This window comes from Capra hircus, chromosome 13 (genome assembly GCF_001704415.2).
Source record: "Capra hircus breed San Clemente chromosome 13, ASM170441v1, whole genome shotgun sequence".
Classification (NCBI taxonomy): Eukaryota; Metazoa; Chordata; class Mammalia; order Artiodactyla; family Bovidae; genus Capra; species Capra hircus.
Genome location: NC_030820.1, coordinates 39,830,054 through 39,970,411, shown reverse-complemented (window position 1 = coordinate 39,970,411; position 140,358 = coordinate 39,830,054). Strand labels below are relative to the sequence as shown.

The window sequence follows — 140,358 nt, the reverse complement described above, 5'->3', positions numbered from 1 at the left end:
TTTGATCGTCACTTGGGCCTTCTGAGGGTGCTTTAATCATCCTCCTGTAACAGATGAGAGGCCGGGATAGAGGGGGCTTAAGTCTTGCTTTTTCACACCGCTTCTGTTTCAGTCCAAGTAAAGATCATTTAATACTCTGTCCTTGCACTGACAGGATACTTATATCCTTTGTTTTCTGATGGCTTCAAATACATTTTTTTTTTCAACATATAAGAAGGGAGGCGTGGAAGAGGAGGTATTTATGTCCATTTGCTCAAATCTGGAAGTCTGTCTCCCTGGAATTCCCTCCTGCCTTGACAAATCATACTCAATCCTAAAGGCTCACCTCAAGAGGTCTCTAGGGAAGCGCTTCTCTCTGCCACCTGGCAGTATTCATTGCCCCATTCTTTGTGGTCTGATGCCGCTGTGTTTAAACCACTGGTGTGGAAATTAGAGAAATGGTTAGCCCATATTTTACCTAAGAACAGTCAAAACTATTACCTGGAATTATGTCTGTGGTGAAGTCCCTCGTTTCTCCTAGAAAGAGCCCTTCCTCAAGTATTTGACTTCCCTGGGCAATGCTATGTTCTCATAGGCAAACATGTACAGTAGGCGTTTGGTATGGGGATGGTTAGCTGGGAAAGCTGAGTCATTGAGAGTCCTTGCCCAGCGTTTTTCAACTTCAAGCCATAAGGAAGGTGAGGCAGCACCTCCCAGATGGTTGAGGCTGAAAGATCAGAATGGGGTTTACTGCCAGTCTGCAATGAGAGAAGCAGATTTAGTCCCTGGTTTCAGTGGGTTTCGAGTACAGCTAAATCCCTCTTCCTGCAGTTTGGTTGGTAAACCTGTCCTTTATTTCCATGTGCCAATAAATGATCCTTTTGCCCTAAGCTGTTTGGAGCTAAGCTCCTCTCCTTTGCATAGGAAAAAGTCTTTGTGCCAGCTCAAATCCTACATGTTTCCACTTCCCTTCTTCTCCATAAATTTTTCCAGCACAGAGCCCAAGGCTCCTGCCGGGTCTCATCTTCCATAGCTCTCCTTGACTTCTAACATGTGGTATTGCATCTTACATTTTTCTTATCTCATCTGTAAATATTATCTTTCTTCTAATATATCAGGACAAGCTACACTTTGCTGGGATAATAAATAATGGCTGAAATCTCATCAGCTGACCAAAAGTGTGGTTGAGCTCCCTCCAGGGCTGTTTGTCCTCCACGTGGTGACTCAGGGATCCAGCTGTTTTCATCCTGCGGTTCTGTTAGCTCAACATGTGACCACCACAGCCACTACCAAAAGAAGGCAGGGCAGGAGGGCTGCCCTGGATATTCTGGAGGGCTGCCCTGGATGTTCTGAAGGGCTAGGCTTGATGGTGGCTTTACATAATTTCTACTTACATTCATTTAACCAAATTCCAATCACTTGGCTCCCAGCTGAAGACGAGATTGGGAAATATTGTGCGGAAAAGTTACCCAATCTCATCTTTTGGAGTACTCAATAATAGAAAAATGAAACAGGATTGGGGAACACAGCATCGTCTCTGCCATACTCCTTAGTTAAGCTGCAAATCAAATTATTAAATATCCATTTAAGGTCCACAGCCTTTGCTGCCTATGTGGGCACCATTAGCAAAATAAATCATTGTCTTGCTACCATCACTTGTTTTATCCATCACTAGCAAGGACAAGGTACAGCCACGGCATATGAACTAAGTAATTAAGTCACATTTTGACCAATAATAAACTCATACCACAAGTCTTATTAAATATCCCTAGTGAACTGCACAGACAACTGCTACAGACATTTTAAAAAGATACAGATCTAGTCATCTAAAGGGGTAGTCAGAGATGATAGGGAGGAAATAGATTGACAAGGAGTCTTGAAATCTCAGTGAGATTGGGTTGGAAATGAGGTGTGTGTGGAAGGAGACACTGTAAGTTCCCTGGAGGCAGGGATGTGTCTTTATTGATCTTGTGATGAGCATCCAGTAGATTGTCAATATTTTCATGGAATTGAATTTTGAGAGCGGTAGTTCTCAAAATGTGGTCCAGAGATCCCTAAGATCCCAGAGATTCATTCAGTGGGTCCATAATGTTAAAACCTTTTATTATAATATTAACATGTGATTTGGGGGAGTTCCCTGGTGGTCGAGTGGGTAGAACTCCAAGCTTCCAGTGTAGAGGACATGGGTTCAATACCTGGCTGAGGAACTAAGATCCCACATGCTGCACAGCCAAAAAAATGTGTGATTTTCTGTCTTCACTTTAATCCTCCAAGTGTATAAAGTATATAGTGGTAATTTCTAGAGGCTATGTGATGGGATCTCTCGATGAATTGCTGATAAGAAACAGCTGTGGCAACCCAGTTGTCTTCTATTAAGTCAGACACTGAAGAATTTCAAAAAATATGAAACAGTGCCAATCTCCTCACTAATCTGGGTTTGGGAAAAATAGTTGTTTTCATAAGCATGTTACTTCTGTTAGCATGTTAAGGGCTTCATGTTATTTTTAAATGAATTAATAATTATTTATTTTAGCATTTTAAATATTCTAAAATTTTCTCAGGTTTGATTTCAAACATGGTAAATATTGACAGGTATAATCACCTGAACAAAACCCCTTTAGGGTGCTGGGTAATTTTTTTTATTTAAATTGATTTACTTTAATTGGAAGCTAATTACAATATTGTATTGGTTTTGCCACGCATCAACATGAATCTGCCACGGGTGTACATGTGTTCCCCATCCTGAACCCCCCTCCCACCTCCCTCCCCATACCATCCCTCTGGGTCATCCCAGTGCACCAGCCCCAAGCATCTTGTATCCTGCATCAAACCTGGACTGGCGATTAGTTTCTTATATGATATTATACATGTTTCAATGCCATTCTCCCAAATCATCCCACCATCTCCCTCTCCCACAGAGTCCAAAAGACTCTTCTATACATCTGTGTCTCTTTTGCTGTCTTGCATACAAGATTATTGTTACCATCCTTCTAAATTCCATATATATGCATTAGTATACTGTATTGGTGTTTTTCTTTCTGGCTTACTTCACTCTGTATAATAGGCTCCAGTTTCATCCACCTCATTAAAACTGATTCAAATGTACTCTTTTTAATGGCTGAGTAATACTCCATTGTGTATATGTACCACAGCTTTCTTATCCATTCGTCTGCTACTGGGCATCTAGGTTGCTTCCATGTCCTGGCTATTATAAACAGTGCTGCAATGAACATTGGGGTACACGTGTCTCTTTCAGTTCTGGTTTCCTCCGTGTACATGCCCAGCAGTGGGATTGCTGGGTCATAAGGCAATTTTATTTCCAGTTTTTTAAGGAATCTCCACACTGTTCTCCATAGTGGCTGTACTAGTTTGCATTCCCACCAACAGTGTAAGAGGGTTCCCTTTTCTCCTTCTCCACACCCTCTGCAGCATTTATTGCTTGTAGACTTTTGATCACAGCCATTCTGACTGGCATGAAATGGTACCTCATTGTGGTTTTGATTTGCATTTCTCTGATAATGAGTGATGTTGAGCATCTTTTCATGTGTTTGTTAGCCATCTGTATGTCTTCTTTGGAGAAATGTCTATTTAGTTCTTTGGCCCATTTTTTGATTGGGTCGTTTATTTTTCTGGAATTGAGCTGCAGGAGTTGCTTGTATATTTTTGAGATTAGTTGTTTGTTAGTTCCTTCATTTGCTATTATTTTCTTCCATTCTGAAGGCTGTCTTTTCACCTTGCTTATAGTTTCCTTTGTTGTGCAGAAGCTTTTAATTTTAATTAGGTCCCATTTGTTTATTTTTTATTTTATTTCCAATATTCTGGGAGGTGGGTCATAGAGGATCCTGCTGTGATTTATGTTGGAGAGTGTTTTCCCTATGTTTTCCTCTAGGAGTTTTATAACTTCTGGTCTTACATTTAGATCTTTAATCCATTTTGAGGTTTTTTGTGTGTATTGTGTTAGAAAGTGTTCTAGTTTCATTCTTTTACAAGTGGTTGACCAGTTTTCCCAGCACCACTTGTTAAAGAGATTGTCTTTTCTCCATTGTATATTCTTGCTTCCTTTGTCGAAGATAAGGTGTCCATAGGTGCGTGGATTTATCTCTGAGCTTTCTATTTTGTTCCACTGATCTATATTTCTGTCTTTGTGCCAGTACCATACTCTCTTGATTACTGTGGCTTTGTAGTACAGCCTGAAGTCAGGCAGGTTGATTCCTTCAGTTCCATTCTTCTTCCTCAAGATTGCTTTAGCTATTCGAGGTTTTTTGTATTTCCATACAAATTGTGAAATTATTTGTTCTAGCTCTGTGAAAAATACCGCTAGTAGCTTGATAGGGGTTGCATTGAATCTATAGATTGCTTTGAGTAGTGTACTCATTTTCACTATATTGATTCTTCTGACCCATGAACATGGTATATTTCTCCATCTATTAGTGTCCTGTTTGACTTCTTTCACCAGTGTTTTATAGTTTTCTATATATAGGTCTTTAGTTTCTTTAGGTAGATATATTCCTAAGTATTTTATTCTTTCCTTTGCAATGGTGAATGGAATTGTTTCCTTAAATTCTCTATTTTCTCATTATTAGTGTATAGGAATGCAAGGGATTTCTCTGTGTTAATTTTATATACTGCAACTTTACTATATTCATTGATTAGCTCTAGTAATTTTCTGGTGGAATCTTTAGGGTTTTCTATGTAGAGGATCATGTCAGCTGCAAACAGTAAGAGTTTTACTTCTTCTTTCCCAATTTGGATTCCTTTTATTTCTTTTTCTGCTCTGATTGCTGTGGCCAAAACTTCCAAAACTATGTTGAATAGTAGTGGTGAAAGTGGGCACCCTTGTCTTGTTCCTGACTTTAGGGGAAACGCTTTCAATTTTTCACCATTGAGGATAATGTTTGCTGTGGGTTTGTCATATATAGCTTTTATTATGTTGAGGTATGTTCCTTCTACTCCTGCTTTCTGGAGAGTTTTTATCATAAATCGATGTTGAATTTTGTCAAAGGCTTTCTCTGCATCTATTGAGATAATCATATGGCTTTATTTTTCATTTGTTCATGTGGTGTATTACATTGATTGATTTGCAGATATTGAAGAATCCTTGCATCCCTGGGATAAAGCCCATTTTGGTCATGCTGTGTGATCTTTTTAATGTGTTGTTGGATTCTGATTGCTAGAATTTTGTTAAGGATTTTTGCATCTATGTTCATCAGTGATATTGGCCTGTAGTTTTCCTTTTTTGTAGCATCTTTGTCAGGTTTTGGTATTAGGGTGATGGTGACCTCATAGAATGAGTTTGGATGTTTACCTTGCTCTGCAATTTTCTGGAAGAGTTTGAGTAGGATAGGTGTTAGCTCTTCTCTAAATTTTTGGTAGAATTCAGCTGTGAAGCCATCTGGACCTGGGCATTTGTTTGCTGGAAGATTTCTGATTACAGTTTCAATTTCCGTGCTTGTGATGGGTCTGTTAAGATTTTCTATTTCTTCCTGGTTCAGTTTTGGAAAGTTGTACTTTTCTAAGAATTTGTCCATTTCTTCCACGTTGTCCATTTTATTGGCATATAACTGCTGATAGTAGTCTCTTATGATCCTTTGTCTTTCTGTGTTGTCTGTTGTGATCTCTCCATTTTCATTTCTAATTTTATTGATTTGATTTTTCTCCCTTTGTTTCTTGATGAGTCTGGCTAATGGTTTGTCAATTTTATTTATCCTTTCAAAGAACCAGCTTTTGGCTTTGTTGATTTTTGCTATGGTCTCTTTTGTTTCTTTTGCATTTATTTCTGCCCTAATTTTTAAGATTTCTTTCCTTTACTAACCCTGGGGTTCTTCATTTCTTCCTTTTCTAGTTGCTTTATGTCTAAAGTTAGGTTATTTATTTGACTTTTTTCTTGTTTCTTGAGGTATGCCTGTATTGCTATGAACTTTCCCCTTAGCATTGCTTTTACAGTGTCCCACAAGTTTTGGGTTGTTGTGTTTTCATTTTCATTCATTTCTGTGCATATTTTGATTTCTTTTTTGATTTCTTCTGTGATTTGTTGGTTATTCAGCAGCTTGTTGTTCAGCCTCCATATGTTGGAATTTTTAATAGTTTTTCTCCTGTAATTGAGATCTAATCTTACTGCATTGTGGTCAGAAAAGATGCTTGGAATGATTTCAGTTTTTTGAATTTACCAAGGCTAGATTTATGGCCCTGGATGTGATCTGTCCTGGAGAAGGTTCAGTGTGAGCTTGAGAAAAAGGTGAAATTCATTGTTTTGGGGTGAAATGTCCTATAGATATCAATTAGGTCTAACTGGTCTATTGTATCATTTAAAGTTTGTGTTTCCCTGTTGATTTTCTGTTTAGTTGATCTATCCATAGGTGTGAGTTGGGTATTAAAGTCTCCCACTATTATTGTGTTATTGTTAATTTCCCCTTTCATACTTGTTAGCATTTGTCTTACATATTATGGTGCTCCTATGTTGGGTGCATATATATTTATAATTGTTATATCTTCTTCTTGAATTGATCCTTTGATCATTATACAGTGTCCTTTGTCTCTTTTCACAGCCTTTGTTTTAAAGTCTATTTTATCTGATATGAGTATTGCTACTCCTGCTTTCTTTTGGTCTCTATTTGCATGGAATATCTTTTTCCAGCCCTTCACTTTCAGTCTGTATGTGTCCCCTGTTTTGAGGTGGGTCTCTTGTAGACAACATATATAGGGGTCTTGTTTTTGTATCCATTCAGCCAGTCTTTGTCTTTTGTTTGGGGCATTCAACCCATTTATGTTTAAGGTAATTATTGATAAGTATGATCCCATTGCCATTTACTTTATTGTTTTGGGTTCGAGTTTATACACCCTTTTTGTGATTCCTGTCTAGAGAATATCCTTTAACATTTGTTGGAGAGCTGGTTTGGTGGTGCTAAATTCTCTCAGCTGTTGCTTGTCTGTAAAGCTTTTGATTTCTCCTTCATATTTGAATGAGATCCTTGCTGGGTACAGTAATCTGGGCTGCAGGTTATTTTCTTTCATCACTTTAAGTATGTCTTGCCATTCCCTCCTGGCCTGAAGAGTTTCTATTGAAAGATCAGCTGTTATCCTTATGGGAATGCCCTTGTGTGTTATTTGTTGTTTTCCCTTGCTGCTTTTAATATTTGTTCTTTGTGTTTGATCTTTGTTAATTTGATCAATATGTGTCTTGGGGTGTTCCGCCTCGGGTTTATCCTGTTTGGGACTCTCTGGGTTTCTTGGACTTGGGTAATTATTTCCTTCCCCATTTTAAGGAAGTTTTCAACTATTATCTCCTCAAGTATTTTCTCATGGTCTTTCTTTTTGTCTTCTTCTTCTGGGACTCCTATGAATCCAATGTTGGAGTGTTTAATATTGTTCTGGAGGTCTCTGAGATTGTCCTCATTTCTTTTAATTTGTTTTTCTTTTTTCCTCTTTGATTCATTTATTATCTCTACCATTCTACCTTCTACTTCACTAATCCTATCTTCTGCCTCCATTATTCTACTATTTGTTTCCACCAGAGTGTTTTTGATCTCATTTATTGCAATATTCATTATATAATGACTTTTTTATTTCTTCTAGGTCCTTGTTAAACCTTTCTTGCATCTTCTCAATCTTTGCCTCCAGGCTATTTATCTGTGATTCCATTTTGATTTCAAGATTTTGGATCATTTTCACTATCATTATTTGGAATTCTTTATCAGGTAGATTCCCTATCTCTTCCTCTTTTGTTTGGTTTGGTGGGCATTTATCCTGTTCCTTTACCTGCTGGTTATTCCTCTGTCTCTTCATCTTGCTTATATTGCTGAGTTTGGGGTGGCCTTTCTGTATTCTGGCTGTTCGTGGAGTTCTGTTTATTGTAGAGTTTCCTCACTTTGGGTGGGGTTGTATGGGTGGCTTGTCAAAGTTTCTTGGTTAGGGAAGCTTGTGTCGATTTTCTGGTGGGTGGAGCTGGAGTTCTTCTCTCTGGAGTGCAATGAAGTGTCCAGTAATGAGTTATGAGATGTCAGTGATTTTGGAGTAACTTTGGGCAGCCTGTATATTGAAGCCCAGGGATGTGTTACTGTGTTGCTGGAGAATTTGTGTAGTATGTCTTGCTCTGGAACTTGTTGGCCTTTGGGTGGTGCTTGGTTTCAGTCTGGAGGCGTTTGATGAGCTCCTGTCAATTAATGTTCCCTGGAGTCAGGAGTTCTCTGGTGTTCTCAGGATTTGGACTTAAGCCTCCTGCTTCTGGTTTTCAGTCTTATTTTTACAGTAGCCTCAAGACTTTTCCTTCTATACAACACCATTGATAAAATATCTTGGTTAAAGATGAAAAGTTTCTCCATGGTGAGGGACACCCAGAGAGGTTCACAGAGTTACATGGAGAAGAAAAAAGGGAGGAGGGAGTTAGAGTTGACCCGAATGAGATGAGGTGGAATCAAAAGAGGAGAGAGCAAGCTAGTCAGTAATCACTTCCTTATGTGTGCTCCACAGTCTGGACTATTCAGAGATGTTCATGGAGTTATACAGAGAAGAGGGAGGAAGGAGACAGAGGTGGCCAGGAGGATAAAAAGGGAGGAATCAAAAGGAGCGAGCCAGATCCAGCCAGTAATCAGTTCCCTAAGTGTTCTCCACCTTCCAGAACACACTGGTGATTCACAGAGTTGGGTAGAGAAGAGAAAGGGGAGGGAGGAGACAGAGGCGATCTGGTGGAGAAAAAGGAGAGTCCAAAGGGGGAGAGAGCAGTCAAGCCAGTAATCTCACTCCCATGTAAAAATGGGTACTGAAGATTGAGTTCTTAAAGGTATAAAATTGATAACAAATACCAAAAAGCAAAGATTAAAAATCTAGAGTAGAGGTTGGATTTTCAAAAATACAATATTAAAGAAAAAAAAAAAACACAAGACAAAGTCACAAAAATTATAATTTATATATACATATATATATATATATATATATATATATACACATGAAGCTTGCTTTAAAAAAATAGGGTCTTTTTTTTTGCAAAGTAATAGTAGGTTATAAAAATGAAAATTAAAGGAGTAATAGAAGATTTAAAAATTAAAAAAAAATTTTAAAAAGAAGAATGATCGTAAAAACAGTAAAAATATATCTAGGACTTTCTCTGGTGTTGTGGTAGGCAGTGTGGGGTCAGTTCATTTTTGGATAGTTCCTTGGTCTGGCTTATCTTTCTCAAGATCTATAGGCCCCTTCCTGAACCACTCCAGTATTCTTGCCTGGAGAATCCTAGGGACAGAGGAGCCTAGTGGGGTGCCTTCTATGGGGTCACACAGAGTCAGACACAACTGAAGCGACTTAGCAGCAGCAGCAGCATAGGCCCCTTCCTATGTAGTCGGTACTAACTACAGGGTTTTAATCTATTGCACCTGTCACTTCCATGGTGGTTCCCTCTGTTTTAGCTTCTTCTGTTTGCTGGTCTCTTCAGTATCTGATTTCTGCCCTGACACAAGGGGGGCGGTGGTGGACACTTTTTTAGGCTCACTTGTTCAGTCGTGCTGTGGGGAGGGAGGAATGCTGCAAACAAGTAACACTGGCGTGTGCTTGCAGTGTCTCAGCCACACTGGACCTGCCCCTGCTCACGGCGCATGTCCTTTCCCTGCCCACACTGCTCAGGCTCTAGGTTGCTCTGCCAGGAACCGTCCTAGGCCGGCCCTGGGCTGCATGCACCTCCCAGGTCTAAGCCGCTCAGGTTCAGGCACTCAGGTAGTCCTCAGAGGCGCAGACTCGGTTGGGCCTGCGTTTGTGCCTTTCCCAGGTCCAAGCAGCTCAGGTGATGAGGTGTTTGGCGAGCACGGTCGATGTGACTTATTGCCTCCCTCATCCCTGCCGCTGGGTTGTCTGGGTGTACAACCGGTGCACCTTCTCAGGCGGATGTTGACCGTCCAGAACCCCAAGAAGTCTTAGTTAGTAAAGAAGCCTGTTTGCAGTTTGGTAGATAATGCCTCTCTGGGGCTGTGATTGCCCCCTTCCAGCTCTGGCTGCCTGTCACCAGAGGGGGATGGTCTGCAGCCAGCTATCTCTGTTCAGTCTTTTGTTCTGTGTGTGGACCTGACGGTGTCTTAGGTTAAGGCTTTTTGTGTGGTAGCTGTCCCACAGTCTGGTTTGCAAGTCCAAGTTAGTTCTTCAGACTGCCCTCAGGGCATTCAGGCCCCGTCCTTACTCTAAGCGATGCAGCCCGTGCCTCCCTGCCCAGCCCCAGCTTGCTAGTGGTGGGTGCAGGCATCTGCGCTCCTTCTCCGTGGGGGAGTTACCGTTGGACAGGTAATCTGTGGGTCTTAATTATTTATTTATTTTTCCTCCCAGTTATGTTGCCTGCTGAGGTTCCAAGGCTCGCCACAGACTTGGCAGTGAGAGTGTTTCCTGGTGTTTGGAAACTTCTCTCTTTTTAAGACTCCCATCCCGGGACGGAGCTCTGTCCCTACCTCGTTTGTCTCTTTTTTTGTCTTTTATATTTTTTCCTACCTCCTTTCAAAGACAATGGGCTGCTTTTCCGGGTGCCTGATGTTCTCTGCCAGCATTCAGAAGTTGTTTTGTGGATTTACTCAGTGTTTAAATGTTCTTTTGATGAATTTGTGTGGGAGAAAGTGGTCTCCCCGTCCAGTTCCTCCACCATCTTCTGGATAATTTTTAAGAGTATAAAGGAGCCCCAAGGCCAAACACTTTGAGAACCTCTATCTTAAGACATAAAAAATGGAAATAGAATCAACAAATTTCTACTCTTAGAACCCAATCCAAAGCTACTTTTTCAGATTTCTAGAATTTTGATATATTGAGATCTTGTCTCAAATGCTCCTTGCAACACAATAGGCAATCATTATCACCAAGTGTAATTCACAGGTACAAATGAACATGATGTTGGTGAAAGCATGTTTGTTCCTATGCAGTCCTGTCCTGGCTGAACTTCAGAATGCAGCTCAGAAATGTAGATAACTGAAAGATGCAGTTGTAAGGCCTCCATCTGTACACATTGATGAATGTATTCAGAAGGATTATTTCCCTCTCAACTTTCTCCATCTGTGCTCACACCTTAAGTTAACCAAAGACATTAAACAATGAGCATCATACCCCAAAGTGTTGAGAAAGGGAAACTGCAATGAAATGACTTTAGGGTTAAATTGCCTTAAGTGGCCTACATTTCTGTGGCCATTTTAGAGCCTTTTTGCGTGCTCCATCTCTCGATTTCTCCAACCACAAAAATCTTTTTTTTTTCAAGGCCTTGTATCCCTCAGATACTTTTAGAATTGATGCTGTATGTTTGTAAGTGTGACACGTTGTGACTGACATTTTCGCAAAGTTTGGCTGGCTGTACATAATTTGGTTTCAAAGAACAGGATTTGACCAAAACCACGAATCTAAATCATACTTATTATTACATGGATTTCAGTGACAAATCCCACGCTCTAAAACATAACCCCAAACAGTCAAAGTTCGCTAGAATGTGATTTGCTTATAAAGCAGGTACAAGACGTTCTGGATCAGCACCGTGAAAGCCTCCTGCTACATTTCATTCCATAATATGACATCTGAGAAGATCCTGGCAGATTTCTGTTTAAGGCCACAGGTTATATTGTCTCCTAAAGCAAAAGACAGGACACTGACAGAAGGCACATGTTTCAAGGAGTCAAATGGTAATAATTCCCTCTGGGTGTGTAAGTAGAGAGACTGGAGGGAAAAGGACTCATTTCAAGGATAATAAAGCGTGAAGCACTCAGAAGTGTTGAAGGTACAACCTCAACCCTACAAGCTGATAAGCAGGCCTAGACTTTTATTTATAGTGACATGAGTGACATTTATCTGCCTTTTACTGGAACATCTAATCCACTTGTCAAGGTGTGTCTTAAGCGGACACCCGATTTCTGGCCAGAGTTGGCAGGCTTCAAATACAAATGTGACTGCCCTGGCTGAAATTCAGGATTGAAAAAAAAAATCTTGGAGATATGAAATCATCAGGGAAATACATCAACTCGATTTCAGTTTGCTGCAGAGACTACATCACCTGAATAGGGTATTGGCTTTGTGGTAGAAATTATGGTCAGTCAATCAAAGTAGAAACAGAGATGAATTACCAAAGGGTTTACAAACCTCAGTATCTCTCCTTGTTGTTGTTTAGTTGCTGAGTCGTGTCCAACTCTTTTGCCGCCCCACGGACTGTAGCCCGCCAGGCTTCTCTGTCTATGGGATTTTCCAGGCAAGAATACTGGAGTAAGTTGCCATTTCCTTCTCCAGGGGATCTTCCCTACCCAGGGATCAAACCCATGTCTCTTACATTGGCAGGCAGGTTCTTTACCACTGAGTCACCTGGGAAGCCCCAGTATCTCCCTACTTAGCCCTTAAATTCAATCATAAGAAAATTGTTATGTCTCTTCCTTATGCCAAATTATTAACAGAGTCCAGTTTCAGGAAATAAAAACCAACGTGAATCAAGAACATACACAAATACTGCCTGACTTTTCTGGAGGCACTGAGGGGGATCCAGACAGTGGTTCCCTCTTCAGGGCTTGGCAGTAGCAGATGATGTAAAGTGTAACCACATTTCAAATTAAGTAGTGATAAGCAACTGAAAGAGCAGCACAAGAAGGAAAAAAAAAGGCCATAGTTACCCCCCCCCCAAAAAAAAAATTAAACAAACAGGACTTACTGTAAAAGTTCAGAAGAGAGAAAGAGGAAAAGGCTGGTGTGGGCAGGAACTCAAGTAAGACTTCATGGGAAGTAGGACTGGAAAGAATCTTGAAGGACATGCCAGTAGGTAAGATCTTCACTAGAACGACATGCATTAATTAACTCCAGGGATCCCATCCCCTACACACACACACACACACACACACACACACACACACACACACACACACACACACGCACACAGAGGCATTCTTGGCTCCTTTCTTTCCACGTGGTTCCTTGGCCATGGGCCCCCCGATGGTGCTGTCCATGGTGCTACAGAGCAGGGCCTCTATGTCACAGGCTACACCTCACTTTCAGGCTAAAGGACAAGCACCTTAGGAAAGTCTGTCCTGTTTCCTCTTTGCCGTAGGTAGTGCTGTGTCCAAATATAGTTCTGTTTTCTTTTTTTAAACCAACTTCATTTCGCTTTAATTTACATACATTGACGCGTATCCATTTCAAGTGAACACTTCAATGAATTTTGACCAATGTATGTACTTGCGAAATCAGCACTACAACAGGGATATAGAATAATTTCATTGCCCCCCACACACACACAAAGTTCCCTGTGCTCTTGTGCATGGGGTGGCAACTCCTCCCCTCACCCCTGGCCCCAGGCACAATTAATCTGCATTTTGTTCCATTAGATTAGAATAGATTTTCTAGTGCATGTTTGTGTGCTCATTCATGTCTGACTCTTTGCGGCCCCATGGATTGTAACCTGCCAGTCTCCTCTGTCCATGGAATTCTCCAGGCAAAAATACTGGAGTGAGTTGCCATTTCCAGGGGATCCTTTTGACCCAGGGATCAAACCTGCATCTTCTGCATTGGCAGGCAGGTTCTTTACCACTAGCGCCACCTGGCAAGGTTTTTGTTTTTTGTTTTCCAGGTTTTCCTATAAGTGAAACCTGCCGTTTGCAGTCTTGTGTCTGACGTCTTTTCCTCAGCGTAATGGTTTTGAAACATCCTCATTCTGTGAATCAATCCTTTGTTAATTACTATGTCGACGTACCACAATTTCTTGGACCATTTACCTCTTGTGAATATTTGAGTTGTTTCCAGTTTTTTGGAATAAAGTTTCTGTGGACACCCTTGTACAATTTTTTTGTGTGTTTGCAAATACACTTTTCATTTCTTTAGAGAAAATACTAGGAATAAGAATTGCTGGTAACATATGTCGCTTCCCTGTTGGCTCAGACGGTAGAGAATCCACCTGCCATATAGACCTGGACTTGATCCCTGGATTGGGAAGATTCCCTGGAGGAGGGCATGGCAACCCACTCAAGTATTCTTGCTTACAGAATCCCCATGGACAGAGGAGCCTGATGGGCTACAGTCCACGGGGTCACAAAGAGCCGGATACGACCAAGCAACATTTATGTTATACATGTTTGATGATTATAGGCATGGCCTCTATGAGCATTCTTGTCATTGTCTAAAACCTTGGGAGGCTCTCTGATTTCTATGAGTGGAATTCATACTCCTTAGACTAGCATCTTTGGCCCTCTGCCATCTGCTTTTCATTATTTTGCTTTTCTACCTCACTAGTATACTTATACTTCACTCACTCACACACAATTGAACTACTTGCTTGTCCACAACTGAGCCAAACATAAGTGGCAGTGCTTCCAGGACTGCACATGGATTTCCTCCTCTTTCTGCCTCATTGTCTGTGACCACATACCCACCAGCCAAATGATCAGTTTTAAGTCCTAACTCAGATGTGTGACTTATGCACATTCTTAAGACAAATTTCACAGATACCATGAATCTTGAAATTGTGTTTGTCTCTAAACATTTCAAGCATGTTTGTAAGATTTCAGAAATCCTCTTTTTGAAGGGAGGGGAGTATAGAGGGCATTCTCTTCACAGATTCAGTCTTCAGGCATTTACTGAGTATCTACTGTGAGCAAGGCATAGTAGTAGATACATTTGTAGAGTCTCTGTAGGATGAGTGTGGGTCACTGCGGCAGTCAAAAAGGGCAAGTAGCAGACAGTTCTAAGCGAGCATGAAGTGACCACATGGGCCGATACAATTTTATCTGAAGCACAAACAGGAAAACTGGAATGTACAGTTCATGACGATTACAAAGAGGAAGAAAAAGAAAGGGTTTATTTCACCCTGTCTCACTCAGCTGTTTTCTCTTGTCAACTTAAAAAATACACAGTGCGAGAGTTGCAAGTTAAGTTTTGCTTGAGGCAAAATGAGGACTGTAGCCTGGGAGACAGCGTTTCAGATAGCTCTGAGAAACTGCTCAAAGGGGCAAGGCGGAAGGCCAGTATATATGTGGTTTTGGCAAAGGTGGAGTACACGCAATTAAGCACGTTGTTTTTTGCAGAAGGTTTCTGCTGGTCATGAGGAGCAGCTGTCACCGTGAAGGATTTCATGCTTTTCTAGATAAAGAAGATATAAGAATTGGGCTCATAAAATTGGCCCCTGAAAATATCTAACTATCTGGAGATGTGTCCTATCAGTCCCCCCCCACCCCCAACCCCAGCACAGAGGATCTCATTACTGCTCTTCACCCTGAATTCCTTTCAGGTGGTGTCGAAGATAAGCAGCACATGCTTTAATCCTGTAGAGGTAGATGGCAAGTGCCAATTCATAGTTGACACTCTTGCCAATTTGTAGTTAACACCCTTCAAGGTGGGCATACCTGGTGGCTCAGCTGGTAAAGAATCTGCCTGCAATGCGAGAGACCTGGGTTCGATCCCTGGGTTGGGAAGATGCCCTGGAGAAGGAATGACTACCCACTCTAGTATTCTGGCCTGGAGAATTCCATGGACTGTATAGTCCATGGGGTCACAAAGAGTCGGACATGACTCAGTGACTTTCACTTTCACTCTTCAAGGTAAAGCTAACTATGAAGATGAAAACAAGGATGGCTGGGAGAACTGTGCATTTAAAAAAATTACCAGTGGCCCACTTGGCTAAATTTACTAAAACCATACCAGTTTGAAGGAGAAAGTGCATTGGTATAGTAAGCATGCAAGCACCATTTCTTGTTTCTTGTATTTTTTTTTTAAACTGATTCCCACTGTTCTGCAAATCCTTGTGTTCTTGTCTGAAATGAATCTTCTACCTGGACCAGTGCACGTCTTTGTCTTAGAACATGTTACTCAAATGGAATCACTCAAGAAACTTGAATAAGAACTAAGACAGAATTGGACACTTGTGTGATGCAGAAATGAGTCATGATTCAGCTTCTAGCTGCACAATGTGGGAGCTAGTCCAGCACCATGGGAGAGTGTCTCAAATTAATTAGTGCTCTCAGAAAGTTAACAAAGTAAGAACCCGCAAGCTTTTCTGTGTGTGAACGGCAGTCACGTGTTTCTATCTTTCTATCATGGGATTACTTACTTAAGGACAACTGGCTTAGAAACCTCCATCTTTTACAGTGAGCACTTTAGCTGATGTCTGGGAAAAACAGGCTTTTATACCAAAGACTGGAAATATTTTTCATGCAGCTGATCCCATGACCCAAGGTGAATCAAGTAAAGCTCCAAAGAATACGTTTCCCTCTGTCTAGTACCCAGAGATCCCACAGCATGTGAGCCTGACTTTTACTGTCCAGTCCATAGTCTCCTCCTGAAATCTCATTCGTTTTTGCCCAGCCAACCACCACTGTCAGGCTACGGATGCTACGGCCCTAAAAGATGCTTCATTGGAGAGAGGAATAAGACATGTGGAGCTTTAAGTTTACATAGTGACCCAAGTCACTGGCCTGACTCTAGACCTACTGCTGTGTGGCCTTGAACAAGCCTCTCACCTCCTTGGGACCTCACCATCCTCACCTGTAAAGCCACTTACTAAACCCAGTCACCTCTGAGGATTCTTCTGGCTCTAACCATCCAGTATAGACACCCCTTCCTTGTCCAAATGCCTGTGGCATTTGTGATCTTCACTGAATACGCTGACATACACAACTTATTGCCGCTTGTTTTCAGCTGAATGGGGCTTCCCTCCCTGCAGTCATTCAATGCTTTTGGTGACGTTTGATAGATCTTGACTGCACAGCTTTGTGTCAGCCTCTTTTACAGGTGCTGGGTGTTTATAAAAACTGGCCTGTTCTCCTAGATTCTACAGTCTTGCTTGGGGTAGGGAGCAACTAAGTGAAGAAACAACATGTAATTGGGTTGTGATAAGTGCTATGGAGTAAAATAAAACAGGGCCTAGGGATAGAGCGTGAGAGTGGGGTGTGAGCTGTATTTTAGTGTCAAGAAGAGCCATTTTCCATTCTTTAAAATTGGAGTGTGCACGTGTGTGCTAAGTCGCTTCAGTCATGTCTGACTTTGTGCAACCCTGTGGATGGTAGACTGCCAGGCTCCTCTGTCCATGGGATTCTCCAGACAAGAATACTGGAGTGGGTTGCCACGCTCTCCTCCAAGGGATCTTCCCAACCCAGGGATCGAGCCTGTGATTTTTAATGTCTCCTGAATTGGCAGGGGGGTTGTTTACCACTAGCGTCACCTGGGAAGCCCTAACATTGGGTTATAATTAACATATAGCTTCTGACACCAGTTTCAGTGTGTAATTGCAATTCTCCATCAAGCAATTCTCTGACACCAGCTGAGTGTCCTACAATTCAACTAGGTTCTGACACTGTCTACCCCGAGACAGCATCAGACCACGTTCGTGCAAGTTCGTGCGTTCAATGAACAGTGAGGCCAAACAAACTGAAACATCAGAGTTTGGAGCAGAGAAAGTTTTACTGCTGGGCCATGTAAGGAGACAAGGTAGTTCTTGCCCTGAAAAACCTCTAGTTTCCAAAAGAGTTTCGGGAAAGCATTTTTAGGGCCAGAGAAGGGAGTAGTGTCACAGATCTGAGGTCAGCTTGTGCAATTATCTGACTGGCTGATGGTGAGGCAGAAGGATGGTATCACAGGGATTCAGAGTATCAGTCCTCAGACTCCAGGAGGCTTGGGGCTCTGTGCTCTCGGTCTTCAAGTAGTCAACATCTTCCATTTGTTGGAGACTGGGAGGCTTTTACATCTTTAAAACCACTCAGAAAATTTGCATCCAATTTTGTTATCTAGATACTTTGTGTGTGTGTTAGTCACTCAGTCGTGTCCCACTCTTTGAGACCCCACAGGCTGCAGGCCACCAGGCTCCTCTGTCCATGGGATTTTCCAGGCAAGGACACTGGAGTGGGTTGACATTTCAGGGGATCTTCCTGACCCAAGGATCGAACCCGGGTCTCCTGTACTGCAGGCGGATTCTTTACCATCTGAGCTATGAGAGGAGCTAAAGCAGACGATGTGGGTAGTGGGGGAGGCAACCCAGGAAGGCCCCAAGGGGTACTTCTTGGTTACAATATCTGCCCCTCCACCTTTCTTTGGTATTCCTGTCAACTACAAATTGGCACTTGCTATCTACCTATCTATTTGGTATGTCTCTACAGACCAAAGTGGGAATCCGGGAGGCAGGCACCTCTGCAATTAATGAGCACATTTAAAACTCCCCAACCTGCAGACGCCACACACAGGAAACACTTCCAGGAGACTCCCAACCAGAGTACCAATGCTACCACCAGTTTCAGGTGGTGATGGGGTTCTAGACTTCTGACTGTTTTCAGGCATGGGGGTCTCCACCCTAGAGAAGAAAGGAGATGGACAGTGAGAACATCTGCCAGGAACTGCTTTCAAACCTAGGCCACCCACAGAGTCCCCCATGAAAACAGCTGAAAAGCAAAGGGAATGACAAGGACTTTACGATTATCTGCAGACCTAAGCTAAACCAAGAGAACTTTCCAGCTATATCTTGGGACTCCCTTCCAGACGAGCTACTCTTAGGAATCTTTTCCTGTCTGTGCCTCCCTGAACTTCTGAAAGTCTCCAGTGTTTAAGAGACAGCATTGTCTAGAGTTTGATGAGTCTCTCTGGCAGACTGTAGACCTCACAGGCAGAAACCCTTACCCAGATGTGGTTGGTCGGCTTCTATCCTGACGGGTGGTTGCCTTCTGCTGCCCATGATCATTTATGGACCAATTGTTAGTTGAATATTTCAGCCCGTTTTGTCTACAGCACCTGGACCTGTCGAACTCAGTGATCGATGTGTCTACCCTCCACGGCCTTCTGTCACTGCTCCAAGTTGGGGAATCTCAGCCTGGAAGGCCTCCAGCTTTCTGGTCCCATTGTTGATAATCTTGCTAAGAATACAAATTTACTGAAACTCAACCTTTCTGGGTGTTCTGGATTCTCTGAATCTGCCCTGAAGATTTTGCTGAGCAGCTGTTCCAGATTGGATAAGCTAAAACTTTCTTGGTACTTTGACTTTGCTGAAAAGCATGTATACGTGGCTATTGCACATGTGTCAGGAGAAGGCAATGGCACCCCACTCCAGTACTCTTGCCTGGAAAATCCCACGGATGGAGGAGCCTGGTAGGCTGCAGTCCACGGGGTCGCTAAGAGTTAGTCACAACTGAGCGACTTCACTTTCACTTTTCACTTTCATGCATTGGAGAAGGAAATGGCAACTCACTCCAGTGTTCTTGCCTGGAGAATCCCAGGGATGGGGGAGCCTGGTGGGCTGCCGTCTCTTGGGTTGCACAGAGTCTGACATGACTGAAGCAACTTAGCTGCAGCAGCAGCAGCAGCAGCAGCAGCAGCAGCAGCAGCAGCAGCAGCATACGTGTCAGAGACCATCATCCAGCTGAATCTCAGCAGGTACTGAAAGAATCTGCAGAGATCAGATGTCTCTACCTCAGTTGGGAAGATGTCCCAGTCTTGTCCACCTAGACTTAAGTGATAGTGTTATGCTGAAAAATGACTGCTTTCTAGATATTTACCAACTCAGCTACCTCCAACATAGTACTCAGTCGGTGCTATGACATAATACCTGAAACTTTACTTGAACTTGGAGAAATTTCCACACTAAAAACACTACAGGTCTTTGGAATCATGCTGGATGGTAACCCTCAACTGTTAAAGGAAGCCCTCCCTGATCTACAGATTAATTGCCCCCATTTCACCACCATCGCCAGGCTGACCATTGGCAACAAGAACCAAGGGATATGGGGCATCAAATGCTAACTATCACTGGAGAAGCCCAGTTGTCTATAATGCATCTGTTGCAAGATGGTGTCTCCTCTTTTCTTTGAACAGGAAAAGTAGGCAGGAAGCCCAACTGTGGAGAGCTCAGCTATTTTTATTCTTAATTTTCTGTTGCCTTCCTTCTAGAATTATATTAGAGAACCATTGAAGAGAAAAAACTGTGAAGTGTTGCTTTATAGAAATGATTTTGAAAGCTTTTATCACTGCTATACCCTTAAAAGCCTAAGTTCTATGCTTTTTGAAATTTTAGGGAGAGTGAACCTTTAATTTCAAGATAGCTTAAATAGCAAACTTTGAACTACATTTTCCAAATGCCCTTCTTAGAAAATCTATTTAGAATCAGGCTTAAAAATCACCACCAGCAAATCTTTTTCATAGCCTATATGGCAACTGAACTTTCTTCTATTTAATTTTTCAGCACTGCTTTATTGTAAGACATAGGTTGCAAAAAATAATAAGCTATTTGTATTGTAAGCTGAACAGAATGAGAATCAGAGTAGATTTGCAGCAATATCTTCTGAAGATATCAAGAAAAATAGACATCTCAACTGTGCCTTTAGATTTGCAATCAGGTTGATGGAAACAAATAGCCCCAACGTATTCACCTTAAAACCTAAATAAAGGAAGAAATGATAAGCCAACCAGAGGTGTATAACTGGTAAAGAATTTAAAGGCTCAAGAGACAGATTTCTATGACGAGTTAACCTGGGGTATCCTCTAATGCCCATTAATGAAGTCCCCTTTATGTACAGTTGGGAAGCTTCCCTGGAGGAGGAAATGGCAACCCACTCCAATATTTTTGCCTAGAGAATGCAATAGGGTTTTGCCTCTTGCCTGCAAAGAGTCAGACACGACTGAGGGACTAATACTTATCTACTTATTTACCTCTAGGAAGATTAAATCATGTCCTGCTGCAGCTGCTGACCTTCAATACCCCATGAAAGGAGTTCAGGGTGGAGAACAGAAATGAGGCCCTCAGTCCTGGAGGCCGGTGGGGACTGGCAGGACACGTTTTCAGGCAGATATTTCCAGGAGCTGATTTTAGGAGCCCAATTCTTGTATCTCCCCATATCTAGAAAAAGCACTGAAATTGTCCATGGTGAAGATGGTTCCCTGTGACTAGCAAAGGCTTCACGAAACCAGTAGAATTAATCTGGAAAAATATATGCTTGATGGTATGTACTTCTCCCTTCACCAAAAGTCATGTCTATACTGACCTTCCCCCCAACCTCTTGAGAGCAGTTTCTCAGCGCATTTTGCCTCAAGTAAAACTTAGCTTGTAACTCTCACATCGTGCACTTTTTAACAGCCTTTTTTAAAAAAATTAGATATTGATTTATTTATTTGCTTGCACCAGGATCTTTAGTTCCAGCATGCAAACTCTTAGTTGCAGTATGTGGGATCCCATTCCCTGATTAGTGATCGAACCTGGGCCCCCTGCAGTGAGAGTGCGGGGTTTTAGTCACTGGAACATCAGGGAAGTCCTTGTGCATTTTTTTAAAGTTGACACTCCTCAATCTTGAGAAGAGCAAGTTTTGAACAAGAAAAGGAACAAAGGGTCTCTGTGGAGGTACCATCCCTGTTGGCATACAGTCCCACGGGTTGAGGGCTCTGTCCCCCAAGACCATCCTCCTCTGAGACTTCAGAGACCACCTGAAAGGTCTGACCATCATGTGTGCTTCTGACCCAGGGGCTGTAGATCAAAAGTGCCTGTGACCTTCTCCTCAGGAGGTCATTAATTTGCTAGGGTGGCTCACAGGACTCAGAGAAGCATTTTACTTACTAGCTCATCAGTTCAGTTCAGTTGCTCAGTTGTGTCCGACTCTTTGCAACCCTAAGGACTGCAGCATGCCAGGCCTCCCTGTCCATCACCAACTCTCAGAGTTTACTCAAACTCATGTCCACTGAGTCAGTGATGCCATCCAGCCATCTCATCCTCTCTTATCCCCTTCTCCTCCTGCCTTCAATCTTTCCCAGCATCAGAGTCTTTTCCAAGGAGTCAGTTCTTCGCATCAGGTGGCCAAAGTATAGGAGTTTCAATTTCAGCATCAGTCCTTCCAATGAATATTCAGGGCTGATCTCCTTTAGAATGGACTGGTAGTCCAAGGGACTCTCAAGAGTCTTCTCCAACACTACAGTTCAAAAGCATCAATTCTTCAGTGCTCAGCTTTCTTTACTATCTTATCAGTTTGTTATAAAAGGACCTCACCCGTGAACAGGCAGATGGAAGAGATGCATGGGGCTAGGGGGTGGGGAGGGGCATGGAGCTTTCCTGTTCCAGGGTCCACCATTTCCTCCAATTCAATATGTTCATCAACTCAGACCCTCTCCAAACTTATACTTTTGGCTTTTCTGCAGGCTTCATCTGCTGGGCATGATGGATCACTGGGTCCATTTCCAGGCCCTCTCTCCTCTCCTGAAACCAGAACGTGGAACTGAAATTCCCAACCATCCAATCAAGGCTGGTTCTCTAGCCTCATTAACCTCACAAAAGAAATCTCTACTAGCTCTCAGAACTTGGAAAATTCCCTGGATTTCAGGAGCTCTGTGCCAGGAACTGGGAGACCAAGACCAAATGTATATAAATATATATATATATTTTATGATAAGTCATAATATCACAACCAACCATATGGTGAACAGTTCTTAAATGGTCAGTGAACTTTGACAGTTGTGCAGATGCATGGTAAAGTTAAAACAGGTCTGAACCTGCTGTAGCACTGTTCTCGTCATTTCCCTCCTTTGAATTTGACTGGCCTGATTGACTTGATCCCAACGCAGATGTGGCAGAAGGGATAGTATGTGACTCCTGAAGCCAGGTTGCTGCTGCTGCTAAGTCGCTTCAGTTGTGTTCGACTCTGTGACCCCATAGACAGCAGCCCACCAGGCTCCCCCGTCCCTGAGATTCTCCAGGCAAGAACAGTGGAGTGGGTTGCCATTTCCTTCTCCAGTGTGTGAAAAGTGAAAGTGAAGTTGCTCAGTGATGACCGACTCTTAGCGACCCCATGGACTGCAGCCTACCAGGCTCCTCCATTCATGGGATTTTCCAGGGAAGAGTACTGGAGTGGGGTGCCATTGCCTTCTCTGAAGCCAGGTTCAGTTCAGTTCAGTCGCTCAGTCATGTCCGACTCTTTGCGACTCCATGAATTGCAGTACACCAGGCCTCCCTGTCCATCACCAACTCCCGGATTTCACCCAAACCCACGTCCATCGAATTGGTGATGCCATCCAGCCATCTCATCCTCGGTCGGCCCCTTCTTCTCCTGCCCCCAATCCCTCCCAGCATCAGAGTCTTTTCCAATGAGTCAACTCTTCCCATGAGGTGGCCAAAGTACTGGAGTTTCAGCTTTAGCATCATTCCTTCCAAAGAAATCCCAGGGCAGATCTCCTTCAGAATGGACTGGTTGGATCTCCTTGCAGTCCAAGGGACTCTCAAGAGTCTTCTCCAACACCACAGTTCAAAAGCATCAATTCTTCAGCGCTCAGCTTTCTTCACAGTCCAAATCTCACATCCATACATGACCACTGGAAAAACCATAGCCTTGACTAGACGGACCTCTGTTGGCAAATTAATGTCTCTGCTTTTGAATATGCTATCTAGGTTGATCATAATTTTCCTTCCAAGGAGTAAGCGTCTTTTAATTTCTTGGCTGCAATCACCATCCGCAGTGATTTTGGAGCCCAAAAAAATAAAGTCTGACACTGTTTCCACTGTTTCCCCATCTATTTCCTATGAAGTGATGGGACCAGATGCCATGATCTTAGTTTTCTGAATGTTGAGCTTTAGGCCAATTTTTTCACTCTCCTCTTTCACTTTCATCAGGAGCTTTTTGAATTCCTCTTCACTTTCTGCCATAAGGGTGGTGTCATCTGCATATCTGAGGTTATTGATATTTCTCCCAGCAATCTTGATTCCAGCTTGTGCCTCTTTCAGCCCAGCGTTTCTCATGATGTACTCTGCATAGAAGTTAAATAAGCAGGGTGACAATATACAGCCTTGACGTACTCCTTTTCCTATTGGGAACCAGTCTGTTGTTCCATGTCCAGTTCTAACTGTTGCTTCCTGACCTGCATACAGGTTTCTCAAGAGGCAGGTCAGGTGGTCTGGTATTCCCCTCTCTTTCAGAATTTTCCACAGTTTATTGTGATCCACATAGTCAAAGGCTTTGGCATAGTCAATAGAGCAGAAATAGATGTTTTTCTGGAACTCTCTTGCTTTTTCGATGATCCAGCGGATGTTGGCAATTTGATCTCTGGTTCCTCTGCCTTTTCTAAAACCAGCTTGAACATCTGGAAGTTCACGGTTCACGTATTGCTGAAGCCTGGCTTGGAGAATTTTGAGTATTACTTTACTAGCGTGTGAGATGAGTGCAGTTGTGTGGTAGTTTGAGCATTCTTTGGCATTGCCTTTTTTTGGGATTGGAATGAAAACTGACCTTTTCCAGTCCTGTGGCCACTGCTGAGTTTTCCAAATTTCCTGGCATATTGAGTGCAGCACCAGGTTAGACAAGGCAATACAGCTTCCACCTTGAAGGGAGAGCGTCTCTTGCTCTCTCTCAATTCATCCACCAGGTTATGAGGATGCCAAGAAACCACGTGGAGAGGCCAGGTGTCGCCATTCTGGCCAACAGCTCCCGCTGAGGTCCCGGCCTGGGGATGTTGGTTTTCTCCTTGTTAAGTTGCATGTGCCAGGCGAAGAGGTGGGGAATCCAAGCAGGACTTAAGGAAGCCCAGGCAGAGACAGCCTCATGGGGAAAGCATCGGAGGCCAGGTCAGAGTGCTGGTGGGTAGGGATGAAGAGGCAAGGGGCCTCTCCCCAGCCTCTTATGGGCCAGGGAGCATCCCTTACCCTGCCTCTCCCCCTCCATGAGAATATAGCTAGGTCAGAGTCCCTGCCTGTAACCACCAGGATGGAGAAGGCCATGACCCCAAACGGCAGCTATAATAATATCTGACATCTATTTAAAATCTAAGCAGCTTTCTGCTGCCCTGATGAAGGAGCTGGTTGGGTTTGGCAAATGGATGCAGCATTAGGCTGAAGGGGTCAAGTAAGGCCACAGACAGTTTTGCAACTGAGAGCCGGCGTGCTACTCTAGACTCACGTGGGCCAATGTCATCCCCCCTGTTCTGACAAGAGAGGCTTGGCCTGACTTGGAATCTAGGTTCTGCAGGAAGTGATAAAGTGAGGTGCTGTGATGACTGCTTTTCTGACCGGGGCAGGACTGGCCACATAAACATCCAGATGCTCCTCACTTGATGATGAGCTCAGGCCAAGATGGGCCTCCAAGGGGAAAGCTTTGAGTCTTCTTTTGATCACTCCGAGCAGGGCTTGAGAGTCCTACTGGGTTGAGAGGCTCTTCAAGGATCTCAAGTTTGCTCAGCGGGGATGATATCAACCTTCCGTTTTTAATCAGCAGTTTTTCCCCTGAGGCCACAGAGATGATGGGATGCAATCTGTCCCTACCCAGTTCTCGCAGAGCTTCTTCTGTAGGAAGAAACAGGGAAGATATTTGATTTCCCAGGTCATTGTATTGCCCATGGGGTCCCTGCAATATTCTGTTTCTGGAGATTTCCTGGGGGAGAGGGTTGGAGGTGGGAGCTGGCTAAACCAGGGTCCTGGTCCTTTCCCTCTAGGCAGAAGACTCTTGGAAAGGCACTACACCTTAAAGGATTCAGGTCACAAATAAACCTTCGAAAGTCCTTGTAAACATTTGTTAAATGTTCATTTATTAGAATAAAATTCAGACTCTCCCATGTGACGTGAGGGCAACATTATGTGTGGAGCCCTGTATCAAGGTCACAGGAAAAAAATCTCTGGAACTGACCAAGCCCCATGGCAACTGTTGCTATGAGCCTCTGAATCTAAACCTGCCAACTGCCTGATCCCATGTTAGGTAAAATACCCACCCGGCTACCCCTCTATAGCATTCTAACCAATCACTAATGCCACCATTCCAGTAGGAATTTTCTCTGTCTTGAGGCTATAAAAATCGGCTACTAGCCCGCATAAGAGGTCAGCTCTCTCTTGAACCAGTCTGCTGTTCTAATAGTGTCTCCCACTCTAATAAACTTTATTCTTCTCTTATTTTGCCTCATGTCTGGAAATTCTTCTCCAACCTGCAAATGGGCTATGACAGTAAGTGCCCCAGGAACCTTCAGCATCCTTCCACACAATACCAAGAAATTTGTGTGGGACCTCCCAGATGGGCCAGTGGTTGAGAATCTGCCTTGTGATGCAGGGGACATGGGTTCAATCCTTGGTGGGGAAACTAAGACTCCACATGCCGCAGCTAAGTCCGGGAGCCACAACTACTGAGCTTTCGAGTTCTGAAGCTCGTGAGCCATAAACAGAGGGTCTATGAGCAGCAACCAAAGATCCCACATGACAAAACTAAGACCCGATGCAGCCAGATAAATAAATAAGTAAAAGTAAAAAAAAAAAAAAAAAAGGGAAGAAGAAACTTGTGAAGTTATTCAACTTTGGGCAAGATAATGTGCAAACTAAGAATTATTATTGTGCATATACCTGTTTCTTCAGGTAAAAACTTTTGTTTAATGCCAAAATGTTCATATGGGTTTTCCTGTAAGTCCTTATGGGGAAAAAAAATCAAAACACCTGAATGATCTTTCGGGCCAATCCAATATATTAATAATCGTTCCTCTCCCACATTCTCCCAAGAGGACTTGCTGAGGTTTAAGGTCACCATGGGGTTAAAATGGGAGACTCGGGAGCCTAACATGAGCTCTCTTCACATAAGAAAATTCTAACTGCTCACAGGAAAAAATGGTTACCTATGCATATAACACCTCCCCTGGCACACTCATGCTCAGAAGTGCTAAGTCCCCAGTAGTCCACTTGTCTAACTCCTATTAGTCCTCTGAGACTCCCTCCAAAGGTAACCTCCTGATTGAATCCATGCACAGAGCTGTCCTTTACATGTGTTTCCACAGAAAAGTGAAAGTGAAAGTTGCTCAGTCGTGTCCGACTCTTTTCAACTCCATGGACTATACAGTCCAAGGAATTCTTCTGGTCAAAATACTGAAGTGGGTAGCTGTTCTCTTCTCCAGGGGATCTTCCCAAGCCAGGGATCGAACCCAGATCTCCCACATTGCAGGCTGATTCTTTACCAGCTAAGCCACCAGGAAACAGCAAGTGATAACACTGGTGCATACATGCGTGTTCAGTTGCTTCAGTCATGTCTTGCTCTTTGCAACCCTGTGGACTGTAGCCTTCCAGGCCCCTCTGTCCATGGGATTCTTCAGGCAAGAATACTGGAGGGGGTTGCCATGCCTTCCTCCAGGGGATTTTCTTGACCCAGGGATCAAACCCGTGTCTCTTATGCTTCCTGCATTGGCAGGTGGGTTCTTTACCACTAGTGCCACCTGGAAAGCCCAATAATACCATTAGCTAGTATTTATTGCATGCCTTTATTAAGTGAGTGACTGAATAAATCGTTACCTCTTATATTATTGCCAAGGTATCTATGAGAAATGTTTGAGCTTGGAGATTGGATGCTGGTATCTCTGAAAAGGGGAAAGAACTGGTGCCTGCCAAGAATTGGGACCAGGATGGAAGACTGACAGCATTCCTGTGACTCTGGAGAGAGCAAGGTGGTCCACTTTCAGCTGATTTCATATGGTTGCGGTAAGTATGCTCACAAGTGCTAGGAAGCCTGGCAGCAGGACCCTGCAAACACCGCTTGGGAAACTTTGTTGCTGTTGTTCAGTCATTAAGTTGTGTCCAGTTCTTTGTGACTGCATGGACTGCAGCATGCCAGGCTTCTCTGTCCTGCACTATCTCTTGGAGTTTGCTCAAATTCTTGTCCATTGAGTTGGTGATGCTATCTAACCATCTCGTATCCTGCTGCCCACTTCTCCTTTTGCCCTCAGTCTTCCCCAGCATCAGAGTCTTTTCCAGTGAGTCAACTCTTTGCATCAGGTGGCTGAAGTACGAGAGCATCAGCTTTTAGCATCAGTCTTTCCGATGAATATTCAGGGTTGATTTCCTTTGGAATTGACTGGTTTGACCTCCTTGCAGGCCAAGGGACTCTCAGCAAACTGCCATGGTTATTAACCAGCAGGATGCTGCAGAGTGCCTTCCTAGCTCTTGTCCTCTAGCACGTTCCCTCAATAGGGAAGAATCCGGCTTTAAATTTGGGAAGACAGGAGATGGCAGACGTCCTGTCCATCAGCATCAGCTGTCGCTGTCCTTTGAGCTGCCAGTGTGACAGCTGGGGAAGAGAGGGTTCAAGTTGACTGGCAGAATGTTTTACATCGAATGAATTTGCGCGTAATAATAGTATAATAAATAAGTCTCTAGAGGCACCCGGTTATCGCTTGCATTCCAAAAGTGAGATATGGCCTTACCAGAAGCTCACAGAGCCATCTGTCACCAAATATTAGTCTTGGTGTCAAAGGTTGGACCGGCCTGAGGAAATGGAAAACATCACTGGAGGCAGGCAAATGGCGACACTGTGTCTGTCAAAAAAGATTTAAAGGGAGCTACCTCCAGGAGCCAGAGATTTCCAGATGATTTTGAAATAAATATATAAAACCCACTACCCAAAGCGGTTAGACTTGGGGTCTTGGGTACTGAATACTAATGAGCTTTCTCATTGGATGAGTTTAGTTTCTGTCACTCGGCATCTGTTCTTGAGTAATCTAATCCTTATCTGCTTGGATTTGGGGCTGGAATTACTGAGATCTCCTTTAATGTGTTTTTGCCAGTTTGATGCATCAAAATCTGACTGTCCCCAAAGCACTCTGCTGATGACACAACCACTGGTGACAGGAGCACTGAAAGTGGATGAAAGCTTGAGAACTGGATAAAAGCTGTTGGGATTTGTAGTTGTTTGCTTTCCTCTTTTTTTTTTTTTTTTTTGTTGTTGAGGAAAGGAAGGAAGGAACTCACAAGCTGACCCGACAGAGAACTGGGCACAAACAACCCCACCCGTCAACAGCACAACCCTCAGACCCCGTGGCAACTGGGAAAGCCTGGGGTAGGGGGGCCCAAGAGGCACTTGGGTGGTTGGGAAAAGAAACGCATTAGAGGAGCAATTCACTGAGATGAGAAGTTCCAGGACAGCCAAGTCCCAGCAGTTGCAAAAACAGATTTCATGGGCCTTTCAGAAGGTCTTCATAAGGTCTTCAGCCAGGACTGGCCCTGATAGGGTCTCATCCTGGAGGATGTGTGATGTCCCATTGCCATTGGAACCTTGCAGAGGCCTCCACTGGGAGTTACAGGCATGGGTCCCTTGGGACAGAGTTCAAGCAAGGTCAGCTTTGGTGGTTCCAGGTCACAAAATTAGCCTCTGCTCAGGTTTCTCTGTTTCGAACAATCCCTTCCCAGTCTTCCTGGACCAGGGCTGGTGGGCATTGACAGCACAGATGGCAGAGTGGTCCCCACCTCCATCCAGGCCCTGAGGGCACCTCGCTAAACGACTCCCTCCAGACTCCTTGGACTGGAGTTCTGCTGTGATTTTGGGAGCCCCTACTGATCAGATGGACCTATGTGAGACTTGGAGACTGGTTTGTTCTGGTGACAGGAATGGGAATTATTGCATTTGTTGTTCAGTTGCTCAGTTGTGTCTGACTCTTTGGGACCCCATGAACTGTAGCATACCAGGCTTCCCTGTCCTTCCCTATCTCCCAGAGCTTGCTCAAACTCATGTCCTTCGAGTCGGTGCTGCCATCCAACCATCTCATCCTCTGTCATCCCCTTCTCCTCCTGCCCTCAATCTTTCCCAGCATCAGGGTCTTTTCCAATGAGTTGGCTCTTTGCAACAGGTGGCCAAAGTATTGGAGCTTCACTCTCAGCATCAGTCCCTCCAATGAATATTCAGGATTGATTTCTTTTAGGATTGACTGGTTGGATCTCCTTGCAGTCCAAGGGACTTTCAAGAGTCTTCTGCAACACTACAATGCAAAAGCATCAGTTTTTTGGAGCTCAGCCTTCTCAGTTATTGCATAAAGGGGCCAGAATCCCAGCTGTACATGATAAAAAGAGTTCTGGAGACAGATGGTGGTGATGGTTGCACAAGGTGAATGTGCTTAAAGCCACTGAGCCATATACTTGAAAATGGGTAAGGTAGGAAATTTCACGTTATGTGAATTTTACCATGATTTTAAAATTTTCATTTTTATTTTTGACCTTGCAGCTTGTGGGATCTTAGTTCCCTGACCATGGATAGAATCTGGGACCCTGGTGGTGAAAACTTGGAGTCCCAATCACTCCAGGGACCACTAGGGAACATTTTTTAAAGTTTTTTTAATTAAAAAAAAAATCCACCATGGGAGAGGAGTTTCAGGGGGAATGGATACATATATATGTACTGAGTCCCTTTGCTGTTCACCTGAAAGTATCACAACATTGTTAATCAGTTCTATCCCAATGCAAAATAAAAAGTTTTTAAAAATTCCATTCTTATGCACACATAAAAAGGAAACTATGAGCTAATTCAGAAAGTTAACACTGCTTTAAAAGTCTTACCCATATAGAACCCATCCTTGTAAATCACATAGATCACACTCTGATTCAGAGTCGCTGATAATGAGGTTTGTCAGCATCGCTGCTCTCTGCACCCTGAGGAGCAAGGCTGGGCAGCATTTAAGGCCACTTGATCGTCCCCAGGACATTCATGCAGGGGCCTGCCACCCATCCCGCAAGTGCCGACATCAGCAACACCCGCGCCCTGACTCCTGACTGGCCAACACAGCACAGCCTGGTCTCAGAGCTGTTTCAGTTGAGTTCAGTCGCTCAGTCGTGTCCGACTCTTTGCGACCCCATGAATTGCAGCACTCCAGGCCTCCCTGTCCATCACCATCTCCCAGAGTTCACTCAGACTCACGTCCATTGAGTCAGTGATGCCATCCGGCCATCTCATCCTCGGTCGGCCCCTTCTCCTCCTGCCCCCAATCCCTCCCAGCATCAGAGTTTTTTCCAATGAGTCAACTCTTCCCATGAGGTGGCCAAAGTACTGGAGTTTCAGCTTTAGCATCATTCCTTCCAAAGTACACCCAGGGCTGATCTCCTTCAGAATGGACTGGTTGGATCTCCTTGCAGTCCAAGGGACTCTCAAGAGTCTTCTCCAACACCACAGTTCAAAAGCATCAATTCTTCGGCACTCAGCTTTCTTCACAGTCCAACTCTCACATCCATACATGACCACTGGAAAAACCATAGCCTTGACTAGATGGACCTTTGTTGGCAAAGTAATGTCTCTGCTTTCGAATATGCTGTCTAGGTTGGTCATAACTTTTCTTCCAAGGAGTAAGCGTCTTTTAATTTCATGGCTGCAGTCACCATCTGCAGTGATTTTGGAGTCCAAAAAAATAAAGTCTGACACTGTTTCCACTGTTTCCCCATCTATTTCCCATGAAGTGATGGGACCAGATGCCATGATCTTCATTTTCTGAATGTTGAGCTTTAGGCCAACTTTTTCACTCTCCTCTTTCACTTTCATCAAGAGGCTTTTTAGCTCCTCTTCACTTTCTGCCATAAGGCTGTTGTCATCTGCATATCTGAGGTTATTGATATTTCTCCCAGCAATCTTGATTCCAGCTTGGTCTTCCTCCAGCCCAGCATTTCTCATGATGTACTCTGCATATAAGTTAAATAAGCAGGGTGACAATATACAGCCTTGACGTACTCCTTTTCCTATTTGGAACCAGTCTGTTGTTCCATGTCCAGTTCTAACTGTTGCTTCCTGACCTGCATACAGATTTCTCAAGAGGCAGGTCAGGTGGTCCGGTATTCCCATCTCTTTCAGAATTTTCCACAGTTTATTGTGATCCACATAGTCAAAGGCTTTGGCATAGTCAATAGAGCAGAAATAGATGTTTTTCTGGAACTCTCTAGCTTTTTCCATGAACCAGCGGATGTTGGCAATTTGATCTCTGGTTCCTCTGCCTTTTCTAAAACCAGCTTGAACATCAGGGAGTTCACGGTTCACATATTGCTGAAGCCTGGCTTGGAGAATTTTGAGCATTACTTTACTAGCATGTGAGATGCGTGCAATTGTGCGGTAGTTTGAGCATTCTTTGGCATTGCCTTTCTTTGGGATTGGAATGAAAACTGACCTTTTCGAGTCCTGTGGCCACTGCTGAGTTTTCCACATTTGCTGGCATATTGAGTGCAGCACTTTCACAGCATCATCTTTCAGGATTTGAAACAGCTCAATTGGAATTCCATCACCTCCACTAGCTTTGTTCGTAGTGATGCTTTCTAAGGCCCTCTTGACTTCACATTCCAAGATGTCTGGTTCTAGATTAGTGATCACATCATCATAACTATCTGGGTCGTGAAGATCTTTTTTGTACAGTTCTTCTGTGTATTCTTGCCACCTCTTCTTAGTATCTTCTGCTTCTGTTAGGTCCATACCATTTCTGTCCTTTATTGAGCCCATCTTTGCGTGAAATGTTCCCTTGGTATCTCTAATTTTCTTGAAGAGATCTCTAGTCTTTCCCAATCTGTTGTTTTCCTCTATTTCTTTGCATTGATCACTGAAGAAGGCTTTCTTATCTCTTGCAGGCGACAGAATGAAACACCAACATTGCAGAGTGGTTTGAATTTTTTTACTTTAACTCCTTGCTTCTTACAGCTGCTTTACTTTATATCCTTTGCACAACAACCTACAGCGCAAGTTGCCAAACACCATAATTCAGCGACTATACAGTGCACAGGCACGGGGCGAGATAACCTTTACCTTATTTACTGCAGCTAAGACTTTGTTTGGGGGAACTTCCTTATCAACTTAGAATCCGTTTTGTCCCTGGGTCTGTTCCTTTTGAGGAATCAGAGAAACATCCTTATGTGCAAGAAATGTTCTTTTCCCACGGGAACAAACAGAGGATTCTTAGCTGAACATCTTGTTTTCAAGAATGTTCAGCCCTGGTTGAGAGTCTCATTTGCAAGCACTTCTCAACCTTCCTTATACCTTGTTCCCTACATCTCTTCTTGCTATTCTTTGGAACTCTGCATTCAGATGCTTGTATCTTTCCTTTTCTCCTTTGCTTTTCACCTCTCTTCTCTTCACAGCTATTTGTAAGGCCTCCCCAGACAGCTGTTTAAACAAGTTGAAAAGTATGTGTCAGAAGCAATGAAATCTTTTTCTTGACTTTTATTAGCTGGACTGGGTGAGCCTAAAATGAGGCTGCCAAAATGCTTCCTCCAAAAGGAAATCTTGTACCCTGTTTAAAACCCTTCTATGGCTTCTGAACATTGACCGAAAGAATAAAGTCCAAACCCCTCTGCATGAGATACAAATCTCTTCACGATCATGTCTTTAAAAAATGATGAATTATTTTTAGCACGCAGACACGTAGAGAATAGCATAGCATAGAGGTCGGAGGGCCACCACTCAGATTGGATGACTATTTGACAAAAGTTGGCACTTAGCCACATTTGCCTCGCACACTTGGTTTTTAAACTCAAAGAAGCTGTTCTGGGTGCATCGTCTCTGTGTGTACGGCTCGCCCTCCTGTCCTCTTTCCAGGGCCGGTCACTCAGCAGGATCTGGTTACGTCTCTTCTGCCCACATTTTACCTTTTCACTTCATCTGAACGCCCCTCTCCTTCCCTGTAAACGATACACTGAATTGTTCTGTGGCTTTCACTTTACCCTGGGTTTTACTCACAGTTTAAATCTTCCAGCAACATGTGCTTCTCATTGTTTTCCTGGCAGTGGGCACTAATGTGCCCCAATTTTTGCCATTTCAAACAACAGAACAATTAACATTTTGATCATGTCTCTTTGTGTTTACAACAGAGTTTCTCCACAGAGACTTTGTTACTAGAAATATAATTAAGCCACAGATGAGAGCGATGTATGTAACTGAAAATGTTCTAGTAGCCACATTAAAAAATATATACAAACAAATTGATAACATTAATCTTACTAACGTGTTTTTGTTTAATATACCATTTCAACATATAACCAATATGTTAGTGAAACACCCTATAGTATTTCTTTCATACAAAGTCTTCAAATCCGATATGAATTTCTTGGTTTAGATGAGCCACATTTCAAGCTCTCAGGGGTCACGAGAAGGTGGTGATGAGTGTACGGACAATGTGACTGTCAAGTATATATTTAGAGATGGAACTGAAATGGAATAGGACCCCATGGTTCTCTACCCGCCCCACTCCCATGCCCTCTGCTGCTTTTTGTCTATGGAAATATTTAGCCAAAGAATAAGTTTCATCAGAGAAGTGAGAACATGCAGAAACAAAGGAAAGATAATATTAGTTTAGTCATTAAGCATAAACAAGGACCTTTAGTTCCTTCTCAAGGGCTATAGATAATATTCTGGGCCATATTCTGTGAGCTGCCTGGTAGATACTGAAACCCCCACCAGATGGAGGAGTTCGCTACACGATGAGCAGACTATCACCATGACATTTGTTGTTATCATTCAGTTGATAAGTTGTGTCCAGCTCTTTGTGACTCCATGGACTGTAGCCCACCAGAATCCTCTGTCCTTGGGATTTTTCAGGCAAGGAAACTGGAGTGGGTTGCCATTTCCTTCTCCAGGGGATCTTTCCAGACCAAGGAATGAACCCAGGTCTCCATTCTTTACCACTGAGCCACCTGGGAAGCCCCAGCCATGACATGAGCTGCCACAATTCCAAGAATTGGCCTCAAGAAATGGAAACACACCGACCCTGGAACTGAAGATTAATTGGACTTGAAATAATCAAGATGATGCTGGTCAGACCACCAACGACCAATTTCAAGAGCAGACTGCGCTCTTTCTACATGCAGCCCCTCCGTCCATCTATAAAAGCTCTTGTACACTGATTGTCAGTGGAGAGAGTCAGCCTTTGGACTGATGTCTGCCCTCCCTCCAAGTGGCCAGCATCTGAACATCTGAAATAAAGCAAACTTTCCTTTCCACCAACCTTGCCTTTTTCATTGCTTTTTAAGCGGTGAGCAGCCAGACCCCAATTCGGGTTACAGAACCACAGCATCACAGGTTATGATACGATCTGCAATGGTGCTTGATATAAATGTGCTCTTCAAAGCATGCGCAAGTTCTTTCCTGGTCCCTTCCTGACGCTCATTCCTGGTCCCTTCCTGATGCTCAGAGGGATCTGCCTGCCATCCTCGCCTTGTCCTCTGGGTATACAAGGCCGCCTTGTTGTACTCTCCTTCTGCTGCTTGCTTTTCTGGTAAGTCTGAGTACCTTTTCATCTTTATTGCCCATGTGGGTTACTCTTCCTATGAATCGCTCATTCTAACCCTTTGTTCATCTTTCTGTGTCATACCTTTCTTGATGTGCGGTTCTTCGTGCATTTTAGCTGTAGAGCTCTGATGGGCTCGCATCCTGCAAATGCCACTTTCTAGTCCATGGTTTGTCTTTTCATCTTGTCAGTGTCGTTCTCATACAGAACATTCTAGTTTCCATGTAATATTTATTAATATTTTTCTTTATGAGTTTGTGCATTTTCTATGTGTGTTAAGAAATTCTTCCTTGCTTGGAACTCATAAAGACACTTGCCTATTATTTTTTTCTTTAAGAGTTTTAAAGTCTTCGCTTTCACTTTAGTTCTTTATTCTAGTTGGAATTTCCTCTGTGTTAAGCATGATGTATAAACTTTACCCCCTTACGCCCATTAGGATGGCTGCTATCAAAACAAACCAGAAAATAAAAGGTGTTGGTGAAATTCAAACCCTTATGCACAGTTGATGGGAATGTATTTAAAATGGTGCAGCCACTGTGGAAAATAGGATGGCAGATCCTCAAGAAATTAAAAACAGAATTACCACATGATCTAGCAATTCTGCTTCGGGGGACATACCTAAAAGAATGGAAAGCAAGGTCTCCAAGAGGTAATTTTTATGTTCATAAAAATAAGTGAATAAGAAACCTTATTCACAATAACTAAAACATGGATGCAACCCAGGTGCCCACTGATGGATGAACGGAGAAACAAAATATGGCCCATACCTACAATGGAATACTGTTGTTTAGTTGCTCAGTCATGTCCAGCACTTTTGGGACTCCACAGATCATAGCCTGACAGGCTTCTCTGTCCATGGGATTTCCCAGGCCAGAATACTGGAGTGGGTTGCTACTTCCTTCTCCAGAAGGTCTTCCTGACCCAGGGATCCAACCCATGTTGCCTTCATCAGCAGGCAGATCCTTTCCCACTGTGCCACCTGGGAATCTGTATGATGGAATATTACTCAGTCTTAAAACAGGAAATTCTGATGTGTGCTACAACATGAAGGAAACTTAAGGACATTATATTGAGTGAAATAAACCAGTCACAAGAAGGCATACTATATGATCCCCTTATGATCCCCTTATGAGGTTCTTAGACTGGTCAAAATCATAGAGACAGAAAGTAGGAGGATGGGTGTCAGGGCTGGGGGGAGTGCAGGGCAGAGAGTTATTGTGTGATGGGAACAGAGTTTCAGTTTTACACGATGAGATGAGTTGTGGAAATAGTTTATTTAAAAATGAAAAATATTTTTATTTATCTTTAAATAAATTAAAGACAATTGCACACCATTATGAATGTATGTGATACTAATGAACTGTACATTTAAAACATGGTTAAGACGGCAAATCTTATGTACATTTAGGAATCTAAAAAAATAGAAAAAATGTACTAAGGAAAATGGTGTCAAATGTACCCTGAATGCGTAAATGAGTAAGTGAGAGAATGAATGGTAGGGGAGAAATAAGGCAGTGAGGGAAGGAGAGAAGATGCCAGGTATTAAGAGATGGCAGTGGAAGGATGGCCAGACGCTTCGACCTCAGTCTTTGCTGAACAGGGGCAAGGCCACATCCTGAGCTGGGGGAGGTTGAGGCTCGAGGAGAGGGTGTGGGGCTGCTCCCTTCAGAAACTGACAAAGGGTCACTACAGATGCTGCTATCCACTGAGAGATAACTGAAGCAAAATACATACTTTATGACTGCCACTTAACACACTTAATTTTGTGTTTTGCCATGTGGATTATCAACTGGTCTAGCATCATTCACTGAAAAGTCTGTTACCACCTCATTGATTTCTCAAACATCTGTCTGTACCCAGATCTCATGCCTGGGTTTTTTTCTGGGGCCTCTATGGCAACCCACTCCAGTACTCCTACCTGGAGAATTCTTCGGACAGAGGAGCCTGGGGAGCTACAGTCCATGGGGTCGCAAAAAGCGTGGCCACAGCTGAGTGACTGAGCACTCTTCTGCTCTAAGTTTCCAGCCCTGAGCCTGGAACACAGACCTAATGATGATCTTGATAATAAATCTTGATGTTTGCTCTGGTAAGATCTTCCCTTTATTATGCAGAACTGTTTGGCCATTTTGAACCTTTAAATTCCTTCCGAGCTTAATGACCAGCTTGTCAACTTCTTGGAAATGACCTGTTGGGATTTTGATTGAAATGGCATTGACTTTTGGGATTAATCTGGACAGAACTTGTGCTTTTGAAAATTGAATCTTCTCATCCATAAATGTGTAGTTCTCTACTGTCAATAGATGTTTAAAATTTTGTCTTTCACTGATGGCTTAAAAACTTTTGAGATTTTTCACATGTAATTTTTGATTACTGTAAATGGCATCTTTAAAAAGTATTTTCAATCTGGCTTTCTGGGTGTATCACTACACTGTTTTTTTTTTTAACCTTTAAAAAATATTTATTATTTATTCGGCTGTGTTGAGTCTCAGTCGCTAAACAGCATTTTTGTTGAGTCATGCAGGATCTTTCATTGTGGCACATGGGTTCAGTTGCTCCGCAGCATGTGGGATCATAGTTCCCTGACCAGTAATCAAACCCATGTCCCTTGTATTACAAGGCAGATTCTTTACCAGTGGACCACCAGGAAAGTCCCTATAGTGTTGATTGTTGAAATTGCTTTTATATAAAAACTCTCACTGGTTCTAATGCTCTTCTCCAGCATCCGGATCTTCTTTGGAGACAAACTTGGCATCAATCACCCACACTTTGTAGCCTCCCCCTTTGCTCCCAGTCTGTAGCCCCTCTTCCTCTCGGGCGCCCCTCCTCCTCTCGGGCGCCCCTCCAGCCCTCATCCTTGCCACACACGTCCTGCACTGGTCTCACGTGAGGACTGTTTCATTTGCACCAGTTCTCTTATGCCTCTGGGCCTTGCTAGGGTCATTTCTGTGCCTGGAGTGTTCTTGTTCCTTCAGGCCCCCTCTGTCCTGTGCTAATGTCACCTCCCACATGAAAGTTCCCCAACTCAGCCGCAGGAGGAATAGTGTTTTCGCTCCTCAGAGCTTCAGGGACAAAGGCATCTACTGAAGGGGCTGTACACAATGTGCTGAGCTTCAGGCTGAGCTTCAGGCTTTTTCACCCTTGTTGGAGTGAGGGTGCCTGAGGTCAGTAACTATATTAGATCCAGCGCTGTACTCCCAAAGTCTAGTCCCCCAGAGCCTGACACCCAGGAAGTGTCAGGATACACAGCTTGATCAAGCTGTATCCGAACTTCACTTGGTAGAGCTGGGAGGGTGGTCACCCCAGATCTAGAGTTGAATTCTCAACACTGTGAGTTCCGAGGATTGATTTCATCATATTAACCAAGCTTACAAAGTTTGATTCTTTGACTAGTGTGAAATAAGAGATTCTGAAATACGTATTGATCTCTGCCCCTGGTTTCTGACACAGAGCTCCTAAAACCCCTGGAATTCCCCGGGCAAAGAAGTTTTTTTTTTTTTTTTTCCCTAATGAGGTGGCTCTGGGGTGGGGGTGGGGGTTCCTGGAGAGCTCCAGGAGAGGGAGCTGGACACTGAAAACACAGAGCCACGATTGGAAGCTTGAAACTATCAGCTCCAGGCTCCCCTTCTTTGGAGAGTGAAGGGGGGGCTAGAGGTGTGTCATTTTTTTAATTAACTTATAACTGATTTACAATGTTGTGTTTATTTCTCCTGTACAGCAAAGTGATTCAGTTATACATACATACATTCTTTTTTGTATCCTTTTCCATTATGGTTTATCACAGGATATTGAATATAGCTCCCTGTGCTCTACAGTAGACCCTGTTGCTTATCCATTCTCTGTATAATAGCTTGCATCTGCTAATCCCAGCCTCTCACTCCGTGCTTCTCCCAATCCCCTCCCCCTTGGCAACCACAAGTCTCCTCTCTATGTCTGAGTCTGTTTCATAGGCAGGTTGATTTGGGTCGTATTTTTGATTCCACAGGTAAGTGATATGGTCTTTGTCTTTCTCTGACTTCCTTCACTTAGTATGATAACCTTAGGTCCATCCATGTCGCTGCAAATGACTCTACTTCGTTCTTTTTTATGGCTGAGTAGTATTCTATGGTATCTATGGACCACATCTTCTTCATCCGTTCATCTGTCAATGGACATTCAGGTTGTTGGAAGTGGAGTTAATAATCAATCATGCCTACGTGATGAGGCTGTCATAAAATCACCAAAGATTCACAATGCTTCTGGGTTGCTCAGCATGTGCCAGTGCCGGGAGGGAACTGCACCCAGTGGGGACATGGGAGCTCCGTGCCTTTCCCCAGATCCCACCCTACGCATCTTTGCACCTGGATGGTCTCCGCTGTACTTTATCATATTTCATGATAAACTGGTAAATGTAAGGAAGGGTTTCACTAGGTCCTGTGAGCCATTCTGACAGATTATCAGACTCAAGTTGTGGGGACCTCAATTTACAGAGCAATCAGATGGAGATTTTGGGAATCTGGGGCCCTACAACCTCTAATTGGCGTCTGAAGCAGGGGTGGCCTTGTGGGACTGAGCTAGGAAACTGTGGGGTCTGCACTAACTCCAGCTACTATCAGATGGAACGGAATTGTAGCACCTTCATCCAGTGTCAGAGCATGGGTTGATGTAGGGGAAAAGAACGCCAACACCTGGGGCCAGTCTTCTGAGTGTGGTAGTTATTTGAGGGCAAAAGAAAACACAGGTTGTTAACTTAGGCTGTGATTCTGCTCTTATGTGGGAAGCAAGACAAGCTGTGGGCCCAGTGTGCAACCTCCCTGGGAGCTTAACCCTGGCAGAGACCCCAAAATAGGTCAGCAAGTTGTTGGTGAGCAGAGCTCCCCCTCTTCGTGTATTTTCAAAAGTCAATTATCTTCTTTCCCCTAAAGAGTATTTGAAAAGGGAAATTTACACCGCTTCTTTTTAAACCAGGGTCACTGGAGATAAATAGAAAATAACTGAGAAGAAAACAAAATGCATTAATTTTCGATGGAAAATTCTGCCTGATAATGGCATTGGGCCCCAGGCCTTCCCTACCACTACTGAATGTGAGATACACCCATGTTGAAGTCCAGCACCAACTGAGGCTTTGCTCTGGACCAGCATCAGTGCTCACATGTGTGGCCTCTAATAGAAGGTATTCAGAGGCAGGACTCTGTATGTTCCATCAGCATGCCTGACAATATCCAGGAAGCATCCTGGCTGAAGGGCTTGTTTTATTTTCTTAGTGGGTATAAGCTGTTTAAACTTGGTAAAATCTAGAATTAAAATTAAAAGTGTTTACAAGAGTTTTTAAAGGGTTTATATGCATAGAAAAACTCTGAAAGCAATCACCCAAATGTCAGTAATGTTGACCACTGGACTTGCGTGTATGTAGACTAATTTTAGATTTTTAGAGAAGCTGCAAAGATCACAGAGTTCTTATGTACCTTTCACTCAGGTTCAGTTTCCTCTAGTGGTACATTCCTCTAATCCCACATTTAAAAAAATATTCATTATTTACTTGGCTGCCCCGGGGCTTAGTTGTGGCATGTGGGCTAGTTTTCTGACCATGGATGCAACCTGGACTCCCTGTTTTGGGGGCTTGGATGCTCAGCCACTGGACCACCGCAGAAGCCCCCAGTCTCACGTTTCTGTGGTGCATTCATCAGAACTAAGAAACCAACACCAGGCATCACTATCAGCTAAGCTGTGCTGTGAAGTTGCTCAATCGTGTCTGACTCTTTGCAACACCATGGACTGTACCCTGCCAGACTTCTCCTTCCATGGGATTTTCCAGGCAAGAATACTGGAGTGGGTTGCCATATCCTTCTTCCCAACCCAGAGATCAAACGTGGGTTTCCTGCACTGCAGGCAGACTTTTATTGATTGAGCCACCAGGGAATCCCTATCTTATCAGCTAAACTCCAGACTTGATTTGGATTTCACCAGATTTTCCATTAATGTCCACGCTTTTTGTTCAAGGACCCAACCCAGGGTCCCACATTTCACTGAGATGTCATATCTCCTTTGTCTCCTCTGATCCGTGACCGTTTCTATGTTCGTTTTTATGATCTTGACTGTGTTTTTCTCTGTTGTTAGTGCTTTTGGTATCTTTCCTAATTCAAGTCACAAGGGTTTACCCGTGTTTCCTTTTCAGAATCTGATAGTTCAGCTCCTACATTGGGTCTTTGACCCATTTTGGGTTACTGTTTGTACACAGTGTGAGGTAGAGATCCAGCTTCATCCCTTCACATGAGACTGTCCAGTTGTCTCAGCATCATTTGTTGAAAAATACCAGTTCTTTCCCCACTGAATCTTCGCAACAGTACTGAAAATCAATTGATCATAAATTTAACAGTTTATTTCTGGATCATCAATTCTAGATTGCACGTAAATCGATCAGTACCACAGTGTCTTAATTGTCTGTGTGTTAAGTCACTCAGTCGTGTCTGACTCTTGGACTATAGCCTGCCCCCAAGGACTGTAGCCCACTAGGCTCCTCTGTCCATGGAATTTTCCAGGCAAGAATACTGGAGTGGGTTGCCACGCCCTTCTCCAGGGGATTTCCCTGACCAAGGGCTCCAACCCAGAACTCCTGGATTGCAGGCAGATGCTTTACCATCTGAGCTACTATACCATCTTTACTTACCCTATCTTTACTTACCGCAGCAAATCAGTAAGTTTCAAAATTGTGAAGTGCGAGTCCTCCAACTTTTTCAAGACTGATTTGGTTATTTTGGGTCCCCTGAATTTTGTTATGAATTTTAGAAGTAGCCTGTCAACTTCTCCAAATAAACTAACTGGGTTTTGATGGGCACTGTATTCATCACTGTGCTTTTTGATAAGGCTTCAAAACAAATATGCCACTTTATATTTACATCATGAAATTTCACTGGAATAACAATATGGTCCCTAAGATTGTTAGGGACCAACTTTTCATGTTAAACAACTAGAAAACTTAAAAGGGTACATTGATTTTGGACATTACATCTGAACACAAGGACTTAGCTTTTTTGAAGATTTTATTTCTAATAGATAATACAGCTCAAAAGTCATAAAAATCATCAAAATCATTGGTGGACGTGTTATGGTGTCCTGGGACGTAAAGCAGCTTCGATTTCTGAGTTACTCTCATCAGACTCGCTCCAGAAGCCTGGAAGAGAAAACCAGAGAGCAGCTCAGCATCTCTACAGTCCGATTAAGTCAACTTCACCAACCCAGCCCACAAAGGGCTTCCCGCGGACCCCATGTGGTGCACGTGAGCAGACATGCCTAGAGCACAGGCCAGGATCCCTGGCAAACTCATACCTGCAAGTTAAAATGCTGTGGCCCCTGGCCACAGGAGGAGCCTCCGGGTCCTTCCTGGGGAGAAGCCTCCTGTTCTCAGTAGAAGCCCTGGGTCCTTCCAGGGAGACCTTCGGGCCCGTGAGCACAGGCAGGCTCTCCACCCACTCATATCTCCCTTAAAGGTGCAGATGACACCACACGTCACACACCACCCTTTTCGTTAAAACACAAAATGACAGTCTGGTCTCCAACTGTTTCTCTTACCTTTAGACTTTAAATTGGTAGTTAGCTTCCCTTCATTTTCATGCCTGTAAAATAAAGAAATAGAACCTAAATTTTGAAAAAAAGACAGACTAATAGTTTTACAAGGAGTAAGTGAGGAAAGAGGCACTTGTTACTGGGAGGCCAGAAAGTTTACATTTACTCCCCGAGTTTTAAAAGCAGAAAGCAAATGTCGGGGTACCCTTGGCCCAGAGGCACCTACTGATGCTCTCTGTTGGAAGGGTCCCAGGAGCCTTGGTCTCCCGCTCGCTGGGAAGGCTTTGGGGTGGGAGGCAGGAGGCAGGCCCCGGGGGCACAGAAGCGGGCACAACTCATCACTGCCAGCCCAGCTGGAAGTAGATGACCTGGGAGCAGCGAGAAGTAAGCCAGGAGGTTACAAAACTTACCTCCATCAAGCCAGTGATACCAACACTCAACCGTTCAACAAGGAGTTCACAGTAAACTCTGTGTGCTTAATTAAGGACACTGATTCCGGGTGGAGAAAAACTCAAGTGTCCTGTCACCTGTGTTCAGGTTTCCGTGTGTCACATATGTGAAAATGTGAGGGTCCAAGGACACATCTGATGCTGGGTGACACGCCTACTGAAGCTGTTGGCCCGAGAAGGTGGCTCTGTAAGAGGTGGTGCCCACCTCCATCACCTTCTCTCACCTTTCCCAATTGTCATGCATGTGAGAATCATCTCTGGGAGCATCATCCAGGCTTCTAATTACACTTAAATTCTTTAAGGTTTGTAGTAAACGGTCAAAGGGATATAAAAAAGAAACAGTTGCTTGTGTATGGCTTGACATTCGATGTTTTTCTCATGTTTCTGTTGAAGGGTTCACTTGAGTTTACATTTGGAGATTATTCCATGAAGGCAGATTCTGGCCTTTAGCTGGGAAGAGGGCTGAGAAAGGACGAGGACCACCGTGCAGCAGCGACTCCGGAAACCCTGGGGCCTCACCTCTGTTCCTTTGGGCCAACCTAGCACTTGAAAATCTGCCTTCTGCTACAGCTGCCATAATTTACATTTTTTTTCCTAGAAAAGAAGCTCCATGAAGGCATAATTTTCTAGGCTCAACATCTGTAAATGTTCCCTTTAAACTTGGTACCTGTTTCTTTGTTTTGAGATATAGCTAATGTATAGCACTATATGTTACATGTATATAACACAGTGATTCATAATTTTGAAAGGTGATATTCCATTTATAGTTATTATAAAATGTTGGCTATATTCCCTGTGTTGTACAATAAAACCCGTACCTATCAATCCCCTCCCCTAGCCCACCCTACTGGTAACCACTAGTTTGTTCACTGTATCTTGAAAATTTTTTATCAGAGAATAGTTGATTTAGAACATTGTATTAGTTTCTGTTGTATAGCAAAGTGAATCAGTTATACACATACCTCCACTCTTTTTATTTATTTAAAAATATTTATTTTTTGGCTGTGCTGGGTCTTACTGGCAGCACGTGAGATCTTCAGTCTTCGTGGTGGTACGTGAGTTCTTGTTGCGGCACGTGGACTCTTAGTTGAGGTATGCGGGATCTAGTTCCCTGGCCAGGGATTAAACCTGGGCCCCTGGCACTGGAAGCACAGAGCACCGATTGGACCACCAGGGAACTTCCTAAGCACTCTTCAGATTCTTTTCCCATATAGGTCATTAACAGGTCATCAAGCAGAGTTCCCTGTGCTCTACAGTAGGTCCTTGACAGCGTTCTCTGTGTCTATGAGCCTGTTTTTTTATTACATGCACTGGCTTATGCTATTTTTTTTTTTTTTTTAGATTCTACATTAGGGATATCATACAGTATTTGTCTTTCTTTGACTTACTTCTCTTAGTATAAAATCCTTCAAGTCCACTGGTATTGTTTCAAATGACAAAATTCCATCCTTTTTGTGGCCGAGCAGTGTTTCACTGTACATATGGACCACATCTTCTTTATCCACTCATCTGCTGGTGGGCCCTTAGGTTGCTTCCATCTCTTGGCAACATCAGGGTATGCATATATCATTTCAAATAGCATTTTCATTTCTTTCAGATATATAGCCAAGAGTGGAATTGCTGGGTTATATGATAGCTCTATTTTTAGTTTTTTTGAGAAACCTCCCTCCATACTGTTTTCTACAGTGGCTGCACCAATTTACACTCCCACCAATGTATGCAGTGTTACCTCTTCTCTACAGTCTCACAAATATTTGTTATTTGTGGTCTTTTATAAACATGGCCATTCTGACCTCATTGTGGTTTTGATCTGTATTTCTCTAACAATCAGCAATTTGAAGCATCTTTCTCTGTTCTTATTGGTCATCTCCATGTCCCTGAAAAAAATATGTCTATTTGGGACTTATGCCCATTTTTTTTTTATATTTAGTTGTATGAGCTCTTTATTTATTTTCGATATTAACCCCTTATCAGTCATATCATTAGCAAATATTTCCACCTAGTCTGTAGCTGTCTTTCAGTTTGTCAATGGTTTCCTCTTCTGTGCAAAAGTTTTTAAGTCTAATTAAGTGACATTAATTTTTTTTTAGGTTCCATTTATTTTTGCTTTTATTTCCTTTAGAAGACAGATCCAAAAAAAATATTGTTGTGGGTTGTGTCTACTATTTATCCAGCTCCCACTTCAGGAGGACACGGGGCTCACTCTGGGACAGGGGTCAGCAGATATAACAATGCTATAAAGGTGCAGAGAGAAACTAATTTGCCAGTTGATATTCAAATAATTAGAGCCACCTGGCTAGCAGGGGGCTGGCAGGAACACTACAGGGAGGACTGAGAGAACAGGTGGATGATGGGGTAGTGGTGGTGTGGCTGCAAGATTCCAAGGAAGCAAGGTGCACCCTGGACTCTACTGTGGCAGCTAGAAGGGATTTCCAGGCCAGGGCAAGACAAGGGCACGACAAGGGCACAGAGGCAGGTAAGCACACACCAGGTCCTTACCGCCTGGTCCCTGCTCTGAGCTCCACACGCATGTCCAGAGCTCACCAGCTGTCTCAACTTGGCTGCCTCCGAAGCATCTCATGGCCAGCACACCAGCCAGCATGTCCACCCACAACCAAACTCATGCTTCTTCACCAAACCTGGGCCCTTTTCCTGTCTTGGCCAATGGCACCCCAAGCCTCAATTCCCTCCCAACCCTTCGCAACTCCTCTGCTCTCCCATACCCAATCAGTCACTAGGTCCTACCAAGCTTACCTCCCTGCACTTCCCAAGTCCTCACTTGTCCCCTATCCACTGGCACCGCTACTACTTGGTAGGCCAAAGTAGCATCTCTACCTGCCTTTTAACAGCCCCCTAACTGCTGACACCACATCCACCTTGTTCCCTCCAGCCCACTTTCCACCTGGCAGTAACAGTGAGCTTTTGAAACACAACTCTGATTACTCTGCCTCCCTGCTGAAAATGAAAATTCTTCAATGCCTTCCCATTGCTTTTGGCAAAAGAAGCCTGAACAGCGCCTCCAAGGTTGATGCCTAGACTTCATTGGGCTTCCTGCTATAGCCTCCCCATCCCTTCCACCCCATCCTCCATCCCCAAGTCTTCATCAAATTTGCTCTTTCACAGCCATTTCTGTTACACACTGACATGTGACTGCCCTTAGGCTGTCAGCTCCATGAGAACATCTACTATACCTGTTTCGGTCCCTGGGTACCCAGCGTCCTGCCCTTAGCAGGTGCTCAGCAATACATGCAGAAGGAACAGGTGAGCCTCAATAATCACAGTTCAGTTAGTCAGTTCAGTCGCTCAGTCGTGTCCAACTCTTTGCGACCCCATGAATCGCAGCACGCCAGGCCTCCCTGTCCATCACCAACTCCCGGAGCTCACTCAAACTCATGTCCATCGAGTTGGTGATGCCATCCAGCCATTTCATCCTCTGTCATCCCCTTTTCCTTCTGCCCCCAATCCCTCCCAGCATCAGAATCTTTTCCAATGAGTCAATTCTTTGCATGAGGTGGCCAAAGTACTGGAGTTTCAGCTTTAACATCATTCCTTCCAAAGAACACTCAGTACTGATCTCCTTTAGAATGGACTGGTTGAATCTCCTTGCAGTCCATGGGACTCTCAAGAGTCTTCTCCAACACCACAGTTCAAAAGCATCAATTCTTCGGCGTTCAGCTTTCTTCACAGTCCAACTCTCACATCCATACATGACCACTGGAAAAACCATAGTCTTGACTAGACGGACCTTTGTTAGTGCCTTGCCTAAAGGCACTTGATCAACGTTTGATGTTAGATTATTTAATCTGCATGTTTCTATTTCTATGTGAGTTCAGATGAGGTTGTTCAAGTGTCTACCCAGAAACATGTTTCAAAACTAAACATCCGTGTTCACCAAGGAAGGTGGAAGATGCTCCTGGGTGTTTCCGATACCATTCTCACCCCTTGCTGCTGTGGCTGCTGCTGCTTAGTCGCTTCAGTCGTGTCCGATTCTCTGCGACCCCACGGACTGCAGTCCACCAGGCTCCTCTGTCCATGGGATTTTCCAGGCAAGAGCACTGGAGTGGGGTGCCATTGCCTTCTCTGTCTCACCCCTTAGGAGCAAGTATTTTTCCCTTTGGGAAGCCATCCCTGCAAGTCGACGTGACACTGCAATGCAAGGTTGGTTATTACATGTGATTTGCAGGGTCAACATTTCTTTCTCTGGGTCACAGCTAACTTAGAGTCAAGGCCAGTGGGGATGGTGTGAGAAATCTCCTGGGTGTAGACAGAGCCATCTTGTGCACCCATTACTGTAAGGTACCGTAAGAGAAAAACCCAAACCAAAAACACTCCCCAAAGCATCAGAATACAAGAGTTCAGGTTACAGGCCATGGGCTAGGTCCCTGTGTTCCATCAGATGTAACGCATGTGGACCCCGACGGCCTGAACTTCCCCAACAGTGTGGACGTCACACCTCTGGTCTGTGTGGCAGAAGCAGCAAAGGTGAGCTGTGGATGGTAAATGGCACAGGTGTGTGGTCTCCGTCAACTACTCGACTTTGGCTACAGCACAAAGACAGCCATGGGCAGTGTGTGAACTAGTGGATGTGGCTGTGTTCTGATCAAACTTGACATAGAGACGCCGAAACTTGCATTTCATATAACTTTCAAGTGTCAGGAAGCATTATTTCTCTCTGAATTTTTCTCAATTGTTAAAAAATGTAAAACTTCTCTCAGCCTGCAGGCTGCACCCAGAACCAGACAGAGGCCCAGGGCTGGGTCCACTGAGGCCTTCAGGAAGCAGGGCCTCATGTCCAGGCAGTAAACCAGGGAGTCTGCCCTCCCCAACCTCGTGGGTGACTCCTGCAGTCCAAGAGGGCAGGGTTTGTGGGTTCTTTTTTTTTCCCCTCGAAGTTCACCATTCGACTGGAGGTCCTATTTCCAAACAGAGCTCTTTCAGGTCAGACACCAGGACAGCTGAGTGGATTAAGGTGTGGCCACGCCCCACTGGTCGCATTCCAACAGGACAGCGTCTCTGCACAGTGTCCCGGAAGGGTGGCACCTCCCCCTCTGCACAGGGAGCACCGTGTGCCCACCTGTCAACATTCCACCACTCTGGCTTCATCGAAAGTCTTCCCTCTGTCTGTCCATCAAGCCATCTCAGTTTCCCATGTTGTTTATACATTCCCTTGCTGTTGATAAGGGATTAGGACACACGATTGGGACAAGTCTCATCAAAATCACTTTTGTTCTCAGCCCTGCTACATGTAAGAAGTTAAGGTTGGCCAGGGTCTTAAATAGCAGGTCTTATTCTAAGCACAGCATCTTGTGAGCACCTAGGATGTGATCCTGCTGACATGGGTACTAGAGAAAACAGCTGTAATTGACAGTTATTGACTGTTCATGTTCTATTAATAAAAGGTAATAATAGTGCTAGAAACAGTCTACATAGTTAACATGAAAGTGAAAGTCACTCAGTCCCGTCCGACTCTTTGCGACCCCACGGGCTATACAGTCCATGGAATTCTCCAGGTCAGAACACTGGAGTGGGCAGACTTTCCCTTCTCAGGGGATCTTCCCAACCCAGGGATCGAACCTGGGTCTCCCACATTGCAGGCAGATTCTTTACCATGTGAGTCACCAGGGAAGCTCTACGGGTTCCTAAGAGATTCCTTATCAAGTCACACCAGGGCTCATGACGCGCGGTGCTTGTGAAGGGGTGTCAGGGCTGTCAGGTGAGCACAGGGTCCAGGGAGGCAGGCCCAGGCTTGGGGGGGTGGGCAGAGTGAGGGTGGTGCAGGCCCCAGGAGCTCCTCAGAGCTGGGGAGGTTCTAATATTAGTGACACACGGACTCTCAACCTCATGGTCGGTATCATATTTTTGAAAGAAAATTGTATGTATAGCCCATTAACAAACATACCTAAGTTACTGTGGTTTTGAGGCCACGTCCATCAAGTGTAGCAGTGAGACTTCGAGGGTCCTGCCAAGAATTTGGTCTCTGGTGCTGGGGACGAGGAGGAAGGGCCCCCCCCGTGGGAAGAGTCCTTGCAGTCCTAGGGTCTGATCAAAAGCCAGCAAAGAATAACTGACTTATGAGAAGACGTGGTCTCTAGACTCTGAATTCTATAATTTCTAATGATCTTGACTGCTGGCTAAAATCAGTGTTAAAATGTCTCACATAGCGTCTTCAGCTAGAATTTTCCTCCAGACATATTTCTGGAAAAAATAAGGCAAAAAGACAATTCAAAAACAAAGAAAAAAAAATTCCCAATCAGCGTGCCAACAAACCACTGTGAATCCTTGATTTTAAATTTTCGAGGTCTACTGAAGGCGGAGAGCTTTAATTAGACAAAGTCTGAGCGCCCCCTGACGGTCAACCAGGGGCCCTGCAGGAGATGCCATTTTTAGGGGTCAATTTCCTCACTCCTTCCCTTCAGCCAATCAAGCAAAGACTGTTCTTTCAGGCCAAGGCGAAGTGGGGGTGGGGGTAAAGTAGGCGGGCTTATGGCGAGAAATATGTGGAATCTTTAGGAAGCTGCTACTTTGGTAGAATTTAAGGGGAATGTCGACTTGCTAAGGCAGAGACGCGGGGCTTTTACCCTAGAACCTCAAGGCCATCCAGGAAAACCTTGTGTTTATTTCTCTGGACTACGAGTTCCTTCTGATCTTCAGATCGTCCCAGGGGAAGTGGCCCTAGGGCCAGGCAAGCAGAGCCAGGATGGCCCCACTGGAGCACGGCTGCTGCCTGGCGCCCTCAACCGGCCGCTCCCGGGGCCGCAGGGCTGGCCCTGAAAACCACCCACAGCGGGCCCTGCCAGGGTGGGGCCGGCCGGGTGACTTCTGCTACCTTTTCCCCAGGCAATTATGTTACAAGCACACTTCCTTTTCTTTCGGTAAAGGTTATCTAGATCCAGGCAGTAAACTGCAGTTAACGTGGTAGGCGGTTAAAATGCTCTCTTCGGTTGAATACATGGATCCGGGAGAGTGGAAACGGCTTCCTGGGGAAGGTGGGGCGAGGCAATGTTTGCGGAGGAGAGGAAGCTCCGGCATGCACCCCTGAACAAAAGGGGACAAGTGGTCTTTACTCGGAGAACAGCTTCCTATTAGGACTCACTCCTTCGTACATTATGCCTTTCATCCCCACTCAACCACAAAATGATTTTGCTCAGGCAAATACAATGGGAGAAAAGATTTACACTGAAAGAATCTTTAATAATAAACTGTTGCCGATCTGCCTACTTGCCCGTGATTTATAATACAATAAACATCGGATTCTATTACGCTCAGGCACTGAAGCCGTGGCTCGGGAAAACGGAATATGAAAGCACAGGGACCCCACCACCATCACAATGAAATGAGCAGGGATAAATGTGCTAAGAGTATCTCTTTGCATCTTTTATAGCTGGTGTGTATTAATCTGTAACGCTTATTAAGAAAGTCATTGCTATGCAAAGCAGCGCCCAATCCCTTTCTCTGGCTTTTCAACAGAGCGCACTGTTTAGCCAATAGGACGGACCCTCTGGCCCTCATTCTGCATTCATCACAGGCAACATTTGCACAATGTATCTCTCAAAGGCGGCTGAAAGGAAGGCCTTAATACTCATGTAAACAACTGCAAACCAATTACTTAATGAATCAGGCCCACACATAATGAGGTGCAGACAAAGAGCTATAAATGCATTTTTGCGCCCAAGCCGCTGCTTTAAAGTAAAATCCCTCAGCTGTAGTTTGGGCTTAACTAGCACATCATAATTATTGTCTCTAGGACATCAGAGGAAGCCATTTTTTTTTTTTAAAGGTCCAGCAGGGTCTTTTTTTTTTTTTTTCGAGGTTGCTCATCAGCTCACTGACAAAATAGAGCAAAGAAGAATTTTTAAAAGTGCTACAGCAGCACTGCGCTGTTATGTTTATTCTCGAGTACTGGGTTTCGAGACCACTTGTAAAAGCAATAAAGCACGAGGAATGACTGCAGTAAGTGGGGTCCTTAAATGCAAGCCTCTAAGAAATTTCAGTGAGTCCAGGCACAAAGAGCGAGCCTGGGGAGGCATATGAACACCAAACCCAGCACAAGAAACCAACTGTGACCAACAGTGAGCCAAACCAACACACTTCAAGTCCAGAACTTTCATCACTGGATTAGTATCAAGTGTGGAGAACCAAGCGTTCCTTGAAGGGCTCTTTTTTGTTTTTTCCTCCTTAAAGGGGATGATGTGGTTACTTGTAACTTAGGAAATAAAGTTCATGCAGAAATGACAGTAATAACAAAAGGCCCCTGCCTCAAACTGAAGGGAAAAGAAGTTTGATTTTATAATGAAATACTGATGCGAGCTATGAAATGTCAAATGATCAGACTGAGAAAATGTTCTACAGAATCTGACTGCTTTCTGAATGTGTTGAAACATTGCCCAAAGTGGGGAATATATAAGAAAAATTTAAGAAGAATTGTTTTTTCTTAGGACCTCTAAAACAAACACTTCTAACAATCTTTAAAAACTAAAGGGATGTATTACTTTATGTATGCCATGTATGCCAAATGGTGACATTAATCCTTAAAAACTGCCTGTAGAATTTATTATCTTTTAAAATTCCTTTCAGGAGACCTAGAACTTGAATTTACAGTAAAATCATAAAAATATACTTTAAAACTCTTATCTATAATTCATTATCTCTCACTTCCTTCAGAAACATAGATAAAAATGCAGGTATTAAAAATAATAGTTTTTAAAAATTAAGAGTGATTCCCTAAAATTGAACATATCAAGTTTCTAAAATCAAGAACTTAATTTCAGAAAATCAACCTCATTTAAATATATTCCAGGTCCTAAAAAATACTGTAGAGTTTTCAAAACATAAATGAAAATGAATTTTTTTTTCACTGTACAAATATTACATTTCTAAACAAGTTAATCTTATGGAACATCAGAAATGTAAAGTTTCTGTTTTAAAATTTCACTAGGGCAAGTAATTATTTCAAATGTGACGTAATCATCTATAGGACATCTTTTAAGGGGAAATGTTGCAAAGGCAATTGTGTGTTGTTTTAAATGATATTTAGCTCAAAGCAAAAAGGTAGGTATGTCATCAGACAACTACTTCTACTCCCACCCATAAACTTTTCCTCAGTGACTCAATGCCATTGCACAATCAGTATTTTAGGTGATTACAAATCTAGCACACAACTCGCTTATCACTGCTCCAAAAACTTACAGTTTTAAACTACATTTTAAAAAATGTAAAAAGATAAATTTTCATGTTTGAAAATAAGCAAGAAAATATGAGAAAAGGCAGTAACAGTCCAGCCCAAATACTTGGTTAAAAAAAAAGGAGGAATACAAAAACAAATATCCAGCAATTGCTTGTATATATACCCGCTGTCTCCGAAAGAAGAAACAGGCCACTTTATTTCTTTTAAGGCCCTGCGTTCTCTCTCTGCCCTCTCCCGACACCCTCCATTGTGTGGTTTCTAAGCAGCCCTACTGCGAGCAGCTGTAGACGCTAATTTGTGGTTCACTGAGGTGTCAATGGAGTCTTAAACCAAGGAAACAACAGCTGCAAAACAATACTTGGCTCTGGGGCAAATATTTTCAAAGGTAGACTAAAGTTTCAACTGTCACTTCAGATAAACAAAACCCAAACCATAACGTTCCATCAAGTCACCCAACAAAATCATGTGCAGCAAGTTTCACCCTGGGCGGAGTGACATTTCTCGTCTTGCTGGCACGATTCAGAAAGGCTCCACGACTTTACCTTGACAAAGGACTCCCTTCGTTGGATGAAAAACTCGCTTCCGAAGCGATTTTGTGAGTTGTCTTTGTCTTGAATGTCCCGCTGCCAGTTTTCAAACCTGAGAGGAGCAAGCACAAACGTGGAGAGTGAGCGTGGCCGCCGCGGGGGATGAAGAAGCCCTAACCTGTTAAACAAACGTCAACAGAGAAAGAGCTGTTCACAGGAGGCAAGGCGGGGAATGACAGGGAAGGAGTTCCTCTGATAACCTGCTATCGCAGGTGGTTTCCTGTGATACTGACAAAGAGTGAGTAGAAAGTGAAGACATTCCAACAGCACCATTTGAAATGGCCACGAGACACACGCGAGCAGAGTCTCCATGGCGGCCCTAACCTCTGGACGATTCGTGGTGTTGTAACACTTGGGCAGCGACAGATCACTGAGACAGTGATAGCTGGGAACCAGTCTCGTGCCTTAACTGGTATTCTAGATGACAGTGCCTGCCCACCCACCTTTAAGCCCGTCTGCCAGACCCTTCACTAGAGGAGAATAAACCTCCACTGAGAACCACTGAGGCCACTCCTTAACTAGCCTGAAAAGGTTGATGGGGAACACATACTGCCCAGCCCTTTCCCTGGAGCTGGCCAGGGTGATCCCTGACCTCTGCCTCCTGGGTGCCCTCAGCCTTGGATGCTTCTGCTACCAGTCTGAGTCTGGCAGTCACCTAAGATCATGGCTACAGGGTGCATTAGCACCTCCTCAAAAGGCGTGTGCTGTTTTCCTAACCTGTAACCCGTGTGTCTGCTCATAACCTTTGAGGCAAAGCGGTTCTCTTAACAAAGTGTCCATGTTCAGCCCCTAGACGGTCTGCACCTGCTTAAATGAACCGGGTCTTTTCAGACACGAGAACAAAGTGGCTTCTCTTAGAGACAGGTGCACCGACCAACACGTGACATGTCCACGATTCAATCTGGGGTGGCTCTGAGATCGGCGCGCATGCCTAGCACTGCCTGGGACCGTGTCTGACAATCCCCCCAAAATGTCTGTTTGATAAAGACATCCTTGGGACAACCGGGAAATTTGAACATGGACTGGGAATTATGTGGTGCTAAGAAATCATTCTTACAGGTGAAGTTCCAGCGTGCTGGTTTATATAAAAATTAGAGGGAATTCCCTGACAGTTCAGTGGTTAGGACCCAGTGCTTTCACTACCAAGGGCCTGGGTCTGATCCCTGGTCGGGGACCTAAGATCCCATGAGCCATGCAGCACGTACCCGCCCCTACACCAAAAAATTAGAAAGTCGTTAAAGTACACTTCCTTCTGTTATTAATCCATTACCTTCACAATAGGAGCTGAAGTGACTTATATTAAAAAATAAAATGTAATAAAGTAGAAACCACTGAAAAATAATAAAAACACAACAACAACATGTAAGAAAATTAAGTGAAAGAGAAAGTCGCTCAGTTGTGTCAGACTTTTTGCGATCCCATGGACTGTACAGTCCATGGAATTCTCCAGGCCAGGATACTGGAGTGGGTAGTCTTTCCCTTCAAGAAAACTAAGGAAGACTACAATTAAAACAAAAATCCTGGATTGAAGGAACTATATTTAAGCTTAAAAACTGAGCTTTTATTGGGATTCAGTCTTTTTACTTAAAGGAGCTCAAATCCCCCAACATTCAGACAAGGGAGACAGCCCGGATGACACACCCCACCGCTGGTTAACAAACTGGAAGGTGTGAGAAGAAGAGAGGGAGTTCGGGGTGTCTCTGATGGCACTGTCGTGACATGCCAGGCAGACTCCAAGGGTCCATAGGCTGTTGGCAGCACACATCCTGGAAGGAAGCTGCTTCCAAACGCCTGCTGTTAAGGACGGAGCCCTGGCTCATCCTAAGGTGGTGACAGCCTGTTACAAAGCAAACTCCAGAGAGGGCACACCCCTCCCTGCACAAGCCCGGGCGGTGGCTGGGGGCTCCCAGTGTCGCTCTGCTCACCTGGCGGCTGTGATGTGGGGGCTGTGGCCTCTTGGAATCCATCTCTGGCCTGGTGTGCACTGCCCTGGAGAGCAGACTGCTTCAGCCTCTGGTAGGCTTTCGTTTCTACAGGTGAGAAAAAGGCGCAGATAACAGGACACCCACAGGCACGAGAATGAAGTTGGACCCTTACCTTACATCACACACAGAAATCAACTCAGAAAGGATTCAAGACTTGAATGTAAGACCTAAAACTATTCAGCTCTGAGAAGAATAGGTAGGAGAAGAGCTCCAGGATTTGGCAGGGATTTCTTGGATACAGCACCAAAAGCACAGTCAACAAAATACAGACAAACAGGATACAACCCACAGACCCTTTGGTCCTTCTCTAAGTGGGGAAGACTGCTGGGAAAAGCACACTACAGAGAGGTCCCGTGAAGGACCTGAGTGATGCAGGCTTTCCTGCTGCCTCAGGTCTCAAGGCATCGGGGGTGAAGTGGAGAAAGGAGACTTAAGAGTTTCAGCAGTGACACTGCAAAACGGCCCCCGAGGCCATGCTCCCCACAGGGCCACAAACTACGGGGTTGGCCATTGGCTGAATTCCTGCTCCTACTGGTTCAGTTTAAGAACTGAACCACGAGGCCCTTGTTACTGGTTAAAAACTACCAAAAGGAGAAAAAACATAACTTACCTACTCAGAATCACTCGAGATAAAAAATAAGCATTTAAAATGAACATCCTATTTTGGAGTAGTAAATGTTATCTAATTTTAAAAAGTACAGATCAGGGATTTTATTTTGAAAATAATAAATTCTAAGGAAACTTTTTAAAACATAAAAACATTGCAGGGTTGTTAAATCAGTGCACACTGGAACTAGTATTCTGAAAACTTTACTAAAGGGAAACACCAGATGCGGCACATGCAGGAGGGGAAAGTAAGTATGTCTGTGTGTGTTTGTGTGTGTGTGTGTAGTGTGTGTGTGTGTGTGTGTGTTGTGTGTGTGTTGTGTGTGTGTGTGTGTCTGTGTGTAGAAGTGGCCTGGCCCATTGTCCCAGTTGTGTGTGTGTGTAGTGTGTGTGTGTGTGTGTAGAAGTGGCCTGGCCCATTGTCCCAGGGCGACTTGGACAGGAGCACATCATAATACTCTGATTGATTCTAACATTCTTGTCACTTCAGAGTCCCTATAAGGCAACATCGGGCGCGGCTAAGGTGTTAACGAAGTCAAAGGTGGGGTGTCTTAATTCTGAACAGGTAAAGAATCACTGTAAACGAGATGAACATGCTGTTATGAAGATCAACCAAAAAGTTTTTCAGCTTTTATGATACAAGTCCAGACTTTAATGACCATGTGCTATTTCTGCATTCATTTAAACTTATTTGGGCAAGGAAAAGAGAGCAAAGATGGAAAGAATTTTTTTTAAAGAGAAAGAAAGAGAAGAGAGCAGCCTCTGGGTGAACAAAGGCCCCTGGTGGCTGGAGCTGGAAGTTGGGCTTGTCTGTCTACCATCTGAAGGGAATCATTTCACTCCAGCGAGCCGGCTCTTAGGTTTCTCAGAAATCAGGAACACATGTTATTTATTTTCCAGAGAGAATTTTTGTGCAAAACTTCACGTTACTCATTGTGAGGTGATTTCAGGCTGGCGGGTGGGGTGGGGATTAAGCATTCTGTCCGAATATGAGACGGAATGGATCTCCTCGCTCATCTGAGCCTGGGAGGGAGGGCTGGACAGTGAGCTGCCTCGGTCCAGGGACCATCCTAGCGCCTGGAAATCAGGGGCCATGGTCACACGCCCCACACCTCCCTCGGGTGCTTGCTGCCTGTCCTACGCGGAGGACTCCAGAATCTCTCCCTGAGCTGTGTCCGCTGTCCACATGCAGCGGTTTGGAGGGAGAAGGCTAACGTCTCCCACCCATTCAGCCTGAGCCTGCCTCCTTCCTAACCCAGCTCCTCACTGGCATTTGATCCTTAGATCTCCTGGGGTCCTTCTCCAAGCAGAGACACCAGTGGCCCCTGGGACAGTTTTTATCTGGGATGTGGAGGCCCAGACCTGAGTAATATGGGGTTGGCAAAGCTAGCTGAGGGCCTCCGGGGGCATCGCCTGCCCTTACCTCTGGTGAAAGCTTCGGTTAATGGTTTTAGGGCAGAGGTAAGTTTAAACGTGAAAGGATTAGCTGCGCTCACTGGAGGAGCAGACACTAACTGAAGCAGGACCAGCACCCCCAAAGCAGCAGGAGGGGCTGGAGCAGAGCTCAGGACGCCAGTCCTTCTCCCCTCACTCTTTAGTCAGAAGAGCAGCACAAAACAGCAGACCAAGCACTGAGAGATGACCCAGAAAGGAAAAACAGGATCAAGGGTTGGTTTACAAAAAAATGACCATGAGAGGCTGAAGGCTATGCAGCCTGTAGAAATAAGGGCCGAGGAGTTTCAGCACCCGGATCACAGGTTCTGCCGCAGACAGCGAGGATGGGGCAGGGTATATGTGCAGATTCGCAGGGGCCAGGCAGGACCACACATGTGACTCTGGCCAGACAACGGGGGAGGGAGGTTGGGTCCTGTGGCTGTGGGGCAGCAAGGGGACAGGAGGGGGTTTGCGTCCTGTCTTGGGGGGGCGGACAGCTGTCTTGTGGCCACAGCCAACAGCTGCCAGGTGAGAAAATGGGCCTAGTCTTGCCAGATTTCTGCCCTAAGAAAATTAAAATACTGCCGAGGCCACTCAGAACATACCTGCAACTCTGAAACCAGAGGGCAGGGAGAAAGCTTCTTGTGTTCACTGAATGAGGCACAAGCACCCCTAGAGACAAACCTCAGCCATGGGACACAAGCTGGATGTCAGGGCCAGCTTTTCCTGCTGAAGGACCCAGCAGCAGGGAGGCCGCAGCAGTCCCCTGGGGATGTCGAAGGAGCTATCCGTATCAAACAAACCATATTTCAGAATCCTTGGACGCAAGAGGACAATTTTTGCTAGGGGTGCTCAAACAATCCAGACCCTCTTCTGGAAGAGCCTAGAAGACTTGGCCAGGATTTCAACATCATAAGGCAAAGCTACAGACTTGAATTTGTGGCAATCCAAGTCAAGGTTTTTCTGGAAGAAGGCAGTGAAGAATCAATCAGTTGAAGGCTGCACACTGCAGCCATGCATATTCAGTTATTAAATAAAGAGTGAGCAGACGCAGGAAAGGGAACAAAGCTGGAGGTTCCAGCTGGCCTGTTATGAATAAGGTTGGGACAAGGGTCCTTTGTACCTTTTTAAGGTGCAAAGACCTGAGACCTGAGTCTTCACCACTGCATTTACAAATTTGTAAGTCTACAAATTTGAGGACTTGGGTGGCCCCTTAGGGAGTCACTTTGTAGCCTATGACTCCCAACTCCAGAGAGATACTCCTTCCTGTCAGTAATATCAAACTCTCAAAAAATATGGAGTAGTGCAAACAGTTAGATAAAACAACTATTTCTAAGAACACAGTGATGCTCGGATGCACACAGAAATAGCATACACGCATGCACAAGCCTGCAGCTCCGAATGGCTCAGTCAGGCTTCTCTCACATACTCAGAGTTGTGCTGAGATGGGGAGTTTCAAAAGTAGAAAATATTGCAGCTTAAAATACAAAATAAGGCAAGGGGCCCAGGGAGTTAATATCTATCCCTGGCTATCAATTCCAGGCTGATGACACAACGAGATAAATATTATTTTTCCCTACTTGGTCATACAAGCTGGCTGAACCCAATCATCTATCTTCTTGCAAAGTGGTGAAGGATCCCTGAGATTGTTTTCTTTTTTCTTTTTGATATTCATTTTGTGTCCAGAAAATGGGAACCAAGAAAGAAAATGAAAATGTGCTGAATAAAGGGAGGCAGGAGAGAGATGGCGCTGAGGAAGACAGAAGAAGCCCCAACTTCTTATCTTTCATTCTCTTTTATATGCAAATGTACACCTGCTAAAATACTTTTAAATCTACAAATAAAAAGAAAAGGAAAATATCTGATGAACAAGTGCTTTTAACAACCCATTACAAGAGCCAGATAAACACTTGGTCCCCCAGCCTCTGAGGGGTGTCTCCAAGGCATAGGGTCATCCTGGCTTTCGAGGAAATCCCTGGTGAAGAAAGAGCTGGGTCCAGAGAGGGAATAACAAAAGGAGATGTGAACAATGCTATTAGCGCAGCGAGAAAAGCGACCTTGAACTGAGAAAGAACCGGGCATCTCTGAGCCAGGGAGCATAATTGCGATTCCTGCAGGAAGCATGCAGAAATTCTAAACTTAAATTCAAAAAATATTTTATGTCTCTGGGTTTCCCAGTGCTGTTGCTTTTCGTGTGTTTCTGCATCCAGGCCGACTTTTCCTTCACATTGCGCTAGATGCAGCAAACCCAGCTGTTTTTGCTAAATAAGATAAAAATTGTGGGATGGAATGCTAAAATTAATTCTAAAGGTAAACATTATTACTGAAAACCCAGAAATCACTTGTCCAGTAATCTCAAATTAAAACAAGAAAATATTAGGATAAGGGTGCTTTCACAATTCTGGAAATACAGAAAACTCACCTATATTTAGAGATTAAAAAAAAAAAAACAAACCACCACCTGTCTATGTGAATGTAAGGTACACAGGTTGGCTCCATAACCAAAACCACTTGTCATATGTAGACTGCCACGCCGCCAGCAGTCCTGGGCCAGGGCACCTCTCAACCCGAGGTTCTTCTCTGTTCTCGCACGAGATGGCTGATGCTCAGAGAAGAGAAAAGCTCCTCCTTTCAACCAGTTGCCTGGAGATGCTTCAGAAAAGAGGTGTTTCCATCACATCCTGAATTTCTATGGGATAATTCAATGGTTACACCTGAAAATAAGTGCCAGGCTGGTAACTGACCTTTAGTGAATGTTTAAAAACTGAACTGAAACCGTTTTGCTGATGCTACTTCACACGATAATTCATATAATCACAGTGCCAGCCACGTAACACTGCTCAGTCACGGGAGGTGAATTTTCAACTCTTAAGGTCATGGAATATTTAACTTTTGAGTCATTTTGATCAGGAAGTTATATCTTACTGGCATAATTAATAGTCCTTAAAAACAATATTTTTAGTCATTTGCACTCAGTGATTTATAAGATGAGAAGAGTCGGAATGAAGACTCTTTATTATCATAATACCATGATATTATAATATCAGCATTATCATCATTTAGAGTTGGGCCAGGAGCAATCACGTAGGAGATAAACCAGAGGCGACAACGTAAACTAGGATGAAATCCCTCCCCTCCCCTGCCAGGTTGAATAGTGCTTCTCCCAAATTCATGTCCACCCAGTACCTCAGAATAGGACCTGCTCTGTGAACAGCATCTGTGCAGATGCACTTGGTGAAGTATCTCGAGATGAACTCATCCTGGATTCACTCTGGGCACTGACTCTGCTGACTGCTATCCTGCTAGAAGAGGACACAGAAGCCCAGACACAGAGACGGCGGTGACACGAGGCTGGAGGCAGAGACTGGGGTTATGCTATCACAGACCTGAGGCTGTAGCAGGCCTGGAAGGATGCTCCCGGTGCCTTCACAGGGCACTGCTGCCACTTTGATTTTGGACTTCTAGCACCCACAGCTGTGAGAGCAAACAGGTCTGTGGTTCTCAGTCTGTGATGCTTTGTCACAGGAGCCTTTGGAAAGTCACACACTCCCTGAGCCCTGACTGCATCGAAGCATCTAGAGCCTGACCTCCCCCTCTTTCCACTGGGGTCTCTTGCATGAAAGAAGTGTGGTTCACAGGATAACCTACAAGGAGGGTTCAGCTCTGAGGTTCCCTGCTCCATGATTCTCAGGCTTAGGGAGTTGCCTGGTGTGTTACATACACAGACTGACGCCTGGGCTCACACCTGGAGGTCCTGGGGTACCCAGTTCAGGATGTGGCTGGTGCATGGGTCGGTTTTAAAGGGCCACGTGGGATTCTGCTGGGCAGCCTCTGAGCAGAATTTCTCAGGCACTTCTGAGTTCATTCTTGGGGACATATCTGCTTAGGAGCTCTCCCGGAAGGTGCCCTCCATTCCTCCACAGCCACAGTAAATGGGTGCTGCCAGCATGCAGCATCTGGAGTGAGGAGTTCTCTGCTTTCATGAGCAGCAGGTCCCAGGGTGAAGCCATGGTAGCCTGATTCCTACCACAGACACGGGGCCACCTGGGCAGGGCCAGGGCCAACCCAGCAGCAGACTGCTTTCCTGGCTGCCCCGGGCACGGCATCCGGACCTGACTGGGCATCTCCAGAACAGAACAGGTGTGGTGCAGACTCAAGAGAGACTTCGGAGTGCAAGCGCTTTGCCATTCGCCTTCGCAGTCCTGTCATCACTGCAGTTTTCTCTCCCAGGAGAGATCCAGTTTCCTGTGACGATGTGGCCATCGTCCATTCCCAGCCTTCTCCCACTCTGTGGTAAAGCTCAAGCAATGTTTGGGGAAGCCCTGCCCAGAGTCTGACAGCACCCTTCAAACCTAGGCTGACCTCCCACAGAGCTTCTAAAGGGATGGACCACAGTCTGACCTGGAATATTTCAGCTTGCCAAAGAATATCAGTGAGAAATGGCACAGTCAGGCAACCACTTTCAACACAGCTTGACCAAGAGAATTGGTGTCAAAAGAATGAGAGGCTGAATGGACATTCTTAGAGGCTTAATCCTCTTGAGATAAAAGCTGAGAGCCCTTTTCACATGGAGCTTAAGGAGATGAGTTTTGCCAGGATGGGCACGTGGGTGGGAAAAGTATTGGTGGAGTGACTGATGGAAAGAGACGGTGTGATGGCCTGAATCAACAAGCGCTTAAGGGAATTCCTTTACACTCTCATTTTCATTCGTTTGACAAAATGAGTGTCCACTGTGTCCCAGATATTGTGTCAGGGGCTCTGTTTTCTCTGACACTTAGCATAAGCTGCATCATTTACTACATTAAAAGTCACCAAATTCTCAAGGTAAATTGAGTATAAATACCAATAAAATTACCAATAGGGGAAACTTCCCTTTGGGGGTGTGAGTGGTTCAGAGGAAGACTTTCTTAATCTAGACAAACATGGCTTCAATCCTGGCCTAAGTGCCCCAGGGAGATACTGACCTGATGGTCCTGTACCTCTTGTGGTCTCAGGCTCACCTAGGGGTACAGGCTCACCCCACTTTACAAGGGCCACCCCGGGACTGTCTGCACTCAGAAATCCTCACAAGTTGCCCACCTCTCCAGGCTTTCTTCTTCATTGCTCTCAAGAACATCCTTTCAGGGCTCATCTTTTGTTAAGTTACAAGCTGGTATTTAACTGATCCAGATGCCCTGAGGCAGGTGCCTCTCTTATACAACAAGAGAGGCTGGCTGGTGGGATGGAAGGACTTTTGGGCTTAAATACTGAAGTTTGAGTGTGATTCAAGACCTGACACTCTAGCTATATGGCCCTGAAAAGGGCTCTCAATCTTTCCAAGTTTGCTGGGCCATCTGGAGAACTGTCTGTGTTCCTGCAGGGTTGCTATGACGGTTAGAGATGCTGGAGGCTTAGGAGGGTGAGGACCCAGTCTCTGGCTGTCTCTGGCCATCCCTGGATTCAGCTGAAGTAGAGGTGTGACATATATGCAGATTATATACTATTCTTGTATACACAAACCCACACACTCATAGATAATCCCCTTAACCTTTGATTTCGACCTAGAATCTTTAAGGTGAACAACTAGACTAACGGAAGGGTGGACTGTGTTAGCAAACAGATCAAAGGTTCACTCTTGCTCGTGGTTCACGGATGGATGTCTCTTCCAAGTCCTCAGCAGGTGCCTGTGCTGTGCGAGCAGCCGAGGGTCTATGTTCTCTGGGTGCAGCTCTGCACCAGCTCCTAGCTCCCCAGGGGAGCTGCCTGGCCCCCACCACGAGGCACCCACCACACATCATACGGGGACATGGGGACCTCGCCAGAGAGGTCGCCGGGAGCCCTTGCAGCTGCCATTTGGGCCTCTTCTTGGAGGGTTTCTTCATGAATATGAGAAGTTCCCAAAGTCCGTGAAGTTCTCTTCAAGATTCCTTTCTGATGAGGTAATGTCCTTTGGATTCAAATCTTCATTTGCCTTCTGATGTGGAAACTTCTGGCAGAAATGGATTCAGTGGGAGATGCTGTCCATGAGGACCTGTGGCAGCGCAGGGCTGGGCGGTCGCACGTAGCTACCATATCTCCAGGAAAGCGAGCTGCTGTCAGGCTCCCAGGCCGGAGGTGCCCGGTGTCCCTCTGGGACCATCTCAGGATTACTCCCTCTGTGGCACTGCCCCAGCCCTCCCACTTCTCCCCTCTGGGTTTCACGTGTGAGGTTCCTTTTAACTAGAGGTACAGGGATGAAAATGCTATGGCCGGCCAGTGGGGCCGGTGCGGAAGACCAACATAAGATGCACACAAAGATCATCGACGTAAACCACAGCTGACGTGGGCTGCGTGTCCAGTACAGGCTTAGCGCCTTCACACTCCTGACCTCACCTCACACATCATCTGGCTGGGCAAGAGGTCTGCTTTCCCAGGTCAGAGGCTCAGTGGGTGAAGAAACAGAGCAGGAAGTAAAGAGCTGGCTGACAGCAACGGCTGATGCCAAAGACTATCACATTTTCTTAACCCTCCGAGGGCAGCCTTGAAAATGTTCCTTTTCTTTGGAATATTCTAGAAGGACTGCAGCCTGTACAGATGGGGAAGCCTCAACAGAACTATTACAAAAGGGGAGGCTTCTGTCTTAATTCATACACCTGCCTTTGTTGCTGCTCAGTCTGACTCTTTGTGACTCCGTGGACTGCACCACACCAGGCCTCCATGTCCCTCACTATCTCCTGGAGTTTGCCCAAGTTCATGTCCATTGTGCTGGTGATGTCATCTAACCATCTCAACCACTGTCAGCCCCTTCTCCTTTTGCCTTCAATCTTTCCAAGCACTAGGGTCTTTTTCAGTGAGCTGGCTCTTTGCATCAGGTGGCCAAAGTACTGGAGCTTCAGCTTCACTATCAGTCCTTCCAATGCCTTACTTTACCAAACGCCAAATCTCCAAATCATCATGCAAGACACAAACATTAATGAAGAGATCAAGATCAAGAACTCAGAGATCAAAGTAGCTGTAACGATAGATACAACCACAGCAGAGCAGAGCTGAGGCGCCCAAGGCCTCCGGCAGGCACGTGAGGGGAGGTGCCGAGGAGGGGGGTGTGGTTGCTGGGGCAGAACCAAAAGGTCCCCACTAAGAAGATGCTTCAGACAGCTTTTTCACATTTTCCAGGTTATTTTATATCTACTTCTTTGGCCTATAATAGGCACAAAGCACTTTTTTTTTTTTTTAGCTGCCAACTACTGACAGATCAATGACAGATTGTTGGAATTATAATTTAATTAAAAAAAAACCTTCATGGCAAATAACCTACTTTGAGGCATATCACACCTCTTCTTGTGTGAAGAGACGAAAGATTTGAAACACTGATACTTAACTATCTCCTCTCTTATTAGGAAATTCTGAGATATACAGAGGACACACTGGAAGTTCCAGGGGTGGGGGTGAGTGACACGGGTGATGGGGTGAAAGGGCGCAGACTTCTGGTTATAAAATCAGTAAGTCCCGGGGACTGAATGCACAGTGAGGTGACTATAGTTAACCCCTCAGGACTGTGTACCTAAACACTGCTGAGAGAGGAAACCTTAAAAGTTCTAGTAAAAGAAAGAAAACCTGTAACTGCATGTGGTGAAGGACACTAGTGAGGCTGACTCTGCCCAACATCCTGCAGTGTCTATGCACAGTGACTCATCACGCTGCGCACCTGACACGGTATGCTGCGTGCCAGCTCGCCCTCAGTTAAAGAGTCCTCTGGGGAAATCACACCTGTGATCCCGCCACCTAATGTGGGGATACCGACTCACCACAAGGGGCGTCTGCAAAGAGTACTGAGCAGACAGGGATCGACAGGAGACAAGGGGACTTCCTGGTTCCCCAACAGGAACTTGCGATTCGAACTGAAGCAAATTCAGAGGTTGTTAGATATCCTGCACTCAAAGGCAGATACTGACCTTCTGGATGTCTGCAGTTTGGGAACATCTACACTTTTATTAATTCTACTAATAAAAAAACAAACAGGGAACTCTATCAGAGTTTTCTTAAAATGAAGAATAAATATCCAATAAACATATCACTGGGAAAACATTTCAAGGAAAAGAAAACCTCTGTATTTTGGAGTGAAATATTATCTGATGCAGAACATATACAATAATTGCTCCACTATAAACTCCTTTTTCAAAATCGGAGTTCATTGCAGACACATGGGTTCAGAATTCATCATCAGGCCATGAATCGTACTGCCATAAAAAAAACTGTTCTCTTTGCTGATAAACAACAAAACTAACTCATATGCAGATGCATGCCTCAGTACCTCGGTGCAATGGTGTATTTACTTGTATAAATATTTAAAGTCAGACCTTTGAATTTATAATGAAGTAGCACACCACTTTACAAAATAAGGTACTAGTAAATTTAGATGTATGACAAACAGAATTCTGATCAGAATACTAATTGCTGCTGTTGATATTCTAAAACTAAAAAAAGTAATAACATTCAGATTTCATCTAAATAAGCCGAATACATGTGCAGAAACCTTAACAGATCTTAACGAAACCTTACTGCTAAAATTTGTAATTGATCAGATGGGCTTTGTAACTGAGACACAAGCAGCTTCCTGTCTGGCACTTTTTTTCCTGCTTTTTTAAAAAAAATAATGATATAGTCAATTATTACAGGAAAGAATAGAGGAAATCAGACACATCTGTAGTTGGCCATATAATGACTGGTGTCCCCAGGGGGACTGGCCTTTACACAGAGGCAGGCACTGAAAGGCTCATGGGGGTGGGACACTCACAAGTATAAATGTGCAACAATTCTGAAGGACTCAGCAGACCTGAGTATTTTCCACCTCCGTTTGTGTTAACCTAAGCTCACCACACTCTCAGGTTGGAGCTCCTGCTCCAGCACATGGTCACTGAATCTGCCTGCTCTTGGCGGAGTCCACAAACACTAACCTAAACTGTTCTGGTTACAGAACAAAGTAGAATCCCAGGTCCTCAGGCAGCCGTGAACTTACCTGTGATGGGCATCCTCGCTGCCGCCACGCTTTCTTCTGTGCTCTCTTCTCTGCTCTTGTCTTCTAAAAATGGAACAAGTGATAATAACAATGTATTTCAAGGTTATACTGATGGACTGGCCTTTGTTTGGTTTTTTAGCTGCCATTCCTTTTAACTGCACTGCTCCTTACCTTCTCTTTTTGGTTAGTTTGTTTCTTGTCTGAAATACACTGTACCTAGAAGAAAGCCTATTCAAACACTAAGGCGTCTCTACTCTGCTTTCATAAAAATAGTTTGGCCTATGACATCGATCATATTTGGGTGGGGCTTGCTTAACATATGTGGGCCTCAGGTCTAGCACATGGACTTCTGACCTCATCCCGGGCAGCTCACGTCCCAGACAGCTGACAGTGGTTTCCTGGCACATCTTACCAGTGACACTAAAATAATCACCATTTCTAGAGACTAAAAATTGGTAATAAAATTTGAGGGGGTCATAAATTCATTGATTCTTAATCATTTGTTTAGATTTTTATAAGGCTGTATTATAATTTAAAAGAATATTAATTATGAGTAAATTCTATTAAGTGATATAAAAAACTTCACCATACTTCATGGAATTCATTTTAATGGAATCATCTCCATCTTTGCGGGATGATCAAAAAAGTACCTACTGTCAGCTGTTAATTCTGTTAATAATTCATAGCTTTATAAAAACTAATTTCATTGGAAATTCAGCAGAACTGAAGACCTACAATTATGTTTCCCATTCTTCTCAGACTTCAGGTGTTTTCCTGAAGTGGAAGGTGGTATAAAACGAGTAATGTCTCACGCATACTGAGTCACAGGCATTGCTTAGCAGCTTTATTTTATGGGCACACTTTGAGAAAGAGGGGGGCACACTGATTCTGAATGCAGTTCTGCTGTGGACAAACCCTTAACAATAGCTACCTTGTTCCGTCGTAGTAACGCCTTTGGGCCATAGAATGGGTTTTTCATTCCTTATTCCACTTTCGTCACTAGGAGTAGATGGCAAACTGCAAGATGACTTGCTGCTGTGAACAGCCGACCTGTTGTCATGCTCTTCTGCGAGATCTTTGTTCAATAACGCGGTTGGCTATAGGGTTTAAAAGAAAGCACAAAAAATTAACAAACTATGGTCACACTCCCCTTGGTCTCAGAGATCAGCCTTCAGATATTATTGTACACCAAGCTTTACTTGAGATTTGTCGCCTGACATTTAACCTACATGAAAATGTCTTCAAGATAAAGTAACACTAGGCTATTTTCCAGCATAATTTAATTCTTCACGATAATTTACACTCACAAGGAGATGTTTTCTGTGGACTGTAGTGTGGTGTCTTTTTACTTGGGAAGGATGTGTGTGAGTCGTGACTAACTCTGTTAAACCCAGGTGGTACATCCCAGATCCATTCTTTCATGGCCTGAATTCTGTTTTTCAGGCACATGAGACAGAGCTGGTTTGGATTGAGGAGATTTGGAAAAATGTGACCTTACAGTATTCTCATTCTTCAAATGACCCCCAAACTTTCCCCAAAAGGAGGATTGTGGAAGGACTTGGGGGCTGAGGAGGGTACACTGAAGCAAAGAGAGACCTGACCTCTCTGGAAACCGTAACCTTCAGTCAAGGATATGGACACTGCACTTTGCCACCAAGTCGGCCAAGGAGCTCAGGAAACTCAGCGGCCACACAGCCTGTCTGCTTCCTCCAGGCACGGAATGGGCTTACCTGTGTCACCCCAAGTGTCCCGGGCAGGGAGGTGGGTAGAGATCTGATCACAGCCAATGTGAGACGTAGAGAAAATGTGGCAATTTATAGGATAGGTTAACACCTGTGACACTTCACGTCTGGGTCAGCATTCTTCCCTCAAGAATTAAAAATACACTGGTGACCAGAGCTGAACAACCAACACAATGTCACCGTCTGGCTGCCAAGGCATGTGTCTCTCTCTCCTCCGTTTGGAGTGGAAGACTGCTTAGCAGTGCTGACCTCTCCCTGGGACATGATGGCAGGAGTAAACCTACTGTGTGGGGAATGGACCTGAGGCCCTGCAAGTGGACGTCAAGGGGGAGCTGGGCACAGTCTCTCCGGCCATCTTCTATCCAATCGCCAAGTGGTAACAATGTTAGTGTCAGGTGAACACAGGGGAAGATTCTACTCTTTGCTTGTCATCGTGAAAGGATATGAAGCTTTGACAGGGAGAATCACTGAGGCGGAACCTCAACGACTGCCTGGTGAGTTTGGCCAAGGCCACTGTTATTGGCCTGGACATCCCAGCAAGGTGCTTGCCTTTGGCTTTCCCCTCATTTTGAGATCTTCACCCATCCTGATCTAATTGAATCTGTTCCTGTAGAGAGCAGGAGCCTCCTCTGTGCATGCAATAACCCTAGCTATATGGAAAGCATTTCAGAAGATGAACGAAAAGAATTGGCCTAGTCTCTGTAGTTAAAGCTCTAATTTCCTTTTCCTGATATTTAAAATAATCCAAACATTCTGACAGGGCCTCAAATATGTATTTCTTATTTGTATTATCATGAGACTTACCTGGTGGCTCAGACGGTAAAGCATCTGCCTACAATGCAGGAGACCTGGGTTCAATCCCTGGGTTGGGAAGATCCCCTGGAGAAGGAAATGGCAACCCACTCCAGTACTCTTGACTGGAAGATCCCATGGACAGAGCAGCCTGGTAGGTTACAGTCCATGGGGTCGTAAAGAGTCGGACACGACTGAGCGACTTCACCTAGAGCACCTTTGTATTATCTCATACAATAGCTATAAGTGATAATTTCTTAGCGTGACTTCACAATAGCCACTGTCTGAACCCATGGTTTAAGAATAAAGTTGTTAGAAGCCTGTTGAGGGTTCCTACACTTTCTACTGTGCAATGTGCAAACAGAGGAGACTGTCCTGGATGGTCAGTGACTCAGACAACTTAACTTCTCACTAGTCCCTGGTGATGACACATAAGCTATCTGTTTTACACGTCCCTTTCCTACAAGAACTTCTTTTGCTTCAACTGGGTTCCACCTGGGCTTCAAAAGAACACAGACTAAAGTATTATAGCTACAAACATCTTTCTAACAACCCCTTGTAAGCTTGGTGAGAGGACCACCAATGCCATCATCTCTACCTGGAGCCCTTTTAAAAATTTTTACCATGTTAAGTGTTGGGCACTCTACAGGTTTCATTTATTTTGTATATTTTATCCCATTTTAGTTACTACTTAATACTCGTATCTCTGGGATTTCTCTTAGCTTTTTGATAGGAACATTTAAAGATAATTCTAGAGGTAACTCTTCAGAGATAACTACTTTATATCTATATGGGTTTTGATGGATGGTCAAATCACAGCATGAGAATGGTTGATCTGACTCTGCTGGACCATGAGGCCAACAGAGAGGGCAGATCTGCCAAGTGGGTCATCTGCAGAGGAATTCACAAGATAAGTCCCTCACAGGAATGGAATCACGACAAGTTGGGACAGAAACAAAAGTCAGCCTCAGCTAAGGATGGGTCAGAAGGTCCATTCAAAGATCAGTCAAAACCAACTTATACAGAATCAGGAAGAACACCTGTGATACCTACTCAAGATGTTTGCAGATCTTTGAAAGGGTGCATTTCTAAGAAGGCCCCAGATGGAAGGAGTTTGCAGAGTGACGCTGACAACATGCACCCACACCCACAAAGGAACCAAAGCCCAGACGAGACTGAGCAAGCTGCCATGCATGTGCCACCTGGGACTGAAGGGCTCTGCAAAGCGGGACCTTCTATCTGAAAAATTCACCAAAGATGGACCTTTTGATGGTGCTTATCAATGGCCCGTGCTTGGGTTCCATCTGATCCATTAAGCAATAAAGGCTTTTTCTCCTCTCATACATTTGGAGCCAGTCTGGGACAGTGAGGAGGGGTGGGGTGGGGGGCTGGAGACTATTTCATGGTTTTCAGCACTCTGCAGCCTAAGTCAATACCAACAAACTAGCTCCTCACTGTTCTAACCTTCCCAGGAGCCAGGAGAAAGCACTTAGAAATTCAATACCAAAGTATACACTATCTGCAGGATGAGTGAGGAAGACATCTCCATATTTCAGATCTCATGGAACATAAACCATCCTATGAATTACATTCAGCAGGACACCTAGAGTTAATTGCCTCAATTTCTCTAGGATTTTCTCAAAGTTCAGTTTAAATGCAGATCTTTCTAAGTCTAAAACCCTAAGAGTTGCCTAGGCTAACTCTAAATTTATATCTCCAAACTCAGCAATTGTGATATTCAAATGCAGAAATCAACAAATGAAGATATTAATGGAAGAGGCTTGTATCCAAACACCATTAAGAAAAGTGAAAGATGAAAATGAAACTGCTCAAACTATTATAGCAAACAGCAAAAATTTATATAGGGAGTTCTCAAAAGTCAGTAAGAAAAAATATGACTAACCTGATAGAAAAATGAACAAAGAATGTGAACTGGCAAATTATAAAAGAAGAAATACAAAAGGCTAACAAATAGGGAGGGGAAAGAGTTTGATCTCAGCTGTAATATAAAGGTCAGTTTAGTTCAGTCGCTCAGTTGTGTCCAACTCTTTGTGACCTCATGGACAGGGCACGCCAGGCCTCCCTGTCCATCACCAACTCCCAGAGTTTACTCAAACTCATGTCCATTGAGTCAGTGATGCCATCCAACCATGTCATCCCCATCTCCTCCCACCATCAATCTTTCCCAGCATCAGGGTCTTTTCTAAGGAGTCAGTTCTTTGCATCAGGTAAGCAAAGTATTGGAGTTTCAGCTTCAGCATCAGTCCTTCCAATGAACATTCAGGACTGATTTCCCTTAGGATGGACCTGGATCTCCTTGCAGTCCAAGGGACTCTCAAGAGTCTTCTCCAATACCCCAGTTCAAAAGCATCAATTCTTTGGCACTGAGCTTTCTTGGTCAAACTCTCACATCCATACATGACTACGGGAAAAACCATAGCTTGACTAGATGGACCTGTGTTGGCAAAGTAATGTGTCTGCTTTTTAATATGCTGTCTCGGTTGGTCACAGCTTTTCTTTCAAGGAGCAAGTGTCTTTTAATTTCATGGCTGCAGTCACCATCTGCAGTGATTTTGGAGCCCCCCAAAATAAAGTTTGTCACTGTGTCCACTGTTTCCCCATCTATTTGCTATGAAGAGATAGGACCAGATGCCATGATCTTAGTTTTCTGAATGTTGAGTTTTAAGCCAACTTATCTACTCTCCTCTTTCACTTTCATCAACAAATTGATGAAAGATCACTAAAGAGTGATGAGCTCTTTAGTTTCTCTTTGCTTTCTGCCATATAGGTGGTGTCATCTGCATTTCTGAGGTTATTGATATTTCTCCTGGCAATCTTGATGCCAGCTTGTGCTTTATCTAGTCCAGCATTTCTCATGATGTACTCTGCATATAAGTTAAATAAGCAGGGTGACAATATACAGCCTTGATAGACTCCTTTCCCAGTTTGGAACCAGTCTGTTGTTCCATGTCCAGTTCTAATTGTTGCTTCTTGACCTGCATACAGCTTTCTCAGGAGGCAGGTAAAGTGGTCTAGTATACCAATCTCTTGAAGAATTTCCCACAGTTTGTTGTGATTCACACAAAGGCTTTGACATAGTCAATAAAGCAGAAATAGATGTTTTTCTGGAACTCTCTTGCTTTTTCAATGATCTGACGGATGTTAGTAATTGGATCTCTGATTCCTCTGCCTTTTCTAAATCCAGCTTGAACACCTGGAAGCTCATGGTTTAAGTACTGTTGAAGCCTGGTTTGGAGAATTTTGAGCATTACTGTGCTAGCGTGTGAGATGAGTGCAATTGTGTGGTAGTTTGAGCATTCTTTGGCACTGCCTTTCTTTGGGATTGGGATGAAAACTGACCTTTTCCAGTCCTGTGGCTACTGCTGAGTTTTCCAAATTTGTCTAGTCATACTTGAGTGCAGTCACTTCTCAGAACAGCATCATCTTTCAGGATTATGAAAATGAGCTCTCACTGGAATTCCATCACCTCCACTAGCTTTGTTCACAGAAGAAATTAAAAACAACTTAAAATGTTCAACACCAGGAGCCTGGTTAAAGAGACAGTGGTGCGCAATTATCAGAAAGGGTGGAGAGCATGTGATGGTGTGAAAGGAGGTTTCCTCTGTGACATGGTGTGGGGGGCAGATCACGGAGGCCATCCACACACACAGCACAACCCATGTTTGTCAATATATTAAAGACCACACATCTCAGTGTCAACAAAGTTCTATAAGAGATCTGGGTAACAGGCAGTTGTCTTGTCTTCTTTCTGTTTACCTTAATATTTCAAGTTTGTTTTTTTCCTGCTATGTTTTTTAGAAAAAGAAAATATATGTTAGCTCTACAAGAATACAGTTTCTGCAATGGGTGGTACAGAGATAAAATGAATGTGAAAAAACTTAATAAGATAAAAAACCTTCATATGGAAATCAGTGTTATTAATGCAGATACAGAAAAGCAAGAGAATGAAAAACCAGGGATGTTGACAGCATGGCTGTTCCCCTCATACACAGATTTAACTGACCCTTCCTCAAGAACCTTGCACACCAGAAGTAATCGTTCAGTGTCCAAACGGAGGTACAAGTGTCATCAGTGAAGCTGTATGTGGGTTATAGGAGAGGAAGAAGACGGTATCAAAGTAGCAATGAGAAGAAAGGGCAAGTATTCACACAAGCCAGTGAACGAGTAGTCAAGAGAGGAGGATGGCATCCCAGGTCACCATTTAGGGAGGGGGCAGGGACTCCCGAGGCTGATTCCACCTGCTCTGTGAATGACACCGGTGGGCTGGGCTGCTTTGCCTGTGGACGCTTCCCTGGGTGGAAGCAGGCACCACTTAGGAGAAAAGCAGTATTAAGGCACTTGGTATTTTAATGAAGCACCCAGCTCATTTTTTTTTTTTTTCACATAGAGTAATTACAGATTTTCCTGATTTAAAAGCATGCAGCTCAATTATGTAATTGCCTAATAGGTTATGCGGGTGCTGTGGATCTTATCTGGTCTCGGAGGGACATAATCCGAGTTTTGGCAGCTTTAATGATGTATTTACTCAGGAGACGGGATTGACTCCAGCTGACGGCGAGGGACCCACAGGTAAACATCATTTACATGTGGCTGTTTAATTAGCCATTTACCCAAGAGATCAAAGTAAATATTTCTCAGCTTCATTAGACTCTTAATCAAGTGATTTCTACTAGAGGTTTCTTAAATTTTGAAAACCTCTTACTTTAAAATTTTTTATCTACAGAGAAATATTTAACTGGATTATTTACTAAATATATATACGGTCAATAAAGGACAACAAGTCAAAGACACTTGACTGTGCTGATTTGTAACTCTAATGGTCCTAGAGCCCAGGAAAGCATTCTGTCCTCACATCTGCCAGGCTTGTCCTGCCCACGTCACTTGGGTGGGCGAGTCTTTAGGGCTGTGTGAGTCTTTAGAGCTGTGCTTTTTTTCAGTCACAACCTATTTAGAAACTGCCTGCTTGCTTCTATTTATAAGGATGGGTTTTGTCATTTATTTATTGGTAATTTTTATGGTTGTCACTAGATGGTGATTTAAAAAGGAACAAAATACCTACTAGGGCAGGTAGAAGGTTATTTGACTAATGAGCTATCAATTGGGCACCCCTCTTCCTATTAATTATGGAGTTATTATTTTAAAAATTATGGGTGAACTGGTTGTCTGGAACTTGGAATACGTTTTCTAATATAAACGCCACCTTAAAAAAAAAGACATGGTAAATGGCAATACGGTAGACCAATGCTTATTTTGCCCTTGATGTGACTGAGATATGGTGTATCTGCAGTGAGTATGAATGGAGAACAATGTCGTTACAAAACAGAAGTAAATACAATGGATAATAAAACCTGAAAACAGAATCCTTATTAGGATCTACATTTATCAATAGATACGAAAAAGAATCTAAAAAGCAATGGTTCTGTTCTTCCTAAAGAACACAGTTCTTTCTTCAAGAGCATTTACACGGACAATGCCATACCACAAACAAGACAAAACGGAGGGTTAGTTACTGAGTCACATGCAGCACAGTAAAATGAAAATGTGTTCAGGAAGGATGTGCACAAGGTTACCTTTGAAAAGGGCAGGATCTGTGAGGGGCGCCCAGGGGCTGTATCTCCACCTGCAATAATCCACTCCAGAAGGAGAATGGGGAGAAAGGAGACGAGCAGAGAGAGAAGAGCAAGGGTAGGAGCAGGGGCAGGAGCAGAGGAGAGAGGGGCGGGCGAAGGGGTGGGGAACTGCAGAGTGCAGGGTAACACGCATGCAGACAAGGGTCGCTGGCTTCACTGCGCTGCTCCACGTGTGAATGTGTGAAATGCTTAAAGTCCTTCTGCTCTTTTCTAATTAGAGGGCTGAGGGAGGGGGTCTGGGGCAGGGCTGAAGGTGCTCTGAAAGGCTGGAGGGCAACACAGAGGCTCTGGACAGGGCTGCAAAACAGGCTATGGCTTTGGGACAGAGGGGCAAGGACCGCTTCCAGAGAGGGCTCCTATGGAATCATGAACTTCGTGCATAACCAAATAACGAAGTATTAAAGCCAGAAAACTCTATGTTATATAGAGAGTTAAGCATGTGTAAGGGTGAAAACACATACTTGGAGGGAATTCCCTGGTGGCCCAATGTTTGGGACTCCATGCTCTCACTGCCTTGGGCCTGAGCTGGATCTCTGGTTAGGGATAAGATCCACTAGCCAGATGGGCCGCTCTGGACCTGAGTTTCCGCCCTCCAGCCCCACCCACTGCACTTCCCTGGGAACTGGCTCCATGACTCTGGCCCAGCATGACCCCCTCTACCTGCGCAAGTGCTCAGTCCACTCCCGACTGTCCCGCTGAACCATGGCTGGGTGCATCCTTGGCTGTCCCCCTCCCAGTCAGGAGGACATACCATAACTAAAATGATTAGTTATGACATGATTTAGTCAGGGACTAAATTCCCTGAGGCCCTCTTGCAGCCTGGCTCAAGGGGCTCTGCGGCTTCCCAAACTCTGCTGAACCCATGAACACCTCTCCTGAGCTGGGCCAGACCCTGTACAATTTCTGGTCCCTGTCCCCAGGTGTAGTCTGCTCCTCAGCCGCGACAACGGCTCCGTTTCCTGAGAAAGTGTGCACTTTCTGAACCTGTTCTTTGACCCCTAAGTCCGTCACCCACCCCCTCAGAGCCTGCTGAAATCCTGCCTGGCTTTTCAGGGTTACCTTCACATGCCCCTCGGCTCCCTCAGTCATCAGGTCTGCCCTCCCTGCTTCTCCAGATGCCTGGCTCCCCTTCTGGAGGGTCTAAGCCCTCTGCCATGTTCCTACTGCAGACACCCACTCTGCCACCCCCCAGAGGAGGGGCCACATGGGATTTCTCTCTCTCCCCCATAGATCTGGGCTGCCGCCTAATCCACAGAAGTGGACAAATACATATTTGCTGAGTTGACAAAAATGACCACACAGTATGTTTAAAGGATGGTGTAGAGAAAGAAAACCAGAATTCTCCAAGAGGCTTCTAAGCTCCCTCGATAAATGTTGGCGTAGGTATGTTTAATTAGGTTACCTCTAGGCCCTGAGTTTACTAACCTTATGTAAGAAAGGACCTGAAATGCCTACACAAAACACTATGCAAAAGGTTTGAGATCAAAGTTCATCCAACCAACCACAAAAGCTCACTTTACATTTACATTTTTCAAATATGTTAATCATCGTTAAGGATGTTAACTATTTTCTCAAATGACTAACTTGTACAATTTGAAACTTATTTTAAAGAATAAAAAGTATTAACCTTTGTCCTCTGGTCCAGTTTACTGACCAGGAAAACTTCAGACAGCTTTGCTATTTCCTCTTCTTGGACAGAAGTATCATGTCCTTTCAGGGTGGCAGTATGTTGACCCGATCGTGTCCTTAATAAGCCTGAGGCTGGTGCTTGTTCAAACCTATGAAACACAATTAGGAGTCCCATTAGACATGTGCAATGCTGGGTGACTTATGAGTCTCCTTTATTGTTAAAGGTCCCCACAATCATGATAGCAGAAGACAGTTTACACAGAAGTCTGGAACCTGATATAATCTGGGATAAGGGGATTTCCAGAGTTCAGGTTTCTTTTTGGGGGTTAACTTTCATTTTATTTTAGTTATGATATCATTGATAGATCAGCATTCTCAACTCTGTCTGCACCCTGGGACCACCCGGGGGGTTTTGCATCATCTAGGTACTTCACACCACTGCTTCAGAGTTCAGGAAAACTAGTCTGGTGGGGGGGAACCCAGCAAATTGAGACTTTCTTTAAGACTCTCAGAGCAATTCTGATGTGTGGCCACTGTTTCTAACTAGTGCAGAGGTGGTCAGGCTCCTCTTAAATGTAAAGCAAAACAACAGTTCGTATCTCCACCTCAATTAGTTTATTCTTATTATACTCTTGCAGTGCATTCAATATTTTTTTTAATAAGTTACTATTAGGAAAAAGTCCAACGTAAGCCTATATTGCTGCCTATAATATAGTATTTAGATACTAAACAGAAGGAAAAATATGCTATATTTCAGGCCGGAGGCAGGAAACACATCAGATGAGCCTGGAGCACCTTGTCCCAGGAAGTGAAGAAGTTCTCAGACCCTGAGCTGTGTGAACAGGTCTCAGGGGTTGTGCTGAAGAGGCACCCACTGGCCAAAGACGAGATAGTGTGAGAGCCAAAAGAACAATGATTAATATGGACTGGAACGTGGTGCATGTATAAAAATACATGAGTTCATTTAAAAGATAAATAATAAAAAAACCTTTGGATTCAGCCTGGAAAAGGAAGGAAATCTTTGTCGCAGACTACAACATAGATGTACTACAACATGACATTCTACTCCATTATATAAGCCAGTCACAAAAAAGCAGTATGATTCCACTTACATAAGATGCCGAGAATAGTCAAATTCAGAGGCAGAGTAGAGTGGTGGCTGCCAGGGGCTAGGGGAAGGAGGACTGGGGACTTGTTTAATGGGGACAGAGCTCCAGTTCTATAAGATGACAAAGCTCTAGAGATCTGATGCACAAAAATGTGAATGTACTTAATGCTACTGAACTGTACACTTAAAATGGTTAAGGTGGTAAACGTTATGTTTATGTGTGTTTTTACCACCAAAGTATCAACAAACCAACCTTTGGATGCTGCTAGAGAAACAATTTGTTATTCTGGAAACTGATTAAAGAAAGGGATGGAGTCAAGCATTTGTCCTGCCTTTGTGGTCAACAACAAAAAAAAACAAATTAAAAAAAAAAAAAAGAGTTACCAAGTAGTTGATGGGAAAAGTGTTTTCAATTAATAGATGCAAAGAAAGGGCTGCATTAGAAAAGTCACTGTTTTCGAAGTCCAAATTAATGAATGCACCTAGGAAATGATCATAATGTTGAGGAAACTGCATAATGGAAGCTTTGAATCAGAGGCACCCGTCTGCCAGTGCTCAAGTCCTCAGCCCAGTCCAGGGAGCACACACGAAGGGACGAGCAGTCACGTGCCGCCTGAGGAGGTGAAGTAAGAAGGACCAGCACTGCCTGTGATGGCGTTCTGCCAGAATAAGCTGCCTGGAATATAATTCTGGATCCCGAGCCAACCAGCAGTTTATAGTTTACATTTGGATCCTGATTCAAAGACTGCAAATGTAGACAGACTGCTTTTCAGAAAACCAAAGCAAACTGACAAGGACTAGGTAACAAAGAATTTTCTTAAGTGGTCAAGTATTAAATACTTGTATGTTAGAGATGTATTTGTGAGAGGAAAAAAATGTTGTCTGTTTTAAACTAATGAAGAAAAAGTGTGGGTGAGGGAAAGAGATAAAACAAGATTAGCAAAATGTTGACAACTGTGGGTCTGGGAGAGGGTACGTGGGACTTCATTATATTCACGCCTACTTCTGTAGATGTTTAAACATGTCAAAGTGAAAGTCAAGTTGCTCAGTCATGTCCAGCCCTTTGCTACCCCATGGACTGTAGCCTATCAGGCTTCTCCATCCATGGGATTTTCCAGGTAAGAGTACCGGAGTGGGTTGCCATTTCCTTCTCCAAAACATGTCCAAGTATATACTAAAAATCTGTGTACTAATATGTGTAACTTACTTGGAAATGCATAAAAATAACAGATTGGAATTGATGGATGGATGGATGGATGGAAAATAGATTTGGGAGTGTAATAAAATGTCAATGGTAGAAGCTGGATGGTAGGTATGTTGGCATTACAGTTTTTCTCACTTTTCTGTATGTTTGGAAATTTTCATAATAAAATGGGGAAAAAGTCTAGGTGTAATTCAGAACCTTTAAAAAGAAATCTTAATTGTTATAAGATTTGGCCTGACCTAACCCTTGCTTTTCCCCAAGACTTGAATAAAGTGGGATCACTGGAATCCTTGAACTTATTTAAAAACTTCCCCAGATGGTTCCAAGGTTCCTGGCTGGTCTGGTAGGAAGCCCCTTGAGCAACTTGTCTCTCCTGGTGACATCTAGGCCTCACCAACGTCATAAAGCTTCCAAGTCCTCTGTTCTGTTCTATGTCAATGAGTTACCCTTTGCATTTGCATCTGGGTTTACAGTGATTTCCCTCCTAGGAAAACGCACACACGGGCCATTGTCAAATTCTAGTCTAGTCAGCACGTATATTTCTCATAATGAGTAAAATCAATTGTTTCTATCTAGAAAGCATATTTAGTTAGGTTGAATTCAACTTGAAAACAAGTTTAATGAGGATGAGTTAGTTGGGATGCACTGACTTATCAGACACCAGCCACTGGTGACTGAGACACATGGTTTCTGCAGAAGCAAAGCCAAGGGCAAGACTCTGGTTACTAACACCTCTTCCAACTGTAACCATCCTTTGTGTCCTGGTACGAAAGCACTAGCTGAGGTTTTCTGTAATTATTACACTTGCTTCATAAAAGGAGAAAACCCACAGGCTCAAAAAGCAAATGAACTTCTGGAGGAGAAACAGCATCAGAATCTGTGACTTCTGAGTGGCTAAGCCAACACCTGGAACCCAGGAGGGTTTGGGCTATGGTGGACCCTGCATGGAGTCCTGCCCCTGGTTCTACTCAAACAGACAGAATTAGAACATCTACAGAGCAGTTCAGAGGACTTAAAGAAGTTTTTTCCTCTTCTGTCCACTTCACTTTGCAAAGTTTCTAGTATCAACATCACATAGGAAAAAAAAACCAAAGCATGATGTCAGCTCAATTATATACTCCTCTAATTAAAAATAGATTTTAAAGTCTATAATTAATTTCATATACTTATAATGGTTTCCAATGAGGAAACTGCAATTTAAGCAAAGGTACCAGCATTTCCTAACTATAACTGATTTACAACAGATGGGTAATCTGACCAAAGTTTTAAATGCAGACAAAATAATAAATATCTTGAATTTTATTCTGAACATAAGCAGAATAAAATAGATTCTACATACTATACTCCAAATCCTATAAACCTGAAAATTTTTCAGCATTAGTTTGAGAGCACAATGGGGTGAATGTATCTGAAAGGAGCAACGGACAGAGACAATTAATTGCACCTGGAAGACATAAAATCATGGGTAGTCTCATTACAGTTTCTATAGAAGACAAAGTGATTAAATAATCACTTTTATGTTAAAATATATTTTCCAGGAGGAAATAAAGAACAATTTTTAAAAAATCGACTGCCTCGAATGACATGCATCATATTTTAAAAACTCATAATTGTCTAAAATAACAACTTACTAGTAACAGTAAGCCTTTCACATGAAGGTCTTACAACATTTATTCCCAGGTAAAACAAAAATCAGTAATAACAATAATAATGATGATAGGAATGGGTTTTGTCCTTTTTTCTTTGAAGAGGCTTCTTTTTGTGATAGAGAATTCAGAAATCTATCTTTCCAATCTATGCTGTGGACCAGGTGTCCCATTTTCTGGATGGAACGGAAGCAAAGATGTTGCTTGCCAAGGTTTGGTCAGGGGCACAAGCAGGGCCATGGCCACACAAAACACGGCTCTATTTACAGGCTTTCAGGAGTCCATACGATGTTAGAGTCTTCCCATTCTGCCCAGTTGACATCAATGTCACTAGCAATTGAGAAACAGAAGTAGATGATTCTCTTCAAATCTGTGTTTCTGGAAGGACCAGCTGACAGCTTCGGTCTAAGGGCTCTCCCTGGCAGATAGGAACACCCCATTTAGGGAAATACCTAGCAATACCTTGCCTGTAATGCAGAAGACCTGGGTTCAATCCCTGGGTTGCGAAGATCCCCTGGAGGAGAGCATGGCAACCCACTCCAGTATTCCTGCCTGGAGAATTTCATGGACAGAGGAGCCTGGTGGGCTACAGTCCATGGGGTCGCAAAGAGCTGGACATGACTGAGTGACTAAGCATAGCACTAGGAATACCTCCTGGGCACTGAGGGCACAGGAGGTGGTGAACATGCGGAGGGCAGGGGAGCGTGATGCCGGGATTAAGACCTGTTAGGAAGGACTGGCAGCTAAGACCTGACTGCCTGTCTCTCAAAGGTCAGGTAGACACCTGGGGCTTTTTCTGAGGCTAGAGAGGGAGGCAGTGGCAATCAGTGTGCAAGAAACAGCATCCTCAGTCATCACACGGGGTAATTCTGATTATAATAGACCACAACAGTGACTTCAGGAACCATTCCTGACTTCTTTATCTGGCTTTAAAAAATGACTGTGGCAGAGACACAGTTCCGAAGGCTTCAGATATTAATTTTAAAATTTGTGTTGGTCATAAAGAAAGATCATTTCTTCTTGGAAGGCTGATTTATACATAACTGTAGATCAATAGTCATGGAAAACACAACCTCTCATAATGGGAATGGACGCTCTATTTATGCATGTTGAGAAACTGTAACAAACGCAGGCCAAGTCGATGGAGATGGCATATCTTATCACCATGCCACAGTCTGGCAGCCCAGGTTAAGAGAGTCACATGATGAATCACCTAGTCTAACAACTCAGTCCACAGAGAGAATTATAAATGCGTATATGCCTTCATGCGACATACCACCACTGTGGTTTATGCCAAACAGTATATCAACAGACACAGAAGACGGTGAGAAAGAAGTGGGGGGTCCAGCTGAAGAGCCTTACTGCATACAATCACCAAATGGCCAGAGAGACTCCTCCCTAGCCAGCTTCTCCTACCCTTGTAAAGGGCATTTTAAGACTGCCTTTATCTTCACTTCGCATGATAAAAAACATGAAAGAGGATTTCCATGCATCACCCTTCACTGCTGTAAGCTGGAAAGCTACTGACCAGGACGGGCAAGTCCCACATTCTCTGTAGTGTGGAGATCACAGCAAGATTCAGAAGCGGATGTAAACACGTTCAGCACTGGTGACCTTCACTCTGCGATCTGTGGGATGGAATCCTGTGATCAGCCATGTTTTCTTGGGACAAGGTCCTTTTAGAGACCATTACCCTGATGGCTCCTCACGCCCTGAAGGGACCCGATTCGGATTTACGGATTTATGCCGAATTCCACTCTGAAAACCACGTTATCCTGCCTGTTTATATCCTTATACAATAGAGTCTGCATGACACACAGAGAGGACAGCTGACACCAGATGTAAGACAGCCAGACCTGAAAGCCATCTCACTCTCCCGGCCAGACAAGGCCCTTTCAGGTGGGCGGACCACACTTGAGCAACCATTTGTTCTTGGCTAGAAAATGGTGGGGACAGACTTCAGTGAGGGGAGTTCACTTCAGTCAGTCCTCCAAATAAAAACCAGGGTAAGGACACTGGTAACATTCATGCACCCATGAATTAGGCACCTACCAGGGGCAGCACTGGAGAAACCACTACACATATTATCTATCTGCAATGCTGTGAATTTAATTCAGAAGCCCAGATTGCATAAAGCTTCTGAGGCCCTGACAAGACACCCAGAGTGAGGAGAAGGTGTGTGGAGGGATAGATTTCTGACTGATTCAGAAAGAACCATGACTCATATGTGCCAACCACCCTGCAAACGATTAACCCCACTTGCTCATGCCTGCTTTTGAGCCACTGAAGGCACATGGCTGGAGCAGCGTTCTCACACTTGAGGGAGCAGAGGTAAGCACACATTCAAGCCCAGATGGCAGGGCCCCACCTCCAGACCCCTGGTTCAGTGGATCTGGGGTGGGACCCAAGAACGCGCATTTCTAACAAGCTTCCAGGATGTGCTGAGGCTGTTGGTACAGGAACTATATTCATCAGAGGCCTGCATCACCAGCATGACCTTGGAAATGCAGGGACCCATCTGGGGTTTGGATCTGGCAAAGATACCTGTCCAGTGCAAGGTTCTGCTAGACTACCACCTGGGTGTTCACCAAGTTATGTGAACATGTGAGACTGAGCTTACCCATGTTCCCTCCCCACCAGTATGCCTTAAAATGTTGCTATGGGCAGGGGTTCAGCAGATACATGTGCAGGGACTGAGCAAGATATATGAGCAGGGATTGAGCAGATGTATCCAATTAACAATGAGAAACAAATACATTCACAAAGAAGTAGATGGTGAGGCCACAGTTAAATCGATGCTCCGGGTGCCCAGCACAGAGCTGACTGTGTACAGCAGTGTTTTTCCACCCTTATCTGGGAACGAGAAGGGCCTACCCACCACAGCAGCAATCTGACGACTGTCATACCTGACTTGCTCTTTGTCACTGCCACCCCCAGGGCAGAGTCGCGGGAGCTGGTGAAGGACACCGGCTCCGCAGGCATCAGGGCCTTCTTGTAGGATGTCACTGTGATTACAGAGCCTATAAAATAAAACAGGTGCCGCAGGAGATGTTTATTTGAGCCCAGACGGTCAGCTTCTAGAATCTATGGTGGCTCTTCATGGTTTATTGAAATATATCTGTAATATAATCTAAACATAAAGACGTAGCAACTAGACTGTCTCTTGACAAAGATGCAAAACGGGGTGGTTTGAAAAACTTGTCTGCAAAGGTGGCTGTTTTAAATCCATCAGAGGAAGTGGCTTTTAACCCTTTTCAGACTTCAGTGAGGTTCACATCCACAGCTGTGCAATCTCACTGCACATCCCACCTAACTGATAGGAACACCAGATAATCTGAACAGCTGAAAAGGCTAATTTCACATTGTCAATCATAACAAAGTTAGATCTCCTCCACTCATATGAAATTTACTTAAATTGTCACTGCTAAGAAATTGAAAACTGCTGGCTGAAGTAGAGGTTACGTCCTCTATTTCTGAATGCAGAAAAAATGACTATTATTTCTCCATTCAGATCCCATTGCAATGAAATTTTCTTTATTTTTAGAAAGAACAGGAAGGAGTGGAAAGAGGGATTTAGCCCTTGTCATCTATTTGCAGTCCACAGGGACACTGGTGGAGTGTTAACTGTTCTAGGTTAAGTCTGTCAGGGTCACAACAGTCTCCAAAGAGCTTGGTTAGTAAATTCCTTAAAAAAAAAAAAAAAAGACTGTTTGCATGATTCTAAAGAGTCATGGGAGAAGACATCAAAGACAAAATACTTTTCCTTTAAAGAAACTGATCATATATGTAGCTGGCAATATACAACACATTCCCCAACAGGAAAATGAAGCAACTTAAAAAGCAATGTTCATAGCAAAGTATTACTAATTTGTAATCAGTATAACGGTTGGAGAGATCTAATGGTTGGGCTAAGTTACTCAATCTATTTGATGGCCATGTGCCTGATGATACAAGGGTGAAAAAGACCTGCTCCATCTGTACACTGGAGGCCTCCCTCCCACCCCCACCGCCGCCCCACCCGGAGCAGGCCTTCACCCTGGGCAGGAAACAGAACTGGTCCCCAGATTCAAGCCTTGTTCTGGACTCTAGGCCCCTCTGCTGGCACCCCCAGCTCCAGGCCAAGTCCCAGCTCTTGTCTAAACCCTGAGCCTGTGGCCCATGTGGTCCTCATTGCCTGACCTCAGCTGCCCCAAACCTCTTTGCCCATGGGATGTGCAGTACCTATGTCTACCAGCTTTTTCGAAGGCAAACTCTGTGTCCCGATTCTCCCTAGAAGGCTATATCTTGTCATCAACCAATTCACAGAGTAAGACCTGCCCTTAAGAAGACGAAGATAAGCAATTTCAGAGCAGTAATGATACGTAGAGGGGAAGATGGTTAGGAAGGTGGGACAGGGCCCTGTGCTGGGGAGGATGCAGACAAAGGGAGACCATAGCTGAAGGCAGGCGGCAGCAAGGCAAAGGCGAGGGAAAGCCAGGGTAAGAGGGGGTGGGGCTCAGCAAGGAGATAAGCTGGCCAGGATGGTGACTGGATAGTAATAGGAAATAAGATTCAGTATAAAACTCTGGCAAAGAAACAGTGAAAAATGTCGTAGGTTTTTGAGTCATGGCTGGTTTCCTGGCAGCTGTAGCTGTGGACGGGGTTGGTGAGGGAGAGCGGGGCCAGGGGACCAACCCTCTGCTCTGGGTGGCAGGGGACAAGCTCGCAGATGTGAGCGCAGTGGTGGGCGGCAGACAGGGAGGACCCACACGCCCACCGCTGGTGGGGTGAGGATCCTAAAGGCTGGGGCAGGTGTCAACCTTAAAGGGCTAGTCACCGCAGGCTCCCATGGCAGAGTGTCTCAGTGAGGCTAGATCTTTCCAGTTTTTAAGAGAAGCTGGAAATTCACCATTGCTGGTTTTATTTTTATAGGACATCTCTCAGATTTTAACATGAGGCAACTATTCAGAAGAATGTTAAAAACTGCGCTTGATAAACAAAGCCATGCTGTGGGCTCGGAAATCTCTAGCTTAGATGGCCTCTAGACTCACTTTCCAACCAGGGGGACCAGGGGTGAGCCCTGAGCAACGGATGTGGCTTCTGTATCCTTGCAAACCCAAGTACAGCAGGGGAGCTAGGCAGACATCGGCTCATGCTGCTGTGGTGGAATGCGGCAGTGCCCCCCAGGGACGAGTATTTTACCTCTGCCACTTTTAGGAATGATGAGAAGAGAAAGCCGATCAGTGGGGTCTGGTTACTGTTATAAACTCCTTATAGACAATGCTCCCCGACTCCAGCATCCTCCCCCCATCTCCATCCCAAGTACCACCACGGCAGCGCCAGTGAGCAATCATATGCCAAATGCCTTCCCTCTTTAGCAGTCTGCTGAGTCCAGATGTCAGGCCTGCTCAGACCAGCTGCCCCCATGTTTGTCTGGCAGTGTCTCCGACTGCCTCCTTCACAGGGATCTTTCTTATCCCTGAGTTCCTCCAGCATGAAGCAGACAACATCCCACCCTGTGCTGTCCTCCAGCTATGCCCCATCTGACAAGTCTTCCCCACATGACTAAGAGGCCTGTTGAGAACAGCAAGGGTACTTGGGATTTCACAGGATGCTGACGGCACTCTTAAGGACACTGTGTGCTGAACGACAGGACAAGATTTAAACCCACATGAGACAATTCATGACGTGTGTGCTGTTATAGTCTGTTTTTACACGGTGGTGTCACACCGGCCCAGGGCTTCCAGGGCTCAGCAAGGAATGATCTACAAAGTGGTCAGTGAGACAGCCACCAGCACTGTCGCAACAGAGCCATGGCCCACCCTAGATTAACTCCTAACCTTATGTGCCGAAAGATGAGTGGTTCTGAGTTGAAGATTTCTAACATTTATCTCCCCATGGGACAGACTTTAGTTTGCAAAATATCCATCAACTCTTGCCTGCAAACAACTTAAATAATTCACACAATGTACAGAGTTAAAAGATTAAAGACGATGTGTGATGCAAATACCATTTTCAAATTCAAGAGCCCAATTTCTTCCATGTCTTCTATTTGCATTCCTACCAGAACCCTTCAGCTAGAAGAGCACTGGCCTGACAGCCCGTCTCTCTCCTAGGGAGAGGGTGTCCGGGCACCAAGGCACTGGGCCCCACCATTCGTTTGCCTTCTGTGAGGTCCAGCAAGAGGACAAACCTGCTTGAGGACAAGCAACTGGTAGTAACACAAATGGCTGCTTTAACGTCATTTTATTTTATCCAATAATACTTAAGCACGCAATAAATTATGTTTTGACTAAATTTAAACTAATTACTTTCTGAGAAAGCTTCATTTTCAGTCACACAGAATTTAGGACATAATTTATAAGAAAGCAACTTCATGCCAGGCTAATGTGAGCAGTCAAGGTAGAGTTTTTTTAAAAAAAGAAATAAAGGGAGAAAAGATGCTTTTTCTTTCAGTATCACAAACTGAGAATTACTTCTTGGCAAACAGAAAATAAATTTCTCCTTGACTCTAGCACATGACCTTCCCATCTGCCCTGGTTGTCATCTTCAGGGCACTCGGTGAGCAGTGCTTCAGCTGCAGTGACAGGAGCCTGACTTGGGGTTTCATTTTCTCCAGGAGACACAGTCTTTGCATGGTGTGGGCCCGGACTCCAGGCAGGGACGAGTCTGCTTATACAATTTACACAATACAATGTTACTTGTTGAAAGTTTTATGGATGATGTTTACTGTCTCTTTCAGGAAATGGAAGAATCAGAAGGCAGTCAGTTATATCCAGAATGAAGTTTTAGGGAGGAAACTATTTCAGAAAGAGCAACAACAAGCAGGCATCACGCACAAAGGTGGCGGTGGGATATGAGCATGTCATGGAGAAATAACCCACACTCGTGAGGGTGGGAAGAAGGCAACATGGCCTGCTAGTCTCCATCAGATTCCAGAGCTTGCAGAATCCTCGCCTGGAAACTCACAGTTTTGGTAGGTCATACTTTCCTTTTGAAACATAAGGTGGCTTTGACCTTTTCACTAAGAACACATGGTCTGGATAGAATAGATTATTTTAAAACCATCATTCCATCAGATCCTAGGTCTGTTTTTCTGCATTTAATGCCCAAGGAAATTTGTTGATTACAATGAACAACACTGAAAAATCCTAAGACTCATGAGGTTCCTGAGTTTAAACAGAAGTAATAGAATGCATTCACACACCTCATGTTCTGAACCCACAATTGCTGCAAACTATTGGGTTGGCCAAAATGTTTGGTCAGTTTTTCTGCAAGCTGTAAGAAAAAATCCGAATGGACTTTTTGGTCAAACCTAATGTAACTAATGAACCAAAGCCCAACCAATGTCAGTCAAAACCGAAGTAGCTAATTCAATCTGTGTCACTTACAGGTCTTCCTGAAGCAATTTAGCACCTTCACCATTAAGAGAAAACCTCCCGTGATGCCCACCCACCCATAGGTACACACACACACACACACACACACACACACACACACACACACACACACACACACACACACACACACACACACACACACCACACACACACACACACACACACACCACACACACACACACACACACACACACACACACACACACACACACACACACACACACACACACACACACACACACACACACACACACACACACACACACACCACTGAGCAGCAGAGAGGCCTGGAGAAGCCCTACCTCCATAAAGATGCAAATTAAGATTTAAACAGGCTAACAATTGGCCGGAGCTAATCCTTTTACAGAGGTGTGAATGGCTATTGAGAACTGAATTCCGGCTGCCAGCTTTTGTTGAGTGGTCCTACAGACACATCTCACCCAGCAGCAGCGCCAAGCCACTGACTCTGAGGATGACTGATAAAACAGTTTCATCAGGCAAGCATCATTTGTTTGCTCTGATACCAATTTCCTGACCATCCATCCAAAGGCGTGCATGTAAGCAGACTTAGGCAGCAGGGCCTTGGGAGCAAGAACGAGGAGCAAGGGTCTCGGGCCTGATGCCCGGCAGCTGGAACAGCTGGGGGTACAGCCTTGGGGGAGTCTAGATGCGAGGGGGCGGGGGAGGGGGTTTTGTTGGCCACACAAAACGGTGGTAGAAAGGACAAACACGTACATAGTTAAACAGTACTTTTCTTTTCACGGCCTGTCTCAAGAAACCTATGTTTTGGGGGCTACCTCGGCCCCCATTGTGCAGCCCCCTGGGTGGTCCCTTCCGGGGGGCCACTTGAAGGCGCACAAAGTCTGGAGGGAGGGAGGGAGGAGGAGCGGCAACACAAAGGCCGGGGCGGGGGGTGGGGGGCAGGGGTCTGCGGTGCCGCGGGCCAGGGGTCACGAACAAGGCTCCTCTCTTCACCCGGGAAACAAGGCTCCTTGTCTTCACCTGGAGGCCGGGTGATGGCGCTGACAGCTGGGACCCCAACACCCGCGCCTGTGAGGCGGCTCTTTCTTTAAAGCAGCAGAGGCCTGACAAGCAAAAACTTTGCCTTTCCCTCTCGCTGGCCTCCAAACAGACCTTCTTATTTGGCTCCACTTCATTTCAGAACTACTGCCTCTCCCAGACTACCTGTTTTCTTAAGTTCCTTAATGAGATTCCGGAAGGCTTGATTTATAATAGGTGTTCTCCTTTCACCCTTCAACAGAGAGAACCAGTCTGAACCCAGAACCCAGTTCTTAGTAGCCAGGAATTTCTGGGGCTCCCAAATTTCACACCCAGGTTGATAAAAATCAGCCCTGCCTTGGGAGGGGGCAGTGAAAGCTGAGCATGTTTGCTCCCAGGGTATCTGTTACATCCCTTACATGTCACCAGTGGGGGGTCTCCCTTAGGGTGCTGGCTGCGCTCTCCAATCTGAGGTGCATGCAACAGGTCTGTAGAGCCTGGCTTGAAATCCCTGCTGCAAAAATGAACATGTAGCAGCTGCTGCTGCTGCTGCTGCATCACTTCAGTCGTGTCCGACTCTGTGTGACTCCACAGACGGCAGCCCACCAGGCTCCCCTGTCCCTGGGATTCTCCAGGCAAGAGTACTGGAGTGGGGTGTCATTGCCTTCTCTGATGAACACGGAGGGTGAATGACTTATCAGACTACTTGATGCCTTTGCAAAACTTAATACCATCAGGCCACATATTTTGGAAACGTTTTTAAAAATATAATACTATGAACACCGTAAAGAATTTTTATTAGACATTATCATCATCGGTTCTATAATTAAACGCTAGAGCCTCTTGATGAAAGTGAAAGAGGCGAGTGAAAAAGCTGGCTTAAAACTCAACATTCAGAAAACTAAGTCATGGCATTCGGTCCCATGACTTTGTTAGGTAGTTAGAATAGGGAAAAGGAGTCCAAAATGGAGGTGGCTAAAAGACAAGGAAGGGAAAAGCCTCTGAAAATAGAACAGAGGAAGGTCAAAGGAAGGTCCAAGGACTGGAGTGAGGACTTCAGGTAGAACGGCACTCCGGACTAAGCCCAATTTGCATAGGCCAGGCCCAGGGGGAAGAAAAAAATATATAAAAAGAGGAGCCAAAGGGCTCGCGCTCTCTCTCTCTCCTGCGCTCTTGTCTTCAAGTCTTTGGATCGACGTGCCCTCATGCCTCGAAGATGGATTTTCCCGCTATCTTCTAAATAAAATAAGAGCTGTAACACTGAGCTATAACACTGATTTGTCTAAGAGCTGTAACAAGGTCCATTCGAGACCTGAGGGCTATAACACGGTCTGTCCAAGACGCCGAGGGGCCTTTAACGGCCATCACCCCAAATCTTTGTTGTGACAAGACAGAACCGAGGAACATACACTTGCTTGACAACTTCATGGCAAACATATGGGGAAACAATGGAAACAGTGACAGACTTTATTTTTGGGGGCTCCAAAGTCACTGCAGATGCTGACTGCAGCCATGAAATTAAAAGACGCTTGCTCCTTGGAAGAAAAGCTATGCCCAACCTAGACACATACTAAAAAGCAGAGACATTACTTTGCTAACAAAGGTCCATCTACTCAAAGCTATGGTTTTTCCAGTGGTCATATATATGGATGTGAGAACTGGACTGTTAAGAAAGCTGAATGCTGAAGAATTGATGCTTTTGAACTGTTGGAGAAGACTCTTGAGAGTCCCTTGGACTGCAAGGAGATCCAACCAGTCCATCCTAAAGGACATCAGTCCTGAATATTCATTGGAAGGACTGATGCTGAAGCTGAAACTATAATACTTTGCTTACCTGATGCGAAGAACTGACTCATTTGAAAAGACCCTGATGCTGGGAAAGATTGAAGGTGGGAGAAGAAGGGGACGACAGAGGATGAGATGGTTGGATGGCGTCACCAATGTGATGGACATGAGTTTGAATAAGCTCCAGGAGTTGGTGATGGACAGGGAAGCCTGGTATGCTGCAGTCCATGGGGTCGCAAAGAGTCGGACACGACTGAACAACTGAACTGAACTGAACTGAGTGGGTGCTCTTGGTAAAGGGGCATCTTACTGTCAGGGTAGAACCGACTTTGCTGCAGCATAATGACTGATGGAGGACCCTAAACCAAACATCAGACTTCTGCTACGCTATTACACATCTGTCTCCATATGTCTGCGTGCACTAGGATGTGTGTGTGTGCATGCATGTGTGTGTGCATCTGTAGAAGAGTCTAGGAGGCTCAGGTTGGGCTGGCACAGTTCCAGCACATGAGGAAGACCAGAAGGCATGATGGGTGGTGGATGAGCTCACTGAGGCTCAGGCAGTGGTCAGATCCTGAAATAAGTTAGTATATAAGTCACTTCTCCAGGACAGGTGATGTTCTTACGACCCCAATTATGTTTGATGAATGGAAGTGCTGTCCAAGGCAGTCAGTGATCCAGGTCCACCTCAGTGATGACACTGAAATGGGAAAAGCAGCACCCAGGGAGGGACCAGCATGAAGGGACTGAACACTTGGCTATTGATGCTTTCCCCCTCCTGCAGGAGTCCAGTAAAAATTGAGCAGAACACCATGGGAAAGACTGTGCCTGCTTGCTACCTGCCCTCGCAATACTGTACTGCAATAATAAAAAAAAAAAAATCAAATCACTTTACTATTCGAATACTCAATCATCCAAGAAGCTTCTAAAATAATCCCAAAGACAAAAAGAAGAAACAAGAAAGGAGACGATACCAAATCATCATTGTGAATGAACAAATGAATTAACTGTGGAGGAAAGGCTGGCAGGATGCAAGCAAGGAAACAATCCATGCTAACTGGCCCTCCTGGGTAAATGCTGGGAATCAGGTGAAACAGCGTCTCCTGTCAGTGCTGGGCTTCGGAGGACGTCAGACAAGCACATCCCTAATTCGGAGTAACTGCATCTTTCAAAACAGTGGAAACCAATTTCAAGTATGCTCCTGACTGTTATTGTTTTAGTCGCTAAGTTGTATCCAACTCTTTGTAACATCATGGACTGTAGCCCACCAGGCTCCTCTGTCCATGAGATTCTCCAGGCAAGAATACTGGAGTGGGTGCCACTCCCTTCTCTAGGGCATCTTCCCAGCTCAGGGATTGAAGGAGAACCCGTCTCCTGCACTGCAGGCGGGTTCTTTACCACTGAGCCACCAAGGAAGCCCATGCTCATGATGACAGATGTAATTATGCTCCAACAAGCATGGTCAGCACGTGTCCTCATAATCCGTACTTCAGCTTATCAGTAAGGACTGTCAGTGCCATGAGCCAGTACTAAATAGACATTTCTCCGAAGAAGACATACAGATGGCTAACAAACACATGAAAAAATGCTCAACATCACTCATTATTAGAGAAATGCAAATCAAGACCACAATGAGGTACCATTTCACGCCAGTCAGAGTGGCTGCTATCCAAAAGTCTACAAGTAATAAATGCTGGAGAGGGTGTGGAGAAAAGGGAATCCTCTTACACTGTTGGTGGGAACGCAAACTAGTATGGCCACTATGGAGAAGAGTGTGGAGGTTCCTTAAAAAACTGGAAACAGAACTGCCTTATGACCCAGCAATCCCACTGCTGGGCATACACACCGAGGAAACCAGAATTGAAAGAGACACATGTACCCCAATGTTCACTGCAGCACTGTTTATAATAGCCAGGACATGGAAGCAACCTAGATGTCCATCAGCAGATGAATGGATAAGGAAGCTGTGGTACATATACACAATGGAGTATTACTCAGCCATTAAAAAGAATACATTTGAATCCGTTCTAATGAGGTGGATGAAACTGGAGCTGATTATACAGAGTGAAGTAAGCCAGAAAGAAAAACACCAATACAGTATACTAACACATATATATGGAATTTAGAAAGATGGTAACGATAACCCTGTATGCAAGATAGCAAAAGAAACACAGATGTATAGAACAGACTTTTGGACTCTGTGGGAGAGGGAGAGGGTGCGATGATTTGGGAGAATGGCATTGAAACATGTAAAATATCATGTAAGAAACGAATCACCAGTCTAGGTTTGATGCAGGATGCAGGATGCTTGGGGCTGGTGCACTGAGATTACCCAGAGAGATGGTATGGGGAGGGAGGTGGGAGGGGGGTTCAGGATTGGGAACTCATGTACACCCGTGGCAGATTCATGTTGATGTATGGCAAAATCAATACAGTACTGGAAAGTAAAATAAAGTTAAAAAAAAAGGGGGGGAAAGAAATTGGTTTAGAGTCTAGAAAGCAGTGTTTTTCAGTGTCTGGGGATTCCTTGGTGACTTGGACAATAAAGCATCTGCCCGCAATGCAGGAGACCTGGGTTCAATCCCAGGGTTGGGAAGATCCCCTGGAGAAGGAAATGGCAGCCCACTCCAGTACTCTTGCCTAGAAAATTCCATGGATGGAGGAGCCTGGTGGGCTACAGTCCACGGGGTCGCAGAGTTGGACATGACTGAGCAACCTCACTTTCCTTTCACTTTCAGTGTTTAAGGTGGCAGGACACCTGGAGTTCTCAGAACTTTGTGCAGAACACCAGTGTGCTGATGTACTTCGTTTCATCACACAAATCAGAAAAAGTTTTATGAGTGGACAATGAATATACATGTACAGTATAACAATCACACATCCATGATAAAAACCCAACCCATCAAAGCTAATGAGATCAGCAGCTTCCCACAGATTTGTCCTTATTCACTCGATGCTCTCAACGCCTTTTTTCATTCTCTAGTAGGCAAGCTACAGCAGGTACTGAAGTTTTAGGAAAAATTATTTTGAGCAAGTTCGCAAAATCACAAAGATTCATTTTTACTCACTGCAGGGTAATTCTAGTGAACACATGTGAGCATCATTGTGATGGAGGAAATGAGTCTAGTGTTGCCTGAAGCAGCAGATTCAGACACATTCAGTCCATCAAAATGAGAAGCAAATTAAAACGGATTTACATTGATGAGGGAGAGCAGTGAGAAAAAGTGAGAGTCAGTTGGACAACATGGAGGATGGGATTCAGGACTCCTCCCCACTGGGTTCAGATTCTCCTGGAGGTTAAGTTAACAGAGTGAGTCGCTCAACAAGGACTCAAATGGTGAGATCAAGTGTGAAAGTACAAGAACACGTATCTTGGATGTTTTAAAAGCTCACTTCCTGCTTTGTTTTGGGTTTTCGGCTGTCTTACACGCATGCACTCCCCATGATGCCCCCTGCCCCCCAAGGGAAAGCCTCTCATTTAGGTCCTCAGCTCCAATATCCCTTGTCTAATCCCACCTTCACAGTGATTTGTTTTTTTTCAGAAGCCTGTCACCGTGGCTCAAAGACTATTATTCAGAGATGAGAAATATCAGTTTGGGGGACTGTAAAAGGGGAGCTGAGCCAGGAGGAGCTGAAGAAGAGGAAAAAAACAGTGGCAAGATGGAGAGGAGCCAAGTGTTGACGCGTTCCACCCGACGACTGGAGACAGGTCCCAGTTTTGCCCCAAGGACCCTTCCCCACCATCACCCACCCACCTTGAGAGGGGCTCACAGTGAAACACAAGGTCTGGTGGGAGCCAGTGGGCATTGCCTTGGCCCAGGGATGCTCAGGGTGTGGCTACACAGTGTGGTCAGAGCCATGGAGGCAGTAGCCCCACTGCTAGGTCCAGGTGTGAGCACCTCCAAGTCACTGGGGGGCACTGCCCGAGCTGGGCAGTCCACCTGAAAGGGGGTCCCTGGTCCACTTCAGGGTGAGGAAAAGGGACTGCAGTGGGTACGGGGCCATCTGCCATGAGGACAAACTCTGGGCATGAGCTCTGAGTGGAGCTGAACTGAGAGGATCAGGGCAGCAAAAGGGATCTTTCCACTTGGAGTGTGGAGGGGGAAGAGGGAAGTGACCAGAGACAGTAAGAGGCCACCTGTCAACATGATGGGAGAGCAACAGGAGGGGGAGCTCTGGGGCCACTAGACGAGGCAGGCGCCCCCTGCCCCACTCCAAGAAGACAGAGGTGTTCATCACTGTGCTACGTATTAGCATGCCAAGTTTACAGAACAGCCTAAGCTGATCCCTAACGAGACATTAAAGATTCCAGGTAAGCCAAGCTGCAGCGTGAGATGTCAGAGTTGGACTATAAAGGAAGCTGAGCGCTGAAGAATTAATGCTTTTGAACTGTGGTGTTGGAGAAGACTCTTGAGAGTCCCTTGGACTGCAGGGAGATCCAATCAGTCAATCCTAAAGGAAATCAGTGCAGAATATTCATTGGAAGGACTGACGCTAAAGCTGAAACTCCATTACTTTGACCACTTGATGCAAAGAGCTGACTCACTGGAAAACACCCTGATGCTGGGAAAGATTGAAGGCGGGAGGAGAAGGGGACGACAGAGGATGAGATGGCTGGATGGCATCACCGACTCAATGGGCATGAGTCTGAGAAAACTCCAGGAGTTGGTGATGGACAGGGAGGCCTGGTGTGCTGCAGTCCATGGGGTTGCAAAGAGTCAGACACGACTGAGTGACTGAACTGAACTGAAGCTGCAGCGTGGTGAGACACCACTGTCCCACCCCAGACGACACACTGCCCAGGCTGGGGCTCAGTCCTGTCCCCCAAGAACAGGGCTGAAATATGACTCCTCAGTTCTCCTCCACCTTCCCTTCCTGGCTACAGCTGAACCTTGGTCCAGCTGCTCACACATCCTGGCTTCAATGAACCCCACAAGGTTTCAGACGAAGGTTTTCCTTTATGATACATATTCTACTCTAGTTCTCTTGGTTCTGGAAGGGATCCCATTTTGGGGGGAAAACTTATCACATCCATTTGGATGATTATCTTCTGGCTGAACCCTGAGTTCTAGGGGCTCACTGTGATCTTATGTGCTGATGTGAAGCGCAAGCTATGCTTACTCTGCACAATACCCACCACTTCTCAATGAAAAGGACCAGGAAAGATAAAATGCCCATTTTGTCAGGATGCAGATTCTTTGATGCTAGAAATTAAATCTAACAAATGGCCAAGAATCAGAAGTGGGAGAGATAGAAGCCAGGTTCATTTCTAACTTAAAAAAAAAAAAAGGCTGGCCCACTGCTGCATGTTATATATGAAAGCCTATGTTAAGAGGGTAAATCCGAAGCGGTCTCATTACAAGGAGAATTTTTTTCTATTTCTTTAATTCTGATGGATGTTCTTTACACTTACTGTGGTAATTATGTTGTGATGTGTATAATTCAAATCACTATGTTGCACACCTTAAATTTATACAGTAGTATATGTCAATTATATTTCAAAAAAGCTGGAAGGAAGAGAAAAAGGCTGGCCATTTCTGTCTCACCTCATGGACGTCCCTGATTCTTGACTTCTGAATCCCTCATATCACATTACCACAAGCTAATTAGTTATTAGATGCCAACATATGCGAGCTACTGTGCCAGGTGATTGTGCCAAAAATGTGCATCTGATGAGGGTGATAAATGAGAACTGAGAAGTCAAGCTCGGGAAGTCAATGGTGATACCCGCCAGAAAGAGGTCCAAGGTGACAGCTGCAGAATGTCACGCTCTGCAATTCTTCCTGCAATTCCACAGCACATTTCGAGCAAGGTGAGGTCGAGAGAACATTTCAAACCGAACAGTTCCTGATTTCCTTCCTGTGACGGGCAGGGCTAGCCCGAGAAATAAGGCACCAGGTTTGTATTCTGGGTAACTGTTCCTAAATGTGTACAAAACACAATCACAGCCTGAAATCACATATTCTACGTGTCAGCAGACGATCATGAGCTTGGCAGGCTTTCTAGAAATCACACTCAGGAAAACAGCAAAGTATTGTGTACAATCTAAAGGGACGAATTGTTAACAGGCTTGAGCGGGCTTGTCACAAGGGGAGAAACATGATATACAAGGGGAGAAAGCCGTCCCAGGAATAGATTGAAAAGGTAAAGAGCAAACCAAATGAGAAAGGACTGGGACAAAATTATGCACTTCACCATGACAAAGGAAAGGGACTAAACGAGATCCGGTTTCCTGGGTTTTCAGGAAGGAAGAAGTGGCCAAGCAGAAGTGATTATGAGGGAGACGGGAGCAGGGGACATGGTGGGGAAGGGAGGGGCAGGCTTGGGTGCTGACATTGTTTCTTGACTAGGTGGGGGACCTGTGATAATTAACTGAGCAGTATGCTCAAGATTTGTTTGCTTTTCTGTATGCACGCTATACTTCAAGAGTAACACTTATCTTAAAAAAGTACATACAAGAAGGACTTCAGCCTCATTTAGCGCCATCAAGGTAATGCAGGCTAATCCTTGCATTAAGAAAAAATATATATATATGTGTGTGTGTATATGTGTGTTTATATATATATAAAGTATGTCTTTGATAGCATTAGAGAGACAAAGTAGGAAGGAACTACAGGATCAAACTTTAGAGAAAAAGGAAATTCTAGGGAAGAACTACAGGGTCAAAATTTGGAGAAAAAGGAAATTCAGAGAGATGAGCCTAATGTTTGGGGCACCTTTTCTTTGAAGGGCATGTGCCAATGTCTGAAAAGGTAGCTGATGTAGTGGAGTCATCTTTGGATAACCCTGGAGAGCAAGAGAATAAAAACAGAAGTCCAGGTCCACCAAGGAAGAGGAACCCTAATAAATGATTCACACTTGGAACTGGATACTCGGGGCTACTTTCTACAGATAAGGGTGAAACAGATAGTCTGGCCCTCAGAGGGACCAAAGCCTGGCTTCAACCCAACTCACTCCTCAGACCTGGGTGAATGTGACCCAGGACTGCTTCTGCCCGAGGTGCTGCCAGGAGCAAATGTAAATCCTCTTTAGGTTTCTTCCTGAAACTCGTGTATTTTATATATATAAAAGTCATTCCAAAAAAGAGCAGAGAAAAAAGGGGACATAATTATCGACACAGCAGAAATTCTAAAATACAAATTTATGCCCACAAATTCGAAAACTTAGAAAAATGAATCTCTTTCTAGTATACTACATATTTTCAAAATTGACTCAAAAATATATGAAAACCTGAACATACAGATGAGCATTTAAGAATCAGAATAAGTAATCAAACAAAAATGGAGAGAACTTTCATCAGCAGACCTGTTCTGCTGGTGAAAGCAGCTCTCCTGCTGTAGCCTTTCAAGTGCCCCTCAGTCTTCCCTACCTTGGCTCCACTCCAGGTCCCCATCTCTTCTGACCGAGGCCAGCAGCCTATGATGAGATGGCTGGCAGAGGTGGGACACTGGGTTGAGGCTGGCCAATGGACAGTTTTTTCAACATCTGTTCACATGCCAGGTGACAATGGCTGTAATTACCGCCTACTTTGCTGACAATCAGGTCTCAGGATTCCTGTCCTCTTGAAAACCTGGTTATGAACTTTAAAAATTTAAACCAAAATAAAGATAAGAAAAGCCTCAGCTATGTCAGATCAAAACGGGTGAGATAACAGGAGAGGCACAGGCAAGCCTGGAGAATGAAATGCCAGGTAGAACTTGAGGGGGACGCACTGCCCACCCCAACCCCACACTGGCACTGGGCTATTTTTTCCATAAGTGTGACACAGGACCTTTCTTTGAGGGAAAATGCCAGAATACGTGGAGTGGCGAGAAAAAGCTCAGGGGAGCACCTGAATTGAGGGGCAGAGGTCATGTCCAGGAAAAATAAGGCGTAATGAAGACAAACGAGCAACAGAGAGCAGACATCTGAAGGTCTTATCATGCTGGAAGAAACACTGCACTTACCAACATGCTTCCAGTGCCTCTTAAAGTAAACTCTGGGCCAACTGGAAAGTTGTAACAGTTGTAAACCATTACTCCAGGCAACATGGCTCCAGCAGCAAGTCTTTTCTCAGATGCAAGAACTTCCTTCCTAAACTTAACTTTTGAGAGGGGCAAAATTAAAATCACTGAATGAGACTCTACCTATATGACTGCATTTTTCTGACCCTGAGAAACCAAGGCTTTCATTTGACTTAGAGTAAAAGGCAGCATTACATTCTGTTTTCAGGCATGCTCCATGGGGAGAAAGAACAAAGCAACTTTACAAGTACTTTGTTCAAGCTGGAAGAAAGGCATATAGCACTTCACCAGGTTATATGAGGCTGGGAAGCACCAAAATCAATATGGACAGAGCCAAAGGTCAAAACACCGCTGCTTGGTTTTCTTTTTCTAATTAAAGAATCTATTTGCTTCTTGAGCGTCCTCATTCAACCTGAAGAAATATTATCCTTGATGACACTCCAGTTATGCAGGCAGTGGAGAGGGTTATCAACAGACAGTTATGAGTGCAGACTCTGGACCCAGACAGCTAGTTCAAAGCACACTGAGCCACTCTGTGACCCTGAACACAACCTCACTGTGTCTCCATTTCCATCTCTGTAAGACGGTGATGACAACAGGAATAAACATAGTTATAAATAAAGCTCTCACAACAGTGCCTGGCACAGAGTTGATGCTACTGAAGGGAACATCATACTGGCTGTGGTTTATGTGTTCAAGCACAGAAGCTGGGAGCATGAGTCTGGCATCTGCCAGTCAGTCTGGATGTAAGCTGCACCTCCAGCCAGCTGTGTGACCTGGGAAGGTTATTAATCTCTCTAAACCCCACGTGAAACACTCTATTTGGCATCTGCAGCACAAGCTTGGCCCTCGGTTCTCTGCACTCTTCATTGCAGACTCTCCCCAGACACCTTTTCTGGTTCCTTCTGAGCTTCCTGACACTGAATGTGGAGCCAAGCCTTGGGCTCCTTTCCTATGTATGTTTATTTCCTAATGTTCCTCTTGGGGTCCATGGGGCTTTAAAATGCATTTATACTATGATGCTTTAGTAGAGCTGCAGGATATAAAGTCTACAGGCAAAAATTAGTTGCATTTCCATATAATGAACAATCTAAAAGGGAAACTAAGAAAATAATCCCATTTACAATAGCATCAAAAAGGACAAAATACTTACAAATAAACTTAACCAACTAAGCTAAAGATTTGTACATTGAAAACTACAAAACACTATTGAAAGAAATTAAACACAAATAAATGGAAAAACAACTCGTTTTCATGGATTAGAAGACTAATATTGTTATAATGTATATGCTACCCAGTGCGATCAACAGATCCAATGTAATTCCTCAATCTCCCAGCATCATTTTTTTTTTTACAGAAAAAGCAAATAATCCTAAAATTCATATGGAACCACAAAGGAATCTGAGTAACCAAAATAATATTGAGAAAAAAGAATGAAGCAGGAGAACACACAGTCTCATTTTAAAACATATTATAAAGCTACAGAAATCAAAACAGCATGGTACTGGCATAAATACAGACATATAGACAAACGGAACAGACTAAATCAATGCATATATAGCCACCCTTATCTGGACAAAAGTGTCAAAATAGGGAAAATACACAATGGGGAAAAGTCAATCTCTTCTTCAAGCAGTGCTGGAAAACAGGATAGCTATAGAAAAAAAAAAAAAAACAAAAAACCTTGATCCTTATATTACACCAAATATGAACTCAAAATGGATTAGAGACGTAAATGTAAGACCTGAAACTACAGAACTCGTAGAAGAAAACACAGGGAGAAAACAGCTTGACACTGGTCTTAGCGAAGATTTCTTGGTTATGACACTAAAACCACAGGCAATGAAAGCAAAACTAGGTAAGCGGGACTATTTCAAACTGAAAATATTCTACACAGCAAAGGAAACCAGCAACAAAATAAAAAGGCAACCTAGTGAATGGGAGAAAATAATTGCAAATCATATGGCTGACTGGGGTCAATATCCAAAATATATAAAGAACCCACACAACATAGCAAAAAATCCAAGCTTCTGAATTAAAAAAATGGGTAGATCTGAATGGGCATCCTTCCAAAGAAAATAAGTACAGCCAACAAGTACATGAAAAGGTGCTCAACATCACTGATCTTTAGGGAAATGCAAATCAAAACCACAATCAGGTATCTTCTTATACCTGTAAGAACTGCTATCATTAAAAAGACAAGAAATAATAAATGTCAGCAAGGATATAAAGGAAAGGGAATCCTCTGTGCACTCTTGGTTTGAATACAAACTGGTACAGCTGCTATGGAAAACAGTATGGGAATTCCTCAAAAAATTAAAAATAGAACTACCATATGACCCAGGAATTTCAATTCTGGGTATTTATCTGAAGGAAATGAAAACACTAACTTAAAAAGATATATACACCCCCATGTACACTGAAGCATTATTTGCAACAGTCAAAATACAGAAGAAACTTAAGTGTCCACTGATGAATGAATAGATAAAGAAACTGTGGTATATATTTACAATGGAATATTATTCAACAACAAAAAGAAGGAAATCCTGCAATTTGTGACAACATGGATGAACTCAGTCAGGGAAAGACAAACGCTGTATGATCTTACTTACATATAGAATCTAAAAAAAAAACCAAAACCTGAATTTTATGGATACAGAGAACAGACTGGCAGTCTAGTGGTTGCCAGAGGTGGGTAAAGGGTGGCAGGAGGCTACATGGATGGAGGCAGTAAAATGCACAAACTTCTAGTTATAAAACAAGTGCTGGGGGTGTAATGTAGAGTATGATGACAACAGTTAAGAATACTGTATATATGAAAGTTGCTGAGAGAATAAATCCTTACAATTTTCACAATAAGAAAAAAGATTTAACTATGTGTGGTGATGGATCTTACTAGCCTTATTGTGATGATCATTTCCAATGCATAGAAATGTCAAATCACTACTCTGTACACCTGAAACTAATGGAAGGCTATGTGTCAATTGTATCTCAATTAAAAAACGTAGAAATATCTTCAAATGAAGGAAAATGAGCCTCCCAAAAGTTAACTTTTCATCAACATGCTGGAACAAGTGGATATCCAGTGCAAAAAAAGAAAAAAGGACTTAAACACAGACATTATACCCTTCAGAAAAATTTACTCAAAATGGTTCATAGTTCTAAATGTAAAACACCAAACTATAAAACTCCTAAGAGATAACATAAGAGAAAACCTAGATGACCTTGGGTATGGAAATGACTTTTCCATACCCAAAGATATGGATCCATGAAAGAAGTAATTGACAAGCTGGACTTTATTAAAATGAAAAATTTATATTCTGCAAAAGATAACGTCAAAAGAATAAGACAACCTATACACCAAGAAAAAATATTTGCAGCAAAAGACATATTTGATAACGGACTGTTAACCAAAATATACAGAGAACTCTCAAAACTCAACAGTAAGAAAATATAGCAACTCAATTAAAAGTGGGCCAAAGACTTTAAGAGAGATCTCACCAAAGATGATGTATGTATAGAAAATAAGTATATGGAAAGATGTCCCACATCATATGTCACCAGGGAAATGCAAATTAAGACAGTAATGACGGGGATTCCCTGACAGTCCAGTGATTATGCCTCTGAGCTTCCATTGCAGGAGGCGCTGGTACCATTCCTATTCCAGGAACTAAGATCCCACATGATGTGTAGCATGGCCAGTAAACAAACAATAAATAAGAGTGAAACAACAATAAGACACCACTGCACACCTATGAGAATGCCCCAAATTCAGAACACTGATGACACCAAATGCTGGTGACGATGGGCAGTGACAGGAACTGCCACCCAATGCAAAATGCTATAGCCATTCTGGTAGACAGTTTAGAAGTCTCTTAAAAAAACTTACAAAAGTAATGGGAATACTAGAAGAAACAGAGCACGGAGCAGAAGAAATATCTGAAGAAATAATGGCTGAGAATTTTCCAAATAAACCAAACCACAGATCCTGGAAGCTCAGAGAACACCAAGCAGGACAAACACCCAAAACAGCACACCAAGGAACATCGTAACAATCCTTAATGTGTGCATGCAACAGGGCATCAAAATACACAGGCAAAAACTGGCAGAACTGCAAGGAGGAATAGATAAGCCCACTATTACAGTTGAATATTTTAACACACCTCCATCAGTAACTGATATATCCAGCAGGTAAAGAGTCAGCAAGGATATAGCTGAAGTGGAGAGCACCATTAATTAACCTGATCTAACTTACATGTACAGGATACTTCATCCAGTAACAGTAAGATACACATTCTTCTCAAGCTCGCATGGAACATTTGCCAAGACAAACCACACTGTGGGTCATAAAACACACCTCAACAAAGTTTAAAGAACAAAAATCATAGAAAGAATGCTCTCAGATCAAAAGAAAATTAATAACAAAGATTATAGGAAATCTAAAAGTGGAGATTAAACAGCACATTTCTAGATAACATGTGAATCAAAGAAGTCTTAAAAGAAATTTTAAAATATCTTGAATGAAAATACAACTTACCAAAATTTATGAGATGGAGTGAAAACAGTGCTTACAGAGAAATTTATAACATTGAATAGATGTTTTAGAAAAGAGGGAAGATCTAAAATAAATAAGCTAAGCTTCTACCCTAGGGAATGAGAGAAAAAGAGCAAATTAAATCCAAAGCAAGCAGGAGAAATAACAAAATTTAGAGGAGAAATCAATGAAATTCAAAATAAGAAAGAAAATCAACAAAACAAAAGGCTGGTCCTTAAAAAAACTGGATACATTACACCTCTAGCCATTTTATCTGCAAGACTCTTCCTCTCCATCATATGCCACCTGGCCACAGGAGGGCCCCACCAGCCTCACTGTGCTGTCCACACTGCAGGTGCAGGGATCACACAGGGGCATACCAGGGGCGGGAATATCAGGGGCCATCTCAGAATCCTGGCTCGCTCGTGGCTAAGTCATCCTGACAACACTGTTTCTCCTAAATCAAGTGATTCGCCACATTACCCTTCTCTCAAAATAGTCTTCAACTGCTCTGCAGAACAAAGAGATGAATATATATGTATACTAACTGCACACTGAAGGCCTTTCTCAACCACGGTGACATTCCAAACCTCCACTCTGACAGCTGCTCCTGGACAAGCCTTCAGCCAGGCCCTCTGCCTGCCCCCCAGCCCCACCCCTTGTGTTCTCTGTACCTGCACTCTTTCTTCAGACCCATTCCACCCCTTACCCTCCTCCTCTGTACTCAAAGCCTGGACATCCTTCAAGATGCTGTATCAACACCTGTATAAACCTCTCCCAACCCTTTGGACTCACACCGAGCTTATCTCTATTTGAATTTGTCTTAAAGTATTGTGATAGGTTACAAAAACTGACCATAAACTTCTCATTGCAGGGTACACACCCTTTGCAATGCAACTTTGCCACTCATCTTAACAAGAGATGGGCTGTCTTTATTTACCTCTTGACTCTGCACTGAGCCCTGTGGGCGTCTTTAGACAATTAGACGTTAGCAAACAGGATGCAAGCTGATACTTAAAGAGCATCTGTGCACTGGACTTCTCTCCTGCTGTCTAGGGAACCCCGCTACCTCTCCCAGGGTGACTGAGGCTGAACGAATCCCCCAAATGAGGGACAAGTGGCCAAGTTATCCCTGTAGTCCCAAATGACACAGAGTCAACCACCTGTCACATGACAAATAACGAATATCTACTGTTCAAAGTCCCGGAGCTTTGGGCCAAACTTTGTAGTGAACTGCTCACTCCTTAAGAAAATACAAGATTCAAGGTCCTCCATTTTAACATTTCTTTTACCCAGCTTCATCCTAGTAAGTGTGCTGTGAGAAAGGTTAATTACAGCTGGTAATTACAGCTCAGGTGCAGGAATCACAGCATGGCGCTCTACATCTGGAGGTGTCCGTAAAAGAAGGCAGAGAAGCTTCTAAAGGTGGAAGCACACCCAGTGTCCATCAACATGTGAGTGGATAAACAGAATGCGGTTTATCCATACATTGGAATACAATTCAGCCATAAGAATAAAAGAAAGTTCTGAGACATGCTACAGCGTGGACCCACGGGGAAACCAAAATACTTGTGTGACTTGCTTTCTTGCGAGACTCATTTTATTGTGTCTCTACAGTATCTCCGAGGTATGCCTGAAGTCATCATCATCAATCTCAGCAAATCGGAGGGTCCAGTTTCCTGTTCAACTCCTGCTATCTTCCTTTGTCCCACCTCTTCACCTTTGTTAACTAAAATTCATTCTAGTAACTTTTCTCAGGCCCTCAACAGATACTAAAGTAAACTGAGAAGCTCTGAGGCTAGGGCGGTATTCTGTAAATATGAAGTCACAGGCTCAGATTAATAAATAACCCTCTGAGCAAAGGAGAAGAGTAAAGGCTGGAGAGAAAGGAAGAAAATGCAGGGAATCAAGAGATGTGGGAGGTCTGTGAGTTAACCAGAACTACTTAAAACCACTGTAAGGAAAAAAATAAAACCACTGTCAATCTACGCTTGGGGAGGACTTTCACCACAGAAGATCAACAGACTCAGATTTAGTAACATGGACACAGAAAACCAGCATCACCAACTGATCTTTTATTCTGAGGGCATTCTATTAAGATTAACCTTCAAAAATTCCTCAAATTCTTATTTTCCAACAATTTTTGGTAAAATATACCCCCAAATTTCAAGAAGATTGGTTTTAGAGTCACAAGAAACAGTCATTCATATAGAATAGGAGATAGAACATCATTAATTCTACACTCATACTCAACCTATTCATTTCAAAAAAGGACCAAGTCCTGAGTAAGTCCACTACTCCTCCTACCAAAATACCAACTTGTGCAAGAACTGCTATAAAAAGAAGGCAGCAAATACCACCTGAAATAGAAACATTCTCTTCTTAGTAATAAAGTTTCTAATGATGTAGCACATAATAACCCATACCTCCTCAATGAGAGGCAAGTACCATTACTAGAAAAAACCCATCAGGCTTGCCTCTGCTATAATGCCGATCTCCCAAGGATGGGCACCACAATGGTTCTTCCATCTACAGCACAAGTACTCTGTACTTAGGTGCTCTTAATAAATATTTCTTAAACATCAGTTTGAAGTCCATTAGACTATAAACTTTTCATTCTAAATAGGTAATGAGTGGTAAGAGGCAATAGCTACAGAAAGCTACAATGGTAGTTTAAAGAAAACATACACCCTCATGTGCAAGAAATCCAGTTGGCTTTTCACTGTTGCTGGGAATGCTGGAGAGCGAGTGACGGCATCACAGTGTCACACCAAGGTGGGATGGGGGCAGGGAGGCTGTATGGAGGGTGGGCCGCCAGCCTAGGTGTCAATCCTACACCCCTAGCCTTGGTGTCCTCATTTTATTTTTTAGGCCACTCTGTGTGGCATGGGATCTTGGTTCCCTGACCAGCAACTGAACTCAAGCTCTGGGAACTCAAGCCCCCTGGTTGGGAGCATGGAGTCTTAGCCACTGCACTGCCAGGGGAGTCCTAGTGTCCCACCTTAGATGGTGAGCTCTACTCTGTGCTGTTCACTTAGGTTCCTTGTACCCCTAAGATATTTGATGCTATTAGTGCTGCCCTTATTACAGAACTGATTCTCAACATGTTCTTTCCATGTTTCCTACAACTCCACTATCTCCAATCAACAGTGAACCTGGGTTTCTTGCATTGCAGGTGGATTTCTTTACTGTCTGAGCCACCAGGGAAGCTCGTGAAAAAAAAAAAAAAATCACATATGAATTTTTATGACTTGGATTTTATAAGTGCTCAAAATATGTAACATTGACACTCCTCTTGAACCTTAAAATTTCCAGAGTCCTCATATTTACACTCAGAAAAGGAAAGCTGCCTTACATATACACTTATTAAAACTTGTTAATGCATATTTAATTGTATCACAAAAATGACACAAAGGAACGGGATAGAAGGATTAAGCAAATTAATTAATTAGATACAAAGTTCTCAGTCTCAAAAATTGAATTCCCAAAAGTTTAAGTGTTTGTCACCTGTGTTACTACAAGTCCAAAATGACTGGTTTTCTAAAAGAATGGTGGGTAAGAAGTGGAGGGAATTACTTATGAATAAACCAGGGATTCTTTAGATATCATTATAAACTGCCAGTCACCATGATTTCAATGATATTCAGACTTTTAAAGCTATTTCATTAAAAAAAAAGAAACTAGTTCTTATCCAAAAGACTATTTATGAGAATTAAGGAACTTATAAACTTATAGCTGAGTGTTCAATAATATACTCCCAGTGGAATGGTCTCTAAACATATCTATAATTAAAACTGAACAGTGAAAAAAAATGAATGACTTACTCCCTTGCTGGCAAGTTAGTGAAGGACTCATTTGGTGAATCAGGAGTGCTTGGGACTTGCAAAATACAGTTAGGTTTTCTGGTGGATGGGGCATCTCTTTCTTGCTCAGAGTGGATTACATTTAAGGTCTCTGCTCCATCTTCTTGCTCCATTGTGTCTCCCAGATTTGGCTGTGGTTCTGGACTCTTTAAAATCAGATCATCTTCGCTTATAGAAACTGTGAGGTCACTGCTGCTGCTCAAACTCTCCTCCTCCTGCTCTTCCTGCTTTTTTCTGAAGGGCTCCTGTGACAGTGAGTCCTCGCAAGGAAGGTGATCTGTAACAGGGGACATGAACAGATGGCCGATCACTGACTTCAGGGAGCTGAGAGAGGTAAGATGCTCTACCTCTCAGAGCAGAACTGCTCATCAGCTAGGAACACGCAGAAACAATCCACAAGTAACTGTGGTGTTTTTTTAAAGCCCATTAAAAATATTTTTAAAATATCACAGTGGGTTTAAAAATCAGAGAATTTGTTTGCAAAGGTACTTCTGTGGACATACTTAAGAACACATTAGAATGGAATTCATTGGCACAGTCACTACTTTGTTTTGGGACAGATACCACAAGATGGTATTTTGTATTTTTAACACCCATCACCACCCAGAAAAACAAAATACTGACAAAAATCAGCAAACCATCTTAGCCTCTCAGCCCACCTGAGGAAGCTTCCCTGGCAGGGGGCTTCTCTTGAGGACACTCGTTTTCAGATGCACAGGATTCTGAGCCTGACAGCGGAGAGACTGGCGGTCTGGCTCTTCCTTCCTCGACTTCAATATGCTCCCGTGTCAGTATTTCTCCCTGTGATCCCTCTGATCTCCCGGAACTGTCACACTTTAAATCAGTGGTTCTGTTCTCTGGACTTAATCTCTCCCATAACGGGGAATGGAGTTCGGCCGACTTTTTGCCTTCAGATAAATTACTCTCGCCCTGACGTGCGTTGCTTCCTATCTCGAAGCAATGAGTTTGTTCCTCCTCAGACAATGCGCTGGCTGTGACTGGCATTTTCTCACCAATCTGAAGAGATGTCTTTCCATCTATTTTGTCAGACTTATTTAAGCACTGTGTGTCACCAGGAGTTTGTACTACATGGCTGTCTGTCACATCACTGCTCTGGGCTGTCTGCCGGTGTGAATGTGGGTCAGGAATTAAAAAGTTCTTTGTGGGTTGGGGAGATTTCCACTCTGTGGTAAAATCTGCAATGCCTGAGACAGCTGACATCTGGCGGCCCATAAAGATGGTTGCTGGTTGATACAATCCTCTTGACATGGCTGTCCCTGAGTTAATTTCTGCTGGCATTACAACCTGCAGCCCCAAACGACATAAGAGTTAAACATGCTTTCTATGAACTATAAGGTTATTTAGGTTGTTTTCAGGAACAAAATGAGGTAAGGAAGCATGACCAATGAAATCAACACCTACCATGTTTCATAAAACTCATTGTGTTTTGTTGTTTTTCAGTCGCTATAGTCAAAGCTATGGTTCTCCCAGTAGTCATATACAGATGTGAGAGTTGGACCATTAAGAAGGTTTCTATACATTAATGATGAAATATCAGAAAAGGAAATTAACTGTCTCATTCATAACTACATAAAAATACCTAGGAATAAATATAACCAAGGAAGTGAAGGATTTCATGTTGAAAACTATAAAACATTAATGAAAAACACTAGAAAAGACACAAATAAGTAGAAAGATAGTCTGTGCTCATGGATTGGAAGAATTAATATTGTTAAAAGGGCCACATTCCCTAAAGCAATCTACAGATTCAATGTAATCCTTATCAAAACTCCAGCGGAACTTTTCACAGAATCAAAGCAATCTTAAAATTTCTGTGAAAACACAAAAGACCCAAATAGCTAAAGCAATCTTGAGAAAGAAGAGCAAAGCTAGCAGCATCATGCGGTTTTATTTTGAAATATATTACAAAGCTACAGTAATTAAAACAGTATGGTACTGCCATAAAAAAACAGACACATAGATTAATGGAACAGAACAAAGACCACAGAAATAAACCCATGCATATGGTCATTAATTTACAACAAAGGAGCCAAGAATATACAATGCAAAAAGGACAGTCTCGTCAACAAATGGTGTTAAGAAAACTAGACAGCCACATGAAAAAAAATGAACCTAGGTCACACAGAGTCGGACACAACTGAAGCGACTTAGCAGCAGCAGCAGCAGCAGCAGCAGATCATTAGCTAATACCATACACAAAAATTAACTCAAAATGAATTAAAGACTTGAATGTTTTACAACACCATAAAACTCTTAGAGGAAAACACAGATGCTAAGCTCTTTAATAAGTCCATGGCAATGATTTTTGAATCTGACACCAAAAGCAAACGTAACAAAAGCAGAAACAAACAAGAAAGACTACTAAAAAGCTTCTGAACAGCAAAGAAAACCATCACCCAAAAGGAAAACTATCGAATGGGAGGGAATATCTGCAAATGATATATTGATGAAAGTGAAAGTCACTCAGTCGTGTCTGACACTTTGTGACCCCTTGGACTATACAGTCCATGGAATTCTCCAGGCCAGAATACTGGAGTGGGTAGCTGTTGCCTTCTCTAGAGGATCTTCCTAACCCAGGGATAGAACCCAGGTCTCCTGCATTGCAGCTGGATTCTTTACCAGCTGAATCACCAGGAAGTCTTGATATATTGATAAAGGGCCAATATCCAAAATGTAGAAAGAACTCATCAACTCAAGAGCAAAAATAATGGACAGAAAAGTCTGAATAGACATTTTTCCAAGAAGACATACAAATGGCCAAAAAGCATAGGAAAACATGTTCAACTTCACTAAATAATCAGGGAAAAGGAAATGAAAACCACAGTTAGATATCACCTCACGCATGTTAAAATGGCTATTACTGAAACAAGAAATAGCAAGTATTAGTGAGGATGTGGAAAAAAGGAAACCCCTGTATACTGTTGGTGGGAATGTAACTGGTACAGCTACTATGAAAACAGTATGGAGATACCTCAAAAGTTAAAACTAGAACTACCATATGATCTAGCAATTGCAATAAATCAAAGGTGCTATCTTGAAAAGATATCTGCACCCCCACTTACACGGCAACATTATTCACAACAGCCAAGATACGGAAGCAATCTAATAGTCCAATAATGGCTGAATGGGTAAAGAAGTGGTACGAATATACAATGGCATATTATTCAGCTATAAAAAAGAAGGAAATCCTGCCATTTGCAACAATGTGAATAAACTTTGAGGCATTATGCTAAGTGAAATAAGTCATACAAATAATGTATAATCTCTCTTACGTGCCTGCATGCTCTTTGCAACCCTATGGACTGTAGCCCGACAGGCTCCTCTGTCCATGGGATTCTCCAGACAAGAATACTTGAGTGGGTTGCCATGCCTTCTTCCAGGGGATCTTCCCGACCCAGGGATCAAACCTGCATCTCCTGCATGACAGGAGGATTTTTTTTTTAACCACTGAGCCACCTGGGAAGCCCAATCTCTCTTACATTTGGATTAAAAAAAAAACAAATACAAATACAAACCAAGTTCACAGATACAGAGAACAGACTGATGGTTGCCAGAGGTGGATGAGTGGGGAATATAAGAAATGGGTGAAATTTTTTTTTTTTTTTAGTTTAAATAAACTGAAAGCATATGGAGAAAGTTATAGCAAAGCAAATGAATATAACTGAAAAGACTTATTAGTGAACAGAAGGTAACTTTTAAAACCAGGAGTTCATCTTTACTGAGGGAAGGAGGAAAGGCCACACTGCTGAAGAGAGCAGCAAATTTAGAACTACTATAACAATTTCTCAGCTAATAATCACCAACTACACTTTTCAAAGCAGGTGGACCTTGACTATTATTGCACTTTGAAAAAATATATTTATGTTATTCTGCATGTTTTGCAGAATGTGGCAGTAATCTTTATTTTTCTTATTATTTTTCCCCACAGATAAGGAAATTAGTATCATGATGAATGCAGAATAGAAAAATGGAGCTGTCAGACCTAATTTCCATCTTTTCACACAGTACTATTACTGCTCTTAGTTTCTATGTAAACAAGTCCTTATGTCACAGTGAGACTTCCCCAAATCTCTTAATAAAAATTCACATGTAACAATCCTGAAGGAATTCTTTCACTTTATTATGTGTCAGACTGCATTGTGTCCTTCCCTATATTCTTATGTTCAAATCCTAACCTCCAATGTGACTGTATGTGGAGATAGGATTTAGGAGGAGGTAATAAAGGTTAAACTGTGCGTTTGAACTGTGGTGTTGGAGAAGACTCTTGAGGGTCCCTTGGACTGCAAGGAGATCCAACCAGTCCATTCTGAAGGAGATCAACCCTGGGATTTCTTTGGAACGAATGATGCTAAAGCTGAAGCTCCAGTACTTTGGACACCTCATGCAAAGAGATGACTCATTGGAAAAGACTCTGATGCTGGGAGAGACTGGGGGCAGGAGGAGAAGGGGACAACCCAGGATGAGATGGCTGGATGGCATCACGGACTCGATGGACATGAGTCTGAGTGAACTCCGGGAAATGGTGATGGACAGGGAGGCCTGGCGTGCTGCGATTCATGGGGTCACAAAGAGTCGGACACGACTAAGCGACTGAACTGAACTGAACTGAACTTAATAAAGGTTAAATGAGGTCTATCAATCAAGTAGACTGCTGGGCTTAGAAGAGGAACAGACCAGAGATCTATCTATCTCCACACACGTGCACAGAGGAAAGGACACACAAGTACAGAGAGAGAAGACAGTCTGCAACTCAGAGCTCACACCAGAAACCACCCCAGCTGGCACCTAGATCTGACATCCAGCCCGTGACAAAATAGATTTGTTGTTCAAGCTACCCAGTCTGGGCTGTTTTGCTATGGCAGTCCACGCAGACTGAGACTCCATAACAATGTGATTTTTAACTTTTCATTTTGCCACTGGGGTAGATGAGAGACTCAACCAAATTTTCACAACTGTAGCCAAAAGGAGACGTTTCTGGCCACTAAATCCAACGGAAGTCGGAACTATTAAAATTTCAAAATGGGTCCATTAAATTCAGGCTTCAAAGGTACATCTTTTAAGTTTTTTGGTACTGTCATGACGCTAAAATCATCTAATACGTGTTGTTACCACCAGGTGGCTTTCCTTTTCATTTCCTAATTGGTAGGTACCTCTGGCCTCACTACCACAGGTAAGTGGTGTGACGTCAGGACTCCTCAGTACGGCCACCCCAGGGGAGCAGGAAGATGGCTGACTACAGTGACAGAAGAATCAGTGGACATGTGCCAAGCACTTACCAGGTGTCAAGCTAACTTTTATTGGTTACTTTTTAAACCCTTGAAACAACCATTTTTGTTATATCCACTCCAGGAAGACTTAGCAAGGGCAGACAATTTGCTCTTGGTCACAGGATTCAAACCCAGATACAAGGACTCCATTGCCCATCTGTCATGCCACAACACTCAAAGTGAGTTAAACTCAAATTGGGTTACACAATAACACAAGAATTCCTCATAATGAAATCTGAAGTGTATGTCTAATTTCTCACTCCACTTCAACCAGTACAGAATCCCATCTCACCTGATTCAACTGGACTAGTCCAGCAGCAAGGGAGACCATCTCAGTCTCCCCTATGCTTAGGTGAAAATGCATCTAAATGGATAACTGAACTATTTTGCACCATAAGATGAGTCTGCTTTTATTCGACCAGGGATTTCTCCTAACTTTTGAAGAGCATTTCACCCAGACTACCTTAGAAGGCAGTGGCAGCAAGATAACTAATAAGATGGACATGGTCTGAGTTTGAACTTGGGCTCCTGCAAGCAGTGCAGTCTTTGGCAAGTCAACCAACTTCTCTGAGCCTTCCTCTAAAATGAGGGTAACAACAGTATCTACTTCCAGAACTGTCAACAGGATTAAATGAGTTGATGAATATAAACTGCTTACTGAAGGCCTTGACAAAACAGATGTGCAGTGACTGTTCCCTGTTCTTACTATTAGGATTAGAAGCAGAAATAACAACCTGCACAGCCATTTTCCATGTGACCCTGGCAGGGAAGTTTCCAACAGTGGGAGTGGAATTTTTCAACCAGCTTATAGCCCTGTGATGAAATTCTCTCATCCCTTACATTCTTCAGCCCTGGTGTGGCATAATTTTCTGTGAAGTACCCAGTTCACTTCTGCTTTTAGGGGCATATATTTTATAGTGTAGCAGTTTAGAAACTTCAGAAACCCCACCTCAAAGTTTATGCTCTCATTCACAAATGCCATCTCCACCTCTCCTGGGTACATATGTTTTGATGTGTTTTTAGGTACATGTCCTAGTCACTGCTGATACATAATAAAACTGGGCAAGGAGAAGAACATGCCTAGAGACCAACGGTATTAGAGTCTACCCCAAAGTAAAAAATGACAATGTATAATACAGCAGGATGACTATATGATAGCAAAATTTGTGAGAATTCAAACTGGGACCTGAACTTTGTCTTTCCTGTTAATTAATTCTAATACTTTGGCTACCTGATGTGAAGAAGTGACTCATTGGAAAAGACCTTGATGCTGGGAAAGACTGACAGCAGGAGAAGGGGACAAAAGAGGATGATATGTTTGGATGGCATCACTGACTCAATGGACATGAGTTTGAGTAAGCTCCAGGAGCTGGTGATGGACAGGGAAGTCTGGCGTGTTGTAGTCCATGGCATTCCAAAGAGTCAGACATGACTGAGAGACTGAACTGAACTGAACTGACTGAACTACTTTGGGATTTTGCTGTAATGTCTTTATCTTTTTATTGATGGAACAGCAATGGGAAATTGAAAAAGGAAACTTATAAATGTCTCAAAGTGTTACCTAATTGATTCTTACATACTGCCAACAGTCAAAGCTTTTAAGGAGATAACACTTTTCAGTAAAAATGAAACACTTCTAATTATTCTGTGTAACATGTTAGGGGGTTGGCCGCTATATGTCTCTTGCCCTAATAAATATGACTGAAAAGGAAACTGTATAACTATATGTAAGGTAAGGAATCAGTAGTACCAATAGAAAAAAAAATCTTCCGTTTTACTTAAGTACCACTGACACTGCCATACTAACAATGTGACTATCAGGAACAGCACAGAAAGAACAAACTGGATTATAGATTTAAAAACATGTCAATTATTTCATGACCAAATGTCAAACAGAAAGACTGCCTGAATGGCTCAGAAGTCTATCACATCACAGCACATTTGGTGTACATCTAATAGCAGAAAAGTCATTTAACATTAAAGGCCTTTTCATATAGGTCAAGGTTGCTGGGGCTTGGTGTTTTATATCCTACAGCTTAAAGAATGCTCTAAATTCTAGGTTTTTTAACTTTTTAATCTTTGGGAAAGAAAACTAAAACTTTCTATAAACTCAGATTAATGCCTGCTAATGCACAGGAAAAAAAGAAAAACTAAAACCTTGCTCCTACTATAAAAACAAAATAGTGTGGCCTCTGTTTCTTTTCTGATAAGAGTCTTAAATACCAAACAGTTAACTGCATAATAACATTTACTGGCAGCCAGGCAGCCTGCTTAGCAGATATATAAAGCAGGTAAAAGGAGAAAAAGTTAATTTCTTGGCTGAATGATTCCATCGGTAGCTATAGGGCAAACCTGAAAGTCTTTTAGTAAAGTAGCAGTTGATTCTTCTATCAATCTGTAGCACACATACTCTTCCAAGGAAAGCATTAAATATGAAAATCATATCCCGTTATCATCTGTTTCCAGCTTTCAGTCCAGGAAGCTTTTCTTAATGAATGCTGCAGCCTAAGGAGCAAGCACGCTGTTGGCTTCTCTGAATAATGGAGTGATGCTCCCGGTTTTGCTTATTACAATATCGACTTGCTGAGGGGGTTTCACACATAGTCACAAGTGACTACTCTTGCCAGCATGCTCCAAGTTATTACAAGATGTTTTTAGACATTTCATCTAAAAGAGCTTTACTGCTTTTAGTGAAGAAAACATCTATGGTCTTGAACAGAATCATTTATATGGAGATAGGGAGGAGGATTAGAAGCCTGAATTACGGCAGATACATAGCAGAATTTATTTAAAGTATTCCTTGCCGTTCTTTTTTGTCTGCTGCTGAGATATGCAATCCTTTCCACTTTATCTATGAAAAGGTTAAAATGTACAAAATTATGTATACAAAGAAAAGCAGCAAAACGCCCATTTTGTTTACCGCTCATTTAAAATATTTCTGGAATGAAGAAAAAAGCAGCTACAAAGCATTATAAAAACACAATTTCATCTGCTAACAACAGTGAGGTTTTCTTTGGGATCTATCTCTTTTGCAGCCACAGTGACTGCCTTTCAGCAAGTTTAATTGAATTATACACTAAAGCAATACTCTATAAGCAAATATCTTTAAATAATCATAGAGTGTAATCAAAAAGATCTCTGTAATAAGATGATCTTATTTAAAACAATCTTAAAACATGAACACTCCAAAAATCCTCTGTTAACAGAAAGTTTATCATTTTAACTTACTACCTTTTCTTTGTTTTCATCTTTCAGTTCACCTTTTTTCCCCAGGCTATCTTTTGAGAGTAACTGCATCTTCTTAATTTGAGTCTCAAATTCAACCTAAAAATAAACAAAGTTTGATTTTGTGGAGGATATTATTACAACCAACACCTGTCTGTATTTTTCGGTCTTTACAACATAAAAGGAACAGTAAAGAGACAGTAGAAGCTGATATAGCTGAGAAATTCAGCTTATCTTAGAAACCACACAATTTCACAAACAACACATACCAAGAGCTCAATTCTGTAAAATGTTATATATTTTAAATAAAATAACATTGATGGAAGTTTTACTTAGCCTTTCATCAATTCAGGAAATAAAACCTTGATGATATTAAGCTATCATGAAAATCCAGTTATTTTATCATGAAAGTAACACATTAGATGCTGTTCTCTGAAAAGTTCTGTCCTTAAAAAGGGAAAAGAAAGCAATCCTACTGATTTCTTATCTGAACGATATCTACATAGTATCCTGGTCCTATTCGTCACAGCCACTGAGTATATTATTTGCTAGACCATCAACTGGAAACACATGCCGTTTCTTAGGGATACACATGCCCTGTGGACATTTGCGATCAGCACTGTAGGCATCAGGTTTGCTCTGGCCCTAATAACTTAAAGATGTCAGTGTCACTATCACGCTCTAACTGATGAACGCGACTCCATTATGAAGTGACTTTTCCTTAAAAGCAAGGCATAAAAAGCACTTTGATTCATATGTTAGTAATTAAAGCCTTAAAAAGCCCTTGACTGTGGTCATCACAGATAATTTTCCATCATAGAACATTTTCCAAATGAGGCAGTGATGCTCTGCAATTAGAAACACACCTATGAGATAATAAAATTGGAAAACTGTTTTCTCAGTTCTCAGTCTAAATACAAAATGGGCCCAAGTTTTTGTTTTGACACTCAAAAAGTGAACAGACAATAATAACCAAAACTGACTTGTCTCCCTCAAAATATCTTAAAATGTATTATATGATGGCCCATTTTTTAGTAACAGTTAAGCAGGGACTTCTTTTTTCTCTATCACAGTGCTATTAACACAATAGATGGCAGTAATGATATTAAGAGATACCTAATTAAATCAAAGTTTAATAAGGCCAGTAAAAATGACAAAATAAGCCAAGAAAAGATAAAGAAGGCAATTAAGAAAATACAATTTACTTCTCTCTGTTCTGTATCTACTCTTTTGAACTCAACAGATATTTAATTTTTAAGCCCAAGAGCTTTCAGCAGGCATCCTCTACAAATGCCAAGAGAAAATATCTTTAAAAAGAGATGAGGGGTGGTTTACCAAATAAACACCCCAAAATAAAGAGGTTTATTAAATAATAAGTTTTAAGCAAAAACTCTTTCTTCCTATGGCTTACAAATGTTTTCTTATACTCAAGGATTTCAGGGGGAGGAGACACAGGACCAGATAGGGACTCGCTCCCCGACCCTGGGGACCTTCCCTGAGCCCTGTCATGCCAGCCCCGTGCCTGGCACTTGAATGCAGGAGGCTAAAGTGGAGGCTGGCAATGCTCCTTATACGACTCTGGAAGCTTTCTGGATGATCCTAGGTTCCAGCGCCCCTGTCTCTGTGCTGAAGGCTCCTCAGCCCCTGGGGAAGCTGTTCTGCCCACAGGAGCACATAGGTAATGAAACCTCACCCTCTGTACCTCTCCCCCATCAGCTCTTAACCAGTGATGCTTAGCAGCCAGGAGATGCATCTCCCAAATGCTCTGAACCACTCAGTGGAGCATCCCTGTGGGATTAATCTCCATGTGCCGACTGGAGCTGACTTAACACCCTGCTTTGGTCACCCGTCCTTCCTTGTCTCAGCTACCCAGCTGCAGCATCCTTGCACTTCCCATGCAAGCCACTAACAGCCAGACCCTGTCTCAGGATCAGCTTCAGAGAAGAGCCAAACAGACAAGACCAAAGGACACCTGAGGAAAAATGCTAATGACAAGCTGCCAAGGTGGGGAGTGGGGGTGGAGGGGGAGGATGAAGGGGGCAGGAAGGGGAGGGGGGGCATGCCTTCACAGCACCACTGATTCTCTGGTTTACATTCATAAACTGAGCCTTAAGCACTCTACCTGAATACTGAGAGGGGAAAACCTGAAGGGCTGTAGTTAAGACTATTAGCTAAGCACAGCCAGCCTGCAAATCTTGGTTTCTAAGCACCCCTCTGCACTCACACTGGTACAGAGCTGCACTGTGAGCTGTACTCACAGTTCCTCACGTAAGAGCCTAATTCCAGGTCTGAGGCAGGGAAGCAGAAGGTAAACCTGGAACATCCTGTCAAAAGGACAGGAAAATGTGAAGAGCAAAAGAATAATTATAGTAACTGATAATGTAATGATGAAATAAAAATTCACAAGCCCACAGTGAATTGTGGGAGGGAGAAGGAGGAAAGAAAGGTCTTCTTCATGAAATGCCAGCTAACAAAGGTATTGATAGAAGATAAGATCAAATTAGAAACATTTCACAATTTCCACTATAACTGATTCACGCGTCATTAATGGATCCTAAAACCACTAGGCAAAAGGCTGCTGAGGAACAAGGTATTCCCAAGATGCCAAGCCACCACTCTGCAGATTATTTACTAATTGTCAAAGCAGAGAAAGGTACCTTACGATAGAGAGACCTAGAGACTGCCGTATTAACCAAGACATCAAACTCAGCCTCGTTCAAGCAGGACCACCTGGCATCAGAGCTCATGTACCTCCTGACCGGATACATCAGGGTGTATATAACTTCAGCCATGACTATTTAAATTTAACTAACACCAAAACTCAGTCCTCAGTGTCCCAAGCTACATTTTAAGTGCTCAACACCACGTATGGCTAGTGGCAACTGTATCAGACAGCATCTATAGAGAGAAGGTTCCCATCGCCACAAAACTCTACTGGGAGGTGCTAGTCTAGGCTGAATTTCTAGCTCACAAGAAATACAGGGAACACTACACAAGTTAAATGACACCCCAAAAAAATAACAAGTCAAATTCAGAATGTAAGTCATCCTACAAACAACTGGCCTGCCTTCTTCAAAAAGGCAGTATCATTTGGAAAAAAAAAAAGGAAGAGTGGTAGGAGACCAAATCAGATTAACAGATTAAAAAAGAACACAATAACAAATATAACATGTGAACCCTGGTTGGCTCCTGGTCTGGAAAAACAGACTTTTGAAGGGACCTGCAGAAACTAAAATATCAACTGAATATTAAATATTATAGAATCATTAGTAATCTTCTTAGATGTGATAATGGTATGATTATGGAGGAGACTGTCCTTGTTTCTGGAGAATCCACACTTAAGTATTTAGGGGAGAAATGTCATGGTTTCTGCAGCTTACTTTCAATGGCTCAGGAATAAATACACAGACACAGGCCAAGCAAACATAGCAAAATATTTATAACTGTTGTAAATATTTATATTTATAACTGGATAGATCACAAGATGTCAGTTCATTTAGGCTGCTATAATAAAACAGTGCTGGTTGGGCGGCTCAGGAATTGTTTATGAGTTGTGGAGGCTGGAAGCCAAGATCAAGGTGGCCTTCTGGAGAGAGCCCCCATCCTGGTTCAGAGCTACCATCTTCTCACTGTGTCCTCAGGTGGAAGGGGCCAGGAGTGCCCTGGAGCCTCTGCTATGAGGCACTAATCCCATTCATGAGAGTCCCACTCTTGTGACTTAAGCACCTCTCAAAGGCCCCACCCACTAATAATACACTTTTGTGGGGTTAGGATTTCAACATATGAATTTGGGCAGGGTGATACAAACGTTCAGACCATAGCATGAATGTTTATTACAATAATTCTTTTCCTGTATACTTAAAACTTCTATAATACAAGGCTGGTGGGAAAGTTCAAGAGGGAAAAAAAGGAGTGCTGAAGCCAACTTCTCCTGTAACTGGTGAGCAGGTGGGTTAAGTCAGGTAAAAGCCCTGAGCAGCACAAATAGTGAGAAATGAGGCCTCGTCCTCCATACTTGGCACAGTTTGTCAAGCAGTCTAAGGGAGTGGGGAGCCAGGGTGAGAGATGGCAGGGAAGGGGAAGCTATTCTGATTCTCAGAGTTGATGGGCATGAGGACCAACTCCTTGGACCAGTTCTCCCTCTCAGTTTCCTCCTGACACCTGGCCTGCCCAGAACAGAGGGACCCACGCCAGAGAAAAAGAACCCTCTGAAGAAGAAGCCAGTCTTTGCAAGATATCCTGATGATGCCAAGAAATACCAGGTACCAGGTGAGGGGCCAGGTATGGCTAGTGGCCATGCCTGTTTAAGTTAACCACTTGTATAATATAACAAAGCACAGACATTCCAGTAACTCAACTAAAGCAGAAATCTGAGAACATGCAATTTCAACTTGTCTGATCAAAATGTGGCCATATGGTAACTAACTCCTGGAAAAAAACTGACAGTTAATCTTCTGGATAAACCACCTAACATTAGTGACTGTCACAGATCTGAAACTTATTCTCGCCATTCCCAATCTTAGCAAAAAAGGACAAGAAAACAAAAACATAAACAAAAAACAGTACAAAACACCACCTTCAGTTCTTGCAGCTTCTCTAAACTTGCGGTAATGTTAGCTTGGATCCGCTCGAACTGCTGTAAATATTCTTGGTTTCGAATACGAGCCTTCTTTTCTGATTCACATATTTCCTTCAGGTACTTCTTTAGCTTTATATACTTCAGCTTAGCTCTAGAAAAGTAAAAGCAGATTTTTAAACAATGGCGTTAGACTTGGACAAATCTAAGGATTTGCTTTAACAAAACTGTTAGTGAGACAGTGTATTCTTAGATATTTTACCCAAATGCTGCAGCCTAAAGGACAGAATGTATATGCATCTTTAGAGAGGAAATTAATGCAACATCACTGAGGTATCACCTCTAGGCATAACTCTCCTGAGAAATGGATACAAGACCACATTACACCATTCACACATAAAGATTTACATGGATTTCTTTCTCAAAATTAAGTGTGGTGTCAAAAGCAGGGTCTATATGGCCCTGTGCAGGTGAACAGCCCATTAGCATTCTTTTATGGGACAGACAGCTTCAAAACTACCTGTTCATGCTGCTGCTGGTGCTGCTAAATTGCTTCAGTTGTACCCGACTCTATGCGACCCCACAGACGGCAGCCCACCAGGCTCCACCATTCCTGGGGTTCTCTAGGCAAGAACACTGGAGTGGGCTGCCATTTCCTCCTCCAATGCATGAAAGTGAAAAGTGAAAGTGAAGTTACTCAGTTGTGTCCCACTCTTAGCGACCCCATGGACTTGCAGCCTACCAGGATCCTCTGTCCATGGGATTTTCCAGGCAAGAGTACTGGAGTGGGTTGCCATTGCCTTCTCCTACCTGCTCATACAGAAACAGAATTAAAGTATACACTATAACTCATAAACATTTTTAAAAATTTAGAAATTTAAAGTGCTCCAAAAGGTCTCATTTAGATATTTTAAATTTTTGTTAGAAACTGTAATAATGCACTGTACTATGAAAATATTTTATAATAACAAATGGATTGTAACTCTGCTCAAATTGTGAAGAAACGTTTTAATTCAGCTCAGTCACTCAGTTCTGTCCGACTCTTTGCGACCCCATGGACTGCAGCATGCCAGGCCTCCCTGTCCATCACCAAGTCCCGGAGCCTACTCAAACTCACGTTCATCAAATCCACCCAACCATCTCATCCTCTGTTGTCCCCTTCTCCTCCTGCCTTCAATCTTTCTCAGCATCAGGGTCTTTTCCAATGTGTCAGTTCTTCGCATCAGGTGGCCAAAGTAATGGAGTTTCAGCTTCAGAATCAGTCCTTCCAGTGAATATTCAGGACTGATTTCCTTTACAATGGACTGGTTGGATCTCCATGCAGTCCAAGGGACTCTCAAGAGTCTTCCAACACCACAATTCAAAAGCATCAATTCTTCAGCATTCAACTTTCTTAACAGTCCAACTCTCACATCCATATCTATGACTACTGGAAAAACCACAGCTTTGCCTAGATGGGCCTTTGTTGGCAAAGTATGTTTCTGCTTTTTAATATACTGTCTAGGTTGGTCATAGCTTTTCTTCCAAGGAGCAAGCGTCTTTTAATTTCATGGCTGCAGTCACCATATGCAGTGATTTTGGAGCCCCCCAAAATAAAGAAATGTTTGGAAACTCCAAAATAAGATACCACATAACCCTGCCTACCATTTTGCTAAAAGGTCAGCTATAATAATTATGCCTTAGTCATTCACAGATTCACTATGTTTAAATTGTGACCCAAAAGATAAGACTATAATGTGTCTTATTTTTAAGATATTTAAGCAAAATAGATTCCTGAAATTACACAAATACGAAATAGTGAAAATATAGTAATTTTTAAAATCTATTTTAATCAAATTTATTCTTACACTTGATAGTTATTATATGCAATTGCAGTGTTTACTTGAAACATTTACACATCAGAAATAAGGAATAGTAACAGGACTACAATGATGGTATTTGTAACATATGTTAGGGTTAAATTTTTATTGTTGTTTACTCGCTAAGTCATGTCCGACTCTTTGCGACCCCATGGACTGTAGCCTACCAGGCTCCTCTGTCCATAGGATTTTCCAGGCAAAAATCCTGGAGTGGGTTGCCATTTCTTTCTCCATGTTATCTTCCTGATCCAGGGATCAAACCCAAGTCTCCTGCACTGCAGGCAGATTCTTTACCATCTGAGCTAGGCAAACTGGTCTTAAAAATTTTCTGCTGTCATATCTTACCTGCATATATCAGACTGATGATATTCATAAAGTTCCTTTTCCAGGTCCAATCTCTTCTTTTCGCTATAATAAAGAAATATTTTATGAATAAATTACACTGGTCAGTAACAGGCAGTCAAATTTAGAACATGATCTCCTTTTTGAAAATGCTTCTCTGGTCTGAAGTGAAAAGAAAGTGAAAGTCGCTCAGTCATGTGAGACTCTGCGACCCTCCCAGGTACCTCTGTCTATGGAATGCTCCAGGCAAGAATATTCGAATGGATAGCCGTTCCCTTCTCTAGGGGATCCTCTCAACCCAGGGGTCGAACCCAGGTATCCCGCATTGCAGGCGGATTCTTTATTGTTTGAGCCACCAAGGAAGCCCAAGAATACTGGAGCCTATCCCCTCTCCAGGGGCTCTTCCTAACCAGCTGAGTTACTAGGGAAACCCTCTCTGGTTTAAGAAGCAGAAAATGTCAGCTGTATTTGAAACTCAAGACACAAAAGAACTAGGGAAGTCAAAAAGCAGAAAGGACACCAGTATGAAGCAAAAAGAACAAGCTTTTCGAAGTAAATGTGGAAATGCAGTGAGAAAAGCCTGGAAAGCAGGTTCATTCACTCCACAGTATTATTTCTTGAGTGCCTTCATGAACCAGGCTCTGCTCTAGTCCTGGAGATTGACTTGGTGAATAAGCCAACTAAGGCTCCTACCCTAAAGCAGTGACATTCAAGAGGTAAGGACAGACAATACACAAGATAAACATGTAAAATACAACATGGCCAGCATCTCTGAGAGCTATGACGATTCCACCAGGTCTAGACACGAGGCTACCCTAAATCCTTCCTGGACCTCAGGTTGGGGGCTCATTCTGTTTTCCACCAGACGGGCCTGCCTGGGCAGGGCCTCATGGCTGTCAGGAAGGGGTCACTGAGAAGCAGACCTGGCCTCACTCACATTTAGGGGACACCAGGTCCCTGACACCACAACTGTGATCTGGGGGTGTTTCCTTGTATAACCTGGAAACACCATCATGATGGGTCACTGACTGCCATTCCCAGGAGCTACGCCATGCAGGCTTCTGAGCTTCTGATGAGTGCTGGCAGGAAGCTGGAGGACTGAGTGGGCATGCCCACCTGCATACTTGGTCTGATGAGGAGGAGGGGAAACTGTGCAGCAGAAAAGGGGCTGGAGGGGAAAACCGCTGGACAGGAAGCCATTCCAGCCTCAAAAAGAGCCCTGGGGAGGTTCAACCGCAGACTGCTCAGTGACCACCAGAGTAACAGCTTCAACTGAAGCCATGCTGCTAATACTAAGCTGACATTAACTAAGGGTGAAAAAGAAATCATATAATGTCTTTAAACAAACAAACAAACAAAAAGACTGTGAATCAAAGACAAGGATTCCGGCAAAGGAAGGGCTCAGTGGCTTCCCGTGGGAAAGGGCTGAGGCACGGTCACTTGGGAGCCCTTGATTGTTAGCTTCTATTTTCCTTCAGCCATTTTTTTCCCTTAAAACCCCCAAAGGTCATACTGTTAGCTTTAGTATAAGTAAATTTCTCTGCTTAGTGTAATCTAGAATGAAAACCACTATTTAGCCAAAATTCTTTTAAAGGGAAAATGGTGTCCAAAACCCAAACACCTAATCTCTGCTTGTGGAACACAACCCATTCCTTAGCTGGGAAGTGCCTATGTTTAAAAAAGAAAAAAAAATTGTAGAATCACAAATTTTTAAACTAGTAGCTTCAAACAGATCTTTACTTTCTCATTACTAAGAGTGAACGTGAAGTAAATATGGCATAACGGCCTCCATGCTAGAAATTTTTATTCCCCGTCTAAGATTTCACAATCAGTATGATAACAAGGATTGGCTGACTGGACAGTGTAAGCAGTTTAACACTAAATGATGAGGGCAGAAGATCCTTAAACATGGCTATGACTTCTGTCCCTGATGTCCTGCTTCAGGCCTATGGTGCTCCTACCAGGAAAGCATAATCATTGTCTGTTTGCGAGGAACCATCAGACGGACCCAGCTGAAGGGTTATCCTCTGGGATGAGAGGTGTAGCCTATGAAACTGTGAGGAACACAAAAGACAGGTCAAGACAGAGGAATGTGTCCAGACTGGGAGAGGCTGGAGAGACTCGTTAACACAGGTTCACAAGTGGAATCCTGGACCAGGAAAAAAAAAGCTGTTAGGACAGCTGCTGAAATCTGATTGGGGGGTCCAGGAACACAAAAGAGGAATGTGTCCAAACTGGGAGAGGCTGGAGAGACACGTTAACACAGGTTCACAGGTGGAATCCTGGACTGGAAAAAAAGGTGTTAGGACAGCTGCTGAAATCTGACTGGGGTTTGTGGATTGGTGTATCGATGTCAGTTTCCTGACAAGAAGGGTTATATGGTAACCGTGTCAGGGCATCACATGCCTGCCCTTCTCAAATGGTCTGGACAAGTCTTGTGCTTTTAGACAGGCAGACAAATAGAAAGGGGGAACGAAAATGAAGTAAAATGTTAAGAGTTGAGAAATCAGGCTGAGGGGAATATTAGAGGTCTTTGTCCTATTTACCTGCAACTTTTCTGTAAGCTTGACCTTGTTTTAGAATAATTTAAAAAATTCACCTATGACTTCACATGGAAAAGGACCAGTCTTTACAGAAATCCATCATCTCTCAAACAACCAGTTCTTTTCAATAAAGAATGTAAAACTTCTTTGTTCCTACTCTATCTTCACTACACACAGACATCCACTGGTCACACTTCTCTACTGTAACACTTCAAAAACTAAAAAATCACAGTCAAACACCTCTTGGCCTTCTAATTCCAGACAAAATGATGCCGATTTCATTAACTCTTCATCACAGGCTCATTTTTCTAAACACATCCACACGGCAGCACCCCGACACTGACTTTCCTATCTGTTCTTCTAAATCTAAGACTTAAGATATTTACCCCAACAAAAAAGCCAGAGAAAGGCTTATTGGGAGAATCATCTTGCAATTTCTGCACCTTAAATCTCTATTTCAAAATCTTTAAATACCCAGCCCTGGGATGTATATTCACAGGTCCCAGTTTTCATCACCTCATCCTAGACCTGGACCTTTCAAAGTTTTACACACCTGGGTGGTCCTCAAAGCATAGCCACGAGCTTTAGTTTTCTCCTTATAAGCCACTTGTTATTCTATTTTTGTCTCAATACCATCTTCAGCTTTACTCAGCAAATATCTCAGCATCAATTTCTGGATATTACGGTATCTCACTCAGAATCAATACTGGCACTGAAAAAACTAGGGCTGGTTAATAGCCTTTCAAAGGGATGTTTTTATATGATTGTAAGAGCCTATTCCGCATTCATGTTGCTATCATGCTTGTGGAACTAGATACATTATAACAAATCACTGCATCAGGCTCTTTTAGATTCAGTGACTGGCTTAGAAATACACCACTTACGAAGTGGACTGCCAGGAGTTGGTGATGGACAGGGAGGCCTGGCGTGCTACAGTCCATGGGGTTGCAAAGAGTCGGACACGACTAAGCGACTGACCTAAACTAAACACTGCAATGGCCCACCTCTTAAGAGAACCAAGAAAAGGCAAGTTGTTCTTCTCTTTCATTCCCAGGACATTTCCAGACTGACAAACCAGCTGTGACTACCTGGGGTTGCAGACATCAAAACAACTCCAGTTTTAGGAGACAAAGGTCCTTACGGTGACTGGGATTGGTCAAACAAACAGGTACATCCAAACACTGAAATAGGATATAGACAATAATATTCATTGCTCATTGCTTTGCAAAACTAACAGCTTTCAGCTTTCTTTTACTTTAAGGCTCACTGCTCTCAGTTCAGTTCAGCTGCTCAGTTGTGTCTCACTCTTTGCTACCCCATGGACTGTAACACGCCAGGCCTCCCTGTCCATCGCCAACTCCCAGAGTTTACTAAACTCATGTCCCTTGAGTCAGTGATGCCATCCAACCATCTCATCCTCTGTTGGCCCCTTCTCCTCACGCCTTCAATCTTTCCCAGCATCAGGTCTTTTCGAATGAGTCAGTTCTTTGCATCAGGTGGCCAAAGTACTGGGGTTTCAGCTTCAGCATCAGTCCTTCCAATGAATATTCAGGACTGATCTCCTTTAGGATTGACTGGTTGGATCTCCTTGCAGTCCAAGGGACTCTCAAGAGTCTTCTCCAACACCACAATTCAAAAGCACCAATTCTTCAGTGCTCAGCTTTCTTGGTCCAACTCTCACATCCATACATGACTACTGGAAAAACCACAGCTTGGACTAGACAGACCTTTGTTGGCAAAGTAATGTCTCCGCTTTTTAATATGCTGTCTAGGTTGCTCATAACTTTTCTTCCAAGGAGTAAGCATCTTTTAATTTCATGGCTACAGTCACCATCTGCAGTGATTTTGAAGCCCCCCAAAATTATAAAGTCTGTCACTGTTTCCACTGTTTCCCCATCTATTTGCCATGAAGTGATGTGGCCAGATGTCATGATCTTAGTTTTCTGAATGTTGAGCTTTAAGCCAACTTTTTCACTCTCCTCTTTCACTTTCATCAAGAGGCTCTTCACTTTCTGCCATAAGGGTGGTATCATCTGCATATGTGAGTTACTGATATTTCTCCTGGCAATCTTGATTCCAGCTTGTGCTTCTTCCAGCCCATTGTTTTTCATGATGTACTCTGCATATAAGTTAAATAAGCAGGGTGACAATATACAGCCTTGACGTACTCCTTTACCAGTTTGGGACCAGTCTGTTGTTCCATGTCCAGTTCTAACTGTTGCTTCCTGACCTGCATACAGATTCCTCAGGAGGCAGGTCAGGTGGTTTGGTATTCCCATCTCTTGAAGAATTTTCCACAGTTTGTTGTGATCCACACAGTCAAAGGCTTTGGCATAGTCAATAAAGCAGATGTTTTTCTGGAACTCTTGCTTTTTTGATGATCCGATGGATGTTGGCAATTTGATCTCTGGTTCCTCTGCCTTTTCTAAATCCAGCTTGAACACATGGAAGTTCACAGTTCACGTACTGTTGAAACCTGGCTTGGAGAATTTTGAGCATTACTTTACTAGCATGTGAGATGAGTGCAATTGTGCGGTAGTTTGAGCATTCTTTGGTATTGCCTTTCTTTGGGACTGGAATGAAAACCGACCTTTTCCAGTCCTGTGGCCACTGCTGAGTTTTCCAAATTTGCTGGTATACTGAGTGTAGCACTTCTACAGCATCATCTTTTAGGATTTGAAATAGCTCAACTGGAATTCCATCACCTCTACTCACTTTTCGTAGTGATACTCCCTAAGGCCCACTTGACTTCACATTCCAGGATGTCTGGCTCTAGGTTGGTGATCCCACCATTGTGATTATCTGGATCATGAAGATCTTTTTTGTATAGTTCTTCTGTGTATTCTTGCCACCTCTTCTTAATATCTTTTGCTCCTGTTAGACAAAACAGAATCTCACTGCTCTACTAGACAAAAAAAAAATCTCTGGCCTTACTTTACCTCAAAGCCCCTAACTCTGGTGATGAACATGTCAGAGAAGCTGAACGACCAGCTCAAGGTCACATAACTATTCATGGACTAGAACCTTGGTTTCTACATTTCTCCTGCAGTTTTCTCTGCATCCAAAGTTATTTGCCTCTGCGTTTATTACCTATGCATTAGAGTTAGTTAGGGACTTTTAAAATGAAAAATGAATACCCACAGTAACAGATTTGTAATGACTCAAAAATGAAAAAAAACCTCCAAAGGCAGAACCATGAATAGGCTATAAAGCATGACTCAGATTCCTTATATAATTTCAACAGCCTCACCTTGCTTAACAGTGCAACCATTAAGTATTAAACATAAAGTGAGTAATAATCATTACACAGTTATCATACCATAAGGACTATAAACGGCCAGGTGTTCTGAGCACAGGAAACAAAAATGATAACTCACAATTAACTTCATTTTTGTTTTAATGGTATCATTCAAACTAGTAACATTTTAAAATTAGAACCTGGGTTAAGGGGGACTTCCCTGGTGGTCCAATGGTTAAGACTCTGCACTTCTAATGCAGGGGTTGTGGGTTTGATCCCTGGTCCAGGAACTAAGATCCCACATACCACATGGTAAGACCAAAAAAATAAAATAAAAATAAAATTAGAACATGGGTTAAGAGATACAAATAACTCAAGGCCTGGGGTAAGGAAGCCACTCTCAACAATGAGCCCTTTAAGTGTATGATGCACAGAGCAATGTTTTGTCTCTTAATTATCAGGTGTGTGCATTTAATACCATTTTTGAAATACCATGATGCCAGTTTTCCTGATTGACCAGAAAATGGTCACTATTTAGTGGTAAATGAGTGGCTACTCAGTTCTACATAACATTCACAACTCCTGGACACTAGCTGGTTGACATTTCTACTCATTCAATAAACATGTATCCAGTCCCTCTGCCATTTCAGGTACTCTAACACGAGCTGAAGGTCCAGCTCTATATGGCTCCTGTCCTCCTGGAATTCTCAGAGTAGGCAGGATACGAGTCACTTGATGCATTACCTAGAAGTCTTGAAGAATGTGCATAAGTCAGGAATTGGTTGATTCACACTTGGCACAGGGAAGGCACTATAAGAAGTGATTTTTTGTTTTTTAAGTTGGAGGAGAGGTGAGTGGGTCGGTGGGTGGGCAGTGGTATGTCAGAAAGAAAACAGGATGTAGAAAAGTATTAAGAGTTAAACAAAATAAATAATAATAAATTAAAAGGTGAGGAAGATTAAGGAGGCCTGTTGCAGATGCTCTATAAATAATATGACAGGAATTAAATTTAGCATAGGATGAATACAATTCCTTTTCAAAACCAGTAACTTCTGCCTTTACCTTACATGTAACTACTGTCATTTCAGAATCATCACGGTGCGCAGCACCCCTCTTCAGTAAAATGACTCTGTAACTTTTAAACACTCATTAAAGGTGCTATTTATCAAGAGATCCAAAATTCTATTTCCTTTCTTGTCGACTAATGAGATTTCCAACTCCAATTAACTTAGCAGCTAAATAATAGCTTCAACAACTAATCTTTTATGTAGATATTTATAGTAAATTGCTGCGTAATTTTCTTTCTTTACAGTGATCAAGCGGTTTTCAGTGATTCTCATCTTTTCATGTCTTAAGCAACGTATCACGAACCATCTTAAAGTCGGGACATCTCCCGCTGGAAATTTGGCCCTGTAAAAGTCTCGTGCATTTAAACAGGGCGCATGTTTGACACACACACACACACACACATACTCTCCCGCCTGCGTTCCTAGGCCTGTCATCACCGAGGGGGTGCAGCTGTCAGGACTGGATGACAACCTGAAGGGCTGGGAAGGGGGCGTGTGGAAGGGGACCAGAGAAACTCACACGCTTTGATTGGGAGTGACAGGCAGGAGACTCCGGCTCTCACTTCTGGGCGCATCCAGGGACATTCCCGCGGGGGACCTCCCACGGAGGGGGGGCAGTGTCTCCGGTAAACTCAGTCCTCGGGGAGTTCGGGGGACAGGGCTGGTCTGGACTCCGGCCCAGGGGAACCGTGGTCGGGGGCGGGGCTCCCGTGGACCCTGGGGCCGGCCGACTCCCCGCCCCCGCCCCAGCTAGGCCGTACCTGTCCCGCAGCCCTTGCTGGAGGTGGGCCACCTGCTCGTAGTAGTCGGGGCTCGGAAGCGCGGAGGCCCCGCGCGTCCCGCCGCCGCGGCCGCTCCGCTCAGCCATGGGACGGTTGGGGTCCTGGTTGTCCCCGGCGACGGCCCCAACATGCACCGCGAGCCGACACGGCGCCCAAACGCCGCGCAGGAGGCGGGGCTCGGCTCCGTGGAGGGGCGGGGCAGACGGCCAGGAGGGGCGGGGAGCGGCGCCGTGAGGGGCGGGGCAAACAGCCTCGGGGGCGGGACGCCGTGCAGGGGCGGGGCAGACGGCCAAGGGGGCTGGGGCGAGGAGCTGTGGAGGGCGGGGCTCACCCCTCGGGGTCGGGACGCCCTGCAGGGGCGCGGCTGACGGCCAAGAGGGGCGGGACAGACGGCCAAGAGGGGCGGGACAGACGGCCAAGAGGGGCGGGGCGCCTTGGAAGAGGGCGGGCCGAGTCTGCAAGCGGGTGGTGGAGAGGCGGGCTTGTAACTTGGTGTCCATGGCCTCACTGCACTCCCCCGCCCCGAGACTGGGGCTTTCCTCTCCTCTAACCGTTCGGAGTTCTCTTGGGAGAGACCCTGGCCCTCCTTCGGACGGGGCCCCCTTCTCTGAAGGCCAGGTCTGAAGATGACCTCTGATCCTCGCCCCTCCACGGGTAGAGAGGATGGAGCCTGGGCTACAGTAATCCCATGATGGGTGTATTTTGCGGGGGTGGGCATCAAACTGCTTTAATTTGACTAGGTGCATACACTCCTTCCCTCCCTTCTTCCCAGAATTTGCTGAGTGTTGGCATCCCTAAGGGCACAGCGGGTAAAGAATCCGCCAGACTTGCAGGGATCCAGATTCGATCCCTGGGTAAGGACAATCCCCCGGAGAAGGGAATGGCTACCCCCTCCCACTTTCCTTACCTGGGAAATCGCATGGACATAGGAGCCTAGCAGGCTGTATAGTCCATGGGGTAGCAAAGGGTCAGATGGGACTGAGTAACTAACACTCTTTTTTCACTGAATGGCCTAGTGGTTTTCCCTACTCTTTTCAATTTAAGCCTGAATTTTGCAGTAAAGAGCTCATTTTCTGAGCCACAGTCAGCTGCAAACATAATCTAATTTTGATATTGACCATCTGGTGGGTGATATCCATGTGTAGAGTCATCTCTTGTATTGTCAGAAAAGGGTGTTTGATATGATCAGAATGTTCTTTTGACAAAACCCTGTAAGCCTTTGCCTGCTTCATTTTGCACCCCAAAGCCAAACTTGCCTGTTATTCTAGATATCTCTTGACTTCCTACTTTTGCATTCCAATCCCCTGTGATGAAAAGGAAATCTTTTTTTGGTGTTGGTTCTGGAAGGTGTTGTAGGGCTTCATAGAAGTGGTCAACTTTAGCTTCTTCGGCATCAGTGGTTGGGGCATAGACTTGGATTACTGTGTTGTTGAATGGTTTGCCTTGGAAATAAATTGAGACCATTCTGTCATTTTTGAGGTTGCATCCAAGTACTGCATTTCTGACTGTTGTTGGCTACGAGGGACAACTCTTGTTGACTATGGACTTGTTGACTACTCCATGTCTTCTGAGGAATTCTTGCCCACAGTAGTAGATATAATGGTCATCTGAATTAAATTTGTCCATTCCTGTCCATTTTACTGTCAATATTCACTCTTGCCATCTCCTGTTGACCACGCCCAATTTACCTTGATTCATGAACCTAACATTCTAGGTTCCTATGCAATATTGTTCTTTACAGCATTGGGCTTTGCTTATCATCACCAGACACATTCACAACTGAGCTTCGTTTCTGCCTTGGCCTAGTCACTTCATTCTTCCTGGGGCGATTAGTAATTGTCATAACTTTTGGCCTTTTCATACTGTTCCCATGGTTCTCACAGCAAGAATACAGGAGTGGGTTGCCATTTCCTCCTCTAGTGGACCATGTTTTGTCAGAACTCTTCACTATGACCCCGCTGTCTTGAGTGGCCCTGCATGGCATGGCTCATAGCTTCACTGAGTTACACAAGTCCCTTTGCCATGACAAGGCTGTGATCCATGAAAGGGTATGTTCCCATACCAGCACTTAAATGCAGAACAAAACATGAAAAAGACAAAATGCTCAGTCCTCAGCAACTGTGTTCAACTCTGACAGTAGAACCCTGTTACTTGAAAGTCTGTGCTCCCGCTCAGGCTGTGGCTAAGGCTGCAGGTTCCTTTACTGTTTGGTGAAGATGGGAACTTGCTAGCAAGTTGCTTGCAAATTTGACATTTCTGCACAGAGCTGGGTGGACAATACTTCATCTGGGACTTTGGAGCCTGCTGCTTTTTCCACTGTCCAGTTGTGTGACCACGTACAAATCACCTCTTCATGCTCAGGGTTCCTCATGTGTAAAACTGGGAGGCCGTTACTGCAGGATCTGCCAGTGTTGTTTCTATAATGATAAGATTCATTAGTGTGTATGAGTGTTTAGAAGGGGGCCCAGGACATAGGAAGAAGAATCCATTTTTATCATCATCATCATCACTCATTTGGGGGAAAACTTCCTGAAGAACAATAACTGTTCTCTAAAACCCACAGGAAAAAAGAAGCTGTAGGATTTCTTTAGTTTCTTATTCTTCACTTCTTTTGTTTTCTTTCTTGGCCATTAATTTCACTTACTTGTGTGCCAGATGTGACTTAAACTAGGAAATAAATCACCAGCAGAAGAGATGGACCATTCAAAGGTCTGCAAGGAAACCCATAAAAGAGAGGATATATGTATACGTATAGCTGATTCACTTTTCTGTACAGTAGAAACTAGCAATTATACTCCAATAAAATTTTTAAAATAAATAAAATAAAATGATGATGTTACTCAGCCTCCTTTTCACATATGTTAGGTCCAGAGCAAGAGAATGGATGGAGACCTTCATGCCATCTGTCCAAATATTAACCAATTATAAATCAAGATGACAAAATGTAGATAAAATATGTTCTCTCCTACCTTGTCCAAGGTGCCTTCATAAAAGGGAGAATTCCTGCAGGGTCTTTTAAGTCCTTGGAAAGGAGCTTAGGCCCCTTTGACCAGGAGATGTCAGGGTGGTGAACACCTGGAATATGTCCTAGAAGGGTGTGTGTATGTGTTTATGAGACCTCCAGGCAAGCATGTCCCCTGGCCCTGGGGCCTCCTCACCTTGGATGGAGTGGCATGAACAGACAAAGGCCAGAGCAGGCTCTGTAACATATAGAAGCCAGAGCAGGGGCCTTCTGCCTGAATCTAAGGGTAGTACTTAAGTTACTTTTATTTAGTTGTTAGAGCAAATCATTATACCAAGTTGATCCCATGGTAGTGAGCAAAGGTTTACCTTACAAATTTTACTGCAAACAATATTCTACTACAACCCTGGCAAAAAACAAATGCATGTTTGACAATACTCTATATAGGTCCATCCCTACCAATATTAGTTTTTTAAGGAAAAAAAATCCCCAAACAATATAATTAATTATTTTTAGCAAATACACAGAGTAAGCAGATTAAGCAGCCTTTTAGCATCCCAGATTTTTATTAGGCCATTTTAGGAGAGTCTAAAATTAAGTATAATTAAACAGTAAATAGATAATTCAAAATCATTGTAATTTGCATTCTTGGGCTGATTTATTAATGACATATGACAAGCCTAGGTGCAGGATCTGTTTATTAACAATAACACCTAGCAAACTAAATGAATATTTTTAGAGTATTTATGCTAAAATTATGCATTCTCAATGGTGACAGACTTTTAATATACCGTTCTTCACTTTGAATATTTAATTTTCTGGAGCACTCTCCTTTACTCTAGTGCTCTTAAGTCCCTTTATATTAGGAGAGCTGATTTCTGTAAGCATCTCTTCTCTTAGCTTATGTGGACCACAGGCCATCATGTCTTCCTTGATGGGCAAGGTTTCTTACAAGCCACAGAATGGCTTGTTGGAAAGCCACAGAATTTCTTAGTTGGAAATTAGTTGAGGAATGTAGCCTCAGGTTCTTGTTTTTCAGAGGAGGAGAAAGGTATGGATCAGATAAGGGACTTGGCAAAGGTGATGCAATCAGTCACTTATGTAATATTAATGAGCTAGTTCCAAAGATGGTTCCCTAATAGTCTCATTAAGCAAACAGCAAAAAACCCACTCTCTAATCCTGCTAGTCATATGGATCTTAGAGTGACTCTTAGGAAGTTGCCATTTTTGTAGCTCTGAAACAGTTGAATCAATGGATGGAAATTTGATTTCAGAAATATGCTGAAATTAACATTATACATTTTAAAATGTGAACACCGTGTGAACATTTTAAAATTAAATTCTCTGTATTTGAGTCAATAACTGCTTAGACATTATACTAGTTTCCCAGGGCTACCATGATAGAGTACCACACACTGGGTGGCTTAAATAGCAGAAATTCATGGTGTCATAGTTCTGGCGGTCAGAAGTCTGAGATCAGGGTGTTGGCAGGAGTGACTCCTCCTGAGAGCAGTGAGGGAGCATCTATCCTATGCCATTCGTCCAGCTTCTGTGGCTTGCTGGCCGTCTTCTGCCTTCCTTGGCTTGTGGCTGCATCACTGAATCCCTGCCTGTATCTTCACATGGCATTCCCCCTGTGTGTATGTGTGTTTCCAAATGTCCCCTTTTATAAGGATAACAGTCATGTTGGATTAGGGGCTCACCTTCCTCCAGTATAACCTCATCTTCACTAATTATTCCTGCAATGCCTCTACTTTGAAAGAAAGTCACATTCTTAGATACTGGGAGCTATGACTTCAACATATAAATTGGGGGCATGGTTAGAGTGTAAGCGATTCAACCCATAACAGACATGAACACAGGAAAGTATCATTTTGCAATCACTGCACAGTTTGTAAGTAGAGATGACTCAAAAAATAGAAAGTGGGAGGAAGTCCACAGCATCACACACACACACACACACACACACACACACACACACACACACACACACATATGTCTTTAGCCACTATATATATATTCATGTCTTTAGCCACTCCTGCCACTGAGTGCCTACACCAGTGCAAACCCATGAGAGTCCTCATTTAAACCCCATGAGAGTACTTTGAGTGCCCTGCAAGTTTAAGCATCTGGCCTAACATCACACTGCCACCATGTTCTTGGCCAGTTAGTGGTAGTGTTGCAATTCAATCACAGACTTTTTCAATTCCCAAGTCTATCCTTTCTTAGCCTCCATTCTATATGGCCTTGAAACTCACCTTAGTTACTGATCTTTTTTTATTTTTCTTGAAAGAGATGTGTAAAGAATATACTATGTGACCCAGAAGGGTTTTTATATATACATAGTTTATTGTTTGGGAAAGCAGTATTTCTTGACACAGAATGCTTTTTCTACATACTGTGATAGATCACTGTGTGGTTGCCATTGTGTTAATTTTCCTCCTTAGCCTTCAGAAAGCCTACATTTCTCATTCTTTCTAGCAGTGAGTTGGGTCTATTTGACCCAATCTGGGCAGTAAAACTGAGCAAAAGAGAGGCAGCCACTTCCAGACCTGAACATCCTGTCCTATCTTTCCCACTTTTCACTAGGTGACCAGTTGGATGTAAAATAAGAGATAAGAGGCCCTGGAAGAAGAGTGAATGGCTATAAAGAGCATAGGACTGTAACTTAGGCAAGAAGTAAACCTTTACTGTGTTGAGTCACTGATCTTTTGGGGTTGTTTGTTTCAGCAGCTAGCATTACTCATCCTGACCCATACACAAATATTCCATATGCAAGAATTACACAGATGCATCATACTATCTTTCTGCAGCATTCTCAATGAGAATTTATGTGACTCTCCAGATGGAAAAGGAGATGGCAAAAGTAGAACTCTGAGATTCAATGAGAGTCAATGTCTGAGGAGAGAGGCTTAGGTAGCAAAGGCAAAACTAAAGTGAAGAAACATCTAGAGCAGCTCTGCCTACTGGGACCTTTGGCAATGATGGAAATGTTCTACTCTGTACTGTACAATATGGTAGCCACCAGCCACATGTGACTATTGAGCACTTGAATGTAATCAGTGCAAGCCTTGGACTGAAATTTGAATCTCATTTTATTTTAATTTGCTAAAATTAATATTTTAAGATCATGTATCTAATGGCTTCTACATAGAACAGTGAAGATCTAGAAATAAAGTAGAAAGATGGTCAAGCATGGTGGTGGAGAGGTGGAGGTCATAACTCATCAGGAAGTAGAAAGTGGAAGGAGAGATGCCATCCTTGGTGGAAGGTAGTAGTGATCAAGAGGAGAAGTATGGTCATTAATTTTATGCGTCAACTTGGTTAGGCCATCAGTTCAGTTCAGTCGCTCAGTCGTGTCTGACTCTTTGCAATCCCATGAATAGCAGCACACCAGGCCTCCCTGTTTATCACCAACTCCTGGAGTTTACCCAAACTCATGTCCATCGAGTCGCTGATGCCATCCAGCCATCTCATCCTCTGTCGTCCCCTTCTCCTTCTGCCCCCAATCCCTCCCAGCATCAGGGTCTTTTCCAGTGAGTCAACTCTTCGCATGAGGTGGCCAAAGTATTGGAGTTTCAACTTCAACATCTGTCCTTCCAATGAACACCCAGGACTGGTCTCCTTTAGGATGGACTGGTTGGACCTCCTTGCAGTCCAAGGGACTCTCAAGAGTCTTCTCCAACACCACAGTTCAAAAGCATTAATTCTTCGGCGCTCAGCCTTCTTCACAGTCCAACTCTCACATCCATACATGACCACTGGAAAAACCATAGCCTTGACTAGACGGACCTTTGTTGGCAAAGTAATGTCTCTGCTTTTTAATATGTTATCTAGGTTGGTCATAACTCTCCTTCCAAGGAGTAAGCATCTTTTAATTTCATGGATGAAATCACCATCTGCAGTGATTTTGGAGCCCCAAAAAATAAAGTCTGACACTGTTTCCACCGTTTCCCCATCTATTTGCCATGAGGTGATGAGACTAGATGCCATGATCTTAGTTTTCTGAATGTTGAGCTTTTAATGTTTAAGCCAGCTTTTTCACTCTCCTCTTTCACTTTCATCAAGAGGCTTTTTAGTTCCTCTTCACTTTCTGCCATAAGAGTGGTGTCCTCTGTATATCTGCATATGGTTAGGCCATAGTGCTCCTTGTTTAGTCACATACCAGTCTAGATGTTGCTGTGCATGTAGTTTTTAGATTTCAATCTGTAGATTTTGAGTAAAACAGATTGCTCTTCATAATTCAGGTGAAAGTGTTGGTCGCTCAGTCGTGCTTGATCTTTGTGACCCCATGCACTGTAGCTTGCCAGGCTCTGCTGTCCATGGAGTTTTCCAGGCAAGAATACTGAAGTGGGTTGCCATTTCCTTCTCCAATAATGTTGGTGGGCCTCATCTAAATTAGTTGAAGGTCTTCAGAGAAAAGACTGAAGTCCCCAGAATAAAAAGGAATTCTGCTTCCAGACTGCTTGTGTTCAGACTCAAGACTGCAACATCATCATCTGTTGTTATGTCCAGTCTGCAGGCCTGCCCAATGGACTTAGCTCTTTCTGGTCCTGATAACTGCATAGGCCAATTCCTTAAAATATATTCATCTCTCTCTCACTCTGTCTAGATATAGATTTAAGTGCACCTTGGAGACATTACAAGTTCAGTTCCAGACAACCTCAATAAAGCAAATATTGCAATAAAGCAAGTCAAACAAGTGTTTTGGTTTCCCAGTACATATGTTTACACTTTACTGGAGTCTATTAAGTGTGAAGCAGTATTATATCTTAAAAAAACAATGCACATACCTTAATTAAAAATATTTTATTGCTAAAAAAAATGCTTGCCATCATCTGAGCCTTCAGTGAGTCATATTTTTTTCAATAGTAACATGAAAGAACACTGAATGCAGATCACCATCACAAATAAAATAATTTAAAATTTTGAAATATTGAGAGGATTACTGAAATTTAACACAGAGACATGAAATAAGCAAGTACTACTAGAAAAATAGCATCCATAGACTTGCTTGATGCTGGGTGCCACAGACCTTCGATTTGTGAAAAACCCAGTATCTGCAGAGTGCAATGAAGTGAAGCACACAACAATGAGGTATGTCTGTGTGTCTATCTATCTATCATACTGGGTCTGTCTCTCTGGAAAAGCCTGACTAATTAACACAGCAATATATGAAGTTAGTAAGAGCATTTGGTTCTAAGGCATTCATAGTAGCTAATTTGAAAACAATAAGAATTGTGTTCAAATTCCAGTAAAGTGAAAACATAGATTTCCTCATCTGACTTCATATCATGTCAACCAACAATTAATGTGTAAGTCTCTAAATTATGTAAATTCTATGGAAGCTAAATAACAACCGAAAAATAGAATAACAGAGTCACTGAATGGCTGTACTAGAAACTTGCTGCTTAAAGGAACTGGGCTCCCTCTGCCCCATAGCCCTTGCAAACCTAGAGTTTCCCTGAAATCCCTGAATTTGTGCTTCCATGAGGTTTCTAGGATCCTCCCATTGTTGACAAAGGAGTCATCAGAGGCGATAGATTTGGAATGAAAAACCCTGCACCATAGGACTGGATGGTGGCTTGGTTCCACCTGGCTGAGGATTATCTGGATCCCTGGTTGCGCATGTGAACTATCTTTGAATCCTGAGAATCTCCTTAAAATTCATTTGGTGGATTTCATAATTGTATGCCACTTGGATGCACTTCTTGCCAAGGTTCAACAATACCCCTAACTACAAGGATTGGAAACAAAGGGATGTGCTGCTCTTAAAACTCCAAGACAGGTTGAAACCAAAGGATTCTCCATAATAAATACCATTGAGTTTGATGACTATGTGATCATGTTTACCAGGTGACAGGGCACTGGGTGTAGAATGCTCTACTTTTCACATCGTCTGCAATTATCCATGGCTCGTGTCTTTGTAGAAACGTCGGCTTTATTCATTCTTGGGGCACCTGGATGGTGACCGCCACCCAGAACACCCTGCCTGAGGCAATAAACACTTGCTATTGTGACCTAGAAAAGACACAGAATACAGAGGCTGAGGATTTGGGCTCCCCTCTGTGCGGTATACTATCACCTCCTCTTACAAGCTGTGTGACCTTGCTGCTGCTGTTGCTGCTAAGTCGCTTCAGTCGTGTCCGACTCTGTGCGACCCCATAGACGGCAGACCCCCAGGCTCCCCCCTCCCTGGAATTCGCTTTTGTGTGACCTTAGGCCGCTTACTTAACCCTGCTGTACTTCAAATTCCTCATTTGCAAAATGAGGAATAGTGACAGACTCTAATTCCTCATTTGCAAAATGAGGAATAGTGACAGACTCTTGAGAGTCCCTTGGACTGCAAGGAGATCAAACCAGTCAATACTAAAGGAAATCAACCCTGAATATTCATCGGAAAGACTGATACTGAGGCTGAAACTCCAATACTTTGGCCACCTGATGCAAAGACACAGCTTAGCAAGTGTTTCCTATCAGCTATGCATCTCTGTGACATTTCTTAACATCTTAAATACTTCACTTTGCTGATTTAAAGTGAGAGTACTGAATTTTTATTTAATAAATTTTATAATTTAATAGGGAGAGGGCAATGGCACCCCACTCCAGTACTAAGTAATAAGCTAATTTCTACTGTAAAAATAGCCTAGAAATAGACAATTAAAAATTAAATTCTACTTTAATTTTCAATGAGTAAATAATGTATTATTAAACAGTTTTACTTAATAAATAATAAGTTATTGATAAATATGTGTTTGATAAGTAATAAATTGTTTATCAGAAAATTCTGCTTAATAAATAATAAATTAATACATAGTTTTATTTATTAGGGCTTCCCTTAAGTAATTTTTATTGATTTCCTTTATTTATTTGTGTGGTGAGAGGGAAGTAACATTTGAAAAACTCTTAGAACAGCCTTGGCCCATAGAAGACATTCATTAAGCAATGGTTCCCACATCTCTTGGAGGACAAAGAGCATTCCTACTTTCCTAGGACTTTCCCATGTCACCAAAGTGGAATGGTGACTGCTTCATTTTTTTAGTGTGTGTGTGTGTGTGTGCACCCTGGTAAATAGCATCATACAGTTCATATGAACAGAGGCTCTTCCTAGCTGTTTACATACATCATCCCATTTTTCCAGATGAGGAGTCTGGGACACAGTAAGGGTAAGCCATCCAGCCAAGGCCACACAGCTCAAGAGAGGAGGTATGGTGCTGCAACCCACACCAGACAGCACAGAGCCCAAGCTCTCAGCCTCCGTCTTCCCCGGCTTCTCACAATGGCAAGTGTCTGTGGGTGCAGGGAAATAGGAGGGAGTGGGCTGCTGCCCCTGGAGCAGAAGCTGGCATGGGTGTGTGGAGGTGTGACAGAGACATCGCTTCTTCCTGGAATGGACTTTTTGGGGTTGGACTCAACTGGAATCTTGTTTTTTTTGGCTGGGCTAAGTCTTCATGGAGGCATGCGGACTCTCTAGCTGTAGCATGTGGGTTTAGTTGCCCAGTGCCATGTGGGATCTTAGTTCCTCAACCAGGGATCAAAGCTGAGTCCCCTCCATTGGAAGGTACAGTCTTAACCACTCAAACACCAGGAAAGTCCTTCAGCTATTTAAATAATGCACAGTGAGTATTTTAAAGCAATGGTTCACTACCATAAGTCAACTTTAAGTCTTCTGCAGAGAGAGAGATTGGCATCTGTTTCTCTGGAATTCTTTAGCCTAGCTTTGGGACCAGAACCCAGCCCAGAGAACCATCCCAAAATACTGGCTGATGGGAAAATGTAGCCATTTTAAAACACTGAGGTATATTAGCACAGGGAACTAGATTCAGTATCCTGTGATAAACCACAATGGAAAAGAATATTTAAAAAAAGAATGCATAGGTATATAACTGAGTCACCTTGTACAGCAGAGATTGACACAACATTGTATTAACAAATCAACTCTACTTCAATAAGAACAATAGTTAAAAATAAAAATAAAAACCTCCCAAAAATTGAGGTATAGTTTATAGAAGAGAAAATTCACCATTTGAAAGTGTACAGTTCAGTGGTGTTTAGCATATCCACCAAGTTGTGCAACCATCACAATTATCTAATTCTAGAACATTTATCACCCGCTAAAGACGCTTACTCCTTGGAAGGAAAGTTATGACCAACCTAGATAGCATATTGAAAAGCAAAGACATTACTTTGCCAACAAAGGTCTGTCTAGTCAAGGCTATGGTTTTTCCAGCAGTCATATATGGATGTGAGAGTCGGACTATAAAGAAAGCTGAGCACCAAACAATTGATGCTTTTAAACTATGGTGTTGGAGAAGACTCTTGAGAGTCCCTTGGACTGCAAGGAGATCCAACCAGTCCACGCTAAAGGAGATCAGTCCTGGGTGTTCATTGGAAGGACTGATGCTGAAGCTGAAACTCCAATACTTGAGCCACCTGATGTGAAGAACTGACTCATCTGAAAAGATCCTGATGCTGGGAAAGATTGAGGGCAGGAGGAGAAGGGGATGACAGAGG

General features: G+C 43.4%; 1 protein-coding gene and 1 pseudogene across 5 annotated transcripts; one reads left to right on the top strand and one right to left on the bottom strand.

Annotated features, from left to right (window-relative positions):
* On the top strand, positions 18,616 to 19,698 carry LOC102170990 (annotated as a pseudogene).
* Positions 41,868 to 129,046, bottom strand: KIZ (kizuna centrosomal protein). Of its 5 annotated transcripts, none has more exons than XM_018057262.1 (14): positions 128,862 to 129,046; positions 121,256 to 121,318; positions 119,052 to 119,205; positions 114,482 to 114,574; positions 106,622 to 107,267; positions 105,924 to 106,239; positions 82,306 to 82,419; positions 75,440 to 75,590; positions 66,559 to 66,724; positions 65,628 to 65,690; positions 54,554 to 54,658; positions 52,584 to 52,680; positions 42,415 to 42,458; positions 41,868 to 42,016 (listed from the first exon to the last, which is right to left on the bottom strand). In XM_018057262.1, the coding sequence occupies exons 1-14, from the start codon at positions 128,966 to 128,968 to the stop codon at positions 41,949 to 41,951; spliced, it is 2,187 nt and encodes a 728-aa protein (XP_017912751.1). In that variant the 5' UTR covers positions 128,969 to 129,046; the 3' UTR covers positions 41,868 to 41,948. The 5 variants fall into 5 exon arrangements, with proteins under 5 accessions (XP_017912751.1, XP_017912752.1, XP_017912753.1 ...); XM_018057263.1 differs by having other exon boundaries at positions 114,479 to 114,574; positions 128,621 to 128,963; XM_018057264.1 differs by lacking the exon at positions 128,862 to 129,046 and adding an exon at positions 124,800 to 124,891 and having other exon boundaries at positions 114,479 to 114,574.

What these genes read in the sequence shown, in the direction of transcription:
- KIZ (XM_018057262.1), bottom strand. Translation starts at nt 128,968, where the DNA reads ATGGCTGAGCGGAGCGGCCGCGGCGGCGGGACGCGCGGGGCCTCCGCG. An exon ending in ACTAACTTGCCAGCAAGGGA is followed by an intron (nt 82,420 to 105,923) that starts GTAAGTCATTCA and finishes TTTATTTTATAG; the next exon opens with GCTCTGTAATCACAGTGACA. An exon ending in AACTGGACCAGAGGACAAAG is followed by an intron (nt 66,725 to 75,439) that starts GTTAATACTTTT and finishes TAAACCCTATAG; the next exon opens with CCAACCGCGTTATTGAACAA.